Source organism: Salvelinus namaycush, chromosome 35, assembly GCF_016432855.1.
Source record: "Salvelinus namaycush isolate Seneca chromosome 35, SaNama_1.0, whole genome shotgun sequence".
Lineage (NCBI taxonomy): Eukaryota > Metazoa > Chordata > Actinopteri > Salmoniformes > Salmonidae > Salvelinus > Salvelinus namaycush.
In genome coordinates, this window is record NC_052341.1 from 12,229,008 (window position 1) to 12,373,186 (window position 144,179).

The window sequence follows — 144,179 nt, forward strand, 5'->3', positions numbered from 1 at the left end:
ATTAGAATTTAACCAAACTTGTGTTAGTTTATACTACTTTATGCTATTATGTAAAAACAAAAAACAACCAAATTAAAGTGTTCAATTAACATTTTTGTGGAGGGACTGTTACAACTATGAAACAAAAATCATATGTGTTGGAACACATAAACAGCTTGCTGTTATAACGACAAAAAATATGTCCTGTATACCCCAACCACCAAGACGTCACATGATGAAAACATCAGCAGCCTAAACATCATTATAAGCGCCAAGTGGTCTTGATAAATAGTGAAACTCAGCACAAAAGCAATAATGGCATTATAATGAATATAAGTGTCGATAGCAGTCAAAAATAGTCAATTATTGTCAGGTCGCGCTTATGTGCGTCGTCACACATTTAGCCTAACGTTATTTAGCCTAACGTTATTTAGCCTAACGTTATTTAGCCTAAAGTTATTTAGCCTAACGTTATTTAGATTAACGTTATTTAGCCTAACGTTATTTAGCCTAACGTTATTTGGCCTAACGGTATTTAGCCTAACGTTATTTGGCCTAACGTTATTTAGCCTAACGTTATTTAGCCTAACGTTATTTAGCCTAACGTTATTTAGCCTAACGTTATTTGGCCTAACGTTATTTAGCCTAACGTTATTTGGCCTAACGCTATTTAGCCTAACGCTATTTAGCCTAACGTTATTTAGCCTAACGTTATTTAGCCTAACGTTATTTGGCCTAACGTTATTTAGCCTAACGTTATTTAGCCTAACATTATTTAGCCTAACGTTATTTAGCCTAACATTATTTAGCCTAACGTTTGACAAAACGTTCGTAACTTTCACTTGCTTGACACACACTGTGACATACATTTGTTTGGTTGTACTACATAATAGTCTCCGGTTTTCTCTTTATTGTGTCCCTGTCATCTTGTCATTCTTCAGCACCGTTGTGGAGTGCAGGTGCCTTATCTTGCTCAGAGGGAGGGAGCTCCCATCTCACTTTGTTCATGGTGCCGGCCAGACTTGTTTTCTTTGCAAGCAACTTGTTCGCCAATGACAGTGAAGTGAAGAAATGATCCATGGTGACATTTGTCCCCTTGCCAACGTCACCAGATTCTCCAACACTCCCTCACCTGTTGACCGATGTGGATATTTTCCCAGATGTTGAAAGCCATTCAGCATGTACACCCTCTCACTGTGTAGCCTGCTCCAACTAGGCCAGAGTAGACTGATACGACTGTTTTGATTCGGTGGACTGAAATAGGATACATGCCATTTTAAGGTTATAATTAGAAGTGATCAGTACAATACATTTTACAGTACAATACAATACACAATAGAATGCACTGTTCTTCATTCACATAATTATGCACCGTCTGCTTCCCCTCGCTCATCAACTCACCCATTCTCCCCATCATACTTTACTTCATTTATTTCATGTGTTGTTATCTGTGTGAAATTAATTTCAGTAGTTTAGGCAATTATCGAGTTGATTATCAGCTGGGCACTACACTTTCAACTGTTGGAAGAAGGAACGGAGAAGGCCATAATGTTAAGAGAAGAGGGGCAACGGGGGAAAACCACTGAGGTGGTGGGAGGTATTGATCACTGTCGGCAAAGACACAGGGTGCTTCTCTATTCCCTATTCAGTGCACTACTTTTGACCAGAGCTCTATGTGCCCTGAATAGGGAATAGAGAATAATTTGGGACGCAGGACAGGTGTTGAGAAGAAGAATGATACATCATTGAATTGGTGCACGAAGATTGAATTGAGACTTGTTGTGGCCATTTGCCAGTGAGAACATGTTAAGATGGTGTTTTTTCAAGCCTCTCTTGCCTTCAATCTCACTTACAGGTAGCCGTCACCACTAATTCCCAGGTGTTTTTTGAAGCAAAGTAGTTCTTTCTCACATTTCTTTACATCATAGATGTTCCCCTATATTTATCTCCTTTTCGAAGCAAGGTAACACCCAGGATCTAAAAGTGGGAATGTGAAATACATTAAATAGTAAGAGAAAGGGAAAGGGAAGAGAACGGGGGATACCTGGTCAGATGTACAACTGAATGCATTCAACTGAAAAGTGTCTTGAGAGAGAGAGAGAGAGAGAGAGAGAGAGAGAGAGAGAGAGAGAGAGAGAGAGAGAGAGAGAGAGAGAGAGAGAGAGAGAGAGAGAGAGAGAGAGAGAGAGAGAGAGAGAGAGAGAGAGAGAGAGAGAGAGAGAGAGAGAGAGAGAGAGAGAGAGAGAGAGAGAGAGAGAGAGAGAGAGAGAGAGAGAGAGAGAGAGAGAGAGAGAGAGAGAGAGAGAGAGAGAGAGAGAGCGCAATAATGTGAGAGAGAGGCGGAAAGAAAATGAGATGCACAGAGAAAAAGGAAAAGAGAGAGAGGCTAAGGGAAAGGGAGAGAGAGAGGCAGAGAAAATGGCGGTGGTACTAATACAAGGAGCTGATAGGGAATAATGTTTGGGAGCTCATAGAAAGAAAAGTCCATGAAATTGCTTGTTGCATTCTTTAAAACCACCTTGATTGATGGTGGCAATTTTAAAGCTTGGCAGCCTCCCAGTTCCTATGAAAACTATTAGAAACAAGAAACGAGCACTCTAGGGTTCTCTTAAATAATTCCCTCCCCCGCTCCGCACCCCTGTCCTTCTCCAGTAAGTGCTAAGAGAAACCTTGTCTGCTCGGGCTCGATCGGAGCTACTGCAGAGGCCTATGCAAGTATAAAAGGATAAAAGAACATTTACCTGCCCATCCACCAGTGGTATTATAGAGTGAATGTCCGGTTTAATATAATGTGTGTGCCATCGTCAAAAAACAGCTGCATTATACAGAAAAACCATTCAACTTCAACCAGTAAAATGTCTATTTGGCTAACTTTGCTACAGCCTATGTCAATGATCGTTGGATCTATAGCTAACAACTACTGCATCCAAACTATCACAACAAATATCCTTTCAGTGGCTGTTCAAGCAATAGTCAAAACAACATTGGTAAGCCTATGACAACCCACAGAAGTTGTTTTGTTTTTAGATGTCATAACTACATTAAATCTTGAATGTGTGCAGATGGCGAAGGGCAGTTGTTTTCCCCCATGGTGGCCATTGTACTTGTTTTTGATGGGAGTAGCGGCACGGAGTATGGACGCCAGTCCATCTGTTATGCCATAACTGACTTGAATGGGGAAGCTCATTCTACTCATTCTATTTCTATCATAATGCCCCTCCATTTTGAGAGCCTTATTGAGATTCTACTATGCAGTGGCGCACTTTCTCACACTCATCAACGCGAATTTTTTACAGCAGTGCTTGACTTCGACGGTATCATTCATGGAAAGCCCTACTGCTGACGAGTAGGCACTCAAAGGGTTAAAGTGGCTATGAAGGACAAGAGGGCTTCATTACCTCTTTCTCTCTCTGTCAGGATTCATGTTAAGCTCTTTTATGTGGAGACTCTTGGCCTCTTGGATTCTGACCTCTTTATTGACTCTTCTATCATTCGACAATGCCTGAGAGGTTTCAATGGGTTGTTTCATTACAGCCTAACTTTCCAGTGTACTGCAGTTCTGGCCTCGGCAATACCACCACAACACCGCTAGATAACTGCCAAACGTACAGTCTTATGTACATGTATGTACAATTTTGTTGCTATTTTGTTGCTGTTTTTCCAGTAACCAAAAAATACACCCGCTTATACATTTTGATAAATTGATTGATCAATTACCACATGAAAGATAGCGCTTATTAATAAAATATTGAGCATCTATAGATCTGGAATAAACTAGCTAGGAAAAGGCATGTGCAAAGAATGTGTGTATGGGTGGGTGTGTGTTTGTGTGTGTGTGTGTGTGTGTGTGTGTTTCTGTGTTTGTGTGTGTGTGTGTGTGTGTGTGTGTGTGTGTGTGTGTGTGTGTGTGTGTGTGTGTGTGTGTGTGTGTGTGTGTTTATATGTGTGTGTGTGTGTGTGTGTGTGTTTGTGTGTTTACGTGTGTGTGTGTGTGTGTGTGTGTGTGTGTTTATGTGTGTGTGTGTGTGTGTGTGTGTGTGTGTGTGTGTGTGTGTGTGTGTGTGTGTGTGTGTGTGTGTGTGTGTGTGTGTGTGTGTGTGTGTGTGTGTGTGTGTGTTTATGTGTGTGGTCTACTGAGTCGCCTTCATCCAGCCCTTATCACCCTGCCACTCTGATTCGCCCGGCTGTTGCAGACAGTGACAGGCACGTACACACACACACACACACACACACACACACACACACACACACACACACACACACACACACACACACACACACACACACACACACACACACACACACACACACACACACACACAACAAGGGATGTCAGGTGGAGGAGGGTCAGTCCAGGCTGATCACCAAAAATACACTTAAATTTCAGACATTTGAAAAGATCCTGAGAATGTCGGTATATGCCTTCCTGGGCACTAACTATAAAAGAGAAACATTATTGCCCAGCACTGGCGCCAACTCATGACGCTCAGAGGTGAAGCACACTGCCTAGACCACTGCACAGTGCTCAAGCAAGCCGGGAGAATACTCTGAATACTGATGATACCTGATGTTAACAGCGCATAGTTTGTTTTAAGCCTTCTCCAAACCATAGCTCTAATCTTAGCCACTCAGAATTCATACCTAATTCTGTATGGTTACAGGGTTAATTATGCATGGTTACAGGGTTAATTCTGCATGGTTACAGGGTTAATTCTGCACGGTTACAGGGTTAATTCTGCATGGTTACAGGGTTAATTCTGCACGGTTACAGGGTTAATTCTGCACAGTTACAGGGTTAATTCTGCATGGTTACAGGGTTATAACAGAAACAACTCAAATGTTAACAGGTTAGCCCTGTAACCATGCAGAATTAACCCTGTAACCACGCAGAATTAACCCTGTAACCATGCAGAATTAACCCTCTAACCATACAGAATTAACCCTGTAACCACGCAGAATTAACCCTGTAACCACGCAGAATTAACCCTGTAACCATACAGAATTAACCCTGTAACCACGCAGAATTAACCCTGTAACCGCAGAATGAATGTCTCAAAAATAAATGTTTGTTCATAATATGTAGAATTTACAAGTGAAACTATGAGATCTTGTTAGTCCAGTCAGTATGTATGCCCGAAATGGCACCCTCTTCCCTATAAAGTGCACTACTTTTGAATTAATCAATTATCAATAGTACTGCATTAAAAGGGAAAAGGATGCTATTTGGGACTCAGAATTGAAGTGTTCATGTGGACAATTAGAGTGTGATTGTATTGTGTCATAGTGAATCATGTGTATAATAACCCTCAGTCAGCACAGCATCAGTATACTGTATCACTTCTTCTTCAAGCTGAAGGACAGACAGAAATGCTTTGAATGACATCAAAGAAAGATAGAGGACATTGAAGCCACTGAAGCGTGTCTGTGTGTGTGTCTGTGTGTGTGTGTCTTCATTAACACCTAGAACAGCCAGCATGATACCAGCTGTGGGTGGGGAGTAGGGTGACCAGATCTAAAAAGCCAAAATGCGAGACAAGGGGACGATTTTACGGAACAGTGGACATCATTTTTTTTTTAAATGTGCGCAGGTTAATGGATCTCGTTCAGAAGGCGACATAGCTCTGCTGTATGAAGGTCACTGTCTTTGTGAACCACCTATTGTAATAAATGGTGCAAACCCCTTAGCTCCTCCATCCGTTTCTGAGCTAGCTAGCCAGGCCTACCAGTTTAGCTACAGCGAGCTTAGCAAGCAAGCCAGATTGAGCCACTGGGTGTATTTATGTTTAGACTACTTGGGAAAGCGCGCCTAAAATGTAAGCTGATGCAACTACCACGCGCGATGCAGAGGCAGCGTCATAGTTTCCATAGAAACTCACAGAAATTCTGTCACTCACTCACACTTAGAAACTCATTTCTGGACAAAGCCAGCCAGCAGTGCATTATTAGATAGGCGCACACAGCATGCTAGACTATCCTACTATGTGAAAACGAAATATTATGACAAATATTTTAAACAAATGCGGGACATTCTTTGGTGGTTGCGGGATGCGGGACAGAGGGCCAAAATGATGGACGGGGGCCTCCCGAGTGGCGCAGTGTTCTAAGGCACTGATTCGCAGTTGTTAGATGTGCCACTAGAGATCCTGGTTCGAGTCTAGGCTCTGTCGCAGCCGGCCGTGACCGGGAGACCCATGGGGTGGCGACCAATTGGTCCAGCGTTGTCCAGGTTAGGGGAGGGTTTGGCCGGCAGGGATGTCCTTGTCCCATTGCTCTCTAGCAACTCCTGTGGCGGGTCGGGCACATGCACGCTGACACGGTCACTAGGCGTACGGTGTTTCCTCCGACACATTGTTGCGGCTGGCTTCCGGGTTAAGCGTGCATTGTGTCAAGAAGCAGTGCGGCTTGGTTGGGTCGTGTTTCGGGGGACGCATGGCTCTCGACCTTCGCCTCTCCCGAGTCCGTACGGGAGTTGCAGCGATGAGACAAGACTGTAACTACCAATTGGATACCACGAAAAAGGGGTAAAAGTAAAACAAACAAAAAAAGTGTTTTAAATGTTTGACTGTCCCGCACAATCTGGGGCGTGTGGTCACCCTAGTGGTTAAATTGACTCTCTACCAACCAACCAACCAACCAACCACCACACACACACACACACACACAAACACACACAACCCACCACCTACCGTTGAATATCATAGGCCTCTACCACCCCATAGCGAGTGATAATGTGAATAATATGTTATCTCAAACAGGTGATGTCCCTGTGTTATAACTGTCCCTGTGTTATAACTGTCCCTGTGTTATAACTGTCCCTGTGTTATAACTGTCCCTGTGTTATAACTGTCCCTGTGTTATAACTGTTCCTGTCGTTGGCGGTTCCTAAATAGCGGATAATATCAAGCTAGATTTTGTTTCTTGGCTCAAAATCAAGAAATTCCGTATTATCAACCAGTCTCACAAATATTTATATACAATATAAATTATTGAGATTTCATAATTTCAGTCCTCTACTAGGCCTTCACAACAGCAAACAACAGAACAAGATAAAGCAGAAAAATGACAGAAATATTGACCTGCCTGGTCAGGCAATGGCACTATAGAGAAGCAGTGTGGGAGAGGCCAAGCCAAGCTCTACTGTATGGCTCTGTCGGACCGGGCTGTGCTTTTTATTTCAGGACTGTTTACAGAGGAGTTATCAGTCTGCACTCTGTACACTTTATTACTATTGACCTTCTCTCTCCATCCGGAGGGCTGAGAGCTGGGCTGGGAATCATTCCTTATGAAGGAAGAAGTGGTTGGTGGAAGTGTGTGTGTCTCTGCTTCTGTGTGTGTGTGTGTGTGTGTGTGTGTGTGTGTGTGTGTGTGTGTGTGTGTGTGTGTGTGTGTGTGTGTGTGTGTGTGTGTGTGTGTGTGTGTGTGTGTGTGTGTGTGTGTGTGTCAGAGATGGTCGGCTCGGCCAGACAGACAGTATGTCCAACATCTACCACAAGAGGAGAGAGTGGGGAGAGTGACCCGAAACCAAAATTGATTTATTTCAGTGAGAAGTGAACAAGATTTCAGATATCTATTGACCTCTTTTGATGAAATTCATCACACAAGGGATGGAGAAAGAGATAGACAGAGATAGAGTGTGCGAGAGTGTGTGAGAGAGAGAAAATAATGGTGAAGAAACACAGAACATTTCATTTTTAGAAACATGGAGGCATGTCTATTTTGAAATATGCTGTTATCCAGCAGCTTTCACACTCTTCATCACCATTATCATTCTTTCTTTCTTTCTTTCTTTCTTTCTTTCTTTCTTTCTTTCTTTCTTTCTTTCTTTCTTTCTTTCTTTCTTTCTTTCTTTCTTTCTATCGCTCTGTCTGTCTGTCTGTCTGTCTGTCTGTCTGTCTGTCTGTCTGTCTGTCTGTCTGTCTGTCTGTCTGTCTGTCTGTCTGTCTGTCTGTCTGTCTGTCTGTCTGTCTGTCTGTCTCTCTCTCTCTCTCTCTCTCTCTCCCTCTCTCTATGTGTGTGTGTGTCTCTCTCTCTATCCATCCCAGCAGGCATCTCCATTGATATAGCCTAGTTCCTTCTCTGTGAGGAAACACACACATACCCATAGTCCTGCCTCTTTTAGCCCGGAAGACTAATACCTTTGAACCAGGGCACACATCAAGTTATTTTTACAGTACTGTATGTAGTCCAACTGCAGTAAGTGTTTATCTTCAACACAACAGAAAAGGCTATTGTTGGTCTTACATACACAGTAACTTACATAACATAAGCACTGAATATATCGCTGCTCACCAAATAGCAGCTTGGTCTAGTTGCATCTCTCTTTATGGGCTAAGCAGCCTCAAGTCACGTGTTCTCTCTCTCTCTCTCTCTCTCTCTCTCTCTCTATCTCTCTCTCATTTAATGCCAGACACCTTTGCTAAAAAAAAAGGTATGTTCACACACAACGAGCCTCCCTCCCTTCCCTCTTTGAGTAGCTGGCTGCTGCTGTGGAGGCTGTTGTGGCAGAGGCTGCGGTGCGGAGGCTGGGGCTCATAGCTGGCTTGATGATTTTTTAAACTCTAGATATTTGATGTTGCTCTGCCGCATGAAGACATTTGATAGAGAGACTCCTCTTAGCGCTCCGTCCCAAATGGCACCTTATTTCCTATATAGTGCACTACTTTTGACTAAGGCCCATGGCATTGGAAATAATTTCGAGCCAACTTCACAGATAATTAGTCACTTTAGCTGACGGACTTCTGCAATAAGCTCCAGATTCAACTAGCGCTCTAGATCCTCCCCCCTGTACAGCTAGCAGCTAATGTGGCACACCTCTGCTAGCTCTTAGGGGATACAGGGAAAAGAGAGATGGGAAAGGACCTTGGCTGCTATGGTAACTCTCGATTATCGGGGACTGCAAATGGAGATGGAAGGTAATATCGCACCACTTTTAGCTGCTGCGCTACCTCAGATAATATCACACTACTTTAGCTGCAGCGCTACCTCTCTTAGGGGACCCAGGGAAGGGAGAGAATGGGAGGGGAGGGGACCTGACTACCACTCAAGCTAGCTCTTTAGGGACAAAGAAAAGAGAAAGATGGGAAGGGAGGGGTCCTAACAGCTAATATGGCACCACTGTATCTGCTATTCTAGCTATCTGTGCCCAAGAAAGGCGAAGGTAACCTGCATAAATGACTACCGCCCCGTAGCACTCACGTTGGTAGCCATGAAGTGCTTTGAAAGGCTCGTCATGGCTCACATCAACACCATCATCCCGGAAACACTAGACCCACTCCAATTTGCATACCACCCCAACAGATCCACAGATGACGCAATCGCAATCGCACTCCACACTGCCCTTTCCCACCTGGACAAAAGTAACACTTATGTGAGAATGCTATTCATTGACTACAGCTCACCATAGTGCCCTCCAAGCTCATCACTAAGCTAAGAATCCTGGAATTGAACACCTCCCTCTGCAACTGGATCCTGGACTTCCTGATGGGCCGCCCCCAGGTGGTGAGGGTAGGAAACAACGCATCTGCCACGCTGATCTTCAACACTGGGGCCCCTCAGGGGTGCGTGCTTAGTTCCCTCATGTAGTCCCTGTTCACCCACGACTGCATGGCCTAGCACGACTCCAACACCATCATTAATTTTTCTGATGACACAATAGTGGTAGGTCTGATCACCTACAACGATAAGACAGCCTATAGGGAGGAGGTCAAAGACCTGGCAGTGTGGTGCCAGGACAACAACCTCTCCCTCAACGTCAGCGAGACAAAGGAGCTGATTGTGGACTACAGGAAAAGGAGGGCCAAACACGCCCCACATTCACATCGACAGGTCTGTAGTGGAGCGGGTCGAGAGTTTCAAGTTCCTTGGTGTCCACATAACCAACAAACTACCATGGTCCAAACACACCAAGACAGTCATGAAGAGGGCACGACAACACATTTTCCCCCTCAGGAGACTGAAAAGATTTGGCATGGGTCCCCAGATCGTCAAAAAGTTCTACAGCTGCACCATCAAGAGCATCCTGACCGGTTGCATCACCGCCTGGTATGGCAACTGCTCGGCATCCGACCGTAAGGCGCTACAGAGGCTAGTGTGTACGGCCCAGTACATCACTGGGGCCAAGCTTCCTGCCATCCAGGACCTATATACTAGGCAGTGTCAGAGAAAGTAAAAAAAAATGGCCAAAGACTCCAGTCACCCAAGTCATAGACTGTTCTCTCTGCTACCGCATGGCAAGCGGCACCGGAGTGCCAAGTCTAGGACTAAAGGCTCCTTAACAGCTTCTACCCCCAAGCCATAAGACTTTATTGTGTTACTTTTTATTTTATTTTTCACTTTAGTTTATTTTGGAAATATTTTCTTAACTCTTTCTTGAACTTGTTGGTTAAGGGCTCGTAAGTAAGCATTTCATGGTAAGGTCTGCACCTGTTGTATTCGGCGCGTATGACAAATAAAATGTGCTTTCACATCGCATCACTCTAGCAGCTAAGTCTCTTAGGGGAGAGTATGGGACTTCATCATTAGGCAGCCTCACCTCCTGGTTTATAGGAGCTCCTTATACGATGACTAACATAGTCTGACAGGCCATCTTCTCTTACTGTGCTGACACAGACATCGCCGTGCTGTTGGTTGGCCAACCATAGCTCTGGAGGGAGTGTTGGTTAATTGGCCGGTGCTTCCGGGATGTATGAAGGGCTGTTTAAGCAATAAGGCCAGAGGAGGTGTGGTATGTGTCCTATATACCACAGCTAAGGACTGTTCTTAAGCACGACACAACGCAGAGTGCCTGGATACAGTCCTATATTGGCCATATACCACAAACCCCAGAGGTGCCTTATTGCTATTATAAACTGGTTACCAACGTAATTAGAGCAGTAAAAATGAATGTTTTGTCATACCCGTGTTATACGGTCTGATATACCACAGCTGTCAGCCAATCAGCATTCAGGGCTTGAACCACCCAGTTTATAATGGGTGTTAGAGGATAATGGGGCATGGAGGATGATCTCCCAGGTAATTTCCTCTCCCTGCAGTTGGTGCTTATAAAACCTGAGGTATAGTAGTTTACGGTGTAGGGCAGACGCTTCATTCTTCGTGGCTAGTTAGACTGTGGGCAGAAGACATCAGATTTGTGCTTTTAGTGAGTGCACAGGGCAGTGAGTGTACAGGGCAGTGAGTGTACAGGGCAGTGGGTGTACAGGGCAGTGGGTGTACAGGGCAGTGAGTGTACAGGGCAGTGAGTGTACAGGGCAGTGGGTGTACAGGGCAGTGAGTGTACAGGGCAGTGCGTGTATAGGGCAGTGCGTGTACAGGGCAGTGAGTGTACAGGGCAGTGGGTGTACAGGGCAGTGGGTGTACAGGGCAGTGGGTGTACAGGGCAGTGAGTGTACAGGGCAGTGAGTGTACAGGGCAGTGAGTGTACAGGGCAGTGGGTGTACAGGGCAGTGGGTGTACAGGGCAGTGGGTGTACAGGGCAGTGGGTGTACAGGGCAGTGAGCATACAGGGCAGTGGGTGTACAGGGAAGTGAGCATACAGGGCAGTGGGCGTACAGGGCAGTGGGCGTACAGGGCAGTGGGTGTACAGGGCAGTGAGCGTACAGGGCAGTGAGCTTACAGGGCAGTGAGCATACAGGGCAGTGAGCGTACAGGGCAGTGAGCGTACAGGGCAGTGGGCGTACAGGGCAGTGGGCGTACAGGGCAGTGGGTGTACAGGGCAGTGGGTGTACAGGGCAGTGGGTGTACAGGGCAGTGGGTTGGATGAAATCACTGACGTTAAAAACAGCTTTGCTGAATTAAAGGCAAATGGAGTAATTATCTTACTGCAAAATGCTCAGGCGAATGTTTTCATGCAAACATCGTATAATCATCAGCACATCTGGACAGTTTTTCTATTAATAGAACTTTTGGGGCAAACTAATGAATGTTCTGGGAACGTTCACAGAACCAATTTTAGTTTGCTGGGTCACTTCTTCTTCAAGCCGAGACAGACAAGACAGGCTTTGAATGACATCAAAGGAATATAGAGGACATTGAAGCCACTGCTGTGTGTGTGTGTGTGTGTGTGTGTGTGTGTGTGTGTGTGTGTGTGTGTGTGTGTGTGTGTGTGTGCGTGCGTGCGTGCGTGCGTGCGTGCGTGCGTGCGTGCGTGCGTGCGTGCGTGCGTGCGTGCGTGCGTGCGTGCGTGCGTGCGTGCGTGCGTGCGTGCGTGCGTGCGTGCGTGCGTGCGTGCGTGCGTGCGTGCGTGCGTGCGTGCGTGCGTGCGTGCGTGCGTGCGTGCGTGCGTGCGTGCGTGCGTGCGTGTGTTTGTGTGTGTGCGCATGTGTGTGTGTATTAGAGGAATTATAATTTTCTCCCTCCGAATAATTCCATTACCTGTATAATTTCATTAATGGCCTGGTTATAAAAAGGCTACTGTCAGAACAGCGGTAATTAACACATACGAGGTGAAACAGTGGAGTGCATGGCCCAGCCACTGTACTAAGGCATTCAATTTTAGGAAAGACTAACACACAGGCACATACGCATGTACAGTATGCACGACACACACGCACACACAATCGGACGGGTGAAATATGGAGGGAGCACAATGGTTGTCAACACGTATGACGCATAAACAAAGAAAACATTAGGTAACTATCCTCTACTGTACACCACAGAGGGAGAGCATCTGGAAAGGGGCTCGCTTGCACTCTCTCTCTGTCTTTCATGTTTTCTCTCTCTCTCTCTCTCTCTCTCTCTCGTTCTTTCTATCTCTCTCTTTCTCTTTCGCTCTCTCTTACTCTCTCCCTCTCTCTCTCCATCTCTCTCTCTCTTCATCTGTCTCTCTCTCTTACTCTATCCCTCTCTTTCCATCTCTCTCTCTCTCTCTCTCTCTCTCTCTCTCTCTCTCTCTCTCTCTCTCTCTCTCTCTCTCCCACACACACATTGATTCAAAGACCACTTCACACTTCTTATTTTTCTTTCCTTTTCTCCATTGGCTGAGAGAGGATAACCTTGCTTTCCTCCCTGGGCTGAGAGAGAGAATAACCTTTCTTTTCTCCCTGGGCTGAGAGAGAGGATAACCTTTCTTTTCTTCCTGGGCTGAGAGAGAGAATAACTTTTAGTTTCTCCCTGGGCTGAGAGAGTGGATAACCTTTCTTTTCTCCCTGGGCTGAGAGAGAGGATAACCTTTCTTTTCTTCCTGGGCTGAGAGAGAGGATAACCTTTCTTTTCTCCCTGGGCTGAGAGAGAGGATAACCTTTCTTTTCTCCCTGGGCTGAGAGAGAGGATAACCTTTCTTTTCTTCCTGGGCTGAGAGAGAGAATAAAAAAGTATGAACTATTTGTCAGCCTGACATAAAGCCTATTTTGCTTTGTTGCTGTTGTGGGCCTGAAGGAGATTAACAATGAATCAATATTTAGGGCTCTTCACCCCCCCCCCCCCCCCCCCCCCCCCACACACACACACACACACGCACACACACAATAACCAACATATTATTTACCAATGAGTGTCTGATACAGACACAGACAGTCTGGCTGGTTATGTTTATATTCGGTAGGATTTATTTCCCTAATTAGAAATATGGGAAACAACTCTGGTTGGAAAAAGGAAAGCATACCATGTACGTTCCACATGGTCCCCTATTCCCTATAAAGTCACTACTTTTCACCAGAGCCTTATAGGAGAATAGGGTTCCATTTGGAACGCACACACTATGATTTAGGGCATCTCCACAGGGGTAGCGTTGTTGAGGTCATTGTACATGTATGCTCAGGGTTTACTTGGCAATGTCAATATAATGATATTGTAACTAGATACTGTACAATGGTTTGCTGCCTGAGGCATTTTCAAAGTGGGAGATTTAATCTGAGTGTATTATATATGTCTCCCTTCATTATATGTTGTCAGTTAAACTAGATGATGCAGAATACATTAGATGGTATAGGAGATGATATGTCTTGTAGCCTTTGCAACAGACCTAGAGCAGTATTGGCAATATAGACTAGAGTGGTAAGAAGATAATGGTACTGTACTGTATACAATATGTATACAGTATGTATTTGTGTATTTCAGTCATACTGTATTTCAGTTTCAGCCATACTGTATTTCAGTATGGCTGAAACAATGGTAATATAGTGACAGTGTCATAGACATTCTTTATAAGTGTTCATTTTCTTGTGGTTGTAGTTCGTGCTACATTGGTGTCTGAAGTGGGATTGGAACACACGCCTCCAAGGGAGACTATTACAACTTTCCAGTATTGCAGCTGTTCTAGTCACGTAGTAGCAGTAGTAGTAAAAACACAGTGCGATGGGGAGTTGGTTACGGGGTATAGATTTTACGGACATCAGCACTGCTGTATCACGCACGCACACACACACACACACACACACTCTCCAGCTGCATGAGAGGAACGACAAGAACACGAGAACCAAAAAAGAGTGAAAAAAGATTGGAGGAGAGGAGAATAACCGTAGGATCAACTCATCAGTTAATTAAACTCAATTTCAGCTTGATAGGCAATTAATCATGCTAGCATGCATCGTGCTCGCTGTCTGGAAGGGGAGGGTTGAATCTCAGGGTTAAGCAGCACACACACACACACACACACACACACAGGATGGGATGGGTTGTATTTTGGTGTGCGGTGACAAACACACACACACACACACACACACAATGGGTAGGGTTGGATCTTGGGGTGCGCCGGCAGTGTGGGTTATATATGTGCATTTTCCCAGGGGTGCTACCCAGCAGGGACAGCACTTACCCAGAACACAGCTCTCTATCCTGGGGAGTGGGGTATAGAAGGGCTAGAGCTGGTGGGGGATAGAGGGCTGTGTGTATGTACAGTAAGATGGACCAGGACTGTGTCTCATGGCACCCTATTCCCTATTCGGTATTCTAATCTAGTCCCTGGTCAAAAGTAGTACATCATGGAGAGAGAGAGAGTTTGAGATCCTTTCTCTCTCTCTCTCTCTCTCTCTCATTCTCATTGTTTTGCCCTCTCCCCCTTCTATACCTTCATCTCTCTTTGCCCCTAAGCTCCCACCTCTCCCTCTCAAAGTACACTAGTTCTTTTTGCTTTAGAACATTGTAAAGGCAATTTGTGACTAAATGCAGTGAATTCATTAACGAGACATTGGGGATCATTAAACAGCGATTGAAGGAGGACTATTAAAAGCCTGACTTTAATTGCTTCCGTCTCTTCTACTAAACCTGTTTTGATGTAATTTTTTTGCTGTGGAATAAGGGCCCCATAAAGTTATGAATTAGTGTCATTTTTAGTTATGCGTTTGACAGTCCTTGAAAGTAGCTAGCTAGGTAGTTGCCCGCTCAGCACAACACAGTGCTGTCACTGCAGTCAGATGTTATGCAGGAGTCCTTGAGAAAGAGGTACACACTGCAAGCATTGCAAAAAATCTGCTTAAAAGAGACAAAATAATTCCATTATCAGAGAATGCAATGTATGGATACGTTTTTCTGTTGCATTCATACCATTCATTAGCCTTCCCTCTCTCTGTATATCTGCTCAGCTGACTGTAGAGTGCAGTGGCCTGGAATGCATCCAAAATGGTCCCCTATTCCCTATTTAGTGACTCTGGCTAAAAGTAGTGTAGTATCTAGGGTGCCACTTTATACACAGCCCTGGTGTCAATATAACCGGCCATGCTACTGTGCTCATCTGATGAGCATTGTTCCCGTGTGAGGCCCCCGGGCTATGTTCATGAAGCTCTATGTCTGTGATCTTGGAACACACACACACACACACACACACACACACACACACACACACACACACACACACACACACACACACACATACACTCAAACACACACACACGCTGTGATCCTGGAGAGGCCACAGGGGGTCTATTCCCCTCCTGGAGAGGATTACTCTTAAGGCCGAGCGCCACTCCTCTCCTCCACGCCCTCCAGATCATCCTTCCATCTCTCTCATGCCTCCATCCCATCATCCTCTCCTTCATACATGGAGTAGGGGTCAGGCTTCAGATCGTGTTCTTTAAAATTCAGTTTAAAACTCAATTCTGTGATTTGAAAAATGACAAAACAGGGTCCCCGCCACTTGTTTTGGTGTATAGCAGATGGTACATATCAATAATTTAAGTAACCATTAAACAGCTTCCCAGACTGTAGCTTTAAAGTGGGATTTATTATCAACATATTAACTGCAGAGTTTTCTTCCTTCTTTTTTGTTGTCACAAGAGCTGTGGGGGAGTGAGGGAATGTATTACTGTAGCTTTAATGGTATCAGTTGATACGATCTTGTGTTAGCGCTTGGCTTCCTTTGAAATTACATTTATAAACCAGAGAACCGTCCTAGTTTCCGTAATCTGGTGTGACACACTACAAATGTTTTTAATTGGGGTAGCTAGAAGTAGCTTTTGGCTGTGGGATGTGCTCACTACTTACTCTGTGTTAGAGGGAGGTGGCTGAGAGGGAGAGGGAGGGAGGGATAGACAGAGAGAGCGAAGGAGAGATAGATGGGCTGAGAAAGATAAAGAGAGAGGCTATGCTGACTGGATAATCTCATGCAGTGTACTGCTGTACTGCGCTGTAGGGTTGATCCTCCAACCAACTGCTCCCAACATACAGTACCAGCTCAGAAAGAGAGATCGAGGGGGGGGGGGGGGGGGGGGGGGTGAGAAAGACAGAGAGAACTTTTACTTTACTGAGCCATTTACTTTATGTTTGTATTCTTATCTTTTATTATTTCTAATTGTTGTTGCATTGACCCTGCAAGCATGCATTTCATTGGACGGTGTATACCATGTGTATCCTCTACATATGACAAATAATAAGACATGAACTTGAGAGAGCCTGACCTATGTAGGGGACATGGAACAGACATACATTAGTGAACATATTTTTTTAAATTATTTGATCATTTAATTCCTGTTTGATGTGAAACGCTGATTGAATCAGTATAATTTTGCGATTTACTCAGGATCTGAATGCCACATACAATCTGCCCTGAAATTACCTTCTCATTGGATTCTAAAGCACTGATGGTTAAACTGATGAGGAGAGTTTTGAACTGTGCTTTGGGGCACACAGTGTCAATAGTCTAGGTGATGTGGGTGAGGCGGAGTCAGGCGCAGGACACAGAGATGAGTAATAATCATAACTTTACTCTATATACAATCTTCCATCAAGGAGAACAAAAAACCAGAGCACATAAACGAGACAACTTGACAACAATAAACACGCACAAAACCATGATGGAACCAGAGGGTTAAATAGGGAATCAATTATAACGTAATGGAAACCAGGTGTGTACAATCAAGACCAAACAAAAGGAAAAAGAAATGTAGATAGGTGGAGACTAGAAAGCCGGTGACGTCGACCGCCGAACGCCGCCCGAACAAGGAGAGGCACCAACTTCGGCAGGAGTCGTGACACACAGCAATACACAGATGGTTTCTCTCATTATCCCAAAGACAAAATAGTCATCTTGATATGAAAAGAGTAGGGGGAAAAATTGTCAGTAAAATGTTTTGCTGAGTGTCATTGAATCTTGTCGCTCATAAAATAACAGAGGTGGTTTAGTAAAAACTACACACCATGGACAACTTAGTTTATTATACGTATTTATTTATTTTATTTAACCTTTATTTAACTAGGCAAGTCGGTTAAGAACAAATTCTTATTTTACAATGACGGCCCACCCCAGCCAAACCCTCCCCTAACCCGAACGACGCTAGACCAGTTGTGCACCGCCCTATGAGACTCCCGGTCACGGCCGGTTGTGATACAGCCCAGGATCAAACCAGGGTCTGTAGTGATGCCTCTAGCACTGAGATGCAGTGCCATAGACCGCTGCGCCACTCGGGAGCCTTAAAACATAGACTTTGGGGGAAAACATTGCTCACCCTATTGAATTAACTTGCATTATCTAATCAATATGTAGCCTACTCATATTTGTATTGTTTGGTTGGAACCTGATTTCAGTGGCTAAACAGAAATACATATTGATTGTGGACGTTGTTGTATCACTTGATTAGAACTGCTAACTACATTTATATTGACAAGGAAATCGAGTCAGGCTGCATTATTTTGAGATGTACTTCTTTGTAAAGTCTCAGATTTGATTAGATGACTATGTCCTTTCATTATGTAAACTTAATCAGATGGTATCTAAGGTTGAGTGGCACCGCCTGGATGTGGTCATCAGCATCATCATCACTGCACAAACACAATCACTCTTACACCTTGCTATTCTTTATGAAGCAACCAAACACCTGCTTTGGAATATACAAAATACTCTTCCTTCACATCTCTAAACTTTCTCTGCTCTTTCTTCTTTGTCTCAACAGGAAAAAGGAAACATTGCAGTTATATTTAATGTCGGAACGGACGACATAAATATTGAGGAGACAGCAAAGTTTGTAAATGATGGAAAGTACCATATAGTGAAGTTTACGCGGAGTGGCGGTAACGCCACACTACAGGTGGATGACCTACCTGTCATAGAGCGCTATCCCACAGGTAAGACACCCACGCCTTATTACCTTCCCAGCATCTTCTCTGCTCACAGTGCTCTCTACCATAGTCTGAATGTACCTGTACTTGAAATGACCAAGAAGGGCAACTGTTGTCAGGAAAGGTTGATGTTGAGGTTAAATATTGGGCTATTTTAAATGGTGTATGAAATGATGTTGTTTTGTTGGTTGGTGTGTCTTATACATATATATATACTGTGCTTCTTTCTCATGATAATATCATCTGGTTTTCGAGACAGTATCCTTTCAAATGTCAACATGTCAGGAGAACGATGACTGTCTGGTTGAGGAGGCTTTAAATGTCAACGCTTGGGGGTCTTGAATTCACAACATCTGAACTGCTAAAAAGGCTTTGACAAAGGCTATAGACGATCCAAGTCAGGTGAATTATTTATCATGTCTCGTTATAGGTGACAGCGTTTGTCATACAGGTTACCGTAACCAGGAAATGAAAACGTTTTGTTACCTATTAACACCTGTAGCTTTCACTGAAGTCAAGACAGCAAATCGAAATGTCAGGACAAATTCTGGTGAATTCTGGCATATTTAGGCATATCTTAAATGGTGAAACTATGGCATGGGGTGGCATTATATTTCCATGACAATTTCCTACTGTCCACTAGGGGCAACACGAATGGGTTCAATCCCAGTGCTAGGCACTTGTTTTGTATTTTTTTTGTTTTAACCATATTCCAAACCTTAACGCTTACCTTAACCACTTGGAATCAATGCCTAAACTTAACCCTAAAGCCTAAATCTCAGAATGAATCAACTTTACCCTAATGCCAAAATCTCTGAATTAATTCCTCATTTTAACCGACTAGGTTAGTTTCAGTTAAACTTTTGCGCATTTGACTGACTGCTGACATACGCAAAATATACTCTAATTAAAATAGCAACACATTCCATAATCTACCGAAGGCACCACAGATGGCCCCACACGCCATAATTACAAGGGCCAGCCATGACATATCTCTGTTGCTGCAGTTATGGCCAGGTTTCTTTGGAGATTGTGTTGCGAAATGGTCTACTCTAAATAAATGTAACAGTAAAGTGAAACAAGAGGATATTTGTTCTTAAGATCCCATTAATTGACATAATGATTGAAATATTGGAACGGCCATGTCACTTCCTGTGATATCAGTTCCTCTGATTAATGTCTATCCTCTGGACAAACATCATGAAGGGAGACTCAATGGTCATCAATGTTTGCTTGCAACGGCAAACATTTTCACTGTATTCTTATAATTTAAGATGTATAAGATATAATATTAACATATTACTTGAGTAATGAGGAAGGAGCTTGGCTGCGTTTCAAACATATAAAAGACACACCCTCCTCCACTTACCCTCGCCTTATGCCCTTGGGGGAATCCCCGCGGCCATCTTTGCCGTCGATCTAAACAATTAGCCAAGCAAGGGAAGTTGGCAACATAAGCCCCTCAGCCCTCCTCAGCCCTCCGAGTTAGTGAGTGTACAATTCTGTTCACTCCGGGGCCTGAAACACCCAATAATTCAATTCACAATGATTATACATCCACTAAAAAAAGTCAGCCAAAACTTAAAACCAACATCAATATGGAGAACTGAACATACAAGTGTAATAAAAAAAAATGATGTAAATAAGTTAGAAAGTGTGCTACTAATGCACATGAAGGCACAAACACGTATGGTAAAAGTAATAATGTTTTTGTTTGGTTAGCTTTTGGAAACGTTAGCTAGCACATGCAACTTTCCCTGACATCACACTTATACGTTGTAATTTTCGATTTACCTGATATTGTCGGATGGCTAGCATTTGATGTCTGCGGATACGTTGTCTTCTAGCCAAGATATGAAATGCAATCATAATTGAATGTAGCGCGTACAAAGCACACACAACAGCTACCGGTGGTTCCATGGTGACTGAAAACACAACCATGGGACGAATTTCTGGGAAATGCAAGAGTCAACTCATCATACGTCATGATGCGTCATCAGAAGTTTCCACTTAATTTAAGGGCTGAGGGGAGAGGGTGTGTCTTTCACGTGTTTGGAATGCAGCCCTTGCCTTGTATAGGGCTCCGACATGCCGCTTCCCTGAACGGGGTGAACCGTTTATACAAAATATTAGAAATTGTTTGAAAGAAATACTGTGGTATATGAAAAAAAGTCAGAGGTACAACACTGTGGCTGCGGTCCAAACACTTAAAAGACACACCCTATCCCCTCAGCCCTCAAATGAAGTGGACACTTCTGATGACGTATAATGACGTCTGACGAGTATACACTTGCAGGGCAAGGGGCGTTGGAGGAAGGAATGATTTTTAAATGGACCACCCTTGGCCGGGAATTCGTCACTCGTTCATCCCGCGATGATTGTGTTTTCAGCCACCGGTAGCTTGTGGGTGCTTTATATGTGCTACAGTCAATTATGAGTGCATGTCTACTTATATTATATATATAATTATTAATATGCACCAACTGTATGATAGCTAGCAAATGAATTAACTTCTGAAGAAGGAAACCGTTTTATTTCTACAATTTCCCAAAAATAACCAAACAAAAACATATTTATTTTTTACAAGACCTGTTTGTGTCGTCATGTGCATTAGTAGCACAATTTCTAACTTATTTGCATTCGTTTTTACTTACACTTGTATGCTGACTCCTCCTTTGATGTTGTTTTTAAGTTTTTGCTGACTTTTCTTAGCGGATGTACAATCGTCACAAATTTAATTACGGGGAGTTTCAGGCCCCGGAGTGAAGATAATTGTACACTCGCAAACTCGATTTAAAACGAGGGCTGAGGCGCTTATGTTGCAAACTTCCCTTGCTTGGCTAATCACTTGGACCGCCCTCCAAGACGCCGACGGGGATTCCCACAAGGGCATAAGGCGAGGGTAAGTGAGGCGAGGGTAAGTGGACAAGGGTGTGTCTATTATGAGTTTGAACCGCAGCCTATGTACATCCAATTAAGCATTGTCTGCATAGTCCAATCACAGAGCAGATACAAGTCACATGGTCTGTTAGCAAACACATGATGTCACTCGATAGCTGCTATATTGTCCAATTACAAAGGAGATACAAGTCACGTGAGGAACCAATATACACAGGCAGTTAGGAAAGCAAAAGCTAGCTTTCTCAAACAGACATTTGCATCCTGTAGCACAAACTCCAAAAAGTCAAACTCACACTGAAGAGTCCATGGAGAATAAGAGCACTTCCTCCCAGCTGCCTACTGCACTGAGGCTAGGAAACACTGTCACCACCCATAAATCTACGATAATCAAGAATTTCAATAAGCATTTATCTACGGCTGGCCATGCTTTCCACCTGGCTACCCCTACCCCGGTCAACAGCTCTGCACTTCTTTACAGCAACTTGCCCAAGCTTCCACCATTTCTCCTTCACCCAAATATAGATAGCTGATGCTATGAAAGAGCTCCAAAATCTGGACCCCTATAAATCAGCCGGGCTAGACAATCTGGACCCTCTCTTTCTAAAATTATCCACCACAATTGTTGCAACCCCTATTACTAGCCTGTTCAACCTCTTTCGTATCGTCTGAGATCCCTAAAGATTGGAAAGCTGCCGCAGTTATCCCCCTCTTCAAAGGGGGAGACACTCTAGACCCAAACTGTTCAGACCTATATCTATCCTACCCTGCCTTTCTAAAGTCTTTGAAAGCCAAGTTAACAAACAGATCACCGACCATTTCGAATCCCACCATACCTTCTCTGCTATGCAATCTGGTTTCCAAGCTGGTCATGGGTGCACCTCAGCCACGCTCAAGGTCCTAAACGATATCATAACCGCCATCGATAAAAGACAATACTGTGCAGCCATATTCATCGACCTGGCCAAGGCTTTCAACTCTTTCAATCACCGCATTCTTATCAGCAGACTCAACAGCCTTGGTTTCTCAAATGACTGCCTCGACTGGTTCACCAACTACTTCTCATATAGAGTTCAGTGTGTCAAATCGGAGGGCCTGTTGTTCGGACCTCTGGAAATCTTTATGGGAGTTCCACAGGGTTCAATTCTCAATTCTCAGGCCGACTCTTTTCTCTGTATACATCAATGATGTTGCTCTTGCTGCGGGTGATTCTCTGACCCACCTCTACGCAGACGACACCGTTCTGTATACTTCTGGCCCTTCTTTGGACACTGTGTTAACTAACCTCCAGACGAGCTTCAATGCCATACAACACTCCTTCCGTGGCCTCCAACTGCTCTTAAATGCAAGTAAAACTAAATACATGCTCTTCAACCGATCGCTACCCGTACCCGCCCGCCCGTCTAGCATCACTACTCTGGACGGTTCTGACTTAGAATATGTGGACAACTACAAATAGCTAGGTGTCTGGTTAGACTGTAAACTCTCCTTCCAGAATCACATTAAGCATCTCCAATCCAAAATTAAATCTAGAATTGGCTTCCTATTTTCTAACAAAGCATCCTTCACTCATGCTGCCAAACATACCCTCGTAAAACTGACTATCCTACCGATCCTTGACTTCGGCGATGTCATTTACAAAATAGCCTCCAACACTCTACACAGCAAATTGGATGTAGTCTATCACATTGCCATCCGTTTTGTCACCAAAGCCCCATATACTACCCACCACTGCGACCTGTATGCTCTCGTTGGCTGGCCCTCGCTTCATATTCGTCTCCAAAACCCACTGGCTCCAGATCATCTATAAGTCTTTGCTAGGTAAAGCCTAGCCCTATCTCAGCTCGCTGGTCACCATAGCAGCACCCACCTGTAGCACTCGCTCCAGCAGGTATATTTCACTGGTCAACCCCAAAGCCAACTCCTCTTTGGCCGCCTTTCCTTTGAGTTCTCTGCTGCCGAAGACTGGAACGAATTGCAAACTTCACTTAAGCTGGAGACTTCTATCTCCCTCACTAACTTTAAGCATCAGCTGTCAGAGCAGCTTATCAATCATTGCACCTGTACACAGCCCATCTGTAAATAGCCCACCCAACTACCTCATCCCAATATTGTTATTTTTTTTTTTGCTCCTTTGCACCCCAGTATCTCTACTTGCACATTCATCTTCTGCACATCTATCACTCCAGTGTTTAATTGCTAAATTGTAATTATTGCACCACTATGGCCTATTTTTTGCCTTACCTCCCTAATCTTACTACATTTGCACACACTGTATCTAGACTTTTCTATTGTGTTATTGACCGTATGTTTGTTTATCCCATGTGTAACTTGGTGTTGTTTGTGTCGCACTGCTTTGCTCTATCTTGGCCAGATCACAGCTGTAAATGAGAACTTGTTCTCAACTGGCCTACCTGGTTAAATAAAGGTGAAATAAAATATATTTTAAAAAATCTGTTAGCGAACACGTGATTTGCGAACAGATCACGTGACTTGTATCTGCTCTGTGATTGGACGATACAGACCGTGAGGCTCATGGTTATTGTAGGTTTTGGTGCTCTTTGATACAGAAACTGATGGTAAAAACATGATTTCTCAACACAGCAGTTGAAACATTCATAATCGATGGGCACTACATCAACATACAACTTGTTTTACAATCTCGGTAAAAAATAGGACATCTACGTTGGCACAGTAATATCGCCAGCGCTAATATACCGCTAATATATCACAAATATTTGATATCACCACGGGTTTTGAGGATTAAGAATCCACTTCTGGAATTCCTCGTAGCAGCCCTATGTGAGGAGCCATAGGGGAGGGGCATAGCTCGTAGGATCAGGATTGCCTGAGTCTTACTCAACCATCTTGGCATGAGTACAAACCAGAGATGATTTCAACCTGTCTCTCCCACCTCTCCTTCTTCTGTATTGTTCATTGACCTTTTCAGGCGGCCCAGTGCCTTCACCCACACTAAAGAGAGTTTTTATGGCTGGGGACAGATTCGCTCGTCACTCCTCGCCTCAGGTAGATGGGGGAAATTAATGTCTTGTGACGTGCAGTGAACATGGAGGAACACAGAATACACTGTAGGGTTAATAGATTGACTGGCTCTATGGTTTCTATAAGATCTTAGCTGTGCAATAGAGAGACTCACTGTTCCACAGACACATAGACGGACAGGCACACAGATGGACAGGCACACAGATAGACAGGCACACAGACAGACAGGCACTCAGACAGACAGGCACACAGACAGACAGAAAGACAGACGGACAGGCACACAGATGGACAGGCACACAGATAGACAGGCACACAGACAGACAGGCACACAGACAGACAGGCACACAGACAGACAGAAAGACAGACGGACAGGCACACAGATGGACAGGCACACAGACGGACGGACAGACTATAGCTGACGTTTTACTTTCTCCCAACCAATTGTGCAATTAAAAAAAAAAAATTGTGTACCTTATTTTTTAACTTATTGTGTACATAATGTTGCTGCTACCGTCTCTTATGACCGAAAAAAACTTTTGGACATCAGAAAATCGATTACTCACCACGGACGGGAAGAAACGTTTTCCTTTAACGAGTCCGTCGAGAAGGATATCCTGCTTTCACTGGAACAGGCCCAGATCCACGCCTATTGCATGAAGAAAAGACGCAGGAAAAGGGGACGCAGATCGAGGATCCTTCTGAGAATCCGGAGGGGAGCGAGTAAACTCCAAATGCCTTCCATTCTTCTTGCTAAATGTGCAATCGTTAGAAAATAAAATTGATGACCTAATATTAAGATTATCCTACCAAAGGGACATTAAAAACTGCAACATCTTGTGTTTCACCGAGACGTGGCTGAACAAAGAAATTGACAATATAGAGCTGGCGGGATTTTCCATGCACCGGCAGAACAGAGACGCTACCTCTGGTAAGACGAGGGGTGGGAGTGTGTGTCTTTTTGTCAATATCAGCTGGTGCACAATGTTTAATATTAAAGAAGTCTCGAGGTATTGCTCTCCTGAGGTAGAGTACCTTATGATAAGCTGTAGACCACACTATTTACCAAGAGAGTTCTCAACTGTATTATTCGTAGCCGTCTATTTACCACCACAAAGTGAAGCTGGCACTAAGATCGCTCTCAACCAACTCTAAAATGCTCAACCAGAAGCGGCGCTCCTAGTGGCCGGGGACTTTATGCAGGCAAACTTAAATCAGTTTTACCAAATTTTTACCAGCATGTCACATGTGCAACAAGGGAAAAAAAATCCTAGACCACCTTTACTCCACACACAGAGATGCATACAAAGCTCTCCCCCGCCCTCCATTTGGCAATTCTGACCATAATTCTATTCTCCTGATTCCTGCTTACATGCAAAAACTAAAGCAGGAAGTACCAGTGACTCGCTCAATACGGAAGTGGTCGGATGACGCTGATGCTACACTACAGGACTGTTTTGTTAGCACAGACTGGAATATGTTCCGGGATTCATCCAATCGCATTGAGGAATACACCACCTCAGTCATCGGCTTCATCAATCAGTGCATCGATGACGTCGTCCCCACAGTGACTGTATGTACATATCCCAACCAGAAGCCATAGATTACAGGCAACATCTGCATCGAGCTAAAGGCTAGAGCTGCCACTTTCAAGGAGCGGTTGACTAATCCGGACGCTTATAAGAAATCCCCCTATGCCCTCAGACGAACCATCAAACAAGCAAAGCGTCAATACAGGATTAAGATTGAATCCTACTACACCGGCTCCTACTACACCGGCTCTCGTCGGATATGGCAGGGCTTGAAAACTATTACGGACCACAAAGGGAAACCCAGACGCGAGCTGCCCAGTGACGCGAGCCTGCCAGACGAGCTAAATGCCATTTATGCTCGCTTCGAGGCAAGCAACACTGAAGCATGCACAAGAGCACCAGCTGTTCTGGATGACTGTGTGATAATGCTCTCGGTAGCCATGTGAACCAAACCTTTAAACAGGTCAACATTCACAAAGCCACTGGGCGAGACAGATTACCAGGACGTGTACTCAAAGCATCTGTCATGTCTTCACTGACATTTGACAACCTCTCCCTGACCAAGTCTGTAATAGCTATATGTTTCAAGCAGATCACCATAGTCCCTGTGCCCAAGAAAGTGAAGGTAACCTGACTAAATGATTACCGCCCCGTCGCACTCATGTCGGTAGCCATGAGGTGCTTTGAAAGGATGGTCATGGCTCACATCTTCAGCATCCTCCCGGACACCCTAGACCCACTCCAGTTCACATACCGCCCCAACAGATCGACAGATGATGCAATCTCAATCGCACTCCACACTGCCCTTTCTCACCTGGACAAAAGGAACTTTCTTGAGTACACGTCCTGGTAATCTGTCTCGCCCAGTGGCTTTGTGAATGTTGACCTGTAGGAATGCTGTTCATTAACTACAGCTCAGCGTTCAACACCATAGTGCCCACGAAGCGCATTACTAAGCTAAGGACTCTGGGACTAAACATCTCCCTCTGCAACCTGCACTTCCTGACGGTCCGCCCCCAGGTGGTAAGAGTAGGCAACAACACATCTGCCACGCTGATCCTCAAAATGGGAGCCCCTCAGGGTTGTGTGCTCACGTCCCTCCTGTACTCCCTGTTCACTCATGACTGCACGGCCAGGCACAACTCCAACACCATCATTATAGACTGTTTTCTCTGCTAACGCACGGAAAGCAGTACCAGAGTGCCAAGTCTAGGACCAAAAGGCTCCTCAACAGCTTCTACTCCCAAGCCATTAGACTGCTGAACAATTCATAAAAATCGCCACCGGACTATTTACATTGACACCCACCCCTCTTGTACACTGCTGCTACTCGCTGTTTGTTTGTTACCTAAGCAGAGTCACTTCGCCCCCACCTACATGTACAGATTACCTCATCTAGTCTGTACCCCCGCACACTGACTCGGTACCGGTGCCCCCTCTATATAGCCTCGTTATTGTTATTCTTATTGTGTTACTTTTTATTATTACTTTTTATTTTCGCCTACTTGGTAAATATTTTCTTCTTCTTGAACTGCACTGTTGGTTAAAGGCTTGGAAGTAAGCTTTTCACGTTAAAGTCTACACTTGTTGCATGTTGCAAATAAAGTTTGATTTGATTTGAAACACACAGACAGACAGAAACACACACACACATACATACTGTATGTACACGTGCACACAAAGATGAACACCCCCCCCCACACACACACATTAATACTGTAAGTCTTTTTAAGATATTTAGGATATTTGAACATTTTTTACTAATTTGGTTACTCTCTGAGACAGCCCCTTTGTGGCTTTAGTCCCAAAAACTTAAATACTCAAAAAGATTCTGAAGAATCATCGTTGCACAGAACTACTTCTAGAAGGAAGTGGATTAATTTAGTTGAAGGTTGGTTAGCGCTCTAATGAATTCAGAGTCACAGGTTTTCATTTGGTGTAAAGAGAAGAGTAATTACAATCATTCACTAACCGACAATATTTCTCAACGGCAGACTAAACTCACAGAGGGGAAGACAGAAGAGTCAAGAGTCTAGAATGAATTGGCTGTCTAAATCTGCAATCGGACTGAAGCCCATATTTTACAAAGAAAATATAAACCATTTTTAAGGGTCCATATCAGTGAAGTCTAAATGAAATACTTGTCAGCTAAACATTCACATTGAGTTATCATTTTCTGTTTTATTTCCTAACCAATATATTGGAATGACCTTCATTGTCAAACATGCAACTAAATAACATGTAAAACACTTGCTACTTTGAACTGATTAAACATAACTTGTGTGGCTACAGCTTATTTCCAGTTTAAATGGTTTCTTTAGCCATTGTCAATAAGTACACATAAGTGCATGGTGAATGCAGACACAGACACATCTTATTGAAAAGCTTTGGTTGGTATTTTATGGACTTCATTTATAGACGAGACACATATTATGCACACACAGATGATTGGCATTTCCTCCATCTCCAAAACTAAATGAGCACTCCTGTTTATTTTCTTTTTTCATTTGAACTTGACATGGACTTCAGTAAAAATCCATGAAATGAATGTAACTTTCCGAATACAGTTTTTCAAAGTCATTGCAATAAAAAAAATATATATCTTAAGTGAGCTTAATTTGATTTTGTGCCACTTCACCATAGTCAGCACTATGATACCACTGATAAACCACCTGAATGAATTTAAATGTAACTAAAAATGAGGGAGGGAAGAGGAGTGGGAGAGAGATAAGAAGAACTGTGTCTAGTAAATACATATCCTTGTATTTCACATCTAGCAGAAACCATGCTGAACATATGATGGTGATATATTATTATTATTATCCTACAGTCTTAACAAAGACTGTCCTACTGGTGTCACTCATTGTAATTCTGGCTTTGTAAGACATCTTTGACTTTACAGAGCACATCTTTGATAAAGCCATTATATTAAATAACATCAAACATGGATATGCAGTCCAATATTATGTTACAACATTAGTTTTGAATTTCCAAACAAGATCTAATCAACAGACACATATTCAAATTATATTTTCTTCAGTAGGGGATGAGAGGGAATGTCTCATTTGATTCTGATTCATTATTGACATTTCTTACCAGATTCAAGTACTAACTAGTTAACTACCAGTAAAATATAAAAAAGGCTAGTTCAATGCAAACACTCTACAGTAAATGTGAGTATTATGTGTGAGTATTATCTCTGCTTACATGCCATCCTATAAAACCAGTCTAATTACTTCTAATCACAATTACTGTACAGCATCCCCCTCCCCTTTCCCCAGCCCTCCCCACTTAACTATCCCTAGTACTGTATTTCTCCCAATGAGCCTCCATCAATGCCTCTGTCAGTCTGGCAATAGGCAATTGGGTACCATTTGGGATGCAGACTGTCACAGACCGAGGCAGAACTACAGGCAGCAGGGTAATGGCCGCCCCCAGCCACTGGCAGGTTCCAGAGTGACATCATAATAAGAGCAGACGCTGAGGATATGGAATGATGATGAGAGAGAGAGAGAGAGAGAGAGAGAGAGAGAGAGAGAGAGAGAGAGAGAGAGAGAGAGAGAGAGAGAGAGAGAGAGAGAGAGAGAGAGAGAGAGAGAGAGAGAGAGAGAGAGAGAGAGAGAGAGAGAGAGAGAGAGAGAGAGAGAGAGAGAGAGAGAGAGAGAGAGAGAGAGAGAGAGAGGAAAAAGATTAAAAGGGTAGAGGGATGGAGGGGATCACCATTGTGAAAAGCAGGGGGGAATAATTGCATCACAATTGCCTTCCCTGGTATAATCTCATTAAAAGGTCACATCATACCCATTTATTGAGGCATTAGAATGTCCTTAGCCCAATTATCAGAGGCTCTGTGTGCATTCCAAATGACACCCTATTTTCTAAATAGTGCACTTCTTTTGACCAGAGCCCTATGGGTTTCCCTATTGGCCCTGGTCAAAAGTAGTGCACTATAAAGGGGAATAGGGTGTCATTTGGGATGTAGATGCAGACTCAAAATAACCCATCCATTTGTCTTAGATGCCCAGTTCTCTTTCCTTTCTCTCGTTCTTTTTCCTTCTTCCCCTTTCGTTCCCTCTTTATGTGGAGTACAAAAGAGCTGGACAGGCAGCCTCAGAAATCAGACCCTCTTCCTTATCCAGAGTCTGGGCCATGGAAGTCATACCATAACAATGGTGCTGTCAAGCCCAGAGGGTACTGTAGCAGGGTAGCAGACACACACACACACACACACACACACACACACACACACACACACACACACACACACACACACACACACACACACACACACACACACACACACACACACACACACACACACACACACACACACACCATATTCTGTCTGCGTGAGGCCCAGAGGGTACAGTAGCAGTGTAGTAAACTACTCTGTTGGAGGGAACAGCTAATGCTAAAAGCCTGTCTACCACACAGCACACAAAGAGAATGGACTAGGGAGCCCTGGCCTTATTCTTCTACTGTTATCAGAGCATGATGCACTTACAAAGCTCCCTTGCTCTCTTTAACTCCGCTCTCTCTTCCCCTCTCTCACTCACTCTCTCCATCCTACCCTCCCTCCTCTTTTGATCTTGATCCCTTCTTCTCTCTCATTACTGCTCACTCTTTGTCTCTTTCTCTCCCCCTCTCCTTCTCTTGATCTCTTTCTCATATCCCCCCTCTCTCTTTCTCTTCTCCCTCTCCATCCCTTCTCCTCTCAGGGTCAGACCCGGAAGGGGAAGGTTTGATTTGTTTCTGCTCTTTTAGCCATGGCTGCAGGAGCAGTAATGAATCAGAAGTAGTGAACAATCAGTAATGACACGCAACGCCATCCACGGGGCAGGCAGTCGATTGTATTATTCTGTCTGCGCTGGTTTACAAACACACACACACTGTATTCTGTCTCTGTGAGCTCCAGTTCAGTCTAGTGTACAACCAATCAGACCATTGGTGAGTCCAAATAAAAAGCTACAAAACAATAAACAGTGCACTGGTGCTTTCTTATGCCCAAGTCCTTTATATATATAAAAGTTAAACGTATTTAATAATATCAGACAAATTCTTCCATCTCCATCTTCTCCTCCTGCTTAATTCTTTCCCAGCCCTCTCTCTAAAGGAACAGTGGAAGAAACTATTTGCATATTTTGTTCATTTAATGTGGAGCAGAGAGCGAGGGGGCGTTGTTCTCAGAGCTTGTAATGAGATGAAAGCCAGGTCTTATCTGACCACTTTATTAACACAAAGAAAACAAGAAGCATGGGTGAGCCAGGTCAACTGGGACTGGGAGGACAGGGGGGGGCGTCTCAGACCCAATCACTGCTGTCTGGAGGTGGGAGATAAGGTAGAGGTTTGTCCCTGTCCCGCCGTTCCCTGGCCCAGATCACCATGTACTCTGTTTAGAACAGAATGAATGGGTATGATGAATGGGTATGGGTGTTGCTGTGTTTAAAACCAGAGCACAGCATCGTTTTGTTAGTATACAAAAACAAATGTCCCTGAAGTGTAATTGATATCGCTATCACACTTAAATTAATCAGAGTTTTAATGCAGAAAGAGAGGATGGAGAGAGTGGTACTATGGCCATAGTAAGAAAAAACGACGATTACCTGCAGTAGCTACATATACAGCATGTGTACTACTCTGTGTGTGTGTGTGTGTGTGTGTGTGTGTGTGTGTGTGTGTGTGTGTGTGTGTGTGTGTGTGTGTGTGTGTGTGTGTGTGTGTGTGTGTGTGTGTGTGTGTGTGTGTGTGTGTGTGTGTGTGTGTGTGTGTGTGTATGTCTTTGTTTGTCTCCTCACCCTCCCAAGCCTCTCGCTTTCTCTCTCTCTCAGGGGTCTTACATCGTGTTTACATGTCTTGCCGATAGCCTAAAAAGGAGACTGTACAATTTTCTCAACCCTATCATTTGAAGAGAGATTACTCTTTTGTCAGAAGATAACTGGGAGGCATAAACATACAAAAAGAATTGCAGCTTGTCATGAAATAAAGAAAGCAGTATAAAAGTAATACGAATCTAGAATGAGAGTTGCCCTCTCCCGCAGCGTGCTCTGCTTTGTCCTACACGACCCACATTTTCCCTCCCTCACTCCATTCCTCCTTCTCTCTTCACCCTCCCTCGCTTCCCTGACCTCTCTGTTTTCCAGGGGTTGAGAAGAACCAGGGCTCTTCCTCCTACTGACCACTCCTCTCTTCCATTCCACTCCTCTCCTCTCAGAAAACACAACCTGGACCCTCGTGGGTAACAAACAAAGTGAAAAAGCTGGCCCAACCAACCAACAGCCTGACACTGTCATATAGCTTTGACAGAAGGGATGAAGGCCCATCAATAGCCAAACCCTCCCTCCCACCAAACTGATTACGTCCCAATAACAATACTACTGTAGTAATCCACAGAATGCATGCCCAATTGCATTATTGCATTGTTGGGTTTTGAGTTTGCAAGAAAGGCATTTCACTGTACTTGTGCATGTGCCATTAAAACTTAAAACTTGAAAAATACATTGCTTCATTCTAAGGGCTCTATTTTAACTAAATGAACACACTTGTACATCTAAGCGCAGGTGGTAGCGCGATAGGTTCAAGGGTGTGTCAGAAATAGTTTTGCTATTTTCACTATCACAGTTATCGGCACACTTGCTGGCAAAGGGCTGAATTTTGATGGACAAATAAGTTGTTGGTGTGTCGAGGCTTGTCCACTCACTGGCCAATCAGATCGTACTCCATGTCTTAATATCTGGTTGCTTCAGATGGTGTATTTACGGTCTTTTATGTATTGCCTGTATTGCTTGTTAGTCCGTTATAGTTTGTTAAATGGCTTACAGGAACGAAATAACAAAATGTAGACCTATCCCATCTTTGGTAAATAGGTTAACTTGAACCCATTTGCAGTCCACATTGTGCTAAGTGATTGTATGGCTTCAGAAGCATTCACACTGATATAGGGTCTAGGCCTACTGTAAATTGCATTATGGCTGAGCATGGACATGCCAAACATTGTCAATAAGCAAGATTACGTTCATTATAGATAAGGCCTATAAAGAATGAATAATTCTAATAAAATTCTAAACAAAATGAAAAAACAACTTGTTTTAAAAAGGCTAAGTCACATTTACAGCCGCCATAATTTCTCCGCGTGGGCATATCATTTTAAAACAGCGCAGACTATGGAGGGTTTTACGCACATCAAAGCAGGACCTGCATGGCTAAAATAATGTGGGCCTGCCTACAATGAATAGATAGATACAAAGGGAAAGTCAGCTCACTGTTTTACTCATCTCAAACTTGATATTTTAATAAAGCTTTGGTGATTAAGATTAATTTCCAAGCGGTCTCAGGAGCCAAACCATTTATCGACAGTCTTGACTACTTTGCGATTCCATTGGGCAGACAAAAAAAGCCTTCATTGAGAGGAGGGGAGGCTATGCTTGGTTTTAATTCAAATGAAACAAAATAGGATGAAACATGTGTTTTTTTATGTTCCTAAATATCAAGTATACAGGTACCAAAAGCACATTAGGCTACTCTTGTTCCATGTGCATATGGTCATTGTGAATCATGGCTGGATAGGCTGCATTTCCACTCTCAAAAGTCATGCCATAACCAACTGTGTTACCTCTAAAACCAGCTTTTGGTTGGTCTTAAATATCCTTATCAGGGCTGTCTGAAATGAGCACTTTGGATCATGTTTTTAAGGACACACCTCAAGTATTTCCACCCCGCCCATCTTTTGTGCAAGCGAGCTGATATTAGACAGGTAAATTGCCGAACCTGGCGTTAGGCCTGGAAAACATCAGTGTACCAGTTTTTACATGATGAAATTGCAAACTAACGTGTGTTTGACACTACCGCCGCCTTAATGCCAGCCGAGAATAGAACCCTAAATGGTACAGGTAGAGCCTTGGCTTGTGCCATCCAGAACGGCTCATAGGAGCAGATCTCATGTTTCTGTAGAGTGAGGCAGCTTGATGTACAAGTACACCCCCAGGACAGGACGCTAGTCTATCACAGAGCCTTACCCACAATCTGTCTCCTTAATGCTGAGTGCCAAGCAGAGACAATTTGGGTCCCATCTTTACAGTCTTTGGTATGACTCTGCCGGGGATCGAACTCCCAACCTTGGGGCGGACACTCTAACTACAAGACGAATGAGTTGGTCCAAGTGGTACAGTATGCCTGTGTGGATATTGGAACAGATCCTGTATCTCAGCATCACTGTAGTTTACATCACAGTTGGCCTCTCCTTCTAGCCTGAGGACTCTAAACTCTGCTCTGTCGTTTGGTCTGAGACTGTCATCATTGAAGTCGTTTGTGGTGACGAGGGGCATGAGGGGAGTTGTACAAAACAAAGTCATCAGCGATCTGATAGTCTCTAACCATTAACAGTATCAAAGCCAACAACAAATGTTCAAACCGTTGATTTACCCACTGGCTCTGGCTCTGGCTCAACCCATTGGTTTCTGGACCAATCGGGGTCGGGTAGGTACTCAGATCCAGACTCATTGCGGGTAACAATCTAACGTTCGTGGCCAAGACGTAGCGTTTGGCCAGAGCAAGGAGTCTGGGTGGCTAGGCAACACTCATTCACCTCCCTGTCACAAGTTCAGACTGTCAGTAGCTTATACAGCCAAACACACTGTGAGTAGCCTACTCACCCACCTTACCAGACCTTCCTCCACTCTAAGTGCTCTCACCATGTGCTGTGTAGACAGTTAAGATATGGGGGGTTGATATTTTATCCTTTGTCTGTATGGCCTGATCTCCTAACTCAGAATGACAGACATCTTTCTTACCTTTCACACTCAGACCTTCCTGCAGCTTCCATGTGGGGAATAGGGAAGATAGAGTGTGGGGAGGGGAGAGCAGAGTACACATCCTATACACTTTGACTGTCTACTTGATCTCTTAACTCCAACTGACATGATTAAAATAATCCTTTGCAAGGCCGATCCATCTTGCCATCTCATCCTGTTGAGTCAGACTTAGTTCCTGTGAGATCTGCTTTGTATCTGAGTCACGAGCTCGGAGCGTGACCTCCTTCAACCCCTCCAACCCTGCTACTATCCATCCCAGTCAATGCCCGTCCTCTCTCTCTTTCTCTCTCTCTCTCTCATATCCATCCCTATCCCTATCTCTCTCTGTCTCTCTCTATCTCTCTTCCCATCCCCATCCCTTCTCCAATCACTGATGCTGCTGTTCATTCTTGCTACACACTCCACACCAAATTACTGTTTGTCCCCTGAACCCTTACCTGCTCAAACAGAATTAATGTGGCTGATGTGACAAAACATTGTCAATCTGCCGGAGGATTGGAGCGGGTCGCAATTTTCTCTTTCTGGAGAGGTGATTGGTCTTGAAAAAGTTTGTGTCTCAAATACCACCCTAAACCCTACATACTGCACTACTTTGACCTTATCAAATGTAGTGCACTATATAGTGAACAGGGTGCTATTTGGTAAACATCCAAAGCGCGGTGCAGAGTTTGGTCTCATTAAACTACTTCATTACATAACTTAGTAATCACCCTGACTTACTGTAGCCGTTGTCAAAGCCTTCACTGCTATTTGAATAGTGTTCCAGTATGTGTGCACCTATTTTAACACCTAAATATGTTGTGTCTTCGATTCTTGAAACGTCTATGTAGATTGCAGATGTTTTTGTTAGCTTATTGTTACCTGGTAATTTGTAAACTTGTTTAAATGGGGATGGAATATGTTTTTATATATATATAAATGTGTATATATATACTTTGTTTTCTACTCTAAACCATAAACTGTGTGCAAAAGGTTGAATGTTTTTCACAAACGATAAATTCTGAGAATGTATAACTAGCTAAAAATGTCTGCCAAAAAGAAAGAAAGAAAAGAAAGAAAGTGTGTTTTTGGAAATCATTTTGGCAAGACTTATGTTATGAAAATGTTAAATTTGTGATTTGGTTTTGGCTTCTACAGTAACATAACTTTATTAACCTAGTTGAAACTTCAGCGTGCTAATTCTCAATTAATATAGGAATAATTTGTTGGCTAAAATTAAAATAAAATGATTTGAGTAAGTGAAGTTGGGTCGATGAAATGTTGTAGGTAACTGTTTTTTTTTTAAACGTCAAAAACATATTTAAAACTTTGTGGCAGTTGTTATAGCTCAATGATTAAGTATTAACATTTAACCTTTGACTTTACAGACTTTAACCACTGAAATGTCTCTTTAAACTTTAAAGGCAACAATGATAACGAACGCCTGGCGATTGCTAGACAGCGAATCCCATATCGACTTGGTCGAGTAGTTGACGAATGGCTACTCGACAAAGGTAAAAACATTGATTAAAACTTCAAATTAAAATAATTTGATCATAACCCAGTAATACTTTTTTGTAACCAATAAACCTTAAAAAAATAAATGTTCAGTAAAACTTAAATAAAACTAAATGATTTAAAACAGTTAAATGTAGCTAGCTAGTAACATTGCACACTTTTGCATATAATAATGTATTCTTCTTTTTAGAGATGTCAACTGTTTAATACGTCTGTCAGCTTCAGGTTAAAGGGACTGTAAACATAAATCTAACTATGTCTTGATGTAATGTCAACACTGTTAAAATGTACATAAATTATTATAGCATTGTTGTTATTTGATGTAAATACCTAAATGATCAACTAAAAAAGGTCCAGTTAAATTATCCATTCAGTTGATATTTGTAGTGTTATATTTGATACACATACATGTATGTGGTTGATTTATAATGGATCATACTGATTAAACTGCAATACATTTAAATGATAAATAGAGTGCAATATTAATTGGCATAAAGAAATTGAGTCCCTTTAACAGATTTTGTAAATATGTATAGGGAATGAAGATCAAGGAAATGTATCATAAAACGTAAAAGTTTGAGTGCATGCCTTTTTGTATGTTTCTAAAAACCAAGTTGTATCTCCCAACTAGTATGTGCCATGGTTATTTTTCATTTTAATGTTTTTTGGTTCAGTTTTTTCAGTTATTTTACTGTCAGGAATGACTCTTTTGTTACGTGCCTCATTTTTCATATCACGTGTACGTTTTAAGTTGCGTTCACTTCTTGCTAAAAGGCGGTCTTGAGATGATGATGATGAAAGTAAAAGGAAACATTTTAACCTTGGCAAAGCTTTAGAAATGTATGATAATTATCGTAATGAAACTCAAAAAGTCTATACATTCCACAACTTTGAATGGTGTTTTTTGGTTCGCATAATGAAACTAAACATTAAATGGTAAAAGTGGTAAGTGTTTTCAAAGGAATGAAGTAAAGTATGAAGCTATTCAAAGAGGATAATTGGACGCTATAGGATGACACATCTGTCAGGTCTATTTTCTCCACAGACAATTTCTCATGGACAATCTGTCCATTTTTTATTTCCTTTACTTATGCAGTAAAAACTCACACTTCCAAGATTGTCTTATTATTTCAAGGAATAAATCAATTGCAGTTTAGTACATTGATGTGAAGTAATGCGACAAGATTCACACGCCTACCAAGATTAATGTCCTTCCTGCAGTTAAGTTGATTTGATTGTCCTTTTAGCAAAGCTACAGTGCATTAATTTACAACAACTGTAAATGTTTTTCTTTATTCTTTCTCCCTTTGTTCCATAGCCATCCCATCATTCAAACCGCAATAAATTACCATGAGAGGTTTGCCTCTAGAAACGGGTAATTTATCGCGACTCATTAGCCGACTGGGCAAATGATCTGTCATTTTTCTTATGCGCGATTATTTTTCATCACTCTTTTATTTTTTATTTCTGTTGTGACTCAAAGTACAAGTAGGGAATTTGCGGCGGCAGAGTCCGTCCGCGTTCCATCCAACATACATTCTCGTATATATGTAACGTTGTTTTCCCGCAGGTCGGCAGCTCACTATCTTCAACAGCCAGACCACCATACAGATAGGTGGCTGGGACCGGGACAGGAGTCGCCCGTTTCAGGGCCAGCTCTCAGGTCTCTACTATAACGGGCTGAAGGTGTTCAACATGGCCACAGAAGGAGATCGTAACATCCGCATTCAAGGCAGCGTGAGGCTGGTGGGGGAGTCGCCCTCGTCCATCACGCCACAGTCCAGTGCCAACACAGCCAACCGGTCGGAGACGTCCACATCCATTATGGAGATCACCACGACGACGGCGTCCAGTAGGAGAGTGAAGCAGACGACGCCACGGGAACCTCAACAGGTAGGAGAACTCAGAACTTAATAAAATATATACTTCATTAGTCCATGAGAGAGGGACATTTCTCTTCTTCTTTTATCCAACCCCGATACACACACACACATCCACACAAACACACATTAGGTTCGAGAGGCTGGAGCAGAGGGCAGCCGCAATGCAGGGCCCAAACCTATTAGTCGTCTTCTTCTGTGTGTACGTTTTTGTTCTCTGCCTGGTCCCAGATCAGTTTCTGCTGTATAGCCAACTCCTATGTTTGTTCACATGCCAAACTTGGCATGACAATGACCTTAAGAGTTTTCAAGAAAAGCACAAACAAATTTGACTCATTTTGTGGTTATCTGCGGCTTACATTATTTTATTTTATTTTCTGGAATGTATGTTTCATCATGACCTCAAGCCGTTTGAAAAGTCACTGCATGCATTTGACATACACTGAGTGTACAACCTATTAGAAACACCTTCCTAATATTGAGTTGCACCCCCTTTTACCCTCAGAGGTATGCTGGCCCTTTTTGATACACATGGGAAACTGTTGAGCGTGACAAAACCCAGCAGCATTGTAGTTCTTGACACAAACCGGTGCGCCTGGCACTTACTACCATACCCCGCTCAAACGCACTTAAATATTTTGTCTTGCCCATTCACCCTCTGAATGGCACACACACACACACAATCCATGTCTCAATTGTCTCAAGACAAAAAAAAATCCTTCTTTAACTTGTCTCCTCCCCTTCATCTACACTGATTGAAGTGGATTTAACAAATTATATAAATAAGGGATCATAGCGTTCACCTGTATTCACCTGGTCAGTCTACATTGCCTTCAGAAAGTATTCAGTACAAAGATACAGGGATCCTTCCTAACTCAGTTGCCAGAGAGGAAGGAAACCGCTCATTGATTTCACCATGAGGTCAATGGTGACTTTAAAAGTTAGAGTTTAATGGCTTTGATAGGAGAAAACTGAGGATGCATCATCAACATTGTAGTTACTCCACAATACTAACCTAACTGACAGAGTGAAAAGAAGGAAGCTTGTACACAATAAAAATATTCCAAAACATGCATCCTGTTAGCAACAAGGCACTAAAGTAATACTGCAGAAACATTTTGCAAATCAATTACATTTTTGTCCTGAATACAAAGTGTTATGTTTGTGGCAAATCCAATACAACACATTAATGATTGCTACTCTCCATATTTTCAAGCATAGTGGTGGCTGCATCATGCTACTGTATGGGTATACTTGTAATCGTTAAGGGCGGGGAAGTTTTTCAGGATAAAAAATAAACAGAATCGAGCTAAGCACAGGCAAAATCCTAGAGAAAAACCTGGTTCAGTCTGAATTAAAGAATAATGGTGTGGAAAGCTCTTTGTGACTTACCCAGAAAGACTCACAGCTGTTATCACTGCCAAAGGTGCTTCTACAAAGTATTGATTCATGGAGTGAATACTGAAGTACAATTTCAATACATTTGCAAACATTTCTAAAACCATGTTTTCACTTTGTCGTTATGAGTTATTGTGTGTAGATGGGTGAGAAATTGGTTTATTTAATACATTTTGAATTCAGGCTGTAACACAACAGAATGTGCAATAAATCAAGGGGTATGAATACTTTCTGAAGGCACTGTATGTCACGAAAGACCTGGTGTTCTTAATGTTTTGTTCACTCAGTGCACATTACATGCTTACCCAACAACTTACTCAATACGGATGTTCTCATAACTGTCCTAATATTATAAGTATTATGAGTTGTGTTATGTGCTCTTAGCTGTTCGATGATGCATCTGACCTCAATAACAGAGGGTGAATCACGTCTCCAGCAGGGTACCCCATCATCAGCTTAACATAGCATCACTCTTTATGCCAATGTATGCTATGGCACTGCTAGACATATGCTGCAATCAAATGTGACATATTACATTTAGAAACATGACAGAGGACACATTGGAATAGAGTGATTTAATAATCTCTCCTTCTGGAGAAACAGAGATATTAAGTATTATATATAATTCTATGTAAATTAAAACATTCAGGTACATTTTCATCATATAAATTATTGTTCCGGAAAATGGTTGAAAATGATTAATATCGACAGCTTTATTAATTCTTTCAAATAAGATATTTTGCTTGTGGAGCTTACAGACAACCCAAAACATGTTTAAAAGAAGTAACTAAGTAAATCTGTGTTTCACTGAATAGATATTTGTGAAAAATCCATAGTTCAACAATTTTAACAATGCTGGTTCTATTGGAAGCTGGATTGCGTGCAGACATGCAGACTAGACTGAATGGCCAGGACTCATTTAGGTCACTGTGTATAGGGGAGGATAGGGGTAAGTTGCTCCTACCTCTCTAAAGTTGCTTTTGTGTGTGTCTCACCAGGGAGAGACAGCACTATGTGGGGTGGCCTCCTCAAGCACTATTGTCGTGAAGAAATACACATGATGCTTCATAGGGCACAGCCCAGGGGGCGTTTTCTGCCTCCATGCTCAAAATAACAAATAAAAGAGAAATAAAAAAAGAGGAGAGGCCAATGAAAACCAGGGTAGTTGTCGTTTAAATTGTTGTGCAATTCCGAGGCTATGAAGCGATTGCATGTCTTGGGATAAAAGAGAGTGATTTTGGTGGAGCAGTGAACATTGAATCACTTTCATGCCAAATTGATGGACCAGGGTATGGGCTTAGAGTTCACCCCTTGGGTATATGTGCACTGGGCTTGAAGGAGGTGTCTGGCTAATGCTTGATCAGCCACAGACCAAAAGAGTCAAGGAGTCAGAGGAATGGGGTCTGCCTCACAAACTAGCTGGCTGACCTCCAAAGACATAATAACAAGAGAATGGGCGGTCATTTAAGTCACATCACAACCTTTCAGGATTTTTGCTTCACTCCTCAATTGCCCAGAAGTTGTTTGTGGTAATTGTGAGGTAAAACTAGTGGTCATTGTGGGTAATAGCAGAGAGTAAATGTGTTGAGGTAGCTTAAAGAGCAGGAAAGTGAGGAAATGAGGAAAGGAACAACAGCTGAATGCATTCAACTGAAATGTGTCTTCTGCATTTAACCCCTCTGAATAGGTTGTATTTCTATGCAAACATAAGAAATGTTATCCTACTACGTTATTTTCTTTGAGTTTCTAAAAGTATTCCGAATACACAGTTTCTTCTGGCACCTGATGTATTATCCATATTTATTTATTTTTTATTTTTAAATAAACATATTGTCCTTATTGTGAAAAGATCGGTAATGTTGTAGTATTTACTTCCCGTGTTCACAGTGGGTTGATACTCAGCTGTGGGGGCTGCTTTCATATTAGATATTATACTGCTGACATGTTCAAAGCGGTGTGTTGGCATAACTAATTAATAATTGACCAAAATGTCCCTTTTGAGAAACAAGCAAGGGCAAAACTGTGCAATCAAAACAAATCTAGGAGTAAAGAATATTGTAGTCTAGACAACATAATCAATACAGGCACAGTCAAGTTACTTGATCCCTCTGATTGGATATTAGGTAGAGCCCAAGCCTTGACTCCTCTCTCTGATTGGGTATTGGGTGGAACCCGAGCTCGGCTCATTGGCTATTTGTCTCACTGTCCTTTGTGTGCATTTATGCCACAGAGGATAAAGCATTAATGCTGTCCAAAAGCAAATTAGCTTTTCAGGAAGATATTTTGCATTATTTTGCATTCAAGGTTTTCGAGACTCACATACCCCCACAATAGCAAATGATGGCCCACTTTCTAGGAAATGCATACAGCACAATGATTGGGAACCTAAAATAGACACAGCCTCTCTCCATCCCTCCCCATGCCTCCCGAGTCCGTCAGAGTGTTCCAGACCATTTCTGTCTGTCCACAAAGGGAGGGAGAAACCAACCCAGGCATCATCCTCTTTTACTGGCTTCCTGCCTGCCTGTCTGTTTTCATAGAGCTCAGTGCAAGTTTGTGACTGTAAGGAAAAGCAAGAGAGAGAGAGAGAGAGACAGAAAGAGAGAGAGAGAGACAAACAAAGAGAGATAGAAAGAGACAGTGAGAGAGATAAAGAAATAATCCAAGCAAGTAAATTTCGATGTTATTATTAGTTTCCATTTCATAAATATTGATCTGGGGTAAATGTTTTCTCCCCCCTCCTATGATTAGTCCTGGCCCGTGAACCGTAGCAGCAGCATGCAATCCACGGTGGAAGATCAGACAATGGTCTGTAATTGTGTCTAATCTGTAATCCGTGTATGAGGCACTATCTTAAATCGCGACACAAGCCGAAGAATTGGCCGTCAGGAAGGAAATGAAGCTTGATACTGCTGCTGATGCGCCTGTCCTACTTTTCTGTTCCAAATCGGTTCATCTTAATGGAATAGCAATGTGTTACTCATGTCAATGAAAGCCATCCATGTTCATATTTGCTCACAGGTGTAAATGCATTCTGAATAGACTGTCAATATGAGCAGATACTACATACTGTAGAGTACACACATAAACATAAACATAAAACATCTACTCTCTCAGCTGAATAGGTACATCATCTAACTGTATGTACATTACCTCCAATTGCTTTGAAAAAAATGGCCCAAAAAATATATTAATTACAATTTTCAATAAACAATCATCAATCCATTTGTTTTTTCAACAACCATTGATGGTGTCCATGACGACATGTTGTCTGAACCACTGAAAGTAGTTCCGTCATATCCATTGTGATGAAGTGTTGAGGAGTATCATTTGCTGATAGTTACAGAATCGATGGCTGTCTCATTATAACAAAAGGCCCTCTTTGTGTGAAACAGAAAGATAATCCCTAGATGTAGATAATCGAGTCCAGGGCAAGCGTGTCATCATTATCATCATGATCTGTTACAGCATTATCAGTGTGTTTGTATCTGGGGTGCACCATTTTTATACCCAACCAATTACTTTTGTCCAGGCACTAGCCACTGTCTTTCATATATTCCTACCTCATCTGTCTACCTTTTGTTTAGACCTAACCTTTTCTGTCTCTCTGTGCTATTACACATTAGTGAAGGTCAGCACTGATTTGGTTCATCTTTCCCCACCCATTCCTGCAACCTTACCATTTACAGTTTAGTCATTTAGCAGACACTCTTATCCACATACAGGAGCAATTCGAGTTAAGTGGCTTGCTCAAGGGCACATCGACGGATTTTTCAACTAGTCTGCTCGGGGTTTATGAACAAGCAACCTGTCAGTTACTGGTCGAACGCTCTTAACCACTAGGCCACCTGCTTTCCCTATTTCATAGCTATTATCCAACTTGTTAAATATGTTAGCACTGTGAATAAACAGATACAGAAACCGGTAAAAGACATTGCAGTAATCTGCCTGGTAGTACCTCAGGATCATTACACCAACCCCCAGCTACTAACAAAGCTTTGATCTTTGATGTAAACAAAATGCAGCAAATTCCCAAGAGTCCTACATATGAAATTGCATGCATACATATATATACATCTTCCTTTTGGGAAATCTTTGAAGTTCATGGCCTGGTATCTGTAGATTATTCTATAAGTATTGGTTTTACATATAATGTACTGTGTATGCGAAGTCGCCTGTAAACCTCCTCCAGATTGGCTATGAATCATACTCCAAAATATTTCAAAGTGAACCCGTACCAATGTCTTAAAATAAATGAGAATTCAAGGACGAGAAATGCATACTTACACACTCACACATACTTACATTGACAACTTAACACACACATACATACACAAACACATACACATGACACATACACTACATACGCCCACACACACTTAACATGCACACACGTGTGTACTGAAGCAACACACACTCTCATACACACACAACGTACACTTTCACACTCACCATACACTGCTGCTAGTCACTTTACCCCTACCTGTACAGTATGTACAGTACATATCTACCTCAATTACCTCGTACCCCTGCACATCGACTCGGTACTGGTACCCCCTGTATATAGCCATGTTATTTTCTACTCCATATATATGGCCATGTTATTTTCTACTCCATATATATATATACATGTTATTTTCTACTCCATATATATATAGACATGATATTTTCTACTCCATATATATATAAATATAGCCATGTTATGTTCTACTCCATATATATAGACATGTTATTTTCTACTCCATATATATATATAGCCATGTTATTTTCTAGTCCATATATATATATAGAGATGTTATTTTCTACTCCATATATATATATACATGTTATTTTCTACTCCATATATATATATAGACATGATATTTTCTACTCCATATATATATATAGCCATGTTATTTTCTACTCCATATATATATAGAGAGATGTTATTTTCTACTCCATATATATATATACATGTTATTTTCTACTCCATATATATATAGACATGATATTTTCTACTCCATATATATATAGCCATGTTATTTTCTACTCCATAAATATATAGACATGTTATTTTCTACTCCATATATATATGGCCATAGTATTTTCTACTCCATATATATAGCCATGTTATTTTCTACTCCATATATATATACGCATGTTATTTTCTACTCCATATATATAGCCATGTTATTTTCTACTCCATATATATATACACATGTTATTTTCTACTCCATATATATATATATATACACATGTTATTTTCTACTCCATATATATATATATACACATGTTATTTTTTCTATTCCTATTCCTATTTTTGTCAATATTGTTTATTTTTTTAATTAAAAAAATATATTATCTTTAACTCTGAATTGTTTTAAAAGGACCCGTAAGTAAGCATTACACTGTTCGTCTACACCTGTTGTTTACGAAGCATGTAATAAATACAATTTGATTTGATTTGTATGTGTTTAGACAATTTCAATGTAGGATTGCAGAAGGGCGTCTAAGAGCGAGCTGAGTAGTGTGTGTGTTGGTCCCTGTGAGTGTGTGTGTGTTGGTCCCTGTGAGTGTGTGTGTGTTGGTCCCTGTGAGTGTGTGTGTGCCTTTGTTCATTCCTGGAAGCAGCATACACCTATACAATATCTATTTACCATATATCAACTAAAGGCAATATATTAACATATTTTCACACAATACTAATTCAGCACAACTAAATAAGTTATGGGGAAGAAAATACATGGGCTTGTTATCCTCACTATATTAATTATTGAACAACATAGTACTTGTGTGTTTTGTCCCTCAGGACCCTCTTCAACTCAATGCTAGAGCATGCTGTCTAAACATTCCCATAGCCTTGTGGGATCCTTGGCGTGCACCACAGTGAGTGAAGTAGCTAGCTAGCTAATGTGATGACCCTAGCGTTTTTTAAGACAATCTGAACACACACACACACACACACACACACACACACACACACACACACACACACACACACACACACACACACACACACACACACACACACACACACACACACACACACACACACACACACACACACACACACACACACACACACACACACACACACAGCATTTTCCTCTTGGAGCTAAGACAATCACCACCCACAGATCATTGCCTCTCATCATTGATCACCTTTTGGAACAGTTTAATGCTTTCATTGACACTCATTAGTTAATTAGGGTCAATCAACTGATGACCTCCGGGTACAAGAGGTTACAGACAAAGCTACTGCATGGACAGGATGTGTGTGTGCTTGTGTGCAACAGATCACTAATAAATTAAATAGAAACAGTGAATTAATGATCATTATCCTCGTAGAGCCACCTAATGAGTTAATTCAGCCATCTATGAAGATCTGTGAAGGAGATCAACCACTAAGCTGTTAGAAGTGTCCTAGGGTTTTATATATACAGTACCAGTCAAAAGTTTGGACACACCTACTCATTCAAGGGATTTTCTTTATTTTTACTATTTTCTACACTGTAGAATAATAGTGAAGACATCAAAACTATGAAATAACACTTGGGTGGCAGGTAGCCTAGTGATTAGAGCATTTGGCCAGTAACCGAAAGGTTGCTAGATCGAATCCCTGAGCTGACAAGGTAAAAATATGTTGTTCTGCCCCTGAACAAGGCAGTTAACCCACTGTTCCCTGGTAGGCTGTCATTGAAAATAAGAATTTGGTCTTAACTGACTTGCCTCGTTAAATAAAGGTAAAAATATATAAAATGACAGCTTTGCACACTCTTGGCATTATCTCAACCACCTTCATGAGGTAGTCACCTAGAATGCATTTAAATTATTAATAGGTTAAAAGGCCTTGTTAAAAGTTCATTTGTGGAATTTCTTTCCTTCTTAATGCGTTTGAGCCAATCAGTTGTGTTGTGACAAGGTAGGGGTGGTATACAGAATATAGCCCTATTTGGTAAAATACAAAGTCTATATTATGGCAAGAACAGCTCAAATAAGCAAAGAGAAATGACAGTCCAACATTGTTTTAAGACATGAAGGTCAGTCAATGCAGAAAATGTGAAGAACTTTGAACGTTTCTTCAAGTGCAGTCGCATAAAACATCAAGCGCTATGATGAAACTGTCTCTCATGAGGACCGCCACAGGAAAAGATGACACAGTTACCTCTGCTGCAGAGGAAAAGTTCATTAGAGTTACCAGCCTTAGAAATTGCAGCCCAAATAAATGCTTCATAGAATTCCAGTAACAGACACATCTCAACATCAACTGTTCAGAGGAGACTATGTGAATCAGGCCGTCATGGTCGAATTACTGCAAAAAAAAACACTGCTAAAGGACACCAATAATAAGAAGAGATTTGCTATTTTAGTATTCCACGCCATCCCTTTCCTGTCAACTCCTGTGTGTCTTTCTGTGGTTGTTATTGTGTGTTGTCTTGGTCTCTGTGGGGAGTATATAGCCTGCCTCCAAAATGGCACCCTGTACTTTATATAGTGCATGACTTTTGACCAAGGCCCATAGGCAGGTGACAAAAACACACTGCCTTTTGTCTCTCTCCTTTCCTCATCTGGTTGTCAGTTGAAGAGAGGTAGGTGTGTATTTTTTATTATCAGAGGGGGAGTGGAAGGAATGCCTCATCAAGACACTTTCCATTTATCTCCACATGTCTAGGTGTCTAGTTTAGAAAATAATAGTCAGTTCAGCCAATTCAGCCTCTTCGAACACAGGTTGACGTTTGGTGAAGAACGTTATTGGTACATGCTGATCTGATTAGTTTGGGGCTATTCTTGTATGCCACTCAACAGGCCAGAACAGACTGAAGTAGACAACAGCAAAGAAGAAAATATGAATAGCCCATTGCATTGTAGCGGCAGCAGAAGAAGAAAATATGAATAGCCCATAGCATTGTAGCGGCAGCAGAGGAAGCATCAGCAACAGTCTCAGGAAAAGGCCAGGGTGGACAGTGAAAGAAAATGTGAGTAAATAAATAGAGAAAGGGAGAGCGAGGGTGAGACCGATAGCAGACAATACTTAGTCAAAGCCTCCCAGATAGCACTCTGTCTCACTACACCCCCCACTTCCCATCCTCAGCAGAGATCAGACAGACAGCATCCTGTCTCACTGCATCCCCCACTCCCCAATCCCAGCAGAGATCAGACAGACAGCATCCTGTCTCACTGCATCCCCCACTCCCCAATCCCAGCAGAGATCAGACAGACAGCATCCTGTCTCACTGCATCCCCCACTCCCCAATCCCAGCAGAGATCAGACAGACAGCATCCTGTCTCACTACACCCTCCACTTCCCATCCTCAGCAGAGATCAGACAGACAGCCTCCTGTCTCACTGCATCCCCCACTTCCCAATCCCAGCAGAGATCAGACAGACAGCATCCTGTCTCACTGCATCCCCCACTCCCCAATCCATGCAGAGATCAGACAGACAGCACCCTGTCTCACTGCATCCCACTTCCCATCCTCAGCAGAGAGGCTAAGAGAGACTCCTGATAGAACCCTCTGTGGCAATGATGGATCCAGCCCTTCGCTTCACTGTATTATCACACCAGACCAGCTCTGTGACTAGAGAGATTAATCATACAGGTGTCTGCAACAGGGACACCCAGGTAGCCAAGAGAACAGACAACCAGGTGACTGAGAAGGCCATAGGAGATCAATGACTGAAGGGTTGGTAAAGTAAAAGCAAATAAATGGAACAAAATGATGTGTCATGTCCATGTTATGGCAGTAACAAGCTGAATTTAAGTATAATTTATTTGAAATTACTCTATTTACAGTAGATGTATTGTCAAATCAAAGGCAGTAGGGCAGAAAAAAGGATTATATTAATCTCTAATGCTCTTGTTTGCTCTCAGAATGAAGGGAGGAAAGAGAACATTTGTAGTGGCGTTCATTGGGCTCTTATCAGACTGAATTTCAGGCATTTTAGTTTCTTCAATCCCAGTCATTAAAAAATGATAAACTATAACACAGCTATAATTAGCCACCACAACCCACATACATATTTGCCCCTCTGATTATGAACAAACAGTCCAGCTAGCCGCATTCTCAAATTAACTTAGTAAACACTGCACTCCTAAATGGTCCAACTCTCATTCATGAGTTTGTTTCATTAGCTAGCTGTTTTATATATTCTGTGCAGAGAAACAGAGAGAGATTTCTTAATTTGCTGAAAATAGCAATAGCAAGAATTAGGAAGCTGTCTTTAGATAACAATACTATGGTACTATAATGTTATTGATTAATAATTTGTTCAACAATTACACGTTAGACTACAGTACATTGGCTTCACATAAGCCCATGACTTGGGTTTATTTCTTTCCCCTGTGAGCAGTTTGCTTTGGACCGCCAAAATGGCGGTCCGAAAGGGCTTCCCCCTGAGAAGGAACCTCTAGCCGGGGTGCCAGTCTGTTTCTGCTCTCTTGCCAACTCCATACGAAATCACCCTGCATTAACATATGTGGAACCAGGCTAGTGAACCTCTTACCTCTGCCACCAACTAATTTACATCCAAATAGCCAATTAGCCCCTCCATTTTACCAGTACGTCCCAGGTTACTCCAGGTGTAATGGCCTTCTGTTTTGGGATGGGAGCCATGTCCAACAGACGATGGAGGCGGCCAATGTGTGTGTGTTTATGTGTGTGTGTGTGTGTGTGTGTGTGTGTGTGTGTGTGTGTGTGTGTGTGTGTGTGTGTGTGTGTGTGTGTGTGTGTGTGTGTACCTGCGTGAATGCGAGCCTTGGTCCTTTTGTTTGTGTGTGTGTGTGTGGCCTATTTCATTCCCACTCCTTCAAACACACCAGATGGTTTGGTTCCAGTTGAATTGGCTTGTATTGACAGACCGTGTCTTGATCTGGGGCCTTCAGAAAGAGGAAAGGACAGAACCTTGGCGAACTATAGATTTACAGAGAGAAACGTAGGGTTCCTCCCAAATGACATACTGATGACATACTGCCCTGGCACTGCTGTCGTCTCCCCTAGGGAATGTCCTTGTATGTCAAGTTATGTCAAACCCTTGGAGGGAGGTTCAGGATAAACTTAGCTATGCTGATGAGTCATTGGGTGATGTCTCAATGTTTTACTTCATAATCACTGCTTTTTGCTTTTTCATTTGGTCTCTGCAGTTATATTATGACTGTTTTAGTGGGTCTCTGTCTCACTTCATAAATAGATACATTGTAGTTTTGAGTGTATCTCAATCTCCCAACTACCAGTGTAAAACAATGGGTAAATGTTGTTTCCTCACAGGCTGAATGAATAAAGTATCATAGACAATGTTTGGTCATCATTTCTGAGTGATCCTTTCATTGACAGACGGTTCTGTATGGCTCAGTTGGAAGAACATGGTGCTTGCAACGTCAGAATTGTGGGTTCAGTTGGTTCTTCGAGGCAGAATGGTCCTTCCTGTAGCTACCTTTCTCATCCACTACAGCATAGTATAGTGTTCCTGTGACTTCCAGAGTGCTGAATATAGCAGTAGTTCAGGTGAAATGAATAACTAAGCTATCAGAGAATATTAAGCAATAATTTCAGATTGATCCAGTTGTTGCCAGCTGTACAGTAAAGTATATTATCTCTGTGAATGCAAGTGTGTTATAAATAGCTGTTGTTAAGGTGAAATGATAGCTCCTTAACACAGCTGTGTCTGAAGGCCCTAACTGAAGAGAGACTACTAAATATTGCACTGTACAGATCGGTTCTATTACTGTTGAATCCCCCCCGCCCCCCCACCCCCACCCCCCTGCCATCGTACCTTTAGGTTATATGGCATCAATTTAGATGTTCTAAGAAAATGTATTGCTTCCCACCTCGCCTCTTCGATACTGAAATGGGTTGGAGGTTGATAGTAGGGAAGGAGATGTGAGGGTAGACGATGGTAATCCCTTTCCATATATGCGACTCGACTCTGTCATTTCAATTTTGCAATTTCATAGTCATCCAGGTCTTTCACCTGTGAAAATTGCTACTTTTGAAGTCTGAAGTAAGAAAGAGTTGTCATGGTGGAACTTACATAAATGTTTTAAAAGGTTGACAGATAATGATAATTGAGAAGGTGGTGGGTAGATTACTCTTGAAGAATACTGGTTGCAGGTGGAATAAAGATGGCTGGTCGGTTAATGTTTTTGACAGGCCATGGAAGCATTTTTGACTGCAGTCCTGAAATAGAGATTGCGTTGGAAATAGGATCAGCCTGAGATATAAGTATCACAACAATGTAACCAACTGATTTTAGAGGAGGCTGTACCTACTACATCTGCTAAAAATCATAGACGAGGACATTTGACTGAATTTTTACAAACCAATCAACCAGTAGTAATACTCCAGATTCTTTATGTTTTATTAAACCATGGTGAAGCTGTGTTTGAAAGATACATCTAAAACTTTATCAAATTCATTAGAATGATAATTGTCTCTGAAATGACGGTTGCAGATTGTCCTTAAAAGTGACAAATCACACACCACCCACTAAGTCATTTTGAATAGTGTGCCCTATATTTGGAATCAAACACTATTGGTCTGAGACTGAGGATGACCTAGATTCATGCTGGTGCTTTACAATGATTGAAGATCTAACTTCAACTAGCTTTTGAACAAACACAGACACACACATTGACAGAAGACCTGACTTTAACCACAAGCTCTAATCATTTATTTTCCTGCCATATTATCTTCTTTTATCTTCTATATAATTGCAGGAGGCAGTCTGGAGTCACACAGTCACACACGGGTCTGATACGATAACGTTATTGTCCATTTACATGGAAATTCGTTTTGTGAAGTCAGCATTCAAATACACTAAATCAATACAATATAATACAACAATACCAGGAGGAATATATCTTCATCAACAATTTATTATCTTCATTGTTTAGTGTTCACTATTTTCTGTGAAAAAGCAGATGAGCAAACTTTAGACAGGTAGTCTGGTGCAAAGGTCCTACGCCTGACAACAGTATCGTCCATAGCTTTTAGAGAGAAAAAATATAAATGACCAGCAAAAAGTCAATAGCCTAGCTCTCCCTCACCCTGAGAGACCTTGGAGGGTGTTTGTAGTCAACACTCTGTTTTTTTTCTTCCTTTGAAGGTTGTGTCCACACACACACACACACATACACACACACACACATACTTGTGCATCCCTAGTTCCATCTCGAGTCTCTGCATTGCAGTAGGAAATTTCATCGGGGGTCTGTTAGGCTTGAGTAAATAATTGAAGATAGATAACCACATAGGCTTAGTGACACTCCAGTCTCCTATCAAATATTGCAGGGAGTTAGAAAGAGTAGGTTATCAGGGGATGTACGCATCAAGTGTCTCTGACCTAGGATTAGGTACTCCCAGTATATGTAATATTATTAATTGTGTTCCCAAAAAACGATCTTAGATCAGCATGCTTGATACATACAGCCCCATATCTCAAACCTGAATTAGCACACTTATCGTGCTTCCAGGTGCCTGGAATGCTGGAGTTTCTTCTTCCTGTTTAGACACAGGATAGGTCATCATTGTTTTATTTTATACACTTCAGAAGGGTTTAGGAACTGGTGCAACACGAGTCAAACTGTTGTCCATTATTTTTCCTCTCTGTTCATCTGTGACAGAGAACGCTAAGCTTTCATTGAGCATCTCCTCAGCAACCGCTCAGGGTTGTCTGTGGCGCGTTGGCAACGGTTCTATCTCCTTCAAAATTAGTGAGCGCACAGAATGGTAGAAATGATTAAAAAGTGTGTTGTTTGTCAGCATTGAAGCCCCCGTGCTTTTTTCCTCTCACAATAACAGAGAAGTGCCTCCGCTTTGGTGCTTTGAGGGGGCTGTTTGGAGGCTGTTCTGCATGGTTAGCGATGTGATGAGCAATTCCCATTAACAGCAGCAGTGTGAAAAACAGCCTGGATAATAATCAAGCCTCCCAAAACAGTGTTTTAATCCCAAATGGCACCCTTTTTCCTATTTGTGCTATGGGCCCTGGCCAAAAGTAGTGGGATAAACAGGTTGCCATTCGGAACACAAGCAGGACTTTCTCATTTAGCTCATTGGAGGCCGGCACTGTAATAGCAATGTGTTGAAATTAATTCTCTGGATGTTCTTGTGAATCAAAGCCCCATCAGAACTCACAAAATAAAGCACCCATGTACATGACAGAACATGGATGAATTAATGTGTATAAATTAATAGCTTGAATGGTTTTGATGGTGCATCATTCTCCTTGAGTTTACATTAGCTTGTTCTGTCTGTCTGTAGCGTATCAGGGGAATCAAATTGTGGCATTTCTCATGGGAACAGACTATAACAATATCATGAGCTACAATAACCGAAGGGCGTAGGTCTATTTAATGTTGTTCAAATTGAGTTTTATTGTATTAAATAAAGAGTAAAAGAGATGTACAGCACATAGTAAAAAGTTAAAGCAGAGCTAAGTATGCCTGCCGTACACATCATTTGGCAGTGGAAAAGTCAGTGTGACTATGTCCTTTATTAGTTGGCATACAGTTAGCAACTCCATGGCAGCTGTCCTCTCTGCTGTGTGACATCCCAGTGACCTCTCACCTCTGACCTCTTGACCCTAATCTCAGGTGGGTGGTGATAGTGGTTGTGTAGCTGATCAAACACAAGCACACGCACACACACACACACACACACACACACACACACACACACACACACACACACACACACACACACACACACACACACACACACACACACACACACACACAAATCCCACACACAAAGATCCAGAGGTAGAAGTGGTGCTGGTGGGGGTGTCGCCCAAGGCCTGTGACGGTCCAACATTGACAGATGGAGGAGAAAGTGATGCGGCAGACCCACAGTGGCCCGGGACCTGAGAGGTACACTCGTAGCGACAGTCCAAATCCATCACCTCGTTCTCCCTCATTAACGGCTTTTATTGAACCTACCCTTCAGAGGGACTCTGTAGCGACACCCCTGCTGGCATGCACACATACACACACACACACACATGTCGGTACACATACACACACACACACACACACACACACACACACACACACACACACACACACACACACACACACACACACACACACAGAGACAGACAGACATTGCCTACAACCTACTCTCACTGCTCTGTACTGGACAAACACATAACCTGTCCTACTCCCTCTGTTAGTCCTCCAACTCAGTTTACATAGTGTCCAATGCTATACTGAAATAACTAATTTACTCTGTTTTTAGACACTAACCCAAACCCTATCCAAAACCTTAACCCTTACCTTAACCAGTCTGAATGAATGGCTAAACTTTAATCAAAATGTAACATTTATCCCCCCTGGACAAACGTTTAATACTGAAGTGAGACTGTGAGATCTTGTTGGATTTCCTGCTATACACCTGCCATATCCTTTGTAATTATTTTTATTACATTTTCTAAAGTTTTTTATTAATTTATCAACATGACATTACTTAACACTAACAACAACAAAAACATAACACTCAACAAGACAGCAAACAAGACAGAACCTTTCTAACATATATCAGTGGTTGAAATATTATACAGCAAAAAAAAACACCCATCATGTATATATTTTTTCTAATGTATGCCATAGCTTCTCACCCGCACATCCAGTCTCTTATATAACTAAAAAAGTGTTCCCATATCTTACAAAATGTCCCTTTCCTCTTCTGTAATTTTGCTATCATTGATTCATAAGATGAACAATCTTATAATGTGTACATTTCCCTCTTGTATCCCTAGTACACCACCCTACATTGGAAACAACATTTTTCCATACATCCTCCTCAATGTCACGACTAAAATCCCTCTGCTAAATCAACCTTAAATTCTCACAGTTTCCATATTGTGCATGTGAGACTTTTATAAAATACTGAAGCGGGGTGTGATTTTCCTGGTAACATGAAATATTGTTCTAACAAGTTTTTATCTCTTTGGAGGTTAATACTCATAAGAGACCCCATGGAGCTCCTTAATTGTAAGTATTTCCAGAAATCTCCCTTATCTGGCAAATAAAATGCTCCCTTCAGGTCCTGATAGGACATAAGCACTCCTTTCTCATATTGATCCCTAGTGCATGCAGGCCTTGTCTAAGCCATACCTCCCAGATAAATTCATGTTTTCCTATGCAAACCGATAGCTTGTGCCATATGGAAGAATATTTTTGTTTATACTGGGAAATTCCAAACATCTTATGAATCTCAACCCATACCTCTTGGGAATGTTGTAGGATTGGCTGTCTCTCAATCCTTTTTTGTGATTAGTCCTCAATAGGCTTCAACGGGTCTGTGATAGACCTCTCAATCTGAGTCCATCCCAAATGGGAATCATAATTGCCCCAGTGTCTGGCCAATTTGGCTACTTCAAAGTATATGTTGTATAGTTCTACATTGGGTAATGCTAGTCTGCCGTTATCCCTTGGAGCATATAACTTGTTCATATTTATTTGGGGTTTTTACCCATCCAAAAGATAATCCTTAATCATTTGTTTGTACTGCTGAAATAAGGGAGAAATGGTCACAGGGAGCATCATGGACACATAATTAAACTGTGGGGCAATGACCATTTTAACAGTATTTATTTTACCCCATAAAGTAAGATTAAGCAACATCCATTTATCAAGATTTTCTTAATTTTTTTGTAGTAGTGGCATCATATTAATTTGCATAATATTCTGTAGTTCGTTACTCAATTTTATACCCAGGTATTTCATCCCTGATGGTACCCATTTGAACTGTAATGAAGTAATTGCAACAGGAGGACAGAATTTGGATACAGGCATACATAGCTTCTGACTTCTGCCAATTCATCTTATAACCAGATATCTGTGAGAACATGTCAATTGTGTTCAAAACAAAAAGCACTACGATATGTCATCAGAATATAAAAACAACTTATGCTAACTGGTGCCTCCCATCACTCCTTTGATTCCTGAATCAGCTCTGATTGCTGCTGCCAAGGGCGCCGAAAATAAATAGAGTAAAAAGGAGCGGTAAAAGGGGACTACCCTGCTGGGTTCCCCTCGACAGATTAAAAAAGGAAGAGATCTTACCATTTGTGAGGACTGTTGCTCTTGGATTGGAGTACAATACCTTTACCCACTTGATAAATCCAGAGCCAAAGCCAAACTTCTCAAGGGTATATGTTAAAAAGCCCCACTCCACCCTATTGAATGCCTTCTCCGCATCTAAGGAAAGGGCTGCCACCTGAGTGTCCTCTTTTTGACTCAGCCACATGAGGCGAAGCAAACGTCTAAGATTGTCTGTGGAGGTTCTACTTTTTACAAATCCCACCTGATCTGTGTGAATAATATGAGGTAAAACCTTCTCCAGCCTCGTGGCTAGTACTTTGGAAGGCACCTTACAATCAACTCCAATTAAACTGACAGAGCGAAAACTCCCTGGAACAGTGGGGTCTCTATCCTTCTTGAGAATTAATGAAATGAGTGCCTTATTAAAAGTGTCAGGTAGCTGCTCCAGTTCCAGAGCGTCTGCGTACACCCGTGTTAATATAAGAGCTAATACGTCAATATTCCTCTTATAATACTCAACTGGGAAGTCCTCTAATCCTGGTGACTTTCCAGACTTCATTGAGGTGATGTCTGTTCTTATCTCAGATTCTAGTATAGGAGCATCCAAATCCTTTATTGAATCAGGAGACATCCCCGGAAGCTCTATCTTTGAAAAAAGGCATTCAATTTAGCTGGGTTTAAGTTACATTCAGACTTATAAAGAGTCAAATAAAAGTCACAAAACAAATTGTTCATATCGTTTGTACCAGTCATTACCTCCCCACTTCCATTTTTGATAGCTGCTATTACAAAACTGGCATCCTTTTGTTGTTAGACAATAATTTACCTGTTTTTTCACCACTTTCATAAAAATTTGTCCTCAGCCGAAACATTGCATATTCAGCCTTTTTGTTATAGATCTCATGTAATTGAAACTTCAGATCGCAGACTTGTTTCAACAGTGACTCAGTATTTTTCTTGGATAACTCTTTTTCCAGCTCTTAAATTTGAGACTCTAGTTTTTCAACTCTTTCTCTATCTTCCCTTTTCTTTCTACTAGTGTGTGCTATTATCTTGCCCCTAACATATGCTTTGGTGGCCTCCCATACTGTACTCAATATGTCAGTGGAACCAATGTTTGTTTAAAAAAAAACTTGACATCTTCATTGAGGGAAAGATTAAATGTTTCGTCTTGGAATGAGGATGTATTCATCCTCCATCTAATGCTTTTCATAGCCATATCAACCTAAACTGCTAAACATAATTCCACTGTCACGTGGTCAGTCAAAGCAATAACCCCTATTTTACTATCTATCACATCTTTAGCCATACTTCTGGAAATTAGGAAGTAAACTATCCTGGAATGAGATTCTTGGTTACGTGAATAAAATGTATATTCCTTCACTCTAGGATTGACAAGTCTCCATATATCTACCAGACCCGAATCCCTCATTAATAGATGTATCGCTGCTCTGTCCCTTGGTACAGTTTTAGAATAAGTATTTTTATCAAGGATACCATCTTGAACCTGTTTAAAGTCTCCCGCCACCACTGTATTGTCACCAATGATTTCTCCCATGACCTTATTAACCTTATGGAAAAACCCAGTATCCTCCCTGTTTGGTGCATAAATATTACACATATTAACCTTATTACCATTTACCAGTGCCTCAACACAAGTAATTTTTCCTTCCTCATCCTTATGTTGCTTTAACATGACAAAATTAAACTATTTACTGTATGTACCAAAATTGCAACACCATGTTTTTTGCTATGAGCTATGAAATACCTGCCCAACCCAATCCCTTTTCAATTTAGCAGCCTCTGAATCAACCAAATGAGTTTCTTGGATGAAAGCTACAGCAGCTTGTTGGGATTTGAGATAACCTCAACATTTCTTCCTCTTTTTTTTCTTTTTTGGTTGGTGGGGGGGGGGGGGGGGGGGGGTCAGCTTTAATATTGCGGATAAATTGTTGCTTCCATCAATGTAATTGTCTGCATAATTTACAATCCCCTGTATATTTTGGGGGGTAAATATATATATATATACATACATCCATACACATACAGTTGAAGTCGGACGTTTACACACACCTTGGCCAAATACATTTAATCCTAGTAAAAATTCCCTGTCTTAGGTCAGTTAGCATCACCACTTTATTTTAAGAATGTGAAATGTCAGAATAATAGTAGAGAGATTGATTTATTTCAGCTTTTGTTTCTTTCATCACATTCCCAGTGGGTCAGAAGTTTACATACACTCAATTAGTATTTGGTAGCATTGCCTTTGAATTGTTTAACTTGGGTCAAACGTTTTGGGTACCCTTCCACAAGCTTCCCACAATAAGTTGGGTGAATTTTGGCCCATTCATCCTGACATACGTAGCTGGTGTAACTGAGTCTGTTGGACTGTGTTGTCCTTAAGCCATTTTGCCACAACTTTGGAAGTATGCTTGGGGTCACTGTCCATTTGGAAGACCCATTTGCAACCAAGCTTTAACTTCCTGACTGATGTCTTGAGATGTTGCTTCAATATATCCACATCATTTTCCTACCTCATCATGCCATCTATTTTGTTAAGTTCACCAGTCCCTCCTGCAGCAAAGTACCCCCACAACATGATGCTGCCAGCCCCGTGCTTCACAGTTGGGATGGTGTTCTTCAGCTTGCAAGTGTCCCGCTTTTTCCTCCAAACATAACGATGGTCATTATGGCCAAACAGTTCTATTTTTGTTTCATCAGACCAGAGGACATTTCTCCAATAAGTACGATCTTTGTCCCCATGTGCAGTTGCAAATTGTAGTCTGGCTTTTTTATGGCGGTCTTGGAGCAGTGGCTTCTTCCTTGCTGAGCGGCCTTTCAGGTTATGTCGATATAAGACTCGTTTTACTGTGGATATAGATACTTTTGTACTTGTTTCCTCCAGCATCTTCACAGGGTCCTTTGCTGTTGTTCTGGGACTGATTTGCACTTTTCGCACTAAAGTACATTCATCTCTAGGAGACAGAACGCGTCTCCTACCTGAGCGGTATGACGGCTGCGTGGTCCCATGGTGTTTATACTTGCGTACTATTGTTTGTACAGATGAACGTGGTACCTTCAGGTGTTTGGAAATTGCTCCCAAGGATGTACCAGACTTGTGGAGGTCTACATTTTATTTCTGAGGTCTTGGCTGACTTCTTTTGATTTTCCCATGATGTCAAGCAAGGAGGCACTGAGTTTGAAAGTAGGCCTTAAAATACATCCACAGGTACACCTCCAATTGACTCAAATGATGTCAATTAGCCTATCAGAAGCTTCTGAAGCCATGACATCATTTTCTGGAATTTTCCAAGATGTTTAAAGGCACAGTCATCTTAGTGTATGTAAACTTCTGACCAACTGGATTTGTGATACAGTGAATTATATGTGAAATAATCTGTCTGTAAACAATTGTTGAAAAAATGACTTGTGTCATGCACAAAGTAGTTTTCCTGACCGACTTGCCAAAACTATAGTTTGTTAACAAGAAATTTGTGGAGTGGTTGAAAAATTAGTTTTAATGAATCCAACCTAAGTGTATGTAAACTTCCAACTTCAACTGTATATACACTACCGTTCAAAAGTTTGGGGTCACTTAGAAATGTCCTTGTTTTTGAAAGAAAAGCACATTTTTTGTCCATTAAAATAACATCAAATTGATCAGAAATACAGTGTAGACATTGTTAATGTTGTAAATGACTATTGTAGCTGGAAACGGCTGATTTTTAAAGGAATATCTACATAGGCGTACAGAGGCCCATTATCAGCAACCATCACTCCTGGGATGCAATGGAAAATTGTGTTAGCTAATCTACGTTTTTAATCTTAAAAGGCAAATTGATCATTAGAAAACCCTTTTGCTATTATGTTAGCACAGCTGAAAACTCTTGTGCTGATTAAATAATCAATAAAACTGTCCTTATTTAGACTAGTTGAGTATCTGGAGCATCAGCATTTGTGGGTTCGATTACAGGCTCAAAATGGCCAGAAACAAAGAACTTTCTTCTAGAACTCGTCAGTCTATTCTTGTTCTGAGAAATGAAGGCTATTCCATATGAGAAATTGCCAAGAAACTGAAGATCTCTTACAATGCTGTATACTACTTCCTTCACAGGACTGTGCAAATTGGCCCTAACCAGAATAGAAAGAGGAATGGGAGGCCCCGGTGCACAACTGAGCAAGAGGACAACTATATTAGTGTCTAGTTTGAGAAACAGATACCTCACAAGTCCTCAACTGTCAGCTTCATTAAATAGTACCCGCAAAACACCAGTCTCAGTGTCAATAGTGAAGAGGCGACTCCGGGATGCTGACCTTCTAGGCAGAGTTGCAAAGAAAAAGCCATATCTCAGACTGGCCAATAAAAATAATATATTAAGATGGGCAAAAGAACACAGACAATTGACAGAGGAACTCTGCCTGGAATGCCAGCATCCCGGAGACGCATCTTCACTGCTGACGTTGAGACTGGTGTTTTGCGGGTACTATTTTTGAACCGGCTTCATTTTGCGTGTAAATTCATAAACCATGTGCCATGGAATCGGTACATCGAAAAGTATAACATTTCTTCCTCTTAATAGGATTCTGTGAACCGTTGATATTCCATGAAATTATCTTTGTATATGTTTTAGACATTTATCATTTCTTATTGGGTGTTAGAATTATATTGAAAATCAATAATTTTCGATGCTGTCATGCTGTCATGCTGTCACATATGACAATCTCAACCTTTGTTAGATTTGACTGAGTAGCCAACTGGCTGATCCTTCAGTGACCAAAATAGCATTGTAGCTACAGTATACAGTCTGAAATAGACAAATAGCTAAATATTGTAGCTATTAGTTATCCAAATTGTCATTTCACAGTGTCTTTGCGATAGTTTGTCACACAGACACTGTCCCATATAGAACTCACCATCCAATATAGCTATGCCATCCATGCCCTTATTTCTTGCAGCACTTCCAGGTCACCTCTCTCTTCTCCCGATACATTCACTTCGCAGCGGCCAGTACTCTCTCTCTCTAGATCCCTGAGAAAGCGGATGATGATTGGTCTAGGCGGCTGATTCTCGCGTGGTATTGGTGCTAGGGAACATTGGACTCGTTGAAGCTCGGATTCGTCCAGATCCACCCCCAGAGCCTCCGAGATAATTAGTCTCACGCATTCCCGCAGCTTGCCATCCTCCAGACCCTCCTTGACCGCTAAAAGTCTTAAATTGAGGCGCCTGTCTCGGGTTAGCTGCGTTCTGTGGAGATCCTTACACAGTTTGGCGTTCTTCTCGACGTTCTTAATCAGTCAATCGTTGTCGTCCTCCAGCGTTGATATGCGACCCTCTGCCGCATCTCGCCTCTGTAATATGACCGATACATCTTCTTGCATATCCATCTGAGATTGTTTGACCTGAGAAACATCCAATTCAAGAGATTCAAGAATGGTTCTGACTCTACCCATTTCTTCCATGGCCTTCTATAGGGATGATTGCAAGGTCAACAACGAGCTGGATTCTATGTTCTGCCCGTTCAAAGTCATGCTTGCTGAAGTGCTAGCAACAGAGCTAAGGTTGGCCTTGTCAACCGCTGCGCTACGTGTACGTGTTGAAACTGATTTCAACGCAGACATTGTTGAAAAACAATTATACTAAATGTACTATTCTATCGAACTTTGAGGAAATTGGGAGGGTTTTATCGGGAGGCTCCGTTCAGACAACCACCTTGCTTCACAGCATCACGTGAATCCTCTCCTTTGTTTTTGATGATTTATCAAATCAAATCTTATTTGTCATATGCGCCGAATACAACAGGTATTACCTTACCGTGAAATGCTTACAAGTCCTTAAACAACAATGCAGTTTTAAGAAAAATAAGACTTAAGAAAATACGACTAAATAAAATAAAGTAAAAAAATAAAAGAGTAACAATACAAAACAATAACGAGACTATATACAGTGGGTACCAGTGCCGAATCAATGTGCGGGGGTGCAGGTTAGTCGAGGTAATTGAGGTAATATGTACATGTAGGTAGGGGTGAAGTGACTATGCATAGATAATACATAACAAGTAGCAGCAGAGTATAAAAGGGGGTAAGGGTCAATGCAAATAGTCTGGGTAACGATTTGATTAGCAGTTCATTAGTCATATAGCTTGGGGTAGAAGCTGTTAGGAAGCCTTTTGGACCTAGACTTGGCGCTCCGGTACCGCTTGCCATGCGGTAGCAGAGAGAACTGTCTATGACTACGGTGGCTGGAGTCTTTGGCAATTTTTGGATGGCAGGAAGCTTGGCTCCAGTGATGTACTGGGCCCTACGCACTACCCTCTCTAGCACCTTGCGATCAGAGGCAGAGCAGTTGCCATACCAGGTGGTGATGCAACCAGTCAGGATGCTCTTGATGATGCAGTTGTAGATGTTGTTTAGTATCTGAGGACGCAAATCATTTCAGTCTCCTGTGGGGGAATAGGCGTTGTTGTGCCCTCTTCACGACTGTCTTGGTGTGTTTGAACCACGATAGTTTGTTGGTGATGTGGAAACCAAGAAACTTGAAGCTCTCAACCTGCTCCACTATAGCCCCGTCGCTGAGAATGGGGGCGTGCTCGGCCCTCCTTTTCTTGTAGTCCACGATCCTTTGTCTTGATCACGTTGAGGGAGAGGTTGTTGTCCAGGCACCATAGTGCCAGGTCTCTGACCTCCCCATAGGCTGGCTCATTGTTGTCGGTGATCAGGCTTACCACCATGGTGTCGTCGGCAAACTTAATGATGGTGTTGGAGTCGCGCTTGGCCACGCAGTCATGGGTGAACAGGGAGTACAGGACGGGCCTAAGCACGCACCTCTGAGGGGCCCCACTGTTGAGGATCAGTGTGGCAGGATTGCCTACCCTTACCACCTGGGGGCGGCCCGTGAGTAAGTCCAGGATCAAGTTGCAGAGGGAGGTGTTTAGTCCCAGGTTTCTTAGCTTAGTGATGAGCTTTGAGGGCACTATGTTGTTGAACGCTTAGCTGTCGTCAATTAACAGCATTCTCACATAGGTGTTCCTTTTGTCCAGGTGGGAAAGGGCAGTGTGGAGTGCAATAGAGACTGCATCATCTGTGGATCTGTTGGGGCGGTGTGCGAATTGGACTGGGTCTAGGGTTTCTGAGGTGATGGTGTTGATATGAGCCATGACCAGCCTTTCAAAGCACTTCATGGCTACAGACGTGAGTGCTACGGGTCATTAGTAATTTAGACAGGTTACCTTGGTGTTCTTGGGCACAGGGACTATGGTGGTAGGTATTACAGACTCGGTCAGTGACAGGTTGACTCAAACACTCATATTCTTTCCTTCTCATTCTTATAATAATGTGTGTCAGGAAAGTAACCGAAACAGACTGAGTAAAACAGGGACAAAGCAACGCACTCCACCTGTGTCTGTGAGGCACACACACACACACACACACACACACACACACACACACACACACACACACACACACACACACACACACACACACACACACACACACACACACACACACACACACACACACACACACACACACACACACACACAGCTTTTAAGTCCAACGTGTTTGTTTTCACAGAGAGACTGAAGCATATTTACTCTGTTTCTAGTATTGTACATTTGCATTGATGTGCATTTCTAATCTCACACGGTTGAAGCCTAGAGATTCTTGCCTATCGTCTGAGTCCCACCAAGAACTCAGCTACGTTATCTGTCCTTCCTTTGATGTTTGAGACCACCCTCCCTTCCGTCTCTGTCTAATTAGGCATTACTTCCTCTCTTTATTGAGCCTCTGTTTGTTTGTTTGTTCTCTGTCCCTCCCCGTTACGATGGCATCATCCGTGGCACGCCACTGTTTCATCACACACACACACACACACACACACACACACACACACACACACACACACACACACACATACACACACACATACACACACACACACACACACACACACACACACACACACACACACACACACACACACACACACACACACACACACACACACACACACGAACAGACAGACACACACATGCACACACACACACAGAGACATCCCATCGCCTACAATTATTCATTGTTGTCGACTACATCTTGAATGCTGAGTCTGATTAGTGATCGCCAGCTACAAATGACCTCCAATGTGCCATTGTGCTTGGGAGGACTTTTATCCTCCTCTTGATGTGTCCTGCCGTGTGATATAATTTTGCAGGTGATGGGATGGTGGTCTCAATTTGAATTGAACAGGCAATTAATTAGCTAGAGAATCTAGGTCCCATGTGACTGATTTCTCAGCCTAATCTTGGCCCCTTGAACAGTCCTACTCTTCTAAACTTCTTCTGACTAAAAAGCACTTTGTTCAGTACATAACACAAATAAGCACCTCTCCCCTGAGAAAATTTACAAACTAAGAGATGAGTGAGAGAGAGGAAAAGGGAGGGAGGGAGGGAGGGAGGGAGGGAGGGAGGGAGGGAGGGAGGGAGGGAGGGAGGGAGGGAGAAAAAGGGAGAAAAAGGGAGAGAGAAACAGGAGAGAGTGGTAGCTTATAGTTTTTCAAAAAGCTGTTTTGAAGAGTTATTAGCTGTAACGAATGCTCACAACAAGTCTTATAATATATTAGGGGTGATAGAAGCACTTCAAATACACTCATAATGCAGAGAGTTCACGCGGGCCTTCAGGCTTCAGCAAACAAAGGAAAGGAGGGGTGCTCAATAACAATGACAAAAAAACATGAGAATGGCTTACCAAGAAATACTAATTCGAGGTAAAAAAGAGTTGGAGCACTTGACAAAAAAAAGGCAGGGATTGATTTATTTTTGCTCACTCAACATTGTACAAGATGTGAACAGATGTCTGACGTTTCGACGTCAAGCTGACATCTTCCTCATAATGCAATATTTCACACAGGTTGGTGCAAACAAAGTGTTAGGCCTAGCTAGCCAAACTGTGAGAACTCAGTGGCTATGCAACGACATCACAGCACTTTTGCCACCAAGCATATACTATATTGTTTCTCTCCCTTTGTCAGTCCCGTCATGATGGGGTGAACTACGGCTGGTAGAAACTTCCTTGCAGTCCTTTAGAAAATGGAGTGTGTGACCAATGAGCCCTCTTTATTGCTATTGTGTTACTTACACTGGTAGCTGTTGAATATCTCTGAGGACATCTCTTCTCCTTTTTTCGCTATTACCACCATCTAGTGTCTTTCACACCTGGGTTTTGATCTCAAGGGAAAATGTGTGTTTCGTATTGGACATGTCCAGGTAGTTGCACCTGATTTCAGAGTTATTTTCTTGTTTGATGGTAATGAACACGACCCAGAAAACCAAATTGTGTCTTTCACACTCTGTAGTCTTTACTTCGAGCTCGGCTGATGAGACTATGATGATATCTACTGTAGCTACAGTGGCCCCTTGTGAATGTTTTGGAAGGAAGGGAGATGCTGTGCTGATGTGCTGCTTCCCCCCCTGTCCTCCATTCCCTCTGTCATGTCTGTGCAAAGGCTCCACATGGGAATTAGTGTGGAGTACATTCATCTCAGGCTTGAGGTAGCATCTATATTAGGATGACAAATTTGGCCCTGGGACTGGGAGCGCATGTCAAAAATACGCAGGTAGAGGGAGACTTCCTGGGAGGGAGGGAAGGAGAAAGGTGGTGATTTGTGGCCAAGCTTAATCTTTCTTTCTCTTTCTCTGACTTGCTCTGTCTCTCGATCTGAATAGTTCTCTCTCTTCCTCTTTCCCATTATAATTTTAAGCAACGTAAACTCGATTTTCAAATGTAATATCACCCCCAAAAAATGGTGTGAATAAAAATTCACATAATATTTATATGGATATGTGGTATCAACACACCCAATTTCCATAATCTTCTTCTGGTTGGTTGGTATATTGTATCTGTAACATTTCCTCTAGCTTTAGAGTTTAAATGATAAACCCCATGGTCACAAAGGCCATTCTCTGGTAATTGATATTCCCCTCTCATTCCCCAAGAAGCCGCTCCTCTCCACAGTGTATCGTATTCCCCCCTTGGGCGCTTCTCTGCTATTCAAGCCCAGATTGCTACACTGGCGGCGAGGAGCTGAACACACACACACACACACAGGGCGGCGAGGACTTGCAGACGACCAGGGCCCAGGGTTCTAGATTCGATTTCGGATAACGATCATATCAGGGGAAGGAAACATCCGAAGGGAAAAATCGTTCAATGCGGAGCGATTTCATTTCTCAGGATTGAGTCTGTGTAAAGGAAGAAGTGATTTCATTTCTCAGGAGTGAGTATGTAAAGGTAGAAGTGAGCCGAGACAAGGACAAACGAGAATATATCCAATACATCTATTGTTGTGGGAGATACTGTGTTTGTGAATTAATTAAAGACCATACGGAGAAAGGAGAAGAAGAGAGGGGGGGAGGGAGGAGAGGTGGAGAGGATGAGAGGAGGGAGAGGGAGGAGAGGTGGAGAGGAATAGAGTGAGAGGAGGGAGAGGGGGAGAAGAAGAGAGGAAGAGAGTGAGAGGAGGGAGAGGGAGGAGAGGTGGGGAGGAAGAGATTGAGAGGAGGGAGAGAGGGGGAGAAGAAGAGAGGGGGACAGGGAGGAGAGGTGGAGAGGAAGAGAGTGAGAGGAGGGAGAGAGGGGGAGAAGAGAGGAGGGAGAGGTGGAGAGGAAGAGCGTGAGAGGAGGGAGAAAGGGGGAGAAGAAGAGAGTGAGATAGGGGGAGAGTGGAATAAATCAAAGAGAGGAGGAGAGGGGGAGAGGGGGAGTGAGAGAGAGAAGATGGGGAAAAGAGAGGGAGAAAGGAGGAAAATATAAGAGCGGGGTAGAAGAGGCAGTGGGGGAGTGTGTATTAAGAATATCATGTATTATTAAGGGCTATGTTTGAGGATGTAGGTAACAGAAACCCCTGTAGTTGTCTCCTGTGTGAAACAGCTGAGAGCTGTGTGAATTAATGATACTGTACTCTACCATGGGGCCTCCAGACACACTCACACATTTGGTTTTCTCAGTTTTCTTCTGTAAATGTGTGATATTGTACTCTACCATAGGAGCCTGCAGTCTTTAACGTTGGATTTCTAGTTTTTTTTCTATTAGCTATGTTTTTTAGCTATGCAGTATCTCTCACATTGGTTTTCTAGATTTCTATTGGCTGTGTTTGCCACCATGCTTGTCCATGCCTCAACAACAGATGGAGATCGAATTTCAAAACAATGTTGCAAATGTCAGAGACAGACAGAAAGGTTTATACAAATCTCCGCTGTTGAAAACTAAATGCTAGTTTAAAAGAAATGGGAGATAATGTCTAGGTGCTTTTATAATGGAGATCAAGTTTATAAATTGCCTGGCTGGGCTGATAAGTCTGTGGATTGTGCAGTGAGATGGAACAGAGTAAATAGGCATTTCAACGTCATTGCTTTAACCGGTGTTAACTTGTGGAATAGACACCGGCTGGAATGCGGTTTTAACCAATCAGCATCCAGAATTAGACCCACCCTTTGTATAAATGACAGCACCCTATGTGATATGAGTAGTGGTATCCTACACCATCCTATGATAACAGCAACTGACTGTATACATAGCTGCAGGAATGGTACCCTGATACAGTCGGAAGTTTACATACACTTAAGTTGGAGTCATTAAAACTCGTTTTTCAACCACTCCACAAATTTCTTCTTTTAACAAACTATAGTTTTGGCAAGTCAGTTAGGACATCTACTTTGTGCATGACAAAAGTAATTTATCCAACAATTGTTTACAGACAGATTATTTCACTTATAATTCACTGTATCACAATTCCAGTGGGTCAGAAGTTTACATACACTAAGTTGACTATGCCTTTAAACATCTTGGAAAATTCCAGAAAATGATGTCATGGCTTTAGAAGCTTCTGATCGGCTAATTGACATCATTTGAGTCAATTGGAGGTGTACCTGTGGATGTATTTCAAGGCCTACCTTCAAACTCACTGCCTCTTTGCTTGACATCATGGGAAAATCAAAATAAATCAGCCAAGACCTCAGAAAAATAATTGTAGACCTACACAAGTCTGGTTCATCCTTGGGAGCAATTTCCAAACGCATGAAGGTACCACGGTCATCTGTACAAACAATAGTATGCAAGTATAAACACCATGGGACCACGCAGCTGTCATACCGCTCAGGAAGGAAAAGAGGAAATCAATCCCAGAACAACAGCAAAGGACCTCGTGAAGATGCTGGAGGAAACAGGTACAAAAGTATCTATATCCACAGTAAAATGAGTCCTATATCGATATAACCTGAAAGGCCGCTCAGCAAGGAAGAAGCCACTGCTCCAAAACTGCCATAAAAAAAAACAGACTACAGTTTGCAACTGCACATGGCGACAAAGATTGTACTTATTGGAGAAATGTCCTCTGGTCTGATGAAACAAAAATAGAACTGTTTGGCCATAATGACCATCATTATGTTTGGAGGGAAAAGGGGGACGCTTGCAAGCCGAAGAACACCATCCCAACCGTGAAGCACGGGGGTGGCAGCATCATGTTGTGGGGGTGCTTTGCTGCAGGAGGGACTGGTGAACTTAACAAAATAGATGGCATCATGAGGTAGGAAAATGATGTGGATATATTAAAGCAACATTTCAAGACATCAGTCGGGAAGTTGGACAATGACCCCAAGCATACTTCCAAAGTTGTGGCAAAATGGCTGAAGGACAACAAAGTCGAGGTATTGGAGTGGCCATCACAAAGCCCTGACCTCAATCCTGTAGAAAATTTGTGGACAGAACTGAAAAAGTGTGTGTTCCGAGCAAGTAGGCCTCTCTGTCAAGAGGAATGGGCCAAAATCCACCCAACTTATTGTGGCAAGCTTGTGGAAGGCTACCCGAAACGTTTGACCCAAGTTAAGCAATTTCAAGGCAATGCTACCAAATACTAATTGAGTGTATGTAAACTTCTGACCCACTGGGAATGTGATGAAAGAAATAAAAGCTGAAATAAATAATTCTCTTTACTATTATTCTGACATTTCACATTCTTAAAATAAAGTGGTGATACTAACGGACTAAGACAGGGAATTTTTACTGGGATTAAACGTCAGGAATTGTGAAAAACTGAGTTTAAATGTATTTGGCTAAGGTGTATGTAAACTTCCGTCTTCAACTGTATAAGTGTACAGCACTTTATTATAAGAGTATATAGCATCTTATAACCTCAGCTGAAGAAAACTTGTCCCCACGTGACTATATTGGGCTTGTATTAAAGCTGAAATAGCAGAAGTTATTTATTTAGGTCACACATAGACACACACACACACGCGCTCAGTGTGTAAAAAATACCGCAGTAGGCTAGATACAGGTTGTAGGGCTGCGCTGAATCCGAAGCAGTTTTCTTTCACTGAGATCATTTTTAAATATGTGCAAAATAATGCAAAGAATGCTAAATTATTTCTGTCCTCGTTTAGCTTCCCCCTAAGGACTGGGAAATAATAAAATATCAGCCTAACTTAATATTCACACTATTAGTAACCATTGGAGATTTTAGCCTTTGATGCACTCTCTCCTTATTTAAATAACATATTGAGAGAGCGAGAGAGAGCAAAGTATTACAAACAGCATCACCACATGCCGGAATGACCCTTTCAAAGATCAGGTTGGCAAAACATCAATTAAATGTTTTTCCTCAATGCAATCATTGGTCAACATGGCTGTCATGAGGCAAGAGTGTCATACTCAAAGTAAAACAATCTATACGTCATGTCTCCTCTTCCGTGATTTCGTGAGCTTCGTCCCATACATGACAACTATAGAAGAAGAAAGAACCGAAGAAAGAACACATACAACGCGATGAGACTATAATTAGGTAGTTTTAGCTCTGAACTAGGTGGTGGTGTCTCGGTTGGATTATACAATGGGTGGGTCTAATTCTGAATGCTGATTGGTTAAAACCGAATTCCAGACGGTGTCTATCCCACAAATTGCCACAGGCTAAATCTATGATGTTAAAATATAATTTACTCTATTTACTCTATTCCATCTGATTAGACTAACATTTAGTTTTCATCAGCGGGAGATTTGTATAAACCTTGCTGTCTGTCTCTCCGACATTTGCAATATTGTTTCAATATTCAAATTAGATCTCATGTTGTCCCATAGTAATGAATTTGTCGGGAGTCGGGACGAGACAGACAGGCAGGCAGCGTTTCTCAGCCAGTCGAAATCATGAATCAGCTGGTATAATTTTTATGGATATATACAAAAAGGTACATTTAAAAAAGGTAAAACGAAACTCAGCTAATTTGCAGTCTTTCCAGCTTCAGTTTGAAGTGATTGTGTTACTGTAGCTGTGTGGTGGCTAGCTCCTCTGAACAACAGTGTCCTGATGAGTTAGCACATTTTATATGCTAGGTGAAATTGCTCCTCATTAGCTCATTGTTATGGATGTATCCAAATAAATCACTAGAAAACAGCTTAAACAAATGAAAATGCAGCTACTTTGCTGTTATTCTGGCTGCACTTTTTGACTTGACTGTAAGTTAGCCGTAGTAGGCTAGCTAGCAAGCAAAATATAAGAACTTTGCCAGCCAGTATGGCAAAGGAACATTTAGAATGAACGACTGGGTCGCGTCCACAGATACAGAACAAAAAGACTGAATGACTGGGTCGCGTCTCTAGCAACCCTAGATTTGTGTCGGGACTATATCTTGTGGAAGGATGAAATAGTATGAATAAATTAATCAAAATAACGTTTTTAATGAAAATGTGTCAATCATTATTTGAATATGTTGATAACCCGTTGTATGAAAGTGATAATGCCCTCGAAGGTGGTGCAAACTTGTAGTGCATTGATGGTTTTAAAAGGCTTCTAAAGTTTCAACTTTAAAATGTCAGACTCTTTTTGCCCTAATGAAAAATGAATCAACCCCTACAAAAAATGTCCATTAATTATAATCTACCTAATAATTCACATTTCCTGCTGCTGCAGGATTATTTTCCTGCTGTAGCAAACTGGCTCAAATGAAGATCTTACATCTGTATGTTTTTATGAACTAGGTGGTGGGGCCTCTGTTGGAGTAACCTATGCATCTGTGTGTGTGTATCAGAGGGGGAAGGTTTTAATGATGAGGGTATCGACATTATGTGCTTCTCAATTTACACTACAGTACCAAAAGTATGTGGACTCCTGCTAGTCGAACATCTCATTCCAAAATGATGGGCATTAATATGGAGTTGGGTTGCTATAACAGCTTCCACTCTTCTGGGAAGGCTTTCGACTACATGTTGGAGCATTGCCACAGGGGCTTGCTTCCATTCAACCACAAGAGCATTAGTGAAGTCGGGCACTTTGACAAAATTGACTTGATGGAAAGGTGACATCTTACAGTATGACAATGACACGTTGAAAGTCACTGAGCTCTTCAGTAATTCTACTGCCAAAGTTTGTGTATGGAGATTGCATGGCTGTGTGCTAGATTTTATACACCTGTCAGCGACGTGTGGCTGAAATAGTCGAATCCACTCATTTGAAGGGGTGTCCAAATACTTTTGTATATATAGTGTAAGTGTATATTCAGTAATGGCCCCTACCTCACCCAACTCTTACCCCCATCTCTCACTTTTTTCTCAACCCATTCCCTGAGCTCACTAGGACTTTCTAACATAGGGAGTCCTGTACGTGTGTGTCCAAAGGGAATCTGACTTCTTTGGGCCTCTCAACCTCTCTCCATCCCTCCCTGCTTCCCTCACTTGCTCGCTACCCTCCCTCTCTCTCCCTGCCTCCCTCTCTCTCCCTGCCTCCCTGCCTGCCTCCTTCCCTCTCCCTCCTCCCTCCCTGCCTCCTTCCCTCTCCCTGCGTGCCTCCTTCCCTCTCCCTGCCTCCTTCCATCTCCCTGCCTCCCTCCCTCTCCCTGCCTCCTTCCCTCTCCCTGCCACCTTCCCTCTCCCTGCCTCCTTCCCTCTCCCTGCCTCCCACCCTGCCTCCTTCCCTCTCCCTGCCTCCTTCCCTCTCCCTGCCTCCCACCCTGCCTCCTTCCCTCTCTCTGCCTCCCTCCCTGCCTCCTTCCCTCTCCCTGCCTCCTTCCCTCTCTCTGCCTCCTTCCCTCTCTCTGCCTCCCTCCCTGCCTCCTTCCCTCTCCCTGCCTCCCTCCCTCCCTCTCCCTGCCTCCTTCCCTGCCTCCCACCCTGCCTCCTTCCCTCTCCCTGCCTCCTTCCCTCTCTCTGCCTCCCTCCCTGCCTCCTTCCCTCTCTCTGCCTCCCTCCCTGCCTCCTTCCCTCTCCCTGCCTCCTTCCCTCTCCCTGCCTCCCTCCCTGCCTCCTTCCCTCTCTCTGCCTCCTTCCCTCTCCCTGCCTCCCACCCTGCCTCCTTCCCTCTCCCTGCCTCCTTCCCTCTCCCTGCCTCCTTCCCTCTCTCTGCCTCCTTCCCTCTCTCTGCCTCCCTCCCTGCCTCCTTCCCTCTCCCTGCCTCCTTCCCTCTCCCTGCCTCCCACCCTGCCTCCTTCCCTCTCCCTGCCTCCTTCCCTCTCTCTGCCTCCTTCCCTCTCCCTGCCTCCTTCCCTCTCCCTGCCTCCCTCCCTGCCTCCTTCCCTCAATCCCCGCTCTCCCACCATTCCTCCTTCCCTCTCTCCTTGTTATAGGTCTTTGTTCCACTTTGTCTCCTTACAAATCTATTCCCCCGCCACTCAGACACTGTTGTTGATGAATATTAGGAGGAAACTGACATTAGTCAGAGTGGAACTTGTAAATAATTAGGGATCCTGTAAATGTTGTCTCTCTCTCCAACTTATTTATTTATCTGTGTTACTTTGCTGCTCAACTTCCGACATGAGAAATTCATTAGTTGACTGTCACGGAACGCGCTTATGATGTTTCGTACCCACCAGTAATGATGAAGTACACGGCTTGTTTGTGAGACATACAAACATTAGCAAACAGTTGCTATTCTGGATAGATTAGATCCAGCAGACTGTTCATAAGTGACTGGAATGTTCATGTCTTCTCACTCAGCAGGGATGGAATCTGTCACATTTATACATTTCTCATTCAGTCAGGAGAAACAGAGAACTACATATCATAACCTATTTCTAATCGAGTTGATCAACCCTGTTAAATGGAATACACTTGTCATATAGAATCATAAAATGCGTACTGCATGTCTATATAATAGTAAGATCTGTTCATTTAGCTGTGTGTTGCTATGTTGCTGTGTGTGTGTGTGTGTGTGTGTGTGTGTGTGTGTGTGTGTGTGTGTGTGTGTGTGTGTGTGTGTGTGTGTGTGTGTGTGTGTGTGTGTGTGTGTGTGTGTGTGTGTGTGTGTGTGTGTGTGTGTGTGTGTGTGTGTGTGTGTTTAGTTGCCTCCTGGCGTGTTGTTAGGGTGTTGTGTGTAGTGACATTAGCCTATAAGATCTATGGCAGTATGGGAATACGGAGGTATCAGGGGAGGAGATGAGAGAGGATCCAGACTGTCCTCACACACATATACACACATATACACGCCCGCACGCCCGCACACACACACACACACACACACACACACACACACACACACACACACACACACACACACACACACACACACACACACACACACACACACACACACACACACACACACACACACACACACACACACACACACACACACACAGTAATGTACTGCCTCAGGTCCAACAACAGCTGTTCAGCTTTAAATAAAGCAGAACCCAAACCTCCCTCCCCAAATGAGAGCTACAACTCCCTATAAATGAACCACAAGCACCAAACACCTGTCCTCTTCCCCGACCTGCTTTTAGTATCCACTTCATGTTGTATGTACGCACACTCGCAAACACATGCACAAACACGCTCACAAGCACACACACAATACTACAGACAATCATAGTTAAGTAACAGTGTCACACAATGTTATTGTAGACTACAGTGAAATGCAATAGCAATTGTTCATGTCCAGGTTTAGTTCATTATTAGGATCCCCATTAGCTACTGCACATGCAGGAGCTACCTTCTTAAAACAATCCTATAGCTTAGTAATACCCCCATGGCTGTCATGAGGCAGGGGTGTCATACTGAAAGTAAAACAATCTATACGTCATGTCTCCTCTTCCGTGATTTTGTGAGCTTCGTCCCATACGTGACAACTATAGAAGAAGAAAGAACTCATACAACGCGATGAGGCTATAATTGGGTAGTTTTAGCTCTGAACTAGGTGGTGGTGTCTCGGTTGGAGTAGCCTACAGATGTAGGATCTTAATTTGATCACTCTTTTGTTGCTGAGAATTATAGCCTCATCACATGTTGTATGTGCTCTTTCTTCGGTTGTTTCTTCTTCAATAGTTGTCATGTATGGGAAGAAGCTAACCAAATCACGGAAGAGGAGACATGATGTACAGATTGTTTTACTTTCAGTATGACAACCATGTTGACCAGTGATTGCGTTGAGGCAAAATGTAATTGATGTGTTGGCAATACAGTCTGCTACCATTCTGAAGAGTATCTAGGTTGTCTGTACCTGGTGGCTTATCATTATTGATGGATCACAATTTTTCCACATGAACTTGACCAAATTCAAAACAGCAATCCTTTTATTTTATTATTAGATCTTCAATACACAAAGATGATAGTTCACTGTTCAATGTTGTCGTTTCACTTTTCAGTTTGTCCACTTTACCAGTGAAATAGTCATTTAAATAAATGTCTATATCTCAGTGCCGGGTAATGAGGTTTGGCCTATGACAAACCTCATTACCTGGCAGAGGCCTAATTGGATGTGTTATCATCTTGATTACTCTTAATTGCATTTCTGACGTGTATGACAACATTATGAAACCTATTTGACAGGGAGGGAGGGATATGATTCGACTGGATGTCAGATGGTGGAAGCAAATGCATGTAGTTCCACAGCAGAACAGAACAATGATAGAGACAATACTGTCTGATTGTCATCTTCTAGGCCTCACTATGGCCTGTGTATCTCTCTGAGTCTATTATGTAGACTATGATGCAAAGTGTGCAAGTGCACACTTTTGGAGAACTTTGAATGAGCAGGCCGCAGCCTCAATCTTTGATGAATCGTGGATGTTGACAGACCAGCCATGCAGACAGACCAGAGAAGTGTGTGGGCGAGAGCCCAGGTTGTGGCGAGGCTATATACTGTGTGTGTGTGTGCGCACGTGCGTGTGTGTGTCCGTACTCACAGTCCTACAGGCCTAGCGACATGCCGGTATTGTTCAGTGGGAATCTATTGAGCATCTGGTTGTAAATTATTCATCAGCGTTGACCTAGATTAAACACGTGGATGTCATCATCAGATGTTATTATTTTGATAAGCGCTTTAGTGTTCAGCGTTGCAGAGAGATACAGAGATGATATGGATAGACATGAAACATGAGATGAGAGTAAGCCTTGCCTGAAGGCGATCACTGTAGTCCTAGCCTCCTACTCCATATTTGTTTATGGTTTCAATGCCTAGGCCTTTGGCTTAGCAGGCTAATGTGCTTTATTGTAGCTCAGTAGACTTAGGTTGGAACCCAGTCATTTACGGTTAAGGCTACACTCGCCGGCTACATTGTATGTATCTGTTGCTGGTTTGAAGACAATAGGGCCAGAGGTTTTGAAAATAGAGAAAAAAACCATCATTAGACCACCAGGAGTTGTTTACTATGTTGTTAGTACCTAGGAAATACCAGACTATGACCAAACACTGGTTGCATCTCAAATGGCACCCTATTCCCCTATACAATGATTCTATGGTGTAGTGCACTATATAGGGAATTGGGTGTAGTTTGAGACGCAGGCACAAATAGGGGTGCTAAAGAATTAATTGGTCTCAACCTGGGCCCTCTCTCTCTCGCTCGATCTTTCTCTCTCTTTTTCTCCCTCTCCTTCCATCCCTCCCTCTCTCTCTGATCTCTCTCTCTCTCTGATCTCTCTCTCCCTCTATCTGTCTGTCACTGCTGGTCTAATGATGTGTTGTTGTGATGGAGGGAGAGACGGTTAGAGAGTGGCTCAGTAGAGAAGCCCTTCCACCAATAAGGCTTGGACAGAGTGCATCTCTCCTCTAGTGAGATCCAGACTACCCAGCCCAGTCGGAGGGAGGTAATCAATGATACTGGCATAAGAACCAATGGCACATGGTCTGAACAAATAAAGTGTTGCATTGGTACATGGTCTGAACAAATAAAGTGTTGCATTGGGACATGGTCTGAACAAATAAAGTGTTGCATTGGAACATGGTCTGAACAAATAAAGTGTTGCATTTGGGACATGGTCTGAAGAATATAAGGAGTTGCATGGAGGATGTCCCTTCTTTCTTTTGTGACCAACTTTTTATTTAGTTTATCATTTTTTCAGAAAGGGGTTACAGGTACAGGTATTACACTCAAAATCATATGAAGGCTAGGCACCCTTTTAGTCATATCACAATCAACTTTTTACCAGTTGAATGGAGACAAGAATAAAAAACTTTTTTGTATTAAAATGTTTCTGAAATATTTTATTAAAATATGCAAAGGAGGCGATATTTAATTAAATTTGCGCTTATTTACAAACTACGCAAATTCATTTTTCTGGACACTGGATGAAGTCGGACTAAATATTTTTGTTTCATTTCGTTCAGACACTAAGACACTCCAGGGCTGGACTTGTCCAGAGCAGATTGTGGAAAAAATTATTTTTAAATCTTTCTATCTGCATTTTTTGTGAATTTTTTTCAAATAAAATATTTTCTAGAATACATTTTTTAAAGCATATCAACAATTCCCTCAGGGCAAGTAACATATTTTTACATTCAATATTTACATACATGCTCTTTGTAACTTTGTCCCAAAATTATTTAACTGCAAGGCAGTCCCACATAATTTGAAGGAATGTGCCTACCTGATTCAGGGGACACAGTGAGCGTTTGAAAGTTGGGGCCAATTTCATTATAAAACATTTCTTGGATGTGAGATAAAGTCTGTGAACAAAATTGATGGTTCGGATTACGGGATGCCAAGGTCATATTTTTCCATATTCTGTTAAAGGATGATTCAGTTAAATTTAGATCTGTGGGCCATACTTTTTTAATAGCTAGCTTAGAGTATGAGCTTTCCAATAGTTGTTGATATATTATGGAGATTAGTCCTTTTGGAAGACCAGGTAATCTGTTTACAAATTCCATCATTGGATGGTTTGACAGCTGGGTTTCCCATGGAACTCCATAGGCTAGCATAGCTGACCTAAGGTGGAGATAAAGAAGAACATAGTTACCTGGTAATATAAATGCTTCTTTCAGATCTTGGAACGTCCTTAAACCATTACTATCCATGATATCGCCAAGGGTACAGACACCACATATGGACCATTGGGGCAATGTGAAAGGCAGCGCTCCAGAGTATCATATTTCTCTCTATTCTCAAGCAGGGAGCGGTAGAGTAATGTCTTAACCAATTTATAATTGGGTGAAATGCTAGTGCTTGGAAATACAATTTAAAGTTTGGAACGGATATCCCTCCAGCGTCTTTCCCGCCCTTCTGTCTTAATCAGCAAACTGGAAACTATAAGTTCTGACACATAATCGGACAGGGGTTCCTTAGCAAAAGTATTTAGAGGATGACAAGATGTTGTTTTACCTTTTAAAAAAAACCTGTGCGGTGTCCATATTAGGAAAGTTACATCCACGGATACTGTCCTAGTATGGACCCCATACCCTTTGGTTGTGGTAGTTAAATGTCTGTGATATCTAGGTCTACTTTACATGTGCAGGGTCAGTGGTGTTTAGTAAATGCTGCAGCTTACCTTGCTGCTACAGCTGAATTGGGGCCATGAAACTGACAAAAGAACGGGTGCTGAGATAAATGCAAATGATTGCTGAATTTAACGTCTAAAGAATGAATCATTGGTCTCACTGGTCACTGTTCTTAAAACTTCTTGACGCTAGGAGGCAGAATTTTTATGTTTGGAAAAATAACGTTCCCAAAGTAAACGGCCTATTTCTCAGGCCCAGATGCTAGAATATGCATATAATTGACAGATTAGGATAGAAAACACTCTAAAGTTTCCAAAACTGTCAAAATATTGTCTGTGAGTATAACAGAACTGATTTTGCAGGAGAAAACCTGAGGAAATCCAACCCGGAAGTGCCTCTTATTTTGAAAAATCCCTGTTCCATTGCCTGCCTATACTCAATTTAAAGGGATATCAACCAGATTCCTTTTTCAATGGCTTCCACAGGTTGTGAACAGTCTTTAGACATAGTTTAAAGCTTTTATTCTGAAAAATTTGCGAGATTTATCAAATCGCGTCAGTGTCCTTGATTAGTTCTTATCTCAACATTTTATTTCTGTCTTGTATTGAATTGCTTTACGCTCCGGTTGAAATATTATCGATTATTTATGTTAAAAACAACCTGAGGATTGATTATAAAAATGTTTGACATGTTTCTACGAACTTTACGGATACTATTTGGAATTTTCGTCTGCCCTTCAAGACCGGCACGAGCATGTGGATTACTGAACATAACGCGCAAACCAAATGGAGTTTTTTTTATATAAAAATTATCTTTATCGAACAAAAGGAACATTTATTGTGTAACTGGGAGTCTCGTGAGTGCAAACATCCGAAGATCATCAAAGGTAAGCGATTCATTTTATTGCTTTTCTGACTTTCGTGACCAATCTACATTGCTGCTAGGTGTTTGTAATGTTTTGTCTAGTGATCGATAAACTCACACAAACGCTTGGATTGCTTTCGCTGTAAAGCATATTTTCAAAATCTGACAAGACAGGGAATTTGGCGCTCTGCAATTCAGCGGTTGTTGATGACAATTATCCCGCTAAAGGGATCTGTGCGCCAAGAGGTTTAAAGTACATGTAACTTCAAAACCACACGATGTGATAATCATTCCAGCTCTGCCATATTTGAATGGTAATTATGTGTGCATTATTTGTGATACTAAGCTACCTGCTTGAGACAACATAGGAGAGATGATACTGTAGAAAAGGACAGAGGCATTTCAGAGAGTCACTATAGTTCCCCAGATCCCCAGAGAAGTGGTTATTCTGTAATAAGCTACTAACCTCCATTATAGATCATTTGCAATGCGAGAAGCAGAACAGGCTGGTCCTCTGAGCCAAGACAAAGAGGTTCTGCAGTCTACATCCCATGGAGCAGTTTTCAGTGTGTGTGTGTCCATGTCCGTGTTTGTGTGCATGTATACAGCACTAAGCCAGAGTTGAGCATCTGCCATCTGCCAGGACTACTGGTCAGGCACATTCTGCTAAGTTTGAAATCAATAAAATGCAGGGAGGGCTGAGGATAGACAAAGAGAGAGAGAGAGAGACAGAGAGTGAGCGCATGAGATGAGATGAGAGTATTGGGAGCAAAACAACAAGGCCACAAATTGGCCACTGTGGCATAATGCAGAGGACACTACACACACACTGCTCTCGGATGACCAATCAGCTTTCTGCTTTTGCTGTTGATTGATTTGTCTGTGAGGAGATCCCAGGCGCTCATAATTGGCATCTCCGCTCGTTATGCTGCACTTGTTTCAGTTAAGGAGGGAGCGTTGGTGGCAATTGTGCTTTATTTTATTGTGCATCTTTTATTAGCAATATATTTTCACCCTCTTTGCTTCTTAAAATGTCATTTATATTGTTGAAAATAAGCAATATTATCTTGCCCAAATCCCCCAAATGTACAGTAGCCTACAGAATGGGGGCTCAGATTGACCGTACAGTAAACCTGAATAGCTTTTCAGGGAAAAAATGAGAAAAACACTGAAAACAAAAGCCCAACAGTCAGCCAGCGAGCAAGCAGTATTCTCTGTGGGATACATTACCCGGGCAGAGAGTGATGAAAGCGAGGATAGCAGAGAGCCTCAGATAAAGAACGTGTGTGCGGCCCAAATGCCACACTATGCCCTATATAGTTCACTACTTTTGACCAGAGCCCTATGGGATTCCGCACTCTGAAGGGAATAGGGTGCCATTTGGGATGCTACCCTTCAGATGTCTTCAACGTCCTACCTGCTGACTTTCAGTCCGTCTCCAAAGAGACGTTGTGTGCCAGAGAGCATTCATCAAATTAGACCAGAGAGAAAACAATGTGGGCGAAAGAAACACCACAGTGATCTGTAGAGACGAGCTGACACTACCGTCAGGTCATCACAGAGAAGGTGTCGCACACATACACGCACACACACACACACACACACACACACACACACACACACACACACACACACACACACACACACACACACACACACACACACACACACACACACACACACACACACACACACACACACACACACACACAAACAGTACAGAGGTGTGTCCTCCACCTCGCTTCCTGCTACAGAACCGATGAGCTATAGCAGCACTCAGCACTCAGCCAAGCTTTCCCAAAGGACCAGCTTTCCCTCTGTTCTGTATTGTCAAGCTGGAAGAATGGAGAGGTGGCAGAAACAAACAAATTGTTCAGAGGAAGATTTCATAAGATGTATTAGCAAGGATATAATATACCCGCACGACTGCTGCGTTATAGAGAAGAGATGACGGCAAGTTTTATATCACTTTATATTGGTTATCCCTTGTTTGATAGCCGTCTACCTTAATTGTGAGGGGTGGATTCTTGTGTGGCATTTGCTACTAAGAGCAGAGATGGGGGTTTGTGGAGCAGTGTTCAGTCAGCAGTGTCCACATGTGTGTGCATGCTTGTACGTGTTGAGGTTGTAGATAACCTGTGCCGGGCAGGCTGGATTGCTGACACGGATCCTCTAGAAAGCAAACCACACACAGACAGTCAGACCATGCAACTGCCGGACAGCCAGGCCAGTCCAGTCCAATTAAGGGAAAGCGTGATCAATCTTCTTGGATCGAATAGAAGCGTGACAGAGCTGAAGGAGTGACGACCTCTCTACCGACTGAGTCGGCTCAGACTTCCAGGTTCAAATCAGTCTGAATGGCTCAATCAGTGTCAGAGACCAAAGCCAGTCGATATCCGCACTTCTAACACCTGTGTTCACACGGTGTGGCACACCAGTCTGTCCATGTCACTGGGTAGTACTTGCAGATGTAGGATCTTAATTTGATCACCCTTTTTGCAAATATAGAACTTGTAGTTGCCATGACTTTCCATCCTGGGAGATGATCAGAGAGAGCCCTCTCTCCCACCTCCCATCAGGGGGGGACGGTGAAGTTGGCCGTTTTATGACGGTCGTAAATACCTTGCAGGAACTCTCTCTCCCACTCTGCAGAAATGGAAGTTAAAAATCCCTTTGTTACAACTGAGAGAGATTTTCTAGTATGGTAACATCCAAGATTGGATAATGAAACAATATTTCTGTAATCCAAACATTTGGAATGGTCCGTGGGTATTTAAAGAACAATCCTGATGAATTCATTACGTTTTTGTGATGACATTAAAGATGGTAGAACAACATAACTGTATCTCTGAAAGTGTATATTTCCCAGTTGTCAGGTTTACATCTAAATGTTGTGGAACTTATATGATTAAATATGAAATGATTTGTGAGAAGATGAAATTAGATGTTAGCCAGCTAAATGAGAATAATTTTTCACATAAAAGTTCTGTCACGGATGTCACGGTGACTGTCACGGATCCCTCCAGAACTTTCATCACTCACACCTATCCCCTATTCCCACAGATTAGCATTTATATATATGCGCCCTTTGGCTTTCATTGGGCTGTCCATTATTGTTACAATGTTTGTTGGTGCTTGTGAGTACCTGTGCTGTGTGTTTTGGGCTTTTGTGCCCTTGTGGATTGCGCAGATGATGACGTGTCTCGTCCCGTGTGTTGTTTTGGATTTCTACCCTGTGTGTTTTGTTACGTGTTTGTTCTTCGTCCCCGTGCCCTTACACGGCATGCCGTAATTTGGGTGAAATAAAAACCCATATTACGTATTCCTGCGCCTGTCTCTCGAATAATTCGTACCAGCGTGACAGTGACCGCACCCACGTGAGAACAGACATTATGTCGGCGTCGTGGAATGCCCCCTTTTGCCAGAGTGTTTAAAACCCCTCGTGATGAAATTCACATTAGACCAGCGTGACCGACAGCGTGAGCTAAAAGGTACAAAATGGTTAGAAACTCTGAAACTTTCAAAAGAGAAGAATAAAATCTCTATTAGACCAAGCAGGTGGACGGTGTTGAACCGGACGTCACGAATGGTTAGACTACCAGACCAGTATACGTGCAGCGCGAGCTGAATACGTCACAAATGGTCAGGAACTCTCGACGAGTGAAGAAGATAAAGACCACACATTCACAGTCTGCAGCTGTATATGTAAAATAGTCTAGGAAACTCGATCAAAGATGAGAAAAGAATAACATCTCCTTATCGAATGACCATTGGTACGTCTGTAAGATTCGTTCTAACAGACACTCCGAGACCAACCTACTACAACTACAAAGGAATGGTTACCTCTGGTGGACAACCAGAGACTTACACAACCAGAGACTTTCTGTCGACTGATCGAGTGTTTTCAACAGAGCAAGACGACAAAGACATACAAGAGTAAATATGTGTTGCATTTCTAAATCCAAATGTGCGGTTGTCAGGGTGTTAAATATCCATATTTACAATGAACATTTTATTCAACTGTATGTACGATAGTTGAATTCCTTTGTCTCTTCTTCTCCCACTCTTTCTCTCCCCCCTTTCATTGTGTAACAAGCCATCATATCAGGTTAGTCCACGAGGGACTTTTCATTGCATCATGTTAGTAACTAATGTATAATCTATCCTGTGTGTGTGTTTATGTAATTCTGTGTGATTATTTAGTTAGTAAATAAATAGCTAAGCCAATTTGTGTATCGCTGATTCGTCATGGAGACCAGGGTTCGTGCAGATTTATAGGATATTACGACATTCAGAATGAGACTGAAATAGGAGCAAATGATTAATGGATGACGGCTATGATATCGCGATATTCTGATATTTTGAGTTACATCATTCAGGAAATGGTAACTCTTTAAATAAACTTTTCCCGTGGTACCCCAGATTACTACTTAATTAATTGTTTTATGATTAATTGAATTGCGTAATAATTGATCTTGGTATTTAAATATTCGATGAATAGCCGTCTTCGCATTAATGATAGTCACGACATAGTGTATATGAAGTTTAAAAAGGCTTCTGAAGTTTATAATCTCCACTTAGAAGTTTCAGTCATGATATTCCTTTATGAAAATGTATCATAGTAATTCACATTTCCTGTTGCTGCAGGATTATTTTCCTACTATAGCAAACTGGCTCAAATGAAGATCCTACATCTGTGCTTACACTAGGGTTAATTACAGGGTTGGAGTAGCTAGCTAGTTAACGTTAGCTAGCGCATCTGTAGCGCGCAAGTACCTAGCTAGCTAACTAGCTTTTCTTTTTTAGCTATTGTTTGAACACCGAATGACCACAAACCAGCCAGTGAGTGGTAGCTAGCTAGCTAGATATCCCTGCCTCAGCCATTGCATTGACTATCTTGCCAGCACGCATGGATGAATGCAGATGTTACTCATGTAACATTAGCAAGCAAAGACAACCCTCGTTTTTAATGAATAAGCTGGCTTGGTAGCTACATCAACACACAAATATTCCCTTACCCAATTCCAATAAAGGTTCCATAGCCTGCCATACGTGTGTTGCTAAGCTGGGGCTACAAGGTTATCAGGAAGTGTAATAGCTAGCTACTTGTCTGGCATAAAGCCGGCTCCTTACCATACTGTCAACTACATTATGTGATTACTGATTTGTAAATACAGAGCACAACCATGCAGAGAACCATGCACAGAATGCTACTTTTTCCACCCGGAACTACATTTGCTTGCTATTGTGACATCATGGTGATGTCTCATATAGTGAGCATTTTCAACCTTATAATTCCCCATAACAATCCACCATAAGTATCTGTAATATATGACAACTATTCAGAGAGATGGCATATCTAGCCTATATCCTTTTTTGCATCTCCCTTCCCATTTGCAGTATGTTCCAGTTATATTCTACCTTTCACAAGCACTGGTGGAGTGAGCTACCACCAGCTACCACTAGTACTGTCATGCTGCTGAATATTTGTCGGTATTCATTGACTAATCTGTTGTACTCTACCTGTCGGTTAAGTAACGTGTTACCCTGAACCTTCCTTAGTACTTCTTGTTTGTGTAATTGGCCAACAGTGTCTGGGACATGTTTGCATCTGCCCCAAGCAAAGCCTATAGCTGAGATCAGATTAATGATGAGTATCTGTACAGTACCCACACTGCACTAAACTACGCTAGAACATGGCTTCCTTCAGCACTTTAGGCTGCAGCACAATATTAACGAGCCCCTACCTGCCCCAAGGCCTTACTTTCAGCACTTTGGAAACACTAGAGATGAATGGACTACTACCTGGCTGCTCCAATGCTTGTCTGCTAGAGTGTGTTTGACTGGGGTTTCGATGCTGTTAGCATGGTAATGTGGTGAAAGGTGGAGAGAGTGTATTGCACCCTCCAATTATCAGGTTGAGGTATCTTCAGTATGGTGTAAAAAAAATATAATTGTATATTATGTCCTCGCGCTGCCATCTAAATATATTAATATATTTCTTCATAGCATGGGACTGAAGTTAGGCTGAGGCTGTCACTGTTTTCATCCCAGTAGTGACACAATTTTTTTTGTAAGCCCCTCACATAGCCAGCATTAGATTGCCATTGGAACCAGGTCTCTGAGAGAGAGAATCAGAGCGCGAGAGAGGTCACACCATGAATCTGTAATGTTATTGGATTTCGACTGGGTCAAGACCGCATCAAAATGTTGACCTACACACTAATCCGACCTGGCATACCTGTGCCTAGTGGCATGTGCATTCATTTATGGTTTGTTTTACGGGCTTACCTCTGTCTCAGGTGTAAGATATGTATGTATGAGAGCCCAAGGTTAATGCTTTAGATAAGATGGGGTCAAAGATTGGTTGATTTGGTTCAGATGTGTCGTATGGTAGGAAAACTATATACCATATCTTTTCAACACCATCACTGGCTGATGGTTGTCAGTGCTTTGACATTCAGTGCTTTGACACTGTCCCTGTCACTACTGGAGATGAGAACTGAGATGTGATATTTACAGTACAATATTACATGTAAAATATATTACATGCCTGTTCATCTGGTCATACAGCCATGAAGTACAATGTTCATGATTATCCTGATATGAGGCACAATTTATGTAGGAGAGAGAGAGAGACAGAGACAGAGAGAGAAAGAGAGAGTGTAACGATAGTCTATGTCGTCCTCCTCATCGGACGAGGAGAGGTGAGAAGGATCGGACCAATATGCAGAGTGGTTAGTTTCCATGGTAATTTAATAACACGAAAACAATATGCGATACAAAATAACAAAATGAAACTACCGTTACAGTCCCGTGTGGCGAAACACTAACAAGGAACACAAACACCCACAAAACACACGTGACACCCAGGCTGCCTAAGTATGATTCTCAATCAGGGACAACGATTGACAGCTGCCTCTGATTGAGAATCATACCAGGCCGAACACAAAATCCCAACATAGAAAATCACACATAGACAACCCACCCAACTCACGCCCTGACCAACTAAATAAATACAAAACAAGGGAAAACAGGTCAGGAACGTGACAGAACCCCCCCCCCCTCAAGGTGCGAACTCCGGGCGCACCACCTAAAACTCTAGGGGAGGGTCTGGGTGGGCGTCAGTCCGCGGTGGCGGCTCTGGCGCGGGACGTGGACCCCACTTTAACAATGTCTTTGTCCGCCTCCTTAATCGCCCCCGTGGCCTCCTCCTAACAACCACCCTCCATATCAACCCCACTGGACCAAGGGGCAGCACCGGACTAAGGGGCAGCACCGGACTGAGGGGCAGCACCGGACTGAGGGGCAGCACCGGACTGAGGGGCAGCACCGGACTGAGGGGCAGATCCTGGCTGGCGGGCGGTTCTGGCAGGTCCTGGCTGGCGGGCGGCTCTGGCAGATCCTAGCTGACTGGCGGCTCTGGCAGCTCCTGGCTGGCTGGCTCTGGCAGCTCCTGGCTGGCTGGCTCTGGCAGCTCCTGGCTGACTGGCTCTGGCAGCTCCTGGCTGACTGGCTCTGGCAGCTCCTGGCTGACTGGCTCTGGCAGCTCCTGGCTGACTGGCTCTGGCAGCTCCTGGCTGGCTGACGGCACTGGCAGGTCCTGTCTGGCGGACGGCTCTGGCTGCTCCTGTCTGGCGGACGGCTCTGGCTGCTCCTGTCTGGCTGACGGCACTGGCAGGTCCTGTCTGGCGGACGGCTCTGGCTGCTCCTATCTGGCGGACGGCTCTGGCTGCTCCTGTCTGGCGGACGGCTCTGGCTGCTCCTGTCTGGCGGACGGCTCTGGCTGCTCCTGTCTGGCGGACGGCTCTGTCTGCTCCTGTCTGGCGGACGGCTCTAGCGGCTCGGGACAGACGGGCAGCTCTGACGGCTCGGGACAGACGGGCAGCTCTGACGGCTCGGGACAGACGGGCGGCTCTGACGGCTCGGGACAGACGGGCGGCTCTGACGGCTCGGGACAGACGGGCGGCTCTGACGGCTCGGGACAGACGGGCGGCTCTGACGGCTCGGGACAGACGGGCGGCTCTGACGGCTCGGGACAGACGGGCGGCTCAGATGACGCTGGGCAGGCAGGCAGCTCAGACAGCGCTGGGCAGACGGGTACACCTGTAGGGAGGAGACGGAGAGACAGCCTGGTGCGGGGGGCTTCCACCGGAGGACTGGTACGTGGAGGTGGCACGGGATATACCGGACCGTGAAGGAGTACACGCGCTCTTGAGCACCGAGCCTGCCCAACCTTACCAGGTTGAATGGTCCCCGTAGCCCTGCCAGTGCGGCGAGGTGGAATAGCCCGCACTGGGCTATGCTGGCGAACCGGGGACACCATTTGTAAGGCTGGTGCCATGTACGCCGGCCCGAGGAGACGCACTGGAGACCAGATGCGTTGGGCCGGCTTCATGACACCCGGCTCGATGCCCAACCTAGCCCTACCAGTGCGGCGAGGTGGAATAGCCCGCACTGGGCTAAGCACGCGTACTGGGGACACCGTGCGCTCCACCGCATAACACGGTGTCTGACCAGTACGACGCCCTCTCACTCCACGGTAAGCACGGGGAGTTGGCTCAGGTCTCCTACCCGGCTTTGCCACACTCCGCGTGTGCCCCCCCCAATAAATTTTTGGGTCTGACTCTCGGGCTCCCAACCGCGTCGCCGCGCTGCCTCCTCATACCAGCGCCTCTCTGCCTTCGCTGCCTCCAACTCCGCCTTGGGACGGCGATATTCCCCTGGCTGAACCCAGGGTCCCTTGCCGTCCAGGATCTCCTCCCAAGTCCAGGAGTCCTGTGTCTGTTTCTGCTGCTGCTGTCGCTGCCCTTTTCCACTCTGCTTGGTCTTTTGTTGGTGGGTGTTTCTGTAACGATAGTCTATGTCGTCCTCCTCATCGGACGAGGAGAGGCGAGAAGGATCGGACCAATATGCAGAGTGGTTAGTTTCCATGGTAATTTAATAACACGAAAACAATATGCGATACAAAATAACAAAATGAAACTACCGTTACAGTCCCGTGTGGCGAAACACTAACAAGGAACACAAACACCCACAAAACACACGTGAAACCCAGGCTGCCTAAGTATGATTCTCAATCAGGGACAACAATTGACAGCTGCCTCTGATTGAGAATCATACCAGGCCGAACACAAAATCCCAACATAGAAAATCACACATAGACAACCCACCCAACTCACGCCCTGACCATACTAAATACATACAAAACAAGGGAAAACAGGTCAGGAACGTGACAGAGAGCGAGAGAGAAATACAGACATTGAGAGAGAACAACAGAAAGAAAGAAAGAAAGAAAGAAAGAAAGAAAGAAAGAAAGAAAGAAAGAAAGAAAGAAAGAAAGAAAGAAAGAAAGAAAGAGAACAACAGAGAGAGAGAGAGAGAGAACAACAGAAAGAGAGAGAGAAACACGGTGAGAGAGAGAGAGAAACACAAAGAGAGCAGAGAGAGAGAGAGAGAAACACAAAGAGAGCAGAGAGAAAGACAGAAACAGAGAGAAAGAAAGACATAAACAGAGGTTAAGAGCGAGAGAGAGAGAACAACAGAAAGAAAGAACAGCAGAAAGAAAGAAAGAAAGAGAGAGAATGAAAGAGAGAGAGAACAACAGAAAGAAAGAAAGAAAGAAAGAAAGAAAGTGAGAGAGGAGAGAGAGAGATGTATTGATCTCTGTCTGTCAATTCCTAGTCAGTGTAGCTGCAGGAGGGGGAGTGTCAGGAATCCCCCGCCAGGAAAAACAAATCACATCGCCCCGGTGATGAATGTGGCATTCCCTTGATCCGCTGGCTCTGCCATCTGGCCGGGCTGACTCTGGGACGACACTGTATATCAGACTCATGCACAGCAAATTAAATTTACATTTGGACGACTTTCCCAGGCAGGCCTCACCGAGCCTCACCGAGAACAGATGTACTAAAAAACAAAACAACCCGGGCCTCTCCCTTTCTCTCTCTGCCACAAACCTCTGAACAGTTCTGCTAGCTACTTAAAGACTCATGCGTTAGGTCATGTTAGAAATGTTATGGATGACATTAGACAAAGAAATCATCAAGCTCAAATATACCAAAAACTTCAACTCTTTCTCTGCCACAACTCTCTAAGCAGAGCAAGGTTGGCTCATCTTGATCTACAGCACAGGAGGTTGGTGGCACCTTAATTGGGGAGGACGGGCTCATCGTAATTACTGGAGAGGAATCAGTGTAATGCAGGGGTGGGCAACTCCAGTTCTCAGGGGCCTGATTGGTGTCACACTTTTTCTCCATCCCTAGCAAACACAGCTGATTAATCACATTGCATTCTAAACTGAAGATCATGATTAGGTGATTATTGGAGTCAGGTGTGTTAGCTGGGGCTGGGGCAAAACTGTGACACCAATCAGGCCCTTGAGAACTGGAATTGCCCACCACTGGGTATCAAATACATAAAACACATAGTTTCCATGTGTTTGATGCCATTGCATTCGCTCCATTCCAGCCACTATTATGAGCTGTTCTCCCCTCAGCAACCTCCACTGAACTACAGTGTATGTGTCTGGTCTGCTAGCTACTTAAAGATCGTATGAACATGGTTTGTTGATCTATATTCGTCTGGTCTGGTCTGCTAGCTACTTAAAGATCATATGAACACGGTTTGTTGATCTATTTTCAACAGGTCTAATCTACTACTTGACTTGAAGACATGTGGGTGAGGTCATGTTTGATATGTTATAAATTACATTACAGTGACAAAGAAAACACATTATGGAAGAGAATTGGACAGTGATCGATGACACACCTGTAATTTGCTAGGCATAGATCGATGCTAATCTAACCAGCTGTGTTCGGTTCCTATTGTCATGTATAACCTAAAGGGAACATTTCTAGATTAACAACCAGTATTACACCCTCGGTTGGTTGAAATCCTATGTTCAATCCATTCTTTTTTTATACTTTCACATATTTCTTCACTTCATAGCAGTGCTCTGTATTGCTTTGGATTTGATTTGGTAGTTCGTATCACAATAACCTGAATACCGTTGAAGTAAGTGGAACCTTGATATCTAACTAGCTTGTCAAATGGCAGGTGTACAGAGAACCAATAAGCAGAAGCCTCCACCACATCCACAGCCCAAGGCTAACCCTGCAGGTAAACCTTCCTAACAGGGTTCTGTAAGAGACGAACAGTACATTAAAACGAGGAACTGTAGACAGAGCCTGCTGTGAGCCTGCTGTGAGCCTGCTGCTGCCATATGCGCACACACACACGCATATATACGCACACACACGCGCACACATACAGACACACAAACACACATACCGTACACACGTACGCACACACGCACACATACAGACACACACACATACTGTACACACACATACTGTACACACACATACATACATTACACACACATACAGACACACACACACATACTGTACACACACATACAGTGGATTCTGAAAGTATTCAGACCACTTCACTTTTTCTACATTTTGTTACGTTACAGCCTTATTCTAAAATGGATTAAATGGTGTTTTTTCCTCAACAATCTACACACAATACCCCATAATGACAAAGCAAAAACAGGTTTTTAGAAATTTTTGCAAATTTCTCAAATAAAAGATACATAAATATCACATTTACAAAAGTATTCAGACCCTTTACTCAATACTTTTTTGAAGCACCTTTGCCAGTGATTACAGCATCAAGTCTTCATGGGTATGACACTACAAGCTTGGCACACCTGTATTTGGGGAGTTTCTCCCATTCTTCTCTGCAGCTCCTCTCAAGCTCTGCCATCTCCAGAGATGTTTGATCGGGTTCAAGTGCGGGCTCTGACTGGGCAACTCAAGGACATTCAGAGACTTGTCCTGAAGCCACTCCTGCGTTGTCTTGGCTATGCTGTCATTGCCCTGTTGGAAGGTGAACCTTCGCCCCAGTCTGAGGTCCTGAGCGCTCTGGAGCAGGTTTTCATTAAGGATCTCTCTGTACTTTGCTCTGTTCTTCTTTCCCTTGATCCTGATTAGTCTCCCAGTCCCTGAAAAACATCCCCAGAGCATGATTCTGCCACCACCATGCTTCACCGTAGGGATGGTATTGGCCTGTTTTCCTCCAGACGTGACGCTTGCCATTCAAGCCAAAAAGTTCGCACTTGGTTTCATCAGACAAGAGAAACTTGTTTCTCATGGTCTGAAAATCCTTTAGGTGCGCTTTGGCAAACTCCAAGCGGGCTGTCATGTTCCTTTTACTGAGGAGTGGCTTACGTCTGGCCACTTTACCATAATGGCTTGATTGGTGGAGTGCTGTAAAGATGGTTGTCCTTCTGGAAGGTTCTCCCATCTACACAGAGGAACTCTGGAGCTCTGTCAGGGTGACCATCGGGTTCTTGATCACCTCTCTGAACAGGGCTCTTCTCCCCCAATTGCTCAGTTTGGACTCTAGGAAGAGTCTTGGTTGTGCCAAACTTCTTCCATTTAAGAATGATGGAGGCCACTGTGTTCTGGGTGACCTTCAATGCTGCAGACATTTTGGTACCATTCCCCAGATCCGTGCCTCGACACAATCCTGTCTCGGAGCTCTAGGGACAATTCCTTCAACCTCATGGCTTGGTTTTTGCTCTGACATGCACTGTCAACTGTGGGACCTTATATAAACAGATGTGTTTATTTCCAAATCATGTCCAATCAATTGAATTTACCAAAGGTGGACTCCAATCGAGTTGTAGAAACATTTCAATGATGATCAATGGAAACAGGATGCACCTGAGCTCAATTTTGTGTCTCATAGCAAAGAGTATGAATACGTATTTCAGTTTTTTATTTGTAATACATTTGCAAAAATGTAAAACTGGTTTCACTTTGTTATTATAGGGTATTATGTGTAGATTGATCAGGAAAAACATTAATTTAACCCATTTTAGAATAAGGCTGTAACGTAACAACATTTTGGAAAAAGTAATGGTCTGAATTCACACACACAAACTCACACACACACTCCTTTAGAGCCCTCTGCTGTCTAACCATGCTGCCTGCCTGCTATGCCTCAAATGAAACAACCTTTACTGCAGTGGTTTGATCAGACCGCCCCGGGCTAGACTATAAAATAACTTTGCAGCATAATGTTTTACACCTCACTCACTTTTCACTTTCTACCCGGCGATAGTCGTCTATTTTTTGTTTGCCCTTTTCTTCTGATTTCCCTGAGAGTCAGTGCTGTTGTCTTTGGTTTAGTCTGCTAGGGTGAGAGGGACCTTGGGTGTGGGACCTTGGGTGTGGGACCTTGGGTGTGGGACCTTGGGTGTGGGACCTTGGGTGTGGGACCTTGGGTGTGGGACCTTGTGTGTGGGACCTAGGGTGTGGGACCTTGGGTGTGGGACCTAGGGTGTGGGACCTAGGGTGTGGGACCTTGGGTGTGGGACCTAGGGTGTTGAACCTAGGGAGAGGGATGCGGTAAGTCGCGAGGGTTGAACATAGAGTATAGGAACAGTGTATTACATCCCAACCTTTTTCACCAAGTTTGTTCTTAACATTGCTTGACTTTGTCAAATCTCTATTGAGTCAAACAGACAGTAAAAGGAAATGACACCTAAAATATATAATGATTTTGTAGACTTTCTTTCACAGCCAATCACAGGTTTGCTCTTTGGGCTTTCCAATCTTTTTTTTTAAGCTGCCACCAGTCTGTGCCCTCTAAATGTCAGTGGTGTTTGGTGATGGCACTAAACAATCCCTTGGAGGGCTATTTGTTTCAGCACACTGGCTGTTCCTCAGTATGAGCTTAGTTTGAGTTGACAATTGCTGTGAACTTTACTATCTATTGTTCCTCGATAATCAAATCTCATTTCTGTTAGGACAGTGGTGTCGCCTGGGTAGCAGTGTATTGCAGCAGCTGCTTTTGTGACCGTTAGCCGACTACAACTGTATTTGATCCCCCAGCTAAGCAGTATGAGTTTCCAGGGTTCCATTCTAATCCGTCTTTCTCTCTTGATTTCTTCAATCAAACCCTTTAGATTCTAGGGTATTGATAGTGTGATGGGTTTGGAGGTGTGGATTGGAACAGAAATCTATCGCAGTTTACTGTTAAAATGTCTCTCCTCTCCTCTCTCTCTCTATTCCTCATCGCTCTATTTCTCTGTTTGAGTCAGATGATTCCATTTTTATGTGTCTGTGTCCAGTATGAAGGAAGATAGAGGTAGTTTCGGGAACCAATGCTAAATATAGTTAAAACAATGACTTGGAAGTCTACTGATACAGCTAGCATGCTAAAATAGTATCCATGAGTTCATCTGACTCGGGGTAAGTAGAAAAAACTGCGTAATCTCGCACTATCCCTTTAATACTATGTCGGGGTGTAAACCGTTCATGACCAGTTTGACTGAAGTTCTTCATTATTATACTGTTAAACTGCCCCTTCTCTCATTCCTAACCCTCTGTTTTTCTCTCTCTTTCCTCCAGACGACGGACGATCTGCTGGTGGCATCTGCGGAGTGTCCGAGCGATGACGAGGACATTGATCCCTGTGAGCCGAGCTCAGGTGGGTTAGGTTAGTCATCTCTTTTTATTCCTCTTCTCTCTGGGTGTCGCTGTCAGTCAGTCTCTCACCGTTCCGCCAGTCCCTTCCCTACCACCAGTCTGTCATCGTACCGCTAGTCTCTTCCCTACCACCAGTCTGTCATCGTACCGCTAGTCTCTTCCCTACCACCAGTCTGTCATCGTACCGCTAGTCTCTTCCCTACCACCAGTCTGTCACCGTACCGCTAGTCTCTTCCCTACCACCAGTCTGTCACCGTACCGCCAGTCTCTTCCCTACCACCAGTCTGTCACCGTACCGCTAGTCTCTTCCCTACCACCAGTCTGTCATCGTACCGCTAGTCTCTTCCCTACCACCAGTCTGTCATCGTACCGCTAGTCTCTTCCCTACCACCAGTCTGTCATCGTACCGCTAGTCTCTTCCCTACCACCAGTCTGTCATCGTACCGCTAGTCTCTTCCCTACCACCAGTCTGTCATCGTACCGCTAGTCCATTCCCTACCACCAGTCTGTCATCATACCGCTAGTCTCTTCTTTACCACCAGTCTGTCATCGTACCGCTAGTCTCTTCCCTACCACCAGTCTGTCATCATACCGCTAGTCTCTTCTTTACCACCAGTCTGTCATCGTACCGCTAGTCTCTTCCCTACCACCAGTCTGTCATCGTACCGCTAGTCTCTTCCCTACCACCAGTCTGTCATCGTACCGCTAGTCTCTTCCCTACCACCAGTCTGTCACCGTACCGCTAGTCTCTTCCCTACCACCAGTCTGTCACCGTACCGCCAGTCTGTCACCGTACCACCAGTCTCTCACCGTACCACCAGTCTCTCACTGTACCACCAGTCTCTCACCCTACCGCCAGTCTGTCACTGTATCGCTAGTCTGTCACCGTACCGCCAGTCTGTCATCGTACCGCCAGTGTATCACCGTACCACCAGTCTGTCAATGTACCACCAGTCTCTCTGTCAGTCTCTAACCATACCACCAGTCTCTCTGTCAGCCTCTCACCATACCACCAGTCTCTCATTGTACCACCAGTCTCTTTTTGTACCACCAGTCTGTCACCATACCACCAGTTTCTCACCATACCGTCAGTCTCTAACCGTACCATCAGTCTCTCTGCCAGTCTCTCACCATATCACCAGTCTCTCTGTCGGTCTGTCACCGTACCACCAGTGTCTCACCATACCACCAGTCTCTCACCATACCATCAGTCTGTCACTGTACCACCAGTCTGTCACCGTACCACCAGTCTGTCACCGTACCACCAGTCTGTCACCGTACCACCAGTCTCTCACCATACCACCAGTCTCTCACCATACCACCAGTCTGTCACCGTACCACCAGTCTGTCACCGTACCACCAGTCTCTCACCGTACCACCAGTCTCTCACCATACCATCAGTCTGTCACTGTACCACCAGTCTGTCACCGTACCACCAGTCTCTCACCATACCACCAGTCTCTCACCATACCACCAGTCTGTCACCGTACCACCAGTCTGTCACCGTACCACCAGTCTCTCACCGTACCACCAGTCTGTCACCGTACCACCAGTCTGTCACCGTACCACCAGTCTCTCACCATACCACCAGTCTGTCACCGTACCACCAGTCTGTCACCGTACCACCAGTCTCTCACCATACCATCAGTCTGTCACTGTACCACCAGTCTCTCACCATACCATCAGTCTGTCACCGTACCACCAGTCTCTCACCGTACCACCAGTCTCTCACCGTACCACCAGTCTCTCACCATACCACCAGTCTGTCACCGTACCACCAGTCTGTCACCGTACCACCAGTCTCTCACCATACCACCAGTCTGTCACCGTACCACCAGTCTCTCACCATACCACCAGTCTGTCACCGTACCACCAGTCTCTCACCGTACCACCAGTCTCTCACCGTACCACCAGTCTCTCACCATACCACCAGTCTGTCACCGTACCACCAGTCTGTCACCGTACCACCAGTCTCTCACCATACCACCAGTCTGTCACCGTACCACTAGTCTCTCTGTGTGTCACGATCACACTCATAGTCAGTTCACCACCAAGGTTCTTAAGGCTCTTTATTGAAGCTACTGTGGGCAGTGTTTCAAGTTTAGTGTGTCACTATCACACTCACAGTCAGTCCACTCCTCTAGGCACCAAGAAGTTAACCAGCTCACTGTGATGGAAGGTATTCACAAGTATTTGTGTGTCAAAGTCATGACAGTATTTTTCCAGTTACCTTAAAGTCTGTGTTATTTTCTTCACGTTCACACCAGGATTGGGGTCGATTCTGTTTTGATTCAGTCAATGTTGGGAGTTCTATTCCAGTTTACTTTTTTAATTGGCTGAATTGAAATGGACTTGACCCGCAACCTTGCCTCACACCACATATGTCAAATATCAATTGATAGAAGTAAAGGCTACAATAAGATAATGCCTAATGGTAATCATCATACTCCACAGTGATTCCTAAAGATCATATCAATGAGTGTAGATAGACTGTTCTGACTTCACTTGTTCAGTAGCTAGCTAGTTGATTCATTTTTGGATTATCTCATTTGGGACAGGTATGAATATATTCAATATTGAATAAACTTAATCCTAATCATCTGATGCTTTCAAAACCGGTCTCTGGTTCCACTATAAGTGTGTATAGCTAATACATGTTTTTTTGCCTTGTAGGCTTGTTGGGTCCCAAATGTAATTAATTACAGTAAACTCATAACAGCCAGCCAGTAGGACTAGCATGCTGTTGTGTCACGTTCGCCAGCGTTTAGGAGGCGCTGATTACACATGACATCTTGAGGAGCGCTGTCATTGTTTTTGTATTGTCTCCTAGGAAAACACATAAACACACAAACACTCGCACACACAATCTCACATACTCTCGCTCACACACAAATAGACGACACGCACAGGAAAACAAACAAACAAACACCCTCTTAACAGTAACTGTCCTCTGAGACAACACAACAACACTCTCGCCTCTCTCGTGATGAAACCAACTCTTTTCAGCCAAATGCCTCCTAGTTCAGGTTCAAGGATGCATTTACTGACAGACTATAAGTCTCCATGTTTACGGATTCACTCTGAAAGGTGAAAAAACTAAATCGTTTACTGACACCATGTTTACCGATTCACTCTGAAAGGTGAAAAAACTCAATCGGATTGCTTGACTAGCAATAATAGCTACATTCTGAAAGCTTTGTGCTAACATAAAGTATCCCAGCAAAAATAAGTCGTTTTGAAAATGTTTCTCATAAAAGACCTTCTAACCTCAATGCCAGGTACTGTAGACAATTTGTAAACAAATTGAAAGCATTTCTCTGTTTACTTTCTGGTACAGCTTCTAGGGAAGGAGGCTTTGACGTACCGCTTGCTGACACAATTTGATTTATCAATCTTACAATAATAAACAACATATTGAATTGCAGAATATCTACATTTCTTAAGAAGTGAAATGCAAGTTCTGTAATCATACAAGCAGATACAGTAAAACCTTCTAGACAACACTATAATCCAGCTTTTTAATCATGTATTGCTAAATGTTAACTTATGCTACATAAACACAGTGCATATTCTACATACAGTATAACCACATTTCTCCTACTAGTCTGTGGTAAAATGTGTATGCTTATAATGTTCCTATTACCCTGGAATTGAATCTACCTACCTTGCCACAGATAGCAGGTGACCCTGGTGCTTTTCTAATGGGCACCGAGTGGATGGAGAGAAAGGGAGAACTACTAGGTCCAGACGTAAGGCCTTAGCTCTCTCTGTATCGATCTGTATGCAGTAATAAAGCCAGAACTAAATGAATGTCTACCCCACAGCACTCTCAGACTACTGTCTGTCTGTCTCTTGTACATCCAGGCTGTCCATCTGTCTGTATAGGTGTAGTCTGTTGTACCAGTACTTGTCTGTTAGGCTACGTACTAATGATCTAATACCCAGTGTTCATACATATATCACAGTCCAGGCTGGACACATCTAGACTGCTCGTATACCCAAGGAGACTGTTCCATGTTAGATCTGCTTACCTTAGTCAAGAGAGCAATGCAATGAGATGTTTATTTTTTATTTTATTTAACTAGGCAATTCAGTTAAGAACAAATTATTATTTACAATGACGGCCTACCCCGGCCAAACCCTAATCCGGACGACGCTGGGCCAATTGTGCGCCGCCCTATGGGACTCCCAATCACGGCCGGTTGTGATACAGCCTGGAATCGAACCAGGGTCTGTAGTGATGCCTTTAGCACTGAGATGCAGTGCCTTAGACCGCTGCGTCACTCGGGAGCCCAAAATGAGAGAGATGAGTACATTAACCAAGTCAATTAGTTAGCATTACAGGTTTGCATGTACCACATCATCTCATAGTTTAGTGAGCATTGCAGCATCGTCTCTATCTCTGACAAGGTGATCTGTCAAAGGAAAGAGTGTGCTCCAGTGTGGATGCTTTAGAGGCACACACTGCTTCCCCGAACAGAATATCCTAGGTATCCTTCCTTTCCCTCTCTTGCTAGCGAGGGGAGATTTGACACCGGTTCTGCTGGGCTCCCCTGGTGACAGCTGTCTAACACCACATCCTGATTAATATCTGCGTTCAGGGCCATTCACACACTTGGAGGAGCGCTCAGCACTGGATCTGTGACAGTGCAGCCAGCCAACTGTGAAGGACTGGATCCTCTGTCACTGATGCAGTGTGGGACAGTTTCTCAGGTTACTGTTACTGTACTGTCCCACTCCTTGCTATGGTGCTCTCCTTGGTTCTCTATGGTGCTATGCTCTCCTTGGTTCTCTATGGTGCTATGTTCTCCTTGGTTCTCTATGGTGCTATGTTCTCCTTGGTTCTCTATGGTGCTATGTTCTCCTTGGTTCTCTATGGCGCTATGCTCTCCTTGGCTCTCTATGGTGCTATGCTCTCCTTGGTTCTCTATGGTGCTATGCTCTCCTTGGCTCTCTATGGTGCTATGTTATCCTTGGCTCTCTATGGTGCTATGTTCTCCTTGATTCTCTATGGTGCTATGCTCTCCTTGGTTCTCTATGGTGCTATGTTCTCCTTGGCTCTCTATGGTGCTATGTTCTCCTTGGCTCTCTATGGTGCTATGTTCTCCTTGGCTCTCTATGGTGCTATGTTCTCCTTGGCTATCTATGGTGCTATGTTCTCCTTGGCTCTCTATGGTGCTATGCTCTCCTTGGCTCTCTATGGTGCTATGCTCTCCTTGGCTCTCTATGGTGCTATGTTCTCCTTGGCTCTCTATGGTGCTATACTCTCCTTGGCTCTCTATGGTGCTATGCTCTCCTTGGCTATCTATGGTGCTATGCTCTCCTTGGCTCTCTATGGTGCTATGTTCTCCTTGGCTCTCTATGGTGCTATACTCTCCTTGGCTCTCTATGGTGCTATACTCTCCTTGGCTCTCTATGGTGCTATGTTCTCCTTGGCTCTCTATGGTGGTATACTCTCCTTGGCTCTCTATGGTGCTATGCTCTCCTTGGCTCTCTATGGTGCTATGCTCTCCTTGGCTCTCTATGGTGCTATACTCTCCTTGGCTCTCTATGGTGCTATACTATGAGTTTTCTAGACGCTCTTATCCAGAGTGAGTGCATACATTTCTATACTTGTATTACTTTTTCGTACTGTACTTAGTTTTTATTATCAATAAAGCACTTTAGAATTTCAATGCTCTGCAAAATGACTATGACTATTAAAAGTAGTTGTAGAACTTTTCCCCATTATTAGGAAATGTCCTAAATTACCTTGACCCTGACCCGCTATAAGTGCAGAACATCACTGTCAAATAAGATAAAAGAAGGCTAGAGGTAAATAACACACAAGACGATTCCATTTGGAGAACTTTCCAATGGCAGCAGACTCTCTCTCCCTTTCTCTCTCTCTCGCCCTCTCTCTCTCTCTCTCTCTCTTTATTTTGCCCTTTCTCTCGCTCTCTACCTCCTCCCTCTTTCCCTCTCTCTCTCTCTCTCTCTCTCTCTCTCTCTCTCTCTCTCTCTCTCTCTCTCTCTCTCTCTCTCTCTCTCTCTCTCTCTCTCTCTCTCTCTCTCTCTCTCTCTCTCTCTCTCTCTCTCTCTCTCTCTCTCTCTCTCTCTCTCTCTCTCTCTCTCTCTCTCTCTCTCTCTCTCTCTCTCTCTCCTCCCCCTCCCCCTCTCTCCCCCAAGGTCAATTCTAGATCATGCTGTAGGCTATATCACTGGACACTCGTCCCACAGCGGCCTGACCCCACCTCCTCGTCCCTCAAACCCCCGACAGCCATCAAGCGACATCGATCAGACCAGCTTACTTATTGCCCTGCTTTATTTCTCTTACCTCTGGGAGGAAGTAAACTGTGGCAAGCGGCGAGTTAGTGTATCACAAATCGCACCCTGTTTCCTATTTAGTGCACTACTTCTGTATGACCTGGACCCATAGTGCTCCGGTTAAAAGTAGTGCACTATATAGGGAATAGGGTGCCATTTCGGATGCATCCCCGGAGCCAGCAGCACGAGGTTCACTCACACAGAGCTAATCTTCCAGCAGGAGCCGGATTAGATCACACTGCACCAAATTGAATCATCTCCCTGGTCCCTCTGGTTGAAGAGACCACATAGGGATATATATGGTGAAGAATGGTGGTATAGAGCTGGGACCAAGGCTAAAGCTGTGCTGGGATAGCCTGGGGCTAGGGGCCGAGTATAGAGCTGTGCTGGGATAGCCTGGGGCTAGGGGCTGAGTATAGAGCTGTGCTGGGATAGCCTGGGCCTAGGGGCTGAGTATAGAGCTGTGCTGGGATAGCCTGGGGCTAGGGGCTGAGTATAGAGCTGTGCTGGGATAGCCTGGGGCTAGGGGCTGAGTATAGAGCTGTGCTGGGATAGCCTGGGGCTAGGGGCTGAGTATAGAGCTGTGCTGGGATAGCTTGGGGCTAGGGGCTGAGTATAGAGCTGTGCTGGGATAGCCTGGGGCTAGGGGCTGAGTATAGAGCTGTGCTGGGATAGCCTGGGGCCAGGGGCTGAGTATAGGGCTGCACTCTAAGAAAAAAAGGTCCCTCCTTCGGAGAACCCTTTGAAGAACTCGCTATGGTTCCAGATAGAACCGTTTTGGTTCCAGGTAGAATCATTTTGGGTTCCATCTTGAACCGTTTCCACAGAGGGTTCTACGTGGATCCTAAAAGGGTTCTACCTGGAACCAAAAAGGGTTCTCCTATGGGGACAGCCGCAGAACCCCTTTAGAACTCTTTTTTCTAAGAGTGTGGGGCTGGTATTAAGATTAGATCACATTGCAGCAAATCCTCCCCCTGGGCCCTCTGGTTCAAGACACCACACAGTGATACAGGGATACATATGGATGAGACTAGGCTGTGTGTGGGGGGTGTATGTGAACTCTGAATTGTTCCCGCATGCACACACACTACTTGGTATCATGATACTTTGGTCTGGTATTGTATTGTCACTAAAATGTTGGTATCCTGACAACACTATTCTATTCATAGTGCATTACTTTTGACCAGAGCCCTTTGGCCTTGGGCCCTGGTCAATAGTAGTGCATTAGATAGGGAATAAGGTGCCATTTGGGACACACACTGAGTCTGGACAGTGCCAAGGCCACCTCACAGAACAGCTGCATGTCCTAGTGAGAGCCCACAGAACAGACAGGGCCAATCCTGAGTGGTGTCAAGCCGAACGGACTGGGCCAACTCTCAGTGGAGTCAAGCCGAACGGACTGGGCCAACTCTCAGTGGAGTCAAGCCGAACGGACTGGGCCAACTCTCAGTGGAGTCAAGCCGAACGGACTGGGCCAACTCTCAGTGGAGTCAAGCCGAACGGACTGGGCCAACTCTCAGTGGAGTCAAGCCGAACGGACTGGGCCAACTCTCAGTGGAGTCAAGCCGAACGGACTGGGCCAACTCTCAGTGGAGTCAAGCCGAACGGACTGGGCCAACTCTCAGTGGAGTCAAGCAGAGAGAAATGGCATGGAAGGTTGATCTAATGATCAGTTCCTAACCAGAGCCAGATTGCCCCTTTAGCCCATAGAGCGATCCCTAACATCCAACTGTATCTTATCTACATACTGTAGTTTTTTTTATGGATGTGTGTTTTTGTTCACACATTTTTATTTACCTTGTCTCTTCACATCTGTTAATAGTTATTCCAAGTCTTCTGTGTCGTGCGAAATATACAATTCATCACAGCCTAGCCAACACAAGAAGGCTGGAGATGAGAACCCAAGTAGTATGAAGGCTGCTATCATACTCATCCTACAGCGTTTCAGCAAATGATCTCTCACCCCCCTCCTTACGTTCTCTCTCTCCACCAACCACTTGCCTTTAGGCAGGTTAAGGTTAATCATCTACATTTTTTCTCTCTTTCATCTTCGCTCCTCTAATTTCCATCCCCCAGCCTTTTACATCACATTGACATCAACATAGCCACCAAAGTGTTTAACATTTGGTGGCTAATATGTTTGGTTTATGAAAGAGAGTGAACAAAAACGACGTATAGAAAAGGCCCATAAATCAAATGGCAGTGACAGGAAAGGGAAAGCACCCTGTAAATAAAATAAAATGTTTTGGTAAAATATTGTTTTATACTAGCGCCTAGATTAATGAAATAATAACACAACGCTGCTGGCTTGGGAGGTCACTGCCCACATATAATAGGCTATTCAATCATACCCAGCAAGAGGTCTCTCTCCTTCTCTCCCTATGTTCTCTTCTCTGTTCCACTGCTGAGCACCATGCACCATGCATGTCAATAGACCTTACTCATGCCATGGCCATGAGCATTCCAAATCCAGCTTTGGAAAATCCAGCTTTGGAAAATCCAGCTTTGGAAAATCCAGCTTTGGAAAACAAGGCAACGGCCTATAGAGCACCAACCACTGTAGCACATTATTTAATTAGGTGCTGCCTGGCAGACATGTTAAGAAATAACTGAAGTCAAAATGAGACTTTGCATCTAAAGTCCTATATCCATATTCTGACTTGATAAATTCCCTAGCAAGAGTAAGATAAGGACACATCCTCCTCACCAATTGAAACCAAACAATTTATAGGCTATTCCGTCACAGCAATTGAGAAAATAAATCATCAAGCATCGTCTGTGCTTTAGACCCTTGAATTGACTCTGCTTGTTGGCCTTTAACAGATGAAGCTATGCCAATTCTTCCGCCATTGTAGTCAATATTCTGTGAACCATGTTTGCAATATTTTGGTATTTTCTTCCATTTGATGTTGGCCTATCTCTTCCTCGGTGGAGATAAACCCCTGACACGGCTCACTGACACACGTGCATGCACAAATAATAATAATAATAACTTGTCTTTGAGGGAACAGGATTTCCCAGTCATGTCTGCTTGGCTGTCAGACCCCACCCCTCCCTCCTCTCCCTGTATGCTGATTCCTCTCTATTCATATTTTCAATTATTTCTTACTCCTTTCCAACCTCCTTCCATTCCTCCAACCTTCCATCTCTCTGGCTTTGCGTCAGCGTCATCAGCATGCTAAACTTTGACGCTAAGGCATTTTCCGCATCCCAAATGGCACCCTATTGCCTACATAGTGCACTACTTTTGACCAGAGCCCTACATAATGAATAGGGTGCCTTTTGGGGACGTAACCAATGTGTCTGTTTATTCGTTTTGAGTGGCAGATGCCAGATTTAACCCTAGCGAGGGGGAAACGAGGAGAAGAGGAGCTCACCTCAGCGGTGGTTTTTAGAAAAACACAACTCCCGGGACCCTTCTCTGGGTTCACCAAGTGGTGGAATTGCTTTCTGCAGAGGCATTAAGCAAACCGAAAAGTAAACACTTGCTGTAGCCCCCCCCTCCCTAACCCCTGCCTGATTCCCTTTAGGAAAGGTCTATGATGCATGAAATGCATTATTGCCCTAGCTAAGGGAATGGAATAACATCCATAAAATATTGTGGCGTTACCTTTTAGTCTTCCAGCAGGCAGCAGCGGCCTCGCTCTGGCATTGTCCCCATTGTCCCCAGCCAAAAGGGCAAATACTCACTCACACAGGATATTTTTTTCAGTATAGGCTACTACAGCAGTTTCATTATAATCATTGTAAGTTTATGAAGAGGATAAAGAGAATATGGATAAATTGCTCAAAAGACCAAATGCTCACTCATACCAGATTCAAACCATTTGACTCATATTGTGCTCTGTTCAACAACAACAAAAATCTGGGGATTTACACTAGGCACTTATCAGGCTTCCTCTAATCATTGTGAGTTTATGAGCATATAATCAAGAAAGAAGACTAGAATCTGATACAGGACGAATATTATATATATTCATCATTAATATGAATACCTTATTGCCCCCTGTTTTCCTCTCATTATTACAGTCTATTCGTTTTTCTCCAAAGCAAACCAGGACTGAGGATCGGATACAGTTCACAGCAGAAAAAATGTATAGAAATCACTAGTATTCTGTGTGCACCTTTTAATATTCATGATGACATTAGCACACATGTATTAACATATTAACCTACTTGGCATACATTTCATCATGCCATTCATCACTGTATCCATATCCCCCCACCCATCCATCCAGGACTTATTCTAGCTAAAGCAGCCACTTGGGTTGTGTCCAAATTGACACACAATGGCTCTGGTCAAAAGTAGTGCACTATATAGGAAATATGGTACCAATTCGGATACACCCTGAGTTTAGCTGCGGTCATGCAGAGACAGAAAGCTTCCATATGCCCTACTCTCATTTCCTGTCCCTCTCTCCCTTGGACCCAGACACGCTCACACTGAGCATTATGGGTAAAATGGCTCCAGATCTCCGCTGCACCATTTACTTGGAAGGTCAAGCACGGTTTATTAATCATCACAGCATTGGTTGAACTCATTTCATGCTCGCTCGGTCAGTTCTGTGTTCAATTCACAGTCCTGTGAGCATTATCAGATAGCAAGTCACTCTGGGCTCGCACATGCATGCCTGAAATCAGACACACTCAGGTCCACACTCAGGGTCATGGACATAGACTTACGTAGGCCAAGGCCAGCTTGCCGTACTGAAAGTAAAGGGAGGGATGGAGGTAATCGATGGATGGATGAATATAGGGGTGAATGGTATCATCTCTTCTTCTCAAGGACAAATGGCTAATTAAAGAAGTGACGGAAGATTGAGTTAAGTTAATATCTAAAGACAGACTTAATACCTGACTTAAGTGTAAGTAAGGAATAGATGGAGGGATGGATGGGTAAATAAAGGAAGCAAGCGAAGAATGGATGGTGTCACTTCTTTGTCTCGAGGATATTCAGCTAATTAAGGACAAATGTAAAACCATTCTTAAGTTAATATGTTAGGAAAGAAGCAGCTCAAGCAGGGGTTGAGTTGATAGAGTGATGGAGGGATGGGGTCACTTCTTCTTAAAGGCTCAAATCAAACTCTCCAGTGTTTCCAGATTTCTATTAGATATGGCCTATAATTAACCTATAATTAATTACATATGAGTGAAATTGTTTTCCTTCCAAAAAATGGTAATGAAGTATTTAAAAAAACAGATTTTCTGTGTTGGAATAGTGTGGGCGTATACCGGTCATTAAAAATATGCATGCGAGTAGACCACTGATTGGACTGCTCATCCTCCTCAGGAGGCCAACAACATTATTTTGGTATAAATTAACAGAACATGAAGTGAGATTTTCACTGGACAGTTACGTACTTTAAGGACAAATGTAACACCTGTTTGTTACTTAACACAGCTTACACCAGCAGTAGGATGAAACAGATGATCTGTCTGTTTGTGAAGGAAGGAAGAGATAGAGAGATGAATGGATGGCATTACTTCTTCTTCTCTCATTTGAAGAGGAGAGATTATAAGTAATACCATTTTGTGTTGGGCCTTCTGGAAGGAAGCTATACTCCAGCAGTAGGTTGCTACAGTGACCTTTCTACTAGGGCTGATCCTCTGCTGTGGTGCGACAAGTCTGAGTTTGACAGCTGGTGATTGTGGTGAGGAAATGTTGACGCTACTGTACAACTAATCTGTGTGGATTACAGTGACGTGTCAGTAAGTAACCTTTTGACTAATACAAAAAATAATACAACTTTTTCAAATAGGGGGACTAGATATATAAAGTACTTTCATATCGAAACAATAAAACAGAAATATATTAAAATATCCTCAAATAAAAGGTGAACTTCTGTACTGTCCCCTCATGAAACATTTGATCTCAAAACCAAAATGCTGGCGTATAGAGCCAAATTTACAAATAAATACGGAGGGGAGTGCACTTCATCCTAGCTAGGTAGGTTTGCAACCATAGTCCTGGGTGGGATACTACATAACCATCTATCTATCATAACCATCTATCTATTACATGCATGGTTATAGCTGACTAAACTGTCCTGGATGTAATACTGAATTGTGGTGAACATCCTTAAAGGGTAGGTAGCATAAACGTAACCACATGTAACATGTGGATTTGCATTAGTATACACATCAAAGTCCCAATGCAAAGTTACATCTCACTTTTCTATTTTTGCCAGGTATTACATAAAACCCATCAGAAATCCAAAGAATGGCAAGTCATGTCGGAAAATGTTTTCCTAGGGTGTGGGAGAGTCAGTGAAATGTAATAGCTATATAGCACGAAAAATCCCTATTACATAGATTCCAGATGTCAGTCAGCTAGCGTGCTAACACTAAGCCAAGGCGGAAAAAGTCACAAAACTCAAATCTCCCTACAGCCTACTTCTTAGATACTTCTCAGAGAACATGCCATAAAGTTGACAAAACAAAAAGTAGAACAGACGAGGTACTACACAATTAGCAGGTATGATTTTCTCTTTTGTTTTGAGGCCACGGCAAGAAGGCACCAGAGCCTGTCGTGCTAACGGGTTCCCACTAGATAACACAGCCACAAAGTCTGTGAAGAGCATGAGGATGCTAACGTTAGCCAGCTTGAGCTAGCTACCGAGCTAGCATACGAACTAGATATCACAGAGTAGATTCTCCATTTGATGTTGAGAAATAGTGCGTTGTGGGCAGTTTAGAAGACATCTGGAAATAAGTAAATATGTAATATTTACTTATTTGGTAAATATGGTAAATATGTGGCTGACATGTTGTGTTAGCTAATCCAGGTTTATCATTTTTAAAGGCTAATTGATCATTAGAAAACCCTTTTGCAATTATGTTGGCCCAGTGAAAACTGTTGTTCTGATTAAAGAATCAATAAAACTGGCCTGCTTTAAACTTGTTGAGTATCTGGAGCATCAGCATTTGTAGGTTCAATTCAGGCTCAAAATGGCTAGAAAAAATACATTTCTTCTGAAACTTGTCAGTCTATTCATGTTCTTAGAAATAAAGGCTATTCCATGTAAGAAATTGCCAAGAAACTGAAGATCTCGTACAACGCTGTGTACTACTCCCTTCAGAGAACAGCGCAAACTGGCTCTAACCAGAATAGAAAGAGGAGTGGGAGGCCCCGGTGCACAACTGAGCAAGAGGACAAGTACATTAGAGTGTCTAGTTTGAGAAACAGACCCCTCACAAGTCCTCAACTGGCAGCTTCATTAAATAGTACCTGCAAAACACCAGTCTCAACGTCAACAGTGAAGAGGCGACTCCGGGATGCTGACCTTCTAGGCAGAGTTCCTCTGTCCAGTGTTCTTTTGCCAATTCTTAATCTTTTCTTTTTATTGGCCAGTCTGAGATATGGCTTTTTCTTTGCAACTCTGCCTAGAAGGCCAGCATCCTGGAGTCGCCTCTTCACTGTTGACGTTGAGACTGGTGTTTTGCTAGAAACAATATTAGATATTTTTTAGCTAAACAGGTGGGGCTCAAAACAGGTGGGGCAGAATAACGGGTCGCCACTGGACCACACTGTGTTGTTACGTTCTTGAGTAAAAACTCTTGCTTCCTACCCTTTAACTGTAGTACTGTATAGTACTATTACTATTAGTACAACACGCTCCTGTACTCGTACTATATTTTCCCATCCCAAGGATGTCAAATCCCAATATACTGTATGTTTTGTCATTTAACTGTATCTCCTAGGTTAACATACATGCATATTTCTTGTCAAACCAGTGTACAGTAAAGCAAGAATTGTATAGGCCTACAGTAAATCCATCCAGGTGTAGATGATAAACGACAGGGTAAATGACAGTGCATAACCAGAGCACATCTCTCCATGCCATCAATCCCACTAAAGGAAGGTCAGTCGGCCCTGTATCCGTTCATTATAGTCTAAGTAGTCCGGTTTGCTCCGTTACTTCACAACAAGGAGAACATGAACAGGCCTCACCCTCACCTGAAGTAACCCCTTCCCCCCTCCGCCTCACCCGTCCTCGCTCTCTATGTTCCTTCCTCAGCACTCACATCCCTCATTCCTTAACTCCCTTTCCATCGTCCATGTTTTCTCCTTCATCTACATCCCTTCTCCCATTCCCTACTCTCCATTTCTCCCCCTCACTTACCTCCCCCCTCTCCAATCCCATTCCCTGTTCCCCATCCCTTACCCTGTCCCCCCCAACCCCACGCTCTCACTCCCATTGCAAATTGTCAAACAAATGAACCCCTTCGCCAGGGACAAATGAGGAGAAATAGTCTTTAAAGAGGACCATTTATTTAAATCCCAACTGACAGGGTGGAATCTGTGATCCCATTTCGCTCCTCCTTGAGAGAAGTAGAGGATGAAGGGGGTTTGCATCGAGCATTTCAAAGCTATTTAAATGAGTAGTCCCAGTGCAACACCGCTAATGTTACAGAGAGAGAGAGAGAGAGAGAGAGAGAGAGAGAGAGAGAGAGAGAGAGAGAGAGAGAGAGAGAGAGAGAGAGAGAGAGAGAGAGAGAGAGAGAGAGAGAAAGAGAGAGATGGGGGGGCAGAGAGAGAAAGATGGAGAGAGAGATTACGCAGAGGGAAAGCTGCGAGTGAGAGAGACAGACACAGAGAGAGAGAGAGTCTATATTATTTAAAAACTTTTGTGAGTGTTTACTTGCTTTGGCAATGTAAACATGTTTCCCATGCCAATAAAGCCTTTTGAATTGTATTTAATTTAAACTGAGAAAGAGAGAGAGAGCGAAGTGAGAGAGTGTGTGTGTGTGTGTGTGTGTGTGAAAGAGAGAGAGAGAGAGAGAGAGAGAGAGAGAGAGAGAGAGAGAGAGAGAGAGAGAGCGAGAGAGAGAGAGAAAGATGGAAAGAGAGATTGCTAAGAGAGAGAGAGACGTGGTCTCTTTAGGTTGACATCTATAGAGGAAGAAAGAGACCAAGCTAGAATTACACAGAGAGAAGAGAATCCTCCAATAACTTCTTTCATTCAAAGCAGAGACATATCACCATAGCTGTCGCTTCGAGGACATACAGTAGACCATCAGAGCTACTAGACCACCTTTTCAATACCTAATTTTGCCTCATTTCATTCCAACTACCGCTCTCAGTGCCTTTCATACACCGACACTGCCGCAATTTAGTGCCATACCATTACGTTCTGCTCAATCATATGTATATATCATGGTGAATAAGAGTCATATGATATCTGCTTGTCTCATTTTCTGTCTCTTTTTTCCCGATATATTGGTATATCTCCTATCTCTCCTGCTGAAACCCCAACCCAACCACCCATCAAGGCCCCGACAGCCTTGCTGAGGGGAAATGACTTGTGACTAAATGACTGAAACATTACACGTTGTCGGAGGGTTATAAAACATGAATAAAACAGCAGGGTTTTTTATTATGGTCAGGAAATGGTCAAAAGTAGTGCACTATTTAGGGAATAGTGTGCCATTTGGGAGGCACACTAAGCGTTTCAACCAGAGATTAAATGAAGAGAGGGAGAAAGGTTATTCTGGTAGCTTTTACATCAGTTCACTCCCTTAAAAGTTTCCCCCTTTAGTTCACAGTATCTTTCTCCACATCACAATATCTTTCTCACTCTCACTCTCTCTACCCTTTCTCCCCTGTCTCTCTAATACTCACTCTTTCTAGCTATCTATCTCGCTTCACCTTCCATACCCCTCCCATTTCTCTCTCTCACCCGCCCCCCTCTCGCTGTCTCTCTCTCTCCCCTGCTGTACCATCATGAAGCTAGGCTCTCACCACTTTAAGGTTGTTTTTTGTCCGTCTAATTTTACCCTTGGGTACGCTTGAGTAGAGTTTATAAGAGCGGCCATAATTTTAAACACTTGTTTCAGGCGCCATTTCTCCCTGGGTTTATAATTTCCTTCGCTTTGCCTTGGTGATGGACTGTTAAAGAAGATGCGGAGAGGAGAGTGAAGCATTCTGGGATGGGAGCGATATGGGATGGCACTACCTCGACATACGAATAAATTGTTGAGGTTCCGCACTCAAAAAAGGGATTTTCAAAGTTCCTTTATGCTATTTAATTCATTAAGGACAAATGAAAAGGCCACCATTTGTCTGTTAAACAATCGTCAGTGTACGTGACTACCTCCCCATAACAACTATCTTTCTCTCTCCACCCCAACTAAAGGAAGGACAGGGAGGGGGTCCAGACATACACCAACCCCCCTCATGAATAGCAACCCTCTAGCTGGATTTTGCTTCAACCTAACCCTAATCTTATACATCTGATTCTACTAATTAGCTGCTCACCATGACCTTGATTAGCTGATTCAGGTGTGTTACAACAGGGAGATACAGTTGAAGTCGGAAGTTTACATACACCTTAGCCAAATACATTTAAACTCAATTTTTCAACATTCCTGATGTTTAATCCTAGTAAAAATTCCCTGTTAGGATCACCTCTTTGTTTTGAAGGATAAATTAGATAATCTGTCTGTAAACAGTTTTTGGAAAAATGACTTGTGTCATGCACAAAGTAGATGTCCTAACTGACTTGCCAAAACTATAGTTTGTTAACAAGAAATGTGTGGAGTGGCTGAAAAACTACTTTTAATGACTCCAACATAAGTGTATGTAAACTTCCGACTTCAACTGTAAATACCGGGTAGAAATCCCTGCTCTATTGAAAAACAGCAGAGAGATAGACCTACAGTACTTACCAAACAAAACCCATAAAATGGTGGACCTACAGTATATTTACTGCATGGGTAAGGCTAACCGATAACTGATGGGTTGTTCCATGGGTCAGGTGTTTGATTGTGTTGGACTACACTCTAATAATCCTTCATGTACATTTAGGGTTGGTTTTAGGTTATATTAAATGCTTATTGTACATCTACTGCATGTGTGACGCTAACCAGTGACTCATGGGATTAAGAGGTTGTTCCATGGGTTGTGTTTCATAGACACCATTGGTGCTGGAGTACAGACTAATAAGCCTTAATGTACTGTACATTTAGGGTTGGTATTAGGTTACAGTATATAGATTGGCCACTGTATATCTACTGGTAATGACACTAATTGATGAGGGTCGTGTGTATAGTTTGATAGACCTCATTGGGCGCTGGACTATTAGTCTGATAATCCTTAATGAAGGTTAATCTGTCTGGACAAAGACACATCAGTGTCAGCACAATACAGACAGGAGCGCTAATACAACGCTAAGTAGTGAATCTCACTGTTCTCTGAACTCTATACTCCCTCCCCATCCCAGTCTGCTAAGTAGTGAATCTCACTGTTCTCTGAACTCTATACTCCCTCCCCATCCCAGTCTGCTAAGTAGTGAATCTCACTGTTCTCTGAACTCTATACTCCCTCCCCATCCCAGTCTGCTTAGTAGTGAATCTCACTGTTCTCTGAACTCTATACTCCCTCCCCATCCCAGTCTGCTAAGTAGTGAATCTCACTGTTCTCTGAACTCTATACTCCCTCCCCATCCCAGTCTGCTAAGTAGTGAATCTCACTGTTCTCTGAACTCTATACTCCCTCCCCATCCCAGTCTGCTAAGTAGTGAATCTCACTGTTCTCTGAACTCTATACTCCCTCCCCATCCCAGTCTGCTAAGTAGTGAATCTCACTGTTCTCTGAACTCTATACTCCCTCCCCATCCCAGTCTGCTAAGTAGTGAATCTCACTGTATGGTACTCCCTCCCCCCCAGACCAGTCCGCTCATTGAAGATAAATGAATCCTTAATTCGCTGTAATAGCGACAAATGGACTACAGTTTTAATCCCGTGTTCGGACAGGAAAAAATTGGGCGGGAATTGAGCTGCCAACCGGAGGGTTGCTGGATTTCAAAACCTAAATGCCATTGCCTGCCATTGTGCCTCTTGAGCAAGGCACTTAACAACACACAACAACAGCTCCCAGTGCGCCAAATGTGGCAGCCCCCTGCACCTCTCCCAAACAACAAAAAAAGTGTATGTGCTTCTGTATGTATGTGTGTCTTTCTGAGCAGTTGGGTTAAAAACAGAAGTCAAATTTCGTTTGGACCTTGTGTGCAATTAATTGACCAATAAAGTAATCTTCATCTTATCTATAAATCGTTTTAGCTCATGTCCTTTTCTTTCACCCTCTGTTCATTAAACTTGTAGGAATATCAGATGAAACTGACACACAAAAAAAGAAGAGGGAAAAAAATATATCAAAGTATAAAATCCTTAATCCTTGTCATACCATAGTGAGGTAGCTACAGGGTTCATCTGATGGTCATGTCTTTGTTGTTGGGAGCAACACTGTCCCATTATTTCCTTCTTCTAGATCTTCTCTATATCTTCCAAATTGGTCCCTATTAGCATGCATTATGTGCTAATTGTACTGTACTGTACAACAGATGCTTGGGGTGAAGAAGGACAGGAGAAGAGCTTATGTTTCATGAGATTAGTATAGAGAGTAGAAGAACAAACTGATAGATTCAAGACACGCAGCAGGCAAAAGTAAAGCATTTCTATTATCTCTTTAAATCTCTCTATGATCCCTAGTGGTACATTGAGATATGTTTCCATAAGATCAGTGATGTGTTGTTGTTGCCCACTGGTTCTATATAATATTTGCAACACATCAATGATGGGTGGGGGGGGGGGGTGTCAGAAGGGAGAGGGAGACTGAGTGGGTGGTATTCTGTCTCCCATTGACTCCCATTGGCATGCAGCCTAGCAGTTAGAACATTAGGCCAGTAACCGAAAAGCTGAGCCGACTAGGTAAAAAATATCTGCCCTTGAGCAAGGCATTTAACCCTAGTTTCTCTCGGGTCACCTTCGATAATGTCTGATCCCATGCCGTGACCCCACTCGCAGAGGGTGTCTCAGGCAACTAGCTCTAACAGTCTCACGTCAGAAACAGACGTTCATCCATGTTTTTCAAACACATAATTTCAAGATTGTTGCAAACGTCAAATTCCAAAGTGTTTATGTTTAGGCATTAACTCCATATTTTTAAGGTTAGGCTTAAGGTTTGGGATAGACTTAAAACAAAATCTAAAAACGACTTTCTATCGCTGGATTCGAACTTGCAACCTTTGGGCAGATATAGATGAATCAATAATGGCTGTTGATGCCGAAAAAAGGCTTTTGATTGTGTTGAATGGCCTTTTCTATTCTAAACATTGGAAACTTTAAACTTTCTAGCTGAATTTTTTTTATTTATAAAACATATTGTGTAAACGTCCTAAAGAAAAATATACACAAATAATACATTATCTGATGAAATTGCTTTAGAAAGGGGCACTAGACTAGGATGTCCCCCCGACCCCCTGGCAATTGTAACCGCTTGCAGAAAGAATTAGACAGGACCCATTAACATAACAGGTATCAGTATTGGTAAACAGGAATATAAACAAAAATTATTTGCAGATGATCTCCTGATGTACCTGACCAATTTTTAATACTCAAAAATCTCAGGTTATAAAATTTACATGGGAAAAAAGTAAATAATGGTAATATAAGAAAAAAACTCACAATCTACAGCAATCCTTTATGTGGACCACAAAAAAATATGAAATACTTAGGATGCTTAATAAGTGAAAACAAACAACAAATATATAAAGATAACTTTATTCCATTACTCAACAATATGAAAGCAGATCTAGTTACATGGAATATTCTTATCCTAAATCTTACAGTTAGAATGAACCTCTTTAGAATGGCATGGCTGCCAAAGTTTTTATATTCATTTTCGGTAATACCAATTAAAACTAAACGCATAGAAACCGTAAATGACTTGGTAATAGGAAATCTATGTATTTCCTAGACAGCTTTAAAAAGCAATTTTGGGTTGACCAATATTTTCAAATAAATCCAACTTAAAAGTTTTATATCACAAAATGTAAATTTGATTTTTTTTTTTACTGTATGCAAAATCTTGCAGTGAGCCTATACAACGGACAATCTCGTAGAAACAAATATAAACTATTGGAACCAAGATATAAAAATAACTGATATTGACACAAGATGGAGGGAGTGTTGGAACATAACAAACAAAATTACAGTTAATGAAAATGTTTTCTTAATCCAGTATAAACTATTGTATAGAATGTATTATACAAGAGACATAATTCTACAGCACAACGGCAGAGTCATGTCTGAAGTGTAAAACTACTAATGACTCAATAATTCATGCCTTCTGGGAATGTTTCAAAATTAAAAAAGTTATGGGCGGAGTTGGAAAGATGGATGTCAGAGGTACTGCAATGTAAATGTACTTTTAATTTGTCTGTCTGTATATTTGAAGACATGATATATGAGTGTGCAGTGAGATACCCAATTGGTTGGACAATACTCTTCTCATCGATTATCTTTAAAAAACGTATACTCAAAAACTGGAAATCAGCCAATCCTCCGTAGTTCACGCAATGGAAAGGTCAAATGCTTTCTTATCAAAAAATCTAAAGAGAGTGTGCAATGGAGAGAAACAAAATGGTGCAGTTTGAGGTCATGTGGCAGGAAGTAATAAGGGATATACTGTAGGGGTGGGGGCTAGTTGGTCTGACCAGGTGTGATGTAGTGATGTTTGTATGATGTAGCCGTTTGTATGTGTATGTAAGTAATAACTAAAGGAATCAGGTAACAGCACTCACTGTTGCCCCTAGTGGCCGGTTTCCACATCATCTCCCGTCCTCAGACATGGATGGACGTCGAATACTGACTTGTATCACGGGTGACCTGGCTGGTCTCAGGAGGAGTGGAATAGACAAAAAACACATTTCCATTTCACCACACACTGTACAGGTTACACACTTGTACATGTGTGAAACAGGACAAATATAAGCTCCCCTTATTTGACCTTTTTGGAATGATTTAAAGCGAAAGTACAAGTTGTGCACGCTTGATCTTCACTCCACGGGCGACGGTTGACAAGACGGCGGGCGAGGTCAGGGAGAGGTTGCTAGACTGGCTGCATATGAACACGGCTCCATACGAACAAGTCACTCTCTGTTTCTCTTTCTATCTCCCTCTCTCTACCTCTATCGCTCTCCCTCTCTCTTTCTACCTCTCTCACCCTCTCCTCTCTCTCTTCTTTCTCTCTCCCTCTCTCTACCGCTCTTCCTCCCTCCTCCTCCCCCACCTCCTCCTCTTCACACCACCAGCCACCACATTATCTCCACTGTCGAATCTTTGACCCTGAACCGAAGAATAGATTGAAAATGTAACACAAGTAGCTAACCCACTGTAAACTCTCCTCTCTCTCCTTTCACAATGTTAGCTGGAGGAGGGGTGTGTCGCCAGCGTGTCAGCCTGTGGCTTGTGCCCACAAGGCCAGCGCCTTCTTCACACCTGTCTACAAGGATAACTTGGCTTGTCACGGGCAAAGCTAATCTGTTGCTCGGCTCAGTCACACTCAATCTCCTAGCGGCGCTTGCTCTCCTCTCGTCTTGTCCTTGAGTGTCTGCTAGCATTGTTAGCTGCTCACCTGCACTACTGCACTCTCTTCTCCTGTCCTTGCATTTGTGACTATGACCCAAATGGCAGCCTATTTCCTATATAGTGCCTATGTACAGTATATATATATTGTTTTTACCTCTATTTAGTCCCTATGGGCCCTGGTCAAAAGTAGTGCACTATATAGGGAATATGATGCCATTTGGGACATAGCCTATGTCTGTTGTTAGCATACCTGCTCTAGTGCTCTAGTCCAGGGTTTCTCATGAGCTGTAATCTGCCATTACATTGTGCACAGGAACCTGAAGTCAGAACATGAACCACTAAGTTAGGTAAAGGTATAAAGGAATAGAGGAGGAAGAGATGAGGTGAAAGTTTAAAAGTACTTAATCTAAGGAGGGCATTAGCACAGAGAGAGAGGGATAACGAGAAAATGAGAGAGAGAGCTCGACACCGAGAAAGAGAAATAAAAATGAGAGAGAGAATGGGAGAGAGTGATATGAAGGGGAACAGTGGAGGGGCCTATCAGAGAAAGCTGATGGAAGATGGATTATAATTTGGACGGCACTCGGAACACAAAGAGGGCTGTCTGATATCTAATCAGCTTCCCATTCAGTCGGTGCAAATGGCTCCCAAAAGTGCAATATAGCTCAGTTATTAATCCGCTGTTATCAAACATTTAGAGTTCATTACAGAGACCGCATTGGCCATTGCCAATTCATTTCATTCATTGAAAATGAAATATACTGAAATTGATGGGGATCATTATGTTGCTAATTTGTAATTTGCATCATAATGACGAAGCTGGTTCTCTCTGGATGGCCTGTTGTTGGTGACTATGAATCACTGTGGACTGTCAAAATGTCCTCACATCCCTACTCTACCGTATGTGGGTGAGCTCATCCATGTCATGGTTATGAGTGATTGTTGGAAAGGTGCACTGGTTATGAGTTACTCATACAAATAGAATGAAGTGACTGTTGGTAGGTGCACTCAGGTCAGGGGATCTGGAATCTGCTAGCACACCTTGAGGCTGTTTTCATAGTGGCTAATGATATTGATCATACTGTATATTGATGTTAATGCACCTGAGAGAAATCCATTCACTTTCTGTTGTCATTGTGTGAAATCAATAAAGGTGAAAATAAACTTTCATTGTGATACTTATTTTTGAGTATTTGTCAGAAGTATATAAGCTATGGAATGTGTTCTGTGTGGAATGGTATAGTCTTCCTTGTGTTGGATATGAGCTACTTATAATAACTCCACTTCCTCCTCTCTCTCGCTCTCTCTCGCTCTCTCTCTCTCTCCCTCTCTCTCTCTCTGTCCCCTAACCCCCTCCACTTGCTCCTCTCGCTCTCTCTCTCTCTCCACCCTAACCCCCTCCACTTCCTCCTCTCTCTTTCTCTCCCCTAACCCCCTTCACTTCCTCCTCTCTCTTTCTCTCCCCTAACCCCCTTTCTCTCTCCCTATCCATATCCCTCTCTCGTCCTCTCCACAGCTAACCCAACAGGTCCTGCGGTGAAGGGCTACCCTGGTCCATCGGAGGGGGTGTTCCGTGAGTCAAGCAGTACCACGGGGATGGTGGTTGGAATCATAGCGGCAGCCGCCCTCTGTATACTCATCCTGCTCTACGCCATGTACAAATACCGCAACCGGGATGAGGGTTCTTACCATGTAGACGAGAGCCGTAACTACATCAGTAACACATCGCAGTCCAACGGGACGGTGGTGAAGGAGAAACCGCCGAACGCCGCCAAGACTTCCTCTAAGAGCAAGAAGAATAAAGACAAGGAGTATTACGTGTGATCCTTACTGTCTCTGGTCGTCACCACTGGCCCCTCGCAAAGATTGGACCAATTATTAAAACTTTTTATGACTCAAAAAGACGAATCCGGAGATCGGAAGACCAATAAAAAGTGTATAATAACGAACAAACAAAATTAAACAAAAACAACAAAAGAACATTTAGTCTTTCATTTTATCTAAGACATGGTGGGTGGTGGTATACTGGAAAGTGAAAAGGAGTAAAAAACGAAACATCTTCCTTTAGATTCTTCTACCCAAGCACACTGGACTATAAGAAATAGCACCAGGGAGATGGCGGTACTGTACTGGACTATACTAATGATAAGAAAGAGTGTCTCAACCTTATGGCAAGCTGCAGAATAATCAGATAATCAACCCAAGTACCTATACATCATGGATCAACAAACAAACTAACCAATTAACGCCATCTGTGACTTGTTCTGTTTATTACCAGGATATTGGTTAGCCAATATCTCACTCTCGAAGTTTGAGTTAAATGTGACAGGAGAGATATACAATTGAGAAATATACAATATTACAACAACAAACTCCAATGTTTTCATGTTATCATTTACATATCCTGTCTTTGTGTTTGCTGGGATCTTTACGAGAAAATACATAAAACACAAAACGCATAAATAAGGTACATAAAGAAAACCCAACTCCAAACATTTCCAACAACGGATGACGAGTGAAAGAAAAGAGATCATGGGAAGGCAAGGCAACAGTAAAGAAGGAAGTGAAAGGATAAAGATGGTACGTTTGTTTGAGGAATCAGCCAAAGTATTTGCACTTTTTATAGTGGCAGTAATGGCCCAAAACAGACTAATATAAAAAATGGCCGCCCGATCTGTTAACAGTGCAAAGACAAAAGGGCCTACGATTAATCTTGATCTTGAAAGACTTATGTCAAGTTTTATTCAAGATTCATCTTTGCCAGTTAAGAATTCTGGACGACTTGGTTTTCAACATCAGTGTGGAATCTAAGGCAATGTGTTTAACAGAATTCTGGAAGGAGAAGTCGGAACGTTCTGAACGCGATCATTCTGATACTGGAACTCCATGCACGTAAAACGTATCTTATTACAGTTACAGTACATATGTTTATATACAGTACAACCACATCTATATGTGCTTTCTGGACTGTGACAAAGTGGTGTTTTATAGCCTGTTGTATAGATGACCACGCAAACTATATCTGCTCCTCCTCCAACCATTTTTGGAATAAAAAAATAAATAAGAAAATTACAAAAATACAAAATTAAATGTTATTAAGTGTTGCTAGATATAGAAGATTTTACGATGACATCGATCCGCAATGCCATTTTTGGGGGGGATTATTTAATTATTCATTCCGCCTTTATACATGTGTTCCTGTTGAGTTTTTATACAAATGCCAACCTGATCTAATAGATATATTAACCCGGCCCAGTAGTAACCTGACTTGGTCCTCAAACTCTACAAAGCAATGATAATAGTGTACAGCAGAGGCATGGCATGATGATGACATGCAGGATGAGGTAACGTCTCCAGGGTTTCACTGCCTTTCTCCCCATTCCCGCCCCCTCCCAATTGCTGGGGCAATAACAGTAACAGACTGCCTTCCTCCCGATACCTGCCCGCCAAACTAAACCTAGCTACTTGAGAATGAAGACCTATATTCCGAATGATGATGATGATGATGTATGTGTTTCCAAGTGGTCCTATAATATGATTGTCCAGTGTACGCTTGGGCTGATGGAAACAATCTGAAGAAGAAATAAGACAAAGAAGTAACCATTTCAACCGTTTGTGTGTTTGTACTGTCATTCTAATGTCAATTCTATTCTGCTTTCCTGACGACCTGATGTACTTGGAATGAGTATGAGGAGAACTACTATGACCTATAAATAATGATGATTATGAATTCTTCCTTGTTTGTTTGTTTCTTTTGTTTATTTCTACCTGTGGTATTTTTTTCTACGGTATTTTATGTTCAAATTGTGACTATTTCTTTATTATTGAAATCAAAGTAAAATTTATTATGGAAAAAAATAGTTTTGAAAAATTAAATGAATAAATGAAATAAAATATTACCTAAGTGAACTTCAGTTGAGGAAATTCATTAAACTAATGTGTGGGTGCTACGGTAAGATCATTGTGAAGTGAGAAATGTGTATTGTTAATTACTAAATGGTTAATTGGTTTACCTTTCTGTTTATTTTTCTTTGTTATGTTTATTGTATTCATGTCAATTCTCTTCATTTCCTAGAATGATCTGTACATTTTATCCTAGATATAACTACTTAGCTAAATTATACACTACTTTATTAATCCATTCATTCAATAACTAGCAAAAAAACATATATGCTGTACACTGAGTGCCAACTACCAAGTTTAGATCACATTTGTAGTTGGCATACTTGTAGTTATTTATGGCCAATAAAACCTATGGGAGCTATAGCATGCATGTGTCCCAAATGGCACCCTATTCCCTTTATAGTGGGGAGCCCTATTCCCATAGTAGTGCACTACTGTATATAGGGAATAGGGCTCCTCACTATAAATGGAATAGTGTCCCATTTGAGAAGACCAGAACATATCTCTCCTGCATAGAGAACACAAAGGGAATGCACTTCAAGGTTAAGGAGACAACACCTCTATGCTGGCCTCGCCTCGTTCTGCCCCCTGGGAAGTAAATAGATATAGCTTGTTATGGAGACAGGAGAAGGGGAATGTCACATGTACCTCACATGTAACATGTAGTATAGAGCTTTCAGTTACACTTTCTGACCAATACATTGTCTGACCTGACACATATAAAAAAAGACCCCTATCTATTGGACTGTACATATTGTATTCATATTCTGGAATGCATGCGCCTCCCAGTGTGTCTGACTTTTATGTTATTTGAAAACAACCTCACAGAATTGTTCATTGATCAGTCACCAGTGTAACTCAGAAATCCTCCACTCCTTCCCTCCTCACAGATAGGCTAGCTAAATTAGCAATTTCATACACTGTTATATGATTACAGAATGCATTAGGAGCACATACAGTACAACACATAATATGTATGTGTGAAATTGTTGTGCATGCTAAAACCTAAGTACATTATACACCCCCTGGCCGGAAGATGGAAAGATTACTTCAACAGATAACGTGACGTGACCAAATATATTTGAATCTACTGCTATGAAGAAGCTAAAAAAAGGCCAGAGGGAATCAGATTCCGTGCAGATCCTGAATCAGATACGGAACCCTGTGAGTCCTTGCTGTCTCAGTGTCTCAGAACATGCAACCCATGAAGAGGCCTCCATGTTAACCTGGCAGGGATCAATAAAGTTACTGATGTGAGGATACTGTAATGACGAGATAGTCTTGTATCCGCCCTAACAATAGGAGTCGTTGTTGCAAAGGCGGAAAGGCAAGCGGGAGAATTCGAGATCAGGTGGGAACATTCTAGCCAATGAGAGGGCAGATATGAAACTTCAATATAAAAATGTTTTCTCAAAGTTACCGAGATGCCATGTGCATAACAACCTAAACCTTATGAAACTTATATTTGTTCAAATAAGCCTCACTTATCAAATTAGCATTACAATTTTTTTGTTGACCAAATCTGACATTCTCATAGACATCCATACAAAAAATCCCCATTTAGTCTGTTTATCGCTGTATTCTCACATGGCCAGATTTTGACAGATTTCTTCACTTTTTCCTCTCTGGGAAACTTCATGGAGAGGTAGGAAAGGAGGACAGAGGGGGTAGTGAGTGACAGATGCTGACAAGGTCATGAAAGATGATAGGGGCAGCAAAGGACTGACAATGTGACGTGGACCCAAAATGCCTCTGTAATAAGACTGAGAGAGTAACTGAAGAAGGGTATTTCGAATAACAAATGAAATGGGTGAAAGGGATCTGAAAGATTTAAACTAGGGTTTTATTCTTTACCAGAGGACGAGGAGCGAGGGAGGAAGTAATTTTAGTAACTTGTTTATCCATACTTCACTCTTCTGTCCTCCGTTTTCCTTTCTCTCTTTTCCGTCTTTTTCACTCCCATGCTCTGTCATTTTCTTTCACTCAGGCTCTCTTGTCACTCCCTCCTTTGTTATCTGTGCTCTACATACTGTACCAGACGCCTTTCTCTCTCCCCCTTGCTCTCTCTCTCTCTCTCTCTCTCTCTCTCTCTCTCTCTTTCTCTCTCCCTCTCACTCTCTCGCTCTTTCTCTCCCTCTCCCCTTCCCTATATCTCTGCCTCTCCCCTCCCTGTATCTCTCCCCCTCCCTGTATCTCTCCCTCTCCCCTCCCTGTATCTCTCTCTCTCCCCATCCCTGTATCTCTGCCTCTCCCCCTCCCTGTATATCTCCCCCTCCCTGTATCTCTCTCTCCCCCTCCATGTGTCTCTCCCTCTCCCCCTACCTGTATATCTCTCTCTCCCCCTCCCTGTGTCTCTCCCCCTACCTGTATCTCTCTCTCCCCTTCCCTGTATCGCTCCCTCTCCCTCTCCCTGTGTCTCTCCCCCTCCCTGTATTTCGCCCTCTCCTCTACCTGTATCTCTCCATCTCCCTCCCCTGTATCTCGCTCTCTCCCCCTCCCTGTATCTCTCCCTCTCCCCTTACCTGTATCTCTCCCTCTCCCCTCCCTGTATCTCTCCCTCTCCCTGTATCGCTCCCTCTCAACCTACCTGTATCTCTCCCTCTCCCCTTCCCTGTATCTCTCCCTCTCCCCCTCCCTGTATCTCTCCCTCTCCCTGTATCTCTCCCTCTCAACCCCCCTGTAAAGCAGACTCTCAGCCAGTCCCTGACTAGACCGCCCTGTCTTGCCTCTCTATCTGAGCTGGCTGTACCACATGTCCCTTAAATTCGGCACACTCATGTAATTCTCCTTCTCTGCACTAACCACAATTTCTCCTCTTTCACTCCCTCGTCCCGAACGCTCCTAGAGCCATGTCCCGGGGATCCTTCTACTGATTCTCCTTCAGTGCGGCTAGCCGCTCATGCAGAGGTTATTCTATGTACGGGAACCAATGTACAGTATGGTAATGTTCACATAATCTTAACAAAAATGTATGAAACTGTTTTGGCCAATTATTGTCAATACTGGATGATTAGTAGTCTGTGTTTTGGCCAATTTAGTAGAAAGTGGGACACGACATAGAATTTAATGTATGGTTAATAATGCATTAAATCCCCCCAGTGTGATTTGACTGTTTAGTCAGGGACTGGCTGAGAGTCTGCTTTAGTACTTATTTTGGAGACAGACAGAAGATACTGTAGACATCCATAAGGAATGTTGAGGAAGACCCAAAGGAAGCATCCTGTTGGGAAGTACTGTATGTACGTATCAGATGAGTATGAAAGAAAGTAAGTTACTAAGTAAGTAGTGATAGATCATTTATTCATCTGTCTCTGGCTGAACCTGGACCATTATAAACAATTCAATTTAGATGGCACCTCTGTTCTTCACTTCCTGTGAACTGAGTTCCTCATGACGATAGGCTACAGTAGGATTCAGGTGCGCAACTTTCTATGGTGACAGTGGGGACATGTCACACCCTACATTCTGAAATTGCATTTTTGTCCCCGTCAGTTTTATCATTGGAATGTGATACAACACGAGGCAACGGTGTGCTTTAGGACCATGTGGACGCCTCCCGAGCGGTCGGGTAGGCTGTTTGGAGTGTTTATCAGACTGGATAAAAATAAAAAGTTTATGTCCCCCCACTTCTAAAACCAAAGTTGCGCCCCTGGTAGGATTCATATTTACAGAAATCCCATGAGTACCTGGAGGCATGCAAAGCTCCTATAGCCTCTCAAAGGTAAAAGTCAGTACAGAAGTGTTATTGTGCTATTGAGTGTTATTGATTACCTAACCTTTATTTAACTACAATTTCATAACCTTGTATATACAGTAGGTGCTTGCATCCATGGGATCGTAAAACCTTTGTTATAATAATAGTACAGTGCATTCCGAAAGTATTCAGACCCCTTGACCTTTTCCACATTTTGTTATGTTACAGCCTTATTCTACAACGGATTCAATATATTTTCTCTCTCACCTATCTACACACAATACCCCATAATGACAAAGTAAAACATGTTTTAAGACATTTTTACAAATTTATTGAAAATGAAATACAGAAATATCTCAGTTACATAAGTATCCACACCCCTGAGTCAATACATGTTAGAATCACCTTTGGCACAGATTACAGCTGTGAGTATTTCTGTGTAAATTGCTACAAGCTTTTACAAACCTGGATTGTACAATATTTGCAAGGTAATGAAAGATGACCTCTGACAAGTTGGTTGTTGATCATTGCGAGACAGCAATTTTCAATTCTGGGCTGTAGATTTGATTTTGATTTGTCATCTTGGTAGGCAACTCCAATGTATATTTGGCTTTGTATTTTAGGTTATTGTCCTGCTGAAAGGTGAATATGTCTTCCAGTATCTGTTGGAAAGCAGACTGGACCAGGTTTTCCTCTAGGACTTTTCCAGTGCTTAGCTCTATTCCGTTAATTTTTTATCATCAACAACTAACTAGTCCTTGCCAATGACAAGCATACCCATAACATGATGCCGCCACCACCAAGCTTGAAAATGTGAAGAGTGGTACTCAGTGATGTGTTGTTTGTGTCACGTTCCTGACCTGTTTTCTCTTGTTTTGTATGTGTTTATTGGTCAGGGCGTGAGTTTTGGGTGGGCAGTCTATGTTTTCTATTTCTATGTTGGGATTTTGTGTTCGGCCTGGTATGATTCTCAATCAGAGACAGGTGTCTATCGTTGTCCCTGATTGAGAATCATACTAAGGCAGCCTGGGTTTCACTTGTGTTTTGTGGGTGTTTGTTCCTGTGTCAGCGTTTGGGCCACACAGGACTGTTTCGGGTTTGTCACGTTTGTTGTTTTGTATGTTGAAGTGCTTTGTTGTTTTGTCATTAAATAATGAACACTTATCCCTCCGCATCTTGGTCCGATCCATGCTCCTCCTCGTCCGAGGAGGAGAACGACATTGACAGCCGTTACAGTTTGCCCCAAACATAACACTTTGTATCCAGGAAAAAGTCAGTTTCTTTGCCACATGTTATGCACTTTTACTTTGGTGCTTTATTGTAAACAGGATGCATGTTTTGGAATATTTGTTATTCTGTACAGAATTCCCAATTGTTTTTATTTTTTTTAATTACATTTTTTACTTCAGGGGTGGATCAGCTTTAATATTGTGGATAGATTGTTGCTTCCATCAATGTAATTGTCTGCATCATTTCCAAACCCCACATATTTTTGGTGTAAATATATATATCTCTATACATCCATACACATATACAGTTGAAGTCGGAAGTTTACATAAATTAGTTTTAATGACTCCAACCTTGGTGTTTCAACCACTCCACAAATGTCTTGCTAACAAACTATAGTTTTGGCAAGTCAGTTAAGACATCTACTTTGTGCATGACACAAGTAATTTTTCCAACAATTGTTTACAGACAGATTATTTCACTTAAAATTCATTGTATCACAATTCCAGTAGGTCAGAAGTATACATACACTAATTTAACTGTGCCTTTAAACAGCTCGAAAAATTCCAGAAAATTATGTCATGGCTTTAGAAGCTTCTGATAGGGTAATTGACATAATTTGAGTAAATTGGAGGTGTATTTGTTTGTGAATGTATTTAAAGGCCTACCTTCAAACGCAGCGCATCTTTGCTTGACATCATGGCAAAATCAAAAGATATCAGCCAAGACCTCAGAAAAAGAATTGTAGACCTCCACAAGTCTGGTTCATCCTTGGGCGCTATTTCCAAACGCCTGAAGGTCAGTAAAACGAGTCCTATATCGACATAACCTGAAAGGCCGCTCAGCAAGGAAGAGGCCACTGCTCCAAAACTGCCATAAAACCGCCAGACTATGGTTTGCAACTGCACATGGGGCAAAGATCGTGCTTTTTGGAGAAATGTTCTCTGGTTTGATGAAACAAAAATAGAACTGTTTGGCCATAATGACCATCGTTATGTTTGGAGGAAAAAGGGGGAGGCTTGCAAGCCGAAGAACACCATCCCAACCGTGAAGCACGGGGGTGGCAGTATCATGTTGTAGGGGTGCTTTGGTGCAGGAGGGAGTCGTGCACTTCACAAAATAAATGGCAACATAAAGAAGGAAAATTATGTGGATACATTGAAGCAACATCTCAAGACATCAGTCAGGAAGTTAAAGCTTGGTCGCAAATGGGTCTTCCAGATGGACAATGACTCCAAACATACTTCCAAAGTTGTGACAAAATGGCTTAAGGACAACAAAGTCAATGTATTGGAGTGGCCATCACAAAGCCCTGACCTCAATCCTATAAAAAATGTGTGGGCAGGACTGAAAAAGCATGTGCGAGCAAGGAGGCCTAGAAACCTGAATCAGTTACACCAGCTCTGTCAGGAGGAATGGGCCAAAATTCACGGTCTTTTTCGCCTGTTTATTTTGGCGTGACCATTTTCAACCGAATAAATATGTTTTTCCCCGAAACATCTGCTCTCTGCTCCTAATTCCACACCCACCAATCCTAGCTACGTGACAGAAGCCCGCACCATAATCATGGAGTCAGCAGGAGCAGCGGCACCCCCTCTTCCATCTATGGAGGAGCGTGTTCTCCATCATATGACCATCCTCCACCGTATCGGCTCAGCGATGGACCAGATGATGGAGAAAATGGACCGATGGGAGAGGAGTGGTCTCCCTACCTCACCTCCAGCGCCTCCTCCGCCTGCTCAACCTATTCCTCCGGCGGCGCCCGGATCCAGCGCTCTTCGTCTCTCGCCCCCAAGGGAGTATGATGGAACGGCGGCTGGGTGCAAGGGATTTTTGCTCCAGCTAGAGCTGTACCTGGCTACCGTTCGCCCTCTGGTGAGGTGAGAGTGAGTGTCCTCGTCTCCTGCCTGACGGGCAGAACCCTGGAGTGGGCCAATGCAGTGTGGAATAGTCCAGACTCCGCAAGGGACCATTACCCAGAGTTCAAGGGACCATTACCCCGCAGGTGAACGGCTGTTCCACCTTCGGCAGGAGAAGAGGAGCGCGCAGGACTTCACGCTGGAGTTCCGGACCTTGGCTGCTGGAGCGGGGTGGAACGACAGGGCCCTGATGGACCACTACCGGTGCAGCCTCCAGGAGGATGTCCGTAGGGAGCTAGCTTGTCGGGACGCCACCATCTCCCTCGACGAGCTCATAGACATGTTGATCCGACTGGACAACCTGCTAGCTGCCCGCGGGCGTCCAGAACGGGTCCTGTTAGTTCCACCTCCCGGCCCTCCCGCTCCAATACCTATGGAGTTAGGGGGGGGCCTCATCGAGGGGAACCGGAGGAGGAGGCTCCTACTGCACCAGTTGTGGTCGGAGAGGACACACTGCCGATCGGTGCTGGAGGAGCTCGTCTGGGAGTCGAGAGGGCAGGCAGAGCACTTCTCGGTCACCCCAGGTGAGTCAGCACCAGACTCACCCAGAGCTCCCTGTTGGTCACATGTTTATACTAATCTCTTTCGCCGAGTTTTCTCCTTCTCTCCAGCATAAGGCGCTAGTCGATTCAGGCGCAGTTGGGAACTTTATGGATCGCGGACTCGCTCTCAGGTTAGGGTGGTGTCGATAGATCAACCCTTCCCCGTGCACTCCCTAGATAGCCGACCATTAGGGTCAGGGTTGGTCAGGGAGGCCACGGTTCCACTGGACATGGTAACGCAGGGGGATCATGGGGAGCGGATTAGTCTCTTCCTTATTGATTCACCTGCGTTTCCAGTGGTGCTGGGGATTCCCTGGCTGGCTAGTCACAATCCTAAGATTTCATGGAAACAGGGGGCTCTCCAGGGGTGGTCAGAGGAGTATTCAGGTAGGTGTAGAGGAGTTTCCATCGGTGCTACGACGGTGGAGAGTCCAGACCAGGTTTCCACTGTGCGCATTCCCTCAGAATATGCTGATTTGGCTATCGCCTTCTGTAAGAAGAGGGCGACCCAATTACCACCTCATCGACGAGGGGATTGCGCGATAAACCTCCAGGTAAACGCAGCACTTCCCAGGAGTCACGTGTACCTGTTGTCACCGGAGGAGACAGTGGTTATGGAGACATATGTCGCTGAATCTCTGGGACAGGGGTACATTCGGCCCTCCACGTCACCCGTCTCCTCAAGACTCTTTTTTGTGAAAAAGAGGGAGGAAGGTCTGTGTCCGTGCATTGATTACAGAGGTCTAAATTCCATCACAGTGGGGTTTAGTTACCCGCTGCCTCTCATCGCTACGGCGAATCATTTCACGGAGCGCGCTTTTTCACTAAACTGGACCTCAGGAGCGCGTATAATTTGGTGCGTATCCGGGAGAGAGATGAGTGGAAGCCCGCGTTTAGTCCATCGATCCGACTCCCATCCTTCCAGCTCCATGTCTGGTGGCACCGTTGGTATGGGAGGTGGACGCGGACATCGAGCGGGCGTTACGGTTGGAACCTGCGCCTCCACAGTGTCCAGCGGGTCTTCAATACGTGCCGCTTGGTGTTCGTGACCAATTGATTCGGTGGGCTGATACGCTACCCTCTTCGGGTCATCCGGGTATTGAGAGGACAGTGCGGGGTCTTAGGGGGAAGTACTGGTGGCCCACTTTAGCGAAGGATGTGAGGTTTTATGTCTCCTCCTGTTCGGTGTGCGTTCAGAGTAATGCTCCTAGACACCTGCCTAGAGGGAAGTTACAGCCCCTCCCCGTTCCAGAACGGCCGTGGTCTCATCTGTCGGTGGATTTTCTTACCGACCTTCCCCCCTCTCAGGGGAATACTACGATCCTGGTCGTTGTGGATCGGTTTTCTAAGTCCTGCCGTCTCCTCCCGTTGCCCGGTCTCCCTACGGCCCTACAGACTGAGGAGGCCCTGTTTACCCACGTCTTCCGGCACTACGGGGTGCCTGAGGACATCGTTTCTGATCGGGGTCCCCAGTTCACGTCCCGAGTTTGGAGGACGTTTATGGAGCGTCTGGGGGTCTCGGTCAGCCTGACCTCGGGTTTTCACCCCGAGAGTAATGGGCAGGTGGAGAGAGTGAACCAAGATGTGGGTAGGTTTCTGCGGTCATATTTCCAGGACCGGTCAGCAGAATGGGCGAGGTACGTCCCATGGGCGGAGGTGGCTCAGAACTCACTCCGCCACTCCTCCACGAACATGTCACCTTTCCAGTGCGTGTTGGGCTACCAGCCGGTCCTGGTACCGTGGCATCAGAGCCAGACCGAAGCTCCTGCGGTGGAGGAGTGGGTGCAGCGCTCAAAGGAGACCTGGAAAGCCGTCCAGGAATCACTCAAACAAGCTGGTGGGCGGCAGAAGAGGAGCGCTGACCGCCACCGCAGTGAGGCCCCTGTGTTCGCACCGGGGGACCGGGTCTGGCTCTCGACACGAAACCTGCCCCTCCGCCTGCCCTGCCGGAAGCTGGGGCCGCAGTGTGTGGGGCCATTTAAAGTCCCGAGGAGGATAAACGAGGTGTGTTATAGGTTACAGCTCCCTTCTTACTATCGTATTAACCCCTCGTTTCATGTGTCTCTCCTCAGGCCGGAGGTAGCTGGTCCCCTGCAGGAAGGTGAGGTGCCAGAGGTCCCTCCGCCCCCTCTGGACATCGAGGGGTCCCCGGCATACACAGAACGTTCCATTCTGGACTCTAGACGCCGGGTGAGGGGCCTACAGTACCTCGTGGACTGGGAGGGGTACGGTTATTGTTTGCCTATTTTTCCGGACTGTTTGGTGTCCTGTTTTGGGTCGGTCTTTTTCGCCTGTTTATTTTGGCGTGACCATTTTCAACCGAATAAATACGGTTTTCCCCGAAACATCTGCTCTCTGCTCCTGATTCCACACCCACCACTCCTAGCTACGTGACAATTATTCTGACATTTCACAATCTTAAAATAGAGTGGTGATCCTAACTGACCTAAAACAGGGAATTTTTACTCGGATTAAATGTCAGGAATTGTGAAAAACTGAGTTTTATTGTATTTGGCTAAGGTGTATGTAAACTTCCAACTTCAACTGTACATACACTACCGTTCAAAAGTTTGGGGTCACTTAGAAATGTCCTTGTTTTTGAAAGAAAATAACATTTGTTGTCCATTAAAATAACATCAAATTGATCAGAAATACTGTGTAGACATTGTTAATGTTGTAAATGACTATTGTAGCTGGAAACGGCTGATTTTTTATGGAATATCTACAAAGGCGTACAGCGTTTGTCCTGAAATAGCATGGAACAATGTCTGTCCCACAGGACTCTCTAGGCTGTCTCTCTTTCTTTTGCTCATTTTCTCTCGCTCATATCTGTAATGAATACTCAGGGAGAAAAAGGAGTAGATTCACACACAGAGCATGGCAGGTGTTTATTTCGCCTTCGCAGAAGCAGGAATCATGGTCACAGGCAGGCAATGGTCATACACAGATACGCAAACCAAAACTAGGACTGAAGGCTATCACTGGTTCTCACAAACGAGCTTGGAAAAGGCTTAGAGTCAAAACTAAACAATATCTCACACAGGCACAAACAGAATGAACTGAACTAAATAAGCAGCTGATGAGACCAGGTGAGTAACTAAAACAGGTGAAATCAATGAACAAAAAAATGAAAGACAGGGTTACGTTCAAGAACACAAAGAAACAGGGCTACGTTCAAGAACACAATGAAACAGAACACAAGGTTGACTAAGAAAATAAATACAGAACCTTACAATATCACTTTGTTCTGGTCTTCCACTTCTTCCTCCAAGGATTTGGTGGTGAAGGAATATTAAGAAACATTGTTTAAACTTTGAATTTAAAAAAAAGAAAAAATAACACTAGTATTGTATTCACTGTAGTGTTTTTTGTGGACTTTACTGTAGTATTTATAGTTTACTATAGTATAAATACTATATAAAAAAGAGTAATATATACTATAGTAAATGCTCTAGTGTTCTGAACAGAGAGTTCAGAGCTTCTGCTCCTGTCTAAAACTATAGGGAACACAATATATGGCATGTAGGTACTTGGTACTCTATACTTGGCATGCAGGTTTCTCACTTACTGGATGCACAACACAACTACAGTGTATCATATACAGTAGTATTCTACAGTTTATTACAGAATTCTATAGTAAGGACTGTAGTATTCTATAGTAAACTGTAGTAATTTTTTATGTGGGTCACTACATGTTAATTGAATGTCTTTTGATGGAGGGATCCATGATGAAAATTGATATGGATTGGCTGATGATACAATTATGTAGCAATAGGCTCAAAACTGCAAACACTATCTATCTGTCTGGGCAAGCTAAAGCATCCCTCAAAGTATTTGAAAAATGTTCTCATCTGAGCCCAGAGTAGAGTTACTAAGGTCTGGAGCTCGCAGGCAAACTCAGCGGGTGACTGTGACCCTCAGGAGAGGGAGTCAACATGGCAAGAGCACCAAGGGCACCAAACACATTCAGGATGCACGGGTGCCATTTATCATGGCTGACAACCTGTGCCTCTCAGCGCCGTTTGGGTTTATTACCGGCACATTTCTGCCAACATAATGATGTTTTCTTTAGCATTTCCTGGTTCTCCCGAGACCAACCTCGATGAGAGACTGCAACGGCAACATCAAGGTGACAGGGTCGATTTGGGTTTGGTTTTATTTTTGGCAGCCATTTTAGATTAAGTTTTGGTCCCAGTTTCATATGACTTCTAAGTGTTTGGGAAATGCGGGAGTAAGACGATGTAAGAAGTAGATATAAGAAGCAGTGGAAGGGTATTCATGTCACCTTCTGCTACACAATGTTAACTGTCATCATGTGTGTCTATAAAACATACAAGATGTGGGTCATTCCAAAAAATGAGTGCCTTTTTCTTACCTTTGATATTTTAAGTAGAAATTGTGCATCAATATCAAATTAAAAGCCTGTTATACTAAATTAAATTCCCTTTAATACAGACCACATGGATAATTCAATAAATCTGATGTTTTATATGAATAAAGACTTGATAAAGTGCCCCATGTTCCTCCATCAACCCTGTGTCACTTCTAGGAAGATTTTAACCCACTTCATTCCAGTTTCACCATCATTTTAAAGCCCTAGTTATTTTGTTGTTTTGACAAAGTTATTACTGCAGATTATAATTTATCTTTTTGGCCATTTTCTGGTGTTTTGTGGTGGAGCACTGAGCGGGTAAAGCATAACACGTCAACGCTGTTAAAAATAGATAGACAGGTAAGAATGTTTTTAACAATTCATTTTTTTTGCGGGGGTGAAGCTTGCATTGAATTGCCACTCCCTGTTGCAGGCAACAAGCTTCCATTCCCCCGGTCACAAGGGGATTTATGGGTGATTTAAGAAGAAATTGTCAACCCTGTTACTTTATCTGGAACTTAATAGGCACTTACTATAGTTTTTTTTTACTCTTGAGATGGGAACACTAGTTTTTTATTAAGTTGAATGTTATTGTATGCCATGCATACTGTATGTAGCAAGTTAATCTTGTTTCCCTAATAACATACATGGGTTGTTCCACCAATTCGGTGCCTTTTGAGAAGTGTTGAGAAGACTTGGTCTCAATTTTTTTTTGATTTCACCAAATGTGTATATTCTATCATAAAGAGCACATACAATATTAATAATATGTATAGACCTGTGTCTGTGTATTATCTAGTAATCTCAGTCTGATTATCAGTTCAAGAACGTTCAACATTTTCATTATCCTCAGCTAGATGATGCTGGTTATGAGGTTATGATCATAATGATGATGACGATAACCATTGATAGATTTTTGCCAGAGGGTAGTATCACTGTTTACCACATTAAATATGCCCATTTTGCTTAATGTAATCCACTCTCTGCCTTCAGGACCCACATCAGAAATGCTCAAATCTATATTTAATATCTAACAGATCAATTTTTTCTGCCTTTTTTATTCCACATCGCTCCTGTCAGCATTTCAGGGTATTATTGTGAATGTACAGTATCTCTCTGTGAATCTCTGACTGTTTTAGACATGAATTGCCCAGTTGAGTGAATGGAGGCCAGGTGCTTGGAGAGATTGCTACCCTGTTCTAACCCTGCAGGTGGTTAGAGACTGAGAACCAGACCATATCACTTTGTATTCAGTCCTCCTTCACAGTTTTAAATACTTCCACAATGTGGAAATAAAATGGAAGGAATACAAAAATGGCGTTAGCTCAATCTATTAAAATAAATGATTGAATACTGTCTATGGGAAATATATATATTATGAATAAAGTTGATGTAAAATTAGTTGCAAATGGCTTGTCTAAACTCAGGATGGCATGGGAAAGAGGATAACCCCTATTTGCTGACTGTCCTCGTCATAACATGTCCCCTAGCCTCAGCCCTATTTTCCCTCAACAGTTTGGGATTTGGTGACACTTTATTTAGCAGCACCCAGGTCGCCCACCTTCCTGAATGTGGTCTGGGGCCGCTAGGCGGCTGGGGAAACCATATCATTTTTCAGGACAAGGTTAAATTCATAATGTATCTTGTATCTGGGAAACATGGCAGACCACTGCTTGGTTGCTCACTGCTCGCTGCTTTATTTAATTCATTGTTTATTTCGAGTTAGATATGCAAGGCCACATCTCTGATCTGTGTGTGAACTGACTGGTGGCTCAGCCCTCCCTCATAAGTAATCAGACAGGAACAGGCGAGGATGCCCTCTCAACCTCTCACTGATTCACTCCAATTCAGGTAGGAATTTTTAAAGCATTTGATAAGGGCAATTCCATGGTAACAGAATTATGCTGAGACTCCGATTTTTCACTTTTACATTTAAGTCAAGCAAAAACCAATGATTGCAAAGTTAAACAAACCATACAACTGTATGCACAATGACTACTCTTCACTGAAAATGTTACAAAAACACATTTACTTGAAGAACAAGAACAGCTGTCTATCGTTGTCTCTGATTGGGAACCATACTTAGGTAGCCCTTTTTCCCTCCTTTGGGTGTGGGTAGTTGTCTTTGTTTGTGGCACTATAGCCCTTAAGCTTCACGGTCGTTTTTGTATTGTTTATTGTTTTTGTCGGTGTCATTCAAATAAAAAGGAATATGTACGCTCACCACGCAGCACCTTGGTCCACTTCCTTCAACGACGGCCGTGACAGGGACAACATAGAGTGACATAGAGTGTGGGACCTTCTGTATTTACCATCTATCAGAGTAGACTAATATATTACATAATCAATTTAATTAAAACTATTGAAAAATCTGGTGATGATGGGTGACAGAATGGTTTTCCCAGTTTCTGCTTTGCCGTTAGACAGAACTGCTACCTGAACTGATGTTAGATCTAGGAATGCAGCATCTGACTCTGAGCAGTGGTTGAAGGGCTGGAGGTTCATGCGGCTGGGACCAACAGGGACAAGAGTATCTCCTTATCATATAATAAAATCTGTGCTCTTCCTGTCTCACAAACACACACACACACGCACACACACACACACACACACACACACGCACACGCACACACACACACACACACACACACACACACACACACACACACACACACACACACACACACACACACACACACACACACACACACACACACACACACAGCCAGTCTTACTCCATATCTAATAATAATACTGCCTTCCCCTGCCTGTGTCTCCGTCTGAGAGCTGTGATCAGCACTATCTCCTTAGAACAGAGATGATAACACTACTTTCAGAGATGTACGATCTCAGACGAGAGGGCGGGAGGGAGAGATGGGGGAAAGAGAGGGAGTTGGGGATGGGGTGAGAGATGGGGGAGAGAGAGCGGGTGAGTGGAGATAGAGAGGACGAGGAGGAGGTGGAGAGAGAGGGAGTTGGGGATGGGGTGAGAGATGGGGGAAAGAGAGGGAGTTGGGGATGGGGTGAGAGATGGGGGAGAGAGAGCGGGTGAGTGGAGATAGAGAGGACGAGGAGGAGGTGGAGAGAGAGACTAACCAGTACATGAAATCCTTTCTCTCAATTTAATTTTGAAGCACCTATGGTGAGGCGAGGGTGTGTTTGTGTTTGTTGTCTCAATAAGACAAAGGGGGTTCGCTTTGACCCCACCATCAGCAGATGACAACCGTGAAGGCTACCTCAGTAAGGTATCACAACAAACACATTTCTTATTCATGATTCACCTTTGTGTCTTACATCAAACCTGACTCGATGTGGTTGTTACTTGGGCTGACTGTTGAGCTAGTCAGGGAACTGGATCACAATGAAATATTCTGTGACTGTGTTCTTCATGAAAGTTTCCTTTGAGACTGAAATTTTATTCAGCCACAGCCAGTGCCACCCACAAAGGACTCATCTGCCGTTTGGACGATGTGCTACCCATTATTTTCCAACCTTTATTTTGTTAATGTATTTGTTAATTTTTTTAAATGAAACATATCATTGATCCTAAAAGCTACTGATCCATCTCCTCCTACTCAACTTCCACCTCCTTTTCTTTTTCCTCCTCCTCCTCATCCTCCTCCTCTTCCTCCCCCTCCAACAGTCTGCCACCATCATGTTATCTCCACCTTTGACTTTTTGAGCCTGCAGTCCTCCTCCTCCCTTCCTCTCCAACCTTTCCCCAGTGCTAGCTGTGGTGGCAGGCTGGGTGGCTGGGCGGGAGGCAAGGCTGTACCTTTTGTTGTCAGAGTTTTATCCCTGTCAAGGTCGTCTGCCACGTGACTGGAGTAGTGACAAGAGAGCTCGCTGTGGCAAGTGATTATAGAGCAGTGTGTGCGTGTGTGTGTGTGTGGGTGCATGCACACGTGCGTGAGGCCTCTGTAACATGAAATACTAGCAGAGATGCTGATAACTCAGGAAATTAAGATCTCTCTTCTTTTTTACCCTCTGTTTATTTTCTTTATTTTCTTTTTATCATGGGTAGAAAAATCTGACTGTGCCTAATGGTAGAATGGCAGTTATAGTTATAACTCAAAGGCCCAATATGTAGCTTTATAGTGAACATTTTACAGGAGAGTATTCTGGCTTGGGTATGTTAAATAATGTATAAAAGTGGTATAGTACAGCCTGCATTGAATTAGCTAACCACACATTGACATGCAGCAATTTGAGTTGAGACCAGGTGTGGACATGAAGCTAGGGTTTGGGTTAGGGTTAATGCTAGGGTTTGGGTTAGATTGGGGCTAGGGTTAGGGTTGAGCCAACATATGGACATGAAGCTAGGGTTTGGGTTAGAGTTGAGGCTATGGTCAGGGTTGAGCCAGCATGTGGACATGAAGCTAGGGTTTGGGTTAGAGTTGAGGCTATGGTCAGGGTTGAGCCAGCATGTGGACATGAAGCTAGGGTTTGGGTTAGAGTTGAGGCTATGGTCAGGGTTGAGCCAGCATGTGGACATGAAGCTAGGGTTTGGGTTGGATTTAGCGCTAGAATTATGGTTGAGCCAGCATGTGGACATGATGCTAGGTATTGGGTTAGGGTTGATGCTAGGGTTTGGGTTAGGGTTGATGCTAGGGTTTGGGTTAGGGTTGATGCTAGGGTTTGGGTTAGAGTTGGGGCTAGGGTCAGGGTCGAGCCAGCATATGGACATGGAGCTAGGGTTTGGGTTAGACTGAGAGCTAGGATTATGGTTGAGCCAGCATGTGGACATGAAGCTAGGGTTTGGGTTAGGGTTAGGGATAGGCAAAGACCATCAGGATCCAGCTCTTGTATCGTGGACTGTGTGGTCTGGTTTTAACACCCGTGGGAAGACAAAGACCTGAAGATACGCACCTATCTCTGTGACAACCAAACCAGCCTCACTCTCACATGTCTGTTTGTACACAAATATTTAAACATTGGTTTGTATCTTTTCCGCGAAAGAATGTGACTCATCCATACCAAGGGGAAGGAGAATCTGCCGTAGGCTGTGAAGCTCTAAAGCTGCATTTTACATAACCACACACGCACTCACTCACACACACACACACACACACACACACACACACACACACACACACACACACACACACACACACACACACACACACACACACACACACACACACACACACACACACACACACACACACACGTCTCCAGTGTGACTCACCCATTCCAAGGGGAGAGGAGAAGGTGCTGAAGGCTGTAATGCTGTGATCCTGCATTTGACATGAAACAAGCCTCTGCTGAACATGCTGTGACACACACAAACACACACACTTCCGTCTCCTGTGCCCTGTTGTGAGTAACCAGATGCATCCCTCTGCTGAGCGACTAACCCTACAGTGGCAGCAACTGCCACACACACACACACACATACACACATGCATGTACACAGACACATACATACACACATGCCACACTTTAAGGAGGCTGGGAGAGGGAAGGAAGAAAAAAGCCCTCATTCAAATTGAAAACCTTTACCCTGCAAACAGCAAGCTTAGCCCCAGCAGAGAGAATAACACAATCACACTGTCATTAAGTGTGAAAGTCTCTGCCCTCTGCATATACAGTACCAGTCAAAAGTTTGGACACACCTACTCATTCAAGGGTTTTTCTTTATTTTGACTATTTTCTACGTTGTAGAATAATAGTGAAGAAATCAAAACTATAAAATAGCACATTTGGAATCATGTAGTAACCAAAAAAGTGTTGAACAAATCAAAATATATTTAATATTTGAGATTCTTCTTTATAGTTTTGATTTCTTCACTATTATTCTACAATGTATAAAATAGTCAAAATAAAGAAAAACCCTTGAATGAGTAGGTGTGTTCAAACTTTTGACTGATACTGTATATTACCGTCAAAACTCCTCTTCTCTTCTCTACCCTCCGCTCCAGAGTGTTTACAATAATGACACCTTCTACTGTCCAAATCATCATGAAGAGTGAGTGAAAAAGTGGTCACACTTTATTTGGATAGTCCGGATACTCTACAGACGGTCATACTATTAACAAACTATCTGTTGATAAGCAACTGCTTGCTACGGTTACAGTTAAGGCTACGTTTAGAATAAGGGTTAGGGTAAGAGTTCGAACTAGGGGTAGAGTTAGTAGATAGTTAGTTGAAATGTTACTGGTAGTCTGTAAATAGTCTGTAGAGCATCTACAGATAGACTACTCAAAGAAAGTGTTCCCTAAAACTGGAAAATATAAAACCTTCTGTTCATTGTCCGGTGTCCGCTGAGTATTGTGAATGGATAGTAATGACTACAGTATATTAAGGATCCTCAATGAGAGGGGATGGTTATATAAGGAAAAACAACCTGACACTAAAGGGATTCCTCTCATGTTTTCACCTGTAAGACATCTAGGGCTGAGGTATGTGTGTGTGTGAATAATCAAAATGAATGCTCAGACCTCCAACTGAGGGACCTCTACATCTTACAAACATGTTTGGCTCATCTGACACCAAGAATGTGGTGGAATAAAATAAGCGATATTTAATATAGCTAAGGCAAAATAAACCAGGTCCAAGGTCTTGTGGAATGCTGTATGCCATTTTTATATGGCATTTTCTATGCCAATGTCAACCAACCTGGAGATGGCCAACATGATTGATGGCTTTGAAATACACATTTTCTGTTAAACCTTGGGTTCCTCTTCTCAGAATGTGTGTAGCCTATGTAGCTGTGTGTGTGTGTGTGTGTGTGTGTGTGTGTGTGTGTGTGTGTGTGTGCGTGCGTGCGTGCGTGTGTGTCTACTGTACATATGGTGAAAGTAAATAACAAATAAACAAGCGAGCAGCGAATCAGAATATGACAACGTGGGTGGATGCTGCTGGATGGTATTTCACTAATCCTATTTATGTATGACTCTGCTTGGCATGTAGCTTCTGCGTACAATTTGGTTACATTCCAGTTTCAATTAAACGTCTGCAATTGAGTCGCCGTCTGGCAAACTCTTATGGAGTAAACATTTAAAGCCATACGGGAAAGAAAGTTGGGTCGGAATCGTCAGTATTTAGAGCGGTATACCGGTGCAAGTAGAAAGAGGAGGAAGGGAAGCGCTACTAAGGTACACAATAGTATATTTTGGTAGATAGAAGGTGCTCTTTGGTAAAATGGGTAAATTGGTTATCAAAAAGAAAGGAGGACCAAGGCACTCTTCATATAATTAATTAAAATGCCTTTATTAGAATGGCATGTTCAATAGAAACAAAGTTTTTTAAAAACCGACGCGTTTCGGCTGCATGGCCTTCGTCAGGGAGTACAAAAAAAGAGAATACAACGTCCTCTTTTGAAAGGCTTTTCCAATTAGCCCTAATTAGAAGAGGGAGTGGTTACCAAATTGGACACACCTAGTAAGGAATAATATACACATTAAAAGGTGAAATACTGTAGCTATGTTATCATAAGCATACAACTCATACAACTAAAACTTTGTTTCTATTGAACATGCCATACTAATAAAGACATTTTAATGAATTATATGAAGAGTGCCTTGGTCCTCCTTTCTTTTTGGTATACCGGTGTATTGAGTTTGGATGTACACATGTAGAGTTGAATATTACAACATACAAATGTACTGGCGAAGCTAATAACAGTACGCTATTTACCAGGTATCTGTCTTATTAAAAACAAAAAATATGTTTTAAGTGAGAGGTGGGCATTGGTCTGAAGACAAAAAGGAAAGAATATTCACCACAAATAGCACCACAATGCCTATTCCACCCATGCTCTACCAAGGTATTCTAGCACACAGTTTTGACATACTACAATAGCTATGTTGGTATTGTACTTCGAACTACACTACATGATAAAAAGTATGTGAACACCTGCTCATTGAAGATCTCATTACAAAATTATGGTTATTATTATGGAGTTGGTCCCCCCTTTGCTGCTAAAACATCCTCCACTCTTCTGGTAAGGCTTTCCACTAGATGTTGGAACATTGCTGCAGGGACTTGCTTCCATTCATCCACAACAGCATTAGTGAGGTCGGGCACTGATGATGGGCGATTAGGCCTGGTTCACAGTTGGCGTTCCAATTAATCCCAAATGTGCTCGATGGGTTGAGAGCAGGGCTCTGTGCAGGCCAGTTAAGTTCTTCCACACCGATGTCAATAAACCATTTCTGTATGGACCTCACTTTGTGCATGGCGGCATTGTCATGCTGAAACAGGAAAAGAGCGTTCCCCAAACTGTTGCCACAACGTTGGAAGCACAGAATCATTTAGAATGTCATTGTATCCTGTAGCGTTAAGATTTCCCTTCACTGGAACAAAGGGGCTTAGCCCAAACCATGAAAAACAGCCCCAGACCGTTATTCCTCCTCCAACAATCTTTACAGTTGGCACTATGCATTGGACAGGTAGCGTTCTCCTGGCATCCGCCAAACCCAGATTTGTCCATTGGACTGCCAGATGGTGAAGTGTGATTCATCACGCCAGAGAACGTGTTTCCACTGGAGGCGAGCTTTACACCACTCCAGCCAACACTTGGCATTGCGCATGGTGATCTTAGGCTTGTGTGTGGCTGCTCGGCCATGCAAACTCATTTCATGAAGCTCCCGACTTTGCTTCCAGAGGCAGTTTGGAACTCGGTAGTGAGTGTTGCAACCGAGGACAGATGATTTTTACACGCTTTGCACTTCAGCACTCAGAGGTCCCGTTCCATTTTGCGGCAAGGCGTTGTGGCTCCTAGACGTTTCCACTTCACAATAACAGCACTTACAGTTTCCCGGGGCAACTATAGCAGGGCAGAAGTTTTACAAAAATACTTGTTGGAAATGTGGCATCCTATGACGGTGACACGTTGAATGTCACTGAGCTCTTCAGTAAGGCCATCCTACTGCCAGTGTTTGTCTATGGATATTGCATGGCTTTGTGCTCAATTTTATACACAATTTATACAACAACAACTGGTGTGGCCACATACTTTTGTACATATAGTGTATGTGTGGTCAGGTTGCTTAGGATTCAATCTTTCTCAAACAGCCTAATTCATACTCTTAGAGAAGGTGCTTCCACAATAATGTGATTTGTACAGCATACAAGGTAAAGTATTGGATTTTTCACGCACCACAGTAAGACATTATCCCATTATGCTTTCTTTTCATGTTTTTTTCAATTAAATAAAAGCAATCTTTTATACTTACAAGACCATCAGGCTTGAGCTGTTTTGTCTTGTAGTAATGTGGTGCATGCCTGTATTTCCTTAAACCTTTATTTTAGCGATGCATGTTATAATCATAATAACTTCCTTTATTGGTCAGCAGGTGTCCAACATAACAACCGTAGCTCAGATAGATAGAGCCTGCCTGCATTCCTGATTTCTCTAACTGTTATTTTACCTGTGTAATAATGACATAAGCTCAGAACCACTTGTGTTTCAAACATGATCCTGTTTAATCAATTGCTGTGCTGATCGATGGACAGTTCATTACCTCTGTCAAAATAATACTGTATATAGTTTAAAGATATGTTTGTACTTGTATGTCTTTGCTATAAAGATGGTGACATAACAATATACACATTTACCATAGGCCTATACAATAAAATGTTGCCAAATTATATATACAGTACCAGACAAAAGTTTGGACACACCTGCTCATTACATGTTTTTTAAAACTATTTTCTACATTGTAGAATAATAGTGAAGACATCAAATCTATGAAATAACACATATGGAATCATGTAGTAACCAAAAAAGAGTCAAACAAAGTAGCCACCCTTCGCCTTGATGACAGCTTTGCACACTCTTGGCATTTTCTCAACCAGCATCATGAGGTAGTCACTTGGAATGCATTCAATTTACAGGTGTGTCTTGTTAGAAATTTGAGAAATGTATTTCCTTCTTAATGCGTTTGAGCCAATCAGTTGTGTTCTGCCCTCACAATGTGTAAGATACAAATCTTGGCAGACAGCTTACACTCTTCCAATAAAGAATCAGGAGGCATTGGTCCCGTTAAGAATCTTTAGTAGACATGTTTTGTTTGTAAAATTGCAACAGATACAGAAAGTAGAAAATGTATGAGAAAAAGTCACCATATACTGTATATTCAAACAAATGGATACAAATAAAGAACAGCATCTCTATCACAAGTTAGCAACAAGAAAACGAGCCTAGCTAGCCAACATGACTGTGCAGAAATTATGACAATTTACATCACAGGAAAGGTGCCATTAAACATATTCACACAATCTAAGTGTCCATATAGTTTTAACAACTATGCTTTAGCTCTGTCACAAGAGCTATCTGAACACTTAAAATAGCTAGATACATCCAAAACCCAAATAAGCTAAATTCCGTCTCAAAACGATAGCTAGCATGCTAACACACAATGTTAAGTGAATGGGCGACAGTTAGCACAATTAGCTTAGCATCATCGGAAATTAGAAAACCAGAATAAACACAGAAAAAACATAAATATTCTAGAAACACAATTTGAATTAGCAAAAGCATGTTCTAATAACTTGAAAGTACTTATATTTAACCAAGGCCTAGTAAGACGGAAAAATAGAGCTTGTCTGTCAGTTGTTGTCGTCCAGATTGTTCTGACAGGAAATAGCTCTGAAACGAAAGTTAGCAAATTAAAAGCTACAGTACCCAAATTTGCCACTACATGACAATATAGGGCAATATAATACTTTGTACAGAAGTACACTCCCGCTTGGCATAATGACCTTGTTTGTCACTATGTTTACGTTTGGAGGAGTAGGACGACTTCGGAAACAGGTCTGAAGAACACCTTAGATGTGCCCTGTCTCATGACTTTCTCTTCCACTTTCCTGATTTTGTTGTCACATCTTGGTACAGTTTTGATGACGAGTCCAACAGGCCAGTCGTTTTGGTGGACTTGCGTGTCTTTTAGTAAGACGATATCTCCAACTTGCAGGTTAGGTTTGTCCACTTGCCATTTTCTGCATGTCAACAGGTATTCTTGTCTCCATCTTTTCCAGAATGTGTCTGCGAGGCTCTGAATTTGTTTACATTGCTTGCTGTAGAGATCTTTGAGGTTGAAGTCTCCTGGGGCTGCTGTTGTAGTTTCAATCTTTTGTGTCAGAAGCATTGCAGGTGTAAGAACTGCTGGCATCTCCGGATCTATGGGACTATGGGTTGAGCGTTAATGATGACCATGACTTCAGCCATGAGTGTGGTGAGGTCTTCATGTGTGAGACGAGTAGAACTAACTTCCAGAAGCATGGCATATAGAATGCAACGAGCGATTCCAATCATCCTCTCCCAAACTCCTCCCATATGTGACGCATGAGGGGGATTGAAAGTCCACGTGCATCCTTGGTCTTGAAGGCAAGTACTCATCTCAGAGTCATCTGTTCTGATCTTCAGCTCTTTGCAGGCTCTGATGAAGTTTGTGCCATTATCTAAGCGTAGTTGCTTTGCATGTCCTCCGATAGAGAAGAATCGTCTGAAAGCATTGATGAAGCTTGGGGTAGACAGACTATCTATCACTTCAATGTGTACCGCTCTTGTACTCATGCAGGAAAACAGGTCGGCCCAGCGTTTACTTTCAACGCTGCCTCGTCTGGTCGGACGAGAGGTGATGCTCCAGGGTCCAAAGATGTTCAGTCCAACATGAGTGAACGGAGGATCAGAGGCAAGTCTGTCTGCAGGTTTTTTGCTCATCTTTTGCTCTTCTAGTTTTCCTCTAAGTTTTCTGCAGATCACACACTTATGGATTATGCTGGATACCAGTCTTTTACTTCCAATGATCAACAATCCAGCTGACCGGACTGCACTTTCAGACTGCGTGAATCAGGCCTTCATGCTGCAAAGAAACCACTACTGAAGGACACCAATAAGAAGAAGAGACTTGCTTGGGCCAAGAAACACAAGCAATGGACATTAGAACGGTGGAAATCTGTCCTTTGGTCTGATGAGGTCCAAAAGCATTCTACCCCCAAGCCATAAGACTCCTGAACAGCTAATCAAAGGGCTACCTAGACCCCTCTTTTAAGCTGCTGCTACTCTCTGTTTATAATCTATGTATAGTCACTTTAACTCTACTTACATGTACATATTACATATGTACATATAGACTCACTTCTTATTTTATTGCTGCTGTTTAAATATTTGTTACTTTTATTTTTTATTTTACATTTTTTACTTAACACTTATTTTTCCTTTTATTCTTAACTTCTTAAGGCATTGTTGGTTAAGGGCTTGTAAGTAAGAGTTTCACCGTAAGGTCTACACCTGTTGTATTGGGCGCATGTGACAAATACAATTTGATTTGATGAGTCCAAATTTGAGATTTTTGGTTCCAACCGCCATGTCTTTGTGAGACGCAGAGTAGGTGAAAGGATTATCTCCGCATGTATGGTTCCCAGTGTGAAGCATGGAGGAGGAGGTGTGATGGTGTGGAGGTGCTTTGCTGGTGACACTGTCTGTGATTTATTTAGAATTCAAGGCACACTTAACCAGCATGGCTACCACAGCATTCTGCAGCGATACGCCATCCCATCTGGTTTGCGCTTAGTGGGACTATCATTTGTATTTCAGCAGGACAATGACCCAACACACCTCCAGGCTGTGTAAGGGATATTTGGCCAAGACGGAGAGTGATGGAATGCTGCATAAGATGACCTGGCCTCCACAATCACCCAAACTCAACACAGTTGATTTGGGATGATTTGGATCACAGAGTGAAGGAAAAGCAGCCAACAAGTGATCAGTATATGTGGGAACTCCTTCAAGACTGTTGGAAAAGCATTCCTCTTGAAGCTGGTTGAGAGAATGCCAAAAGTGTGCAAAGCTGTCATCAAGGCAAAGGGTGGCTACTTTGAAGAATCTCAAATATAAAATATATTTAGATTTTTTAACGCTTGTTTGGTTTCTAAATTATTCCATATGTATTATTTCATAGTTTTGATGTCATCACTATTATTCTACAATGTAGAAAATAATAAAAAATAAAGAAAAACCCTTGAATAAGTAGGTGTGTCCAAACTTTTGACTGCTACTGTATATACCGGTATACATCATTTTAATAGCAGGACACTGTATCGTCCATTATCCCTCTGAAGGGTATGAATTAGGCTATTTCTGAATGTTTGAATACTAAGCAACCTGCCTGCACATAGTTTGAAGTACAATACCAACATGGCTACGGTAGTAGGTCAAAGCTGTTTGTTGGAAAAACTTGGTAGAGCATGGGTGGAATAGGCATTGTGGTGCTCATGTGAATGTCTTTTCTTTTTCGGGTTCAGACCAATGCCTATCTTTCACTTCAAATGTAGTTTTTTGTTTTTAATTTCCATGGTTTTTGTACAGAAAGGTGATTAATCAACATTATAATACAGCAATAAAAGTTAAGTAACAGTAAACAATAATGACAAATGGCTACAGAAGAAATATAGTTGTTATCTTAAAACAACCGAGCAAGCTCCTCATAAATACACAAATAATCAACATGTACCCATTAACTATTTACATGAAAATGTATCTTAAAGTTTACTGAAGAAAGGCCTAGTACTACATTGTTTGTAAAAGTGAGTTTTAACACTAAATATAACATTTACAACCAAATGTACATTCACCAGATATAGTCAACTTTGTAAAAACAATTCAGGGATGGCCACAATTTCTCTTGACAAGCTACATGTTTATGCAGGATTTTTTGTTAAAGCCCAGTTCTACCACACCTGATTCTACTATTCATGGTCTCGGTGAACAACTGAGTAGTAAAATCAGGCGTGGTAGCACTGGGCTTGAATAAAAAAAAATATATATATATTTATAACCCTGTGGGTTGTCAAGAGCAATTTTGGTAACTCCTGATACAAACACTGCCGATAAACATCTGTAAAATACAAAGTCATTCGACAATTACAAAACACTCTTAAGAAAAATGATATACATATTTACAAATCTGACATTGGATAGGTGCTATAAATCCTTTAGCTACAAATGTTCTCAGTAATTGTCACGTTCCTGACCTGTTTTCCCTTGTTTTTGTATTTGTTTAGTATGGTCAGGGCGTGAGTTGGGGTGGGCATTCTATGTTGTGTGTCTAGTTTGTCTGTTTCTGTGTCCAGCCTAATATGGTTCTCAATCAGAGACATCTGTCAATCGTTGTCCCTGATTGAGAATCATATATAGGTGGCTTGTTTTGTGTTGGGGATTGTGGGTGGTTGTTTCCTGTCTCTGTGTTTGTGGTCTGCACCAGATGGGACTGTCTCGGCTTTCACGTTTGTTATTTTGGTATTTGTTAATGTTCATCGTTTATCGTCTTATTAAACATGTTGAACAATAACCGCG

The 144,179-nt window shown here is 42.9% G+C and overlaps 1 protein-coding gene across 1 annotated transcript; it reads left to right on the forward strand.

Annotated features, from left to right (window-relative positions):
- Nucleotides 1-18,314: 18,314 nt before the first annotated feature.
- Nucleotides 18,315-118,067, forward strand: LOC120029862 (neurexin-1-beta-like). The gene is made up of 4 exons (XM_038975169.1): nt 18,315-18,468; nt 37,764-38,086; nt 92,468-92,546; nt 115,737-118,067. Exons 2-4 carry the CDS (start codon nt 37,889-37,891, stop codon nt 116,042-116,044), a joined length of 585 nt encoding a protein of 194 aa, XP_038831097.1. The 5' UTR covers nt 18,315-18,468; nt 37,764-37,888; the 3' UTR covers nt 116,045-118,067.
- Nucleotides 118,068-144,179: the final 26,112 nt, after the last annotated feature.

Bases quoted from the DNA above. Each gene is read 5' to 3' on its own strand.
- LOC120029862 (XM_038975169.1), top strand. From the start codon at position 37,889: ATGGCCACAGAAGGAGATCGTAACATCCGCATTCAAGGCAGCGTGAGG. The intron at 38,087-92,467 runs GTAGGAGAACTC...TCTTTCCTCCAG, and splicing joins CGCCACGGGAACCTCAACAG to ACGACGGACGATCTGCTGGT. The intron at 92,547-115,736 runs GTGGGTTAGGTT...TCCTCTCCACAG, and splicing joins TCCCTGTGAGCCGAGCTCAG to CTAACCCAACAGGTCCTGCG.